General features: G+C 42.6%; 1 protein-coding gene and 1 long non-coding RNA gene across 5 annotated transcripts; one reads left to right on the top strand and one right to left on the bottom strand.

Annotated features, from left to right (window-relative positions):
* The first annotated feature begins 64,363 nt into the window (after positions 1–64,363).
* Positions 64,364–135,389, top strand: NCK2 (NCK adaptor protein 2). 4 transcript variants are annotated; one of them, XM_081198564.1, is made up of 5 exons: positions 64,364–64,673; positions 92,157–92,227; positions 106,781–107,022; positions 124,427–125,148; positions 133,967–135,389. In XM_081198564.1, the coding sequence occupies exons 3-5, from the start codon at positions 106,797–106,799 to the stop codon at positions 134,159–134,161; spliced, it is 1,143 nt and encodes a 380-aa protein (XP_081054690.1). In that variant the 5' UTR covers positions 64,364–64,673; positions 92,157–92,227; positions 106,781–106,796; the 3' UTR covers positions 134,162–135,389. The 4 variants fall into 4 exon arrangements, with proteins under 4 accessions (XP_081054690.1, XP_081054691.1, XP_081054692.1 ...); XM_081198565.1 differs by lacking the exon at positions 64,364–64,673 and adding an exon at positions 65,131–65,152; XM_081198566.1 differs by lacking the exons at positions 64,364–64,673; positions 92,157–92,227 and adding an exon at positions 94,697–94,838.
* On the bottom strand, positions 130,717–139,809 carry LOC308589526. The gene is made up of 2 exons (XR_014009355.1): positions 137,529–139,809; positions 130,717–131,065 (listed from the first exon to the last, which is right to left on the bottom strand). It is a non-coding gene; the product is annotated as an uncharacterized lncRNA (long non-coding RNA).
* Positions 139,810–144,179: the final 4,370 nt, after the last annotated feature.

Below are 144,179 nucleotides of genomic sequence, written 5' to 3'. Positions count from 1 at the left end.
TCGGTTTGAAAAGTGGGCGAGGAATAATAACAATCTGCACTAACTGCTGCATCTGCGATGGTGGAGGTATTGCATCCATCTGAAGCAAAATACAACCAGTGTGTGGGACTTTAAAGATGGGAGCTGCCTTATTTGAGCATGTGCATCTGTAGGAGAAAGTCAGTGAGATGCGTGGAGTGGGCTGAACAGTTATGTCTGTTATACGGTGTGTGCGCGCGCACAGTATTGTAATATAGGGTTGCCATACATCCAGGAAAACCCAGACATGTCCTCTTTTGGGGGGCCAACATTCCCGTCCAGGCAGATTTTTACAGGCAGGTTGTATAGTTACTTATCTTCTTGGCTCAGGGGTCACATAACTGCATACCCTCCAACATTTCTCCAATGAAAATAGCTACGTCTTAAGGAAAAGCGGGACATTCCTGGGTATCAAATCAGAAACTAGGACGGCTTCTGTCAATCTAGACTGTCCATAGGGACACTTGGAGGATCTATTCCATACCCTCCGACATTTCTCTGATTAAAACAGGGACGGCGTAAGGAAAAGTGGGACATTCCTGGGTCAAATCGGAAACCAGGACGGCTTCTGTAAATCTGGGACTGTCCCTGGAAAATAGGGATACTTGGAGGGCCTGCCATTATCCCCTCACAGAGCTATGCTTCCCAGTGTACCCTGGGAAGAGGGAGTGATGGTTAAGCCACTTTGGGGTGAATCTCTGCGGGATCTCCTAACAGCTCTCATCACCCATAACAAACTACAGTTCCCAGGTTTCTTTGGGCAAAGAAATGACTGTTCAAATGGCGTCACAGTAGCTTTTGATCGTAGCTTAGTCCACGCTTCCATCTGCTGCTCGCGACACCGATAGCCCACAGCTGTCTTCCAAGTAAGATTAGCACTTTCTCCTTAATGTGGGCTTCTGAGGGTGGCCTCTCCTCGCTGACTATAATTAAGCTCATGTTTACAGGCAATGCGAGATTTCATTATTTCAAGGAGCGTTTGCGGCTGAGGAGAAGTGAGCGGATTTATTTCGCTCTTAGGTTTCACAGGTAGCATTAGTCGGAATTTCCGCATTCTTGGTGCTTGCGGTGATTTTTAGCTTGAAGCCTAATGGGGCTGGAGTTGGGGGCTGGGAGATGTGATTAAAATGGGCCTGCATTGCATCGAGGGAGTCCGGCTTTTGAATTAATCTAATACTCTTCATTAATTATTGACCAAAATAGTTATTCCTACTTCCACACTAGTTCATTACATACGAGGGAAATCGCAGGGGAGATAGCGCAGCAACAATAATAAGCCGTAAACTAAAACTCTTTCCCATTACTGCTTCATTTCTCTCGCTTCCCTCACCAGATAAGGATATGGGTAAGAACACACGAAGGCATAAGAAATAAAGGAGTAATTAACAATTAAAGACCCTGTGCTGAGAAAGAAAAACCTGACTGAAAACCTTCCCTCAGAGTGGAACCGGCGTGCATTTTGACGTGGAGAGCTCCATTATTACGGACAGTAAAATTCAATTTATATTCCAGTATTGGCAAGGCTTAAGGGTTGGGAACAACAAATGAGAACGAAGCTTTCTGCCAGGAGTGAATTATTTTTTACCTTTTTTTTTTTTTTGAAAGAGGGGTTTATTACCGCCATCTTGACAGATCATTAACTATATTTGTATGAACGGAAGGAAGGAAATAAATTGTCTGTCGCCCCTTCATCCTCACAGCAAAGCCAGAGTAAAACAAATTAGCTATTTACTTCTCACATGCACTATATTTGCTTTAATTAAATGCCATCTGTTATTCCTAATGCATGATCTCAAAGTAGCAATGGAAATATGGCATACAATAGTTATCCCTTCAGTCTTAGTGGGCCACATGCAAGCGAGCAATGATTAGGGCTCTGCACCCACCATTGGTTGCATAAATTAAAAGGAAATTTGGAATTCATAGGTATGTCTAGCGACGGTGGATGGACACTTTTGCTGAAAGCAATTAGTCTGCCATTTGATAATGATGTGATTAAAACCTGTAAATGACTTCAGCTTCAGCCTCTTGCGGTTCAATTAGGGTATGCACATGATGGATTGATGTGGAAGATATTTATAGGGCACAGTGGAGGACAGAGAGAGAGATGGCCAATTGGCCTGAAAACTCATTGATGGAAGTTCAGATATAGGCCTGAGAATTGAAAACAAGAGAGAACACACAATTATTTATCCTATTATTATTATTATTATTATTATTATTATTATTATTATTAGAATGTCCTATTATTAAAAGAATGTCCTCATTAAAAGAATAGTCTAATTCTGCGAGGTCAATGAATTTTCTACTACTTCGATCATGCAGTTTCAAAACATGGACTTGTCGGATGTAATTCAGTGCCTGCTCATTCGTTTAGTAAGCGTGTACTAAAATGCTTTGCCTTGTTCATTGGATAGAAATGTGTATATAATTACATATCATACCCTGTTGTGCCCTACAGAGCAACTTGGGACCCATCTATACAGCTGCAAATATAACGTTTTAACGTGTTTTAAGTGCATTATACAAATGTGACACTAGGTGGCGGTAACGAGCTAATGGCAAATTCCACATATGCTTCACTACGAGTTGTTGTTTTTTGTAAAATAAAAAAAAGCATTTTCACAGTGTTTTTTAATACCTGTGTAGATTCAGCCTTGGTGTTACCCTGAATCACAACCACACTTAGAGAGTTCTTCCTAATACTGCCTTCCTTTTTGAAGATGGTTCCTGGGTGACCTTGGCTACTGTACATGAGACGGCTCTGTTTTGTGGGTGGTTGGTTTTGGTTCTATGAGAAGCAATGTGTTTCATCTGAAGCCAGAGTATGCTGGTCACTCTAGGCTAAAAGAAATTAAAAAATGCTGCATCTAATCAAAGCTGCTTTTTGCAAGCTTTGTTTTTAAATAGTGTACTTTTTCTTACTTGGCATATCTCCTCCTCCTGTTAGTTCTGGGGAGAAGCGACGAGCTGGGCAGCGAATCCTCCCACCTGGCGTCTGAGTTTTCACTAAACATCGCCCCCATTTTCATGCTTACCTTCACAATCATATGGCCTAGAAACTTGGGCTGAACATACACCACGCATTTAGAGCCCAGCCCCACCCCTCTTAATCTGCCTAATCCTTATTTAGAGTAATCTAAGCATGGCTTTCATCACATACTTTGACAGCATAGGCGTAGCCAGACTTTATTGGAGGGGCAAGCTTTATGTGGGGAAGGGGCAGAACGGAGTTATCTGTGACACAATTGGTCAGTTAGTTATTTTTATTTATTTACCTGATTTAGGGGCCACAAATGCTCACCCTGCCCCCCCCCCCGGCTACACACATTTCGATAGTGATTTGTTGGGGGGGGGAGTTTTTAGCCTCATAGACTCATAGAATTGTAGAGTTGGAAAGGACCCCGTGGGTCATCCAGTCTAGCCCCCTGCAATGCAGGAATCTTTTGCCCAATGTGGGGCTCAAACCCACAACCCTGAGATTCGGAGTCTCGTGCTCTACTCACTATCTTGAATGCTCCAAAGATTTAGGGGACAGGAGCTGCAAGGGAGAGTGGCAATCACTGGAAACTGCTTTCCTTCCCTTTCTGCTGATGGAAGTCTTGTGTCAGCCAAGCAACCCAGGACTCCGCTACATTGGGAAAGAAAAAGCGCTTTATATGCGTCATTTATGCATTCTAACACTGTGGCACCAGATGGCGCTGTGGAGTTCCGTTTTTGCCAACCTGATTTCTCACACAAAGTTTACGGCGCGTTTAACTGAAACACTTCTTTGATGTGTCTAGATACAGCAACAACTGGATAGAACTCAGCTGACAACTCCTGGGTTCAAAGGGTTTGGGTTTTTTGTTTGGCTACCTTTTTGAATGAGAAGATCCAGTTTTGCTCCACCCCACAACTTTCCCCCCTGAAGCAATCCCTCCCCCAGTTTCTTCATGGCTAGGATTGGCTCCCCTTGCTTCACAGAGATAGCTGTCTATTCACAGCCTTTGCCCCATCTGTTAAAGTAGCAAGTAATTAAGGGTAGGACATTATCTATGGGTTAGGGAAGCAGGCACTGGAAGGTTTAGCGCTTAAGCTAATTCCATAAATCCATGGCAAAACCAGGGAAGGAATTACAAAACCTGACCACTCTTGAGTATCTTGCTGACATATCCGAGCGAACACCCACCTCGATCCATCTGCAAGCCTGTTTTTCTGTGGAAGGGAAAAAATGGAAACATAAGCCTTTCCTAGAGGACATATGGATAGTTAGTTGAAATTTAATGAACTGGGGCTGCTGTATTAGTCAGTAGGAGCAGCGCACTGGTCAATAGGCAATCTGATTAAGGAGATTAGGGATCAGAAAGAAAGTGCACTTATTTTCCACACATTTATTTTCTCAGCCAGGCTTTTCACCATGAGTAATAGGGTGCACTCCCGTCGGAACTGTAGACACCACTAAAGTGCTTTGGCTAAGAAAATTTTGCCCATCCGTTATGCGGACGGGCAAAATAATTTAGCCATGATATGTGCTTGTACAGAAACACAACAAAGGATTAATCTCCTGTGCGTTTGCTGACTGCTCAAGCCCCAGGCCCCAGGTCGTAAACATATCTCAGTCTCATCCTTCTTTTGGCAGGATTTACAGAGTTTTCTGTGCACTTAAGCCAGCGAGCTCTGCCCTGGCTGGTTCTTATTTTTAATGAACTATAACCACTAATTCTGAAGAGAGCATCCTTTCCCCATATGTATTTATATATATATAAATAATATATCTGGAGTTCTGTCAGAGTCCTAACCACCTGACATCTTCACACGTACAACTGTGGTGGTTCAAAGAGCGAGTAGATCATGCTTTCACCACTAGAACTGAATGAAACTGATAGCTAGCAGGGAAAATATATGCAGACAATCACTTGCCAATTCCAGCTCCTTTCAATAAGTGAAGAGTAGGGTATCTCCAGGCTCCTTGGGACCACTATGGCCCTCCATGTCTGCCTACCTGGCCCTCAAGACTCTCCATAAGTCAGTGTTTCCCAAACTTGGGTCTCCAGCTGTTTGGGGACTACAGTTCCCATCAGTGCTTTTTTTCCTGGGGGGACACAGGGGGACGCATACCCCTAAACATTTTGTGAATCTACGTTTGGCCTCATTGAGGGGCAGTATTTCAATATGAGTAGGAAAATGAGAGTACCCCTAAACATTTTTTTTAAGAAAAAAAACACACTGGTTCCCATCATCCCTGCTAGCTAGGAATGATAGGAGTTGTAGTCCAAAAACAGCTGAAGATCCAAGTTTGGGAAATCCTGCCCTAAGCCATGATCCCTCTCCAGGTCATATCCCCTCACTAGTCCTACTTTTATAAGCTACTGGAATGTTTTTGCCTGGCTGGAATGTGTCACTGAACTCTGGTCATGCCTCTTTCTTGCTTGAATGGAGTATGAAGAAATATGTCACAGTGGGGTGTGCACATGCAGAAACATCTGACTTTGGTGTGGCTGGGATTTAGCTTAATGTGCATCTCTTACTTTTGCCTCTGGCTCTGCTCATCCTTACCCCTGGTCTTGCCCACCACTGTCTCCCCATGAGGAGCCACCTGGCGGACCCACATAAGATTCTGCAGAAGAAAATGCCATTCTCTTGCTGAAAAAGTTTCCGCACTCCAGCTATAAAAACTTGTGCAAAATAGGTATTTAGGTTTCCATTGGCATACCTCTCTCTGTTAGACCTCAAGATCAATGCTGTAATGGTGAATGAAGAATTTGACCGGAAGCAGGTCTTGCCATTCATCTACCCTTGCGTCAAATGCATAACCTCCAACATTTCTCCTCTGAAATCAGTGTTTCCATGCGCTGCTCTGGTTTGCCAGAAGCGGCTTAGTCATGCTGGCCCCATGACCCGGAAGCTGTATGCCGGCACCCTCGGCCAATAAAGTGAGATGAGCGCCGCAAACCCAGAGTCGGCCACGACTGGACCTAATGGTCAGGGGTCCCTTTACCGTTACCTATTCCATAATAACAGTTTTATGATTTATACCCCGCCCATCTGACTCAGTTGCCCCAGCCACTCTGGGTGGCTTCCAACATATATAAAAACATAATAAAACATTAAGCATTAAAAAAAACAACACCTTCCCTATAGAGGGCTGCCTTCAGATGGCTCTGGGGTCGGATAACTCCACATACCTCCAATGTAAATAGAGAGGTTCTAAAGGAAAGTGGGACATTCTGGGATCAAATCAGAAACCAGAACAGCTTCTGTCAATCTGGGACTGTCCCTGGAAAATAGGGACACTTGGTGTGTGTGCAAATGTTTACAACCTAATTATGAAATTGCCGCATAGCCCCACAATAGACCTGTTTGCCTTTGGCTTGAAATTGGCCATGTGATAGCATCAATCTGGCCTTTCCAGCCAGTGAAATTAAGCTGATTTTGTCCTGGTTTCAATGACTTTGTAGGTGGAACTGAAAGAATCCACCAGAAATTTGCAGATTGCTATCTACAGGAGCAGCTGTACGTAATATCAATGGATGGATGATATGGTGACATTAACACAACATGGGGAGGGCCGCTGCTCAGTGATAGAGCAACTGCTTTGCATGCAGAAGGTCACAGGTGTGATTTCCATCACCTTCAGGAAGGGCTAGAAGAGACCCCTGCCTGAAACCCTGGCAAGCTCTTGCCAGTCAATAGATAATACTGACCTAGATCAGATAGCTTCCTATGTTCTGACAAACATCACCAACTCTTAGCAATGCAGACAAATGGGTTCAAAGAGTATTGCTCATCTAGTTTGTCTCCATGTGTGTTAAGCACTTGAAATAAAAGGGAACTAAGAAATAGAACTTGCTTGGAATTCTGAATACAAATGAGAAACCAATCTAGACCCTTTTCTAAATGAACTGTAAAAAAAACAAAAAACCTACTACTGCAAATTCCAAGAAGATGGAAATATAAAACCCAAGTAGTACAATATTATTGGCATGTTAGGCTTCAGAAGAATGTCTGTTGCTTCAGGAGACTCATGCAAAGTGTTCAGTGGAACACAAAATAAAATGAGCCACGTAATCAAATATTCCCTTCAGTAAGAGACATATGGTTTAAAAATATGCCACTGATAGAGGAATCCAAAGGCTCCTTTGCAGTAGTGCTCAAAGTCTTAGTATGTGATCGAAATTCACTGGTGTATGGATTTTGAACGTGCAATTCTATACGTAGTGGCAAACAAGCAACATGCAAATTGAAAACATGCCACGATGAATGCAAATCTGGTGCCTGAGAATAATACGAAGTATGTAAGAGGATACTTAAAAACTAACAACTGAGCAGATACAGAAAATGGTCTGTAGCTGATGCAATGTAGTTCAAACACCATTAAAACCAAGAGGATTTTTTTGCTATAGGCTTCTATGAAATGCAGACTGGATCCTTTACGTAAATCTCATGATCCCCAAATTGTAGTTGTTATAACCTGAAAAAATACGATATTTTTTTCAGGCGTTTAAGGTTGCAAAATACCTTGTTTTTACTTTTTCATGTCTTGCAAATGGAAAAGACAGAATGAAATATATTTCACAACAGCAGACAAGATTATCAGTCTCCAGTTTTACCATTGTCGCCCCCCCCCCAGCATGCATTTGATAATCATCTGGATTTATACTCCTTCCTTGGAGCACTGACAGTTTCTGACCTGCTCATGACACTTGTAAGCAGATGTGAAAACTTTCGTCCACACCAAAGAAGATGAACACCGGGTGCAATGGCTGAACACCAGTAAATCTCCCACTGCTTGGCAGGGGGTTGGACTCGATGGCCCTTGTGGTCTCTTCCAACTCTATGATTCTATGATTCTATGATTCTATCAGATGGGATTCATCTAGGATATTGTCAGCATTACAGTGTGGATGAGTCTAAACCATTGAGCCTCTTGGGCTTGCTGACCGGAAGGTTGGTGGTTCGAATCCGCGTGACAGCGTGAGCTCCCGTTATTCTGTCCCAGCTCCTGCCAACCTAGCCGTTCAAAAGTATACCTGTGCAAGCAGATAAATAGGTACTGCTGTGGTGGGAAGGTAAACAGCCTTTTTGTGTGCTCTGCGTTCCATTGAGCCAGAAGCGGTTTAGTCATGCTGACCACATGACCCAGAAAGCTGTCTGTGGACAAACGCCTGCTCCCTCAGCCTGAAAGCGAGATGAGTGCCGCAACCCCATAGTCGCCTTTGACTGGACTTAACTGTCCAGGCCTCCTTTACCTTTACCTTTTTTTTTACCTTGTAAAAGCCATCCGTAACATTTGCAAAAGCGATATACATTATCTCTCCATGATGCAGTCGTCTTTAAAGAAGATAAAAGGCTATTTCATTTCCTGTTGTAAATTTTGCATTTTATTGCACAACGGTGTTTTAAAGGCAAGCATTCATAAAAGGAAATGAAGGGCTTGTCTGCGACAGAAACTCTGCAGATTATGCAACAGAGAACAAGGCGTGCAGACAAAGACATCATCAGACAGACCCTCAAGCATGGACTACCCTTCAAAGTCCCATAGGAAGGAACAACATGCCAATGGAAGCAGGCAAATACTGTAGTGACTGCTGTAACTTAGAGACACCTCCTCCAGACCCTCCAAGTGTCCGTATTTTCCTGGGATAGTGCTGGATTTACAGAAGCAGTCAGGTATCTGATCCCAGAATGCCCCACTTTTCCTTAGGACGTCCCTATTTTCATCGGAGAAATGTTGGGAGGGTATGGAGTTATGCAACCCCTGAGCCAAGGAGATAAGTAACTATACAACCTTTAGAACCCATTATTATTATTATTATTATTATTATTATTATTATTATTATTATTAATATTAATATTGAATAGGATGTCCCTATTTTCATCGGAGAGATATTGGAGGGTATGTTCCTTACAAGCAAGTTAGTGGTGGGAGTTTAGAAAGGATCCCTGGATGGTGGAGAAATCTCAATGTGGTTTTCATGTGAGCAAGCCCTCAACGCAATAACTTGATTTGCAGATCATGGTAAACCAAAGTACATCCTTAGTTACTGGGACCATGTGGATGCTATGGCTGCCAAAGAGGAAATCAGCCCTACTTTTCTCCTTGCCTACAGATTATGGTTAAGGTGACACACTAAGACAGGTGTAGGGACCCTATGGACCTCTAGATGTTGGTGAACCTCAGCTCCCATCACCCCTGGTTATTGACCATACTTGCTGAGGCTGTTGGGAGTTGCAGTTTAGCAATATCTGGAAGGCCCAAGGATCCCCTAAGCCAGTGATGGCCAAACTTGGCACTCTAGATGTTTTGAGACTACAATTCCCATCATCCCTGACCACTGGTCCTGTTAGCTAGGGATGATGGGAGTTGTAGTCCCAAAGCAGCTGGAGGGCCAAGTTCGGCCATCACTGCCCTAAGCCATACTTTAGCTTAGCTGCAGGGATGGATGAGCTAAAAGGATCAGAGACGAGCAAAGCACCTGCAATTTCTTCTGGGGAGCCAGCATGATTTGGCTTCGTGTTATTTGTGAACACAATCATTACAAGGTGTTATGAGCAGAGGCCAAACAGACTCTTGAAGCAGGAGTAGGGGCAGCTAGGACTTGAGGAGCTGTGGCAACCTTCAGATGTCTGGCAATATTGCAGAAAACCGGAGAAAACTCCTGCCAAGATGCTAACTTTTATCTGGTTACCCCAGTTGCTTCTCCCAGGAGTGGGAGGAGGGGGGGGGGAAACCTGACAAAATGAAATCCTTCCACCTTGCCGCATGTGGTGGGAGAGGAAGTGTTGGAGGTTTACAAGAATTTCCAGAGGAAGTCGGGGCACACAGCCTTCAAAGAACCTGATAATGGAATAAAAGAGACAATGTTCACAAAACTGCAGAGGGAAACTGCTGTCCGCCCACTTCATTTTTAGGAGGCTACATGAATGCCAATGCTTGAGTGATAAATCAAGGAAAGCCTCAGTATCTAGTCATTATTATTTTTATTTTTTTTAAAAAAAATGATAATGAAATTTTCGGATAGTCACACAGGATGCTGCCTGCATAGAACTTGTGTTGCACCAGGAGTAAGGATGTAGCTGTGCTGCTTACAGCTAGGGTATAAGACTATTATTCCTTGCATCTCCGCCATGTTTCACAATTGTAAGCGATGTAACTGAGAGGTGGGGGGGGGGTCAACCTTCAGTTTTCTCTGTGATTAAATTAATATTTGCCATTTGAGTGCTTGGTGTGTGTGTTTGGGGGCGGGTTATATTCCCAAAACAGGACCACCCTTAACAAATGACAACCATTACATCTTAATTTTTTCCAAACAAGCAAAAAAGCAACCATTTCCCGGAAGTCCCCCAAATGTCCAACTCTAAGGAACTGCAACACAGAGCTATAACACTGTAATGGCCTGGGAATCTGATTCAGAGGCTGAACCGGAGGAATCCCAGCCTTCACAGGAGTCCCCACCTCCAGGGCCGGCTGAGCTGGGGCAGGGGCTTGAATCTGAAGGGCCCTCACCTGTGCCGGATCCTCAGGAGCAGACACCAGCTGAATCCGCTCAGGCTCCAGAGGTGATCAAGGACCCATTGCCTGCAGGTGCTCCTCTCCCAGCCCTGTCAGGGGAAGGTGAGGTTGCCTCTGGGTCCAGTAACCCTCCAGGCTCTCCTGAGCTGCAGAGGCTCAGGGCAGAGAGGCAGAAGGAACTAAGCTCTCTCAGGAGGAGTGCTTGCCTTAAGGCCAGGAGAAGCGGGTCACCTGGGGGCCGGGACCACCCTAGGCCTGAGAGGAGATAAAGGCCAGTCAGCCCAGTCCCAGGTTGTGGGAGCAACATCGTTGGTATTCTGTTCCTGCCAGGACCCTGACCTGCTCTCTTGAGTTCCTGACCACGCCTGACTCCTTGCTTTGGACCTCGCTTCGCCCCTGACAGACAGCCTCCTTACCCTCGACCTACGACCGGACTTAGACCACGCTGCACGGTAACCCCCCAGGACCAGCACAAACACAGAGTTAACCCAATCGTTTTTTTAATGTGTTTAAGGAGTGGAAGGAACTGTCGGAATAGGGGAGGTCGAAAGGCCAGCTGGCTTGGTCCCAGCTGGTGCGTCTCCCCTCAGCCTTGCTGCTGCAGAGCCCCATCAACCTCTGCTCTGACGTACATCAGTGACTCAAGCTTGCAGACATGAGCACACTTTACTCGGCAGTGTAAACAGAAGAGACTTGAGGCTGTAGACACATATAAAACAACGCATTTCTTATACATAAATCAGGACAAAGAAAACATGGCATCTCTCCTTGCCGTCTTCTCAGAGAGAGACTAAAAAAACACCAATACAGAGCGGAAGTTCCGCTCAGGCCAGCAATCTGTGCCGGAATGTAAACAGACATGTGACACGCAACAATCCCATGTCTGCAGCAAATGGTGGAATGGAATCCCAACAGGAACCATTCTTGATCCCCTCATCTGACTCCCTTGACTGAAATCTTTTATTTAGTCATTCCTGCCTCAAATGGAGATATTTTTGGCTACACTCCTACACTTATCCCCGATTTAATGTGCCAGGCTTAATTCTCTCCTGTATCCCCACCTACCACGTGTATTTATGATTATAATTAGGTTGTCTCAGTAGGATGAGTAACACAAGCGTAATTAGGTTGCTTGGCTCCAAGGTGTTTTTCTTTAAATTAAATCAGGAAGTGGATAAGGGAAGCATAGGTGTAGGGCTAGAGCTGTTATGCGTTGTGTGCAAGCAGATGAGTAATGAGGCAGCATTATGCGCTGTGAAGTGACAGCTCTGCATTCCATTTCTGGAATGTATGGCAAATAAAGAGATGAGGTGTTAACCTTCCCACTCAGTAATGAAGTAGGCGGCTGGGCCCAGCCTGTGAGAGTTGAAAGGGACAACTCGGCCACCAAAGGAAGCTCATTCCTGCCATGTTTTATTAGAGGTATGGGAAGCCTGTGGCCTTCTATGTGATTTGGATTCCACCTCTCATCAGCTCTGGTCAGGATGGCCAAGGGTCAGAGATGATGGGAATTGGAATGTACCAGAATCTGAAGAATCACAGGCCTTCATTCCTGCTTCACCACAATTGGGACAAGAATTACTAAGGGAGAGGAAAGGAATCCCAGCCAAATCCAGTGAAACATTTTTGTCGTTTGCCAACAAATACAGAACTATTTGTGACTCTTGCCCTTTTTAATGTACACAGCACAGTTACACTGACTTATTCACTTTTGAGTAATAACTGAATGTTGCTCTCCTACACTTATGCAAAGAGCCCACACCGCCTGTGCTGTTGTATCAGTTTCCCTTTCGCTCAAGGAACCAAGGGTGGGTAAAATTCAAACAAGGCTTCCTACACACCATACCTTTAAAGTACATTCAAAGCACATTGCTTCCCCCAAAAGATTTCTGAGAACTGTAGTTAACTCTCCACAGAGATGCAATTCCCAGCACCCTTAACAAGCTACAGTTCCCAGGATTCTTTGGAGCAAATAATGTGCTTTCAATGTATAGTGTATACGCCACCTTTTTGTTTTCAGGCTAGAACCCTTTCCATTTGTCACTTCAGCCAAGCAAAACCCAGCAACATTGCAAAGGCTCTGCAAGCAGTGGCGGGGGAAGGGGTGTGATGGGGTGGTCTGCCCCGGGTATCACCATTGAGGGGGGTGACAAACTGGGAAAAATAAGTATTTTAAAAATAAACTCATTGAAGCTCCTCTCCGAGAGGTGGGCGGGGCTTCCCAGGTCCCAGGTGCCACCCTCCTTCCCTTGGGACCTTCGACCCGCCCCCAACCCAGCTGGCTTATTGGCTGGGAGCTGGGGGCTGGGGGTGGGTTGAAGGAAAGGGCTGATGCTGCTGAGGACGACTTCCTTAGCCCCCTGCCAGCAGTGGTTGGGTTTTCTGGGCCGCTGTGGTGGCCTGCTGAGGAAGCAGCAGGCTGGTGCCACCTGCGGAGGCCTGCAGAGGCCAAGGCTGAGACCACCTTCTGTGAAAGCCGAGGCAGCCACCAACTGCGCTTGGGCTCTGGGGCGCGCAATCACCGCGGATGACCTCCTAGGTTGCTAAACAAAAGCTGCTTATGCTCACAATGTTCAGTAAATAAACCAGAAAATAACCCTTGTGAAAGTAAGTGGTGCCTCGCAAGACGAAATTAATCCACGAGTTTTTTCATCTAGCGAATTTTTCGTCTTGCGAAGCACGGTGTCGGAAGTTTTGGAAAAGCTTCAAAAATCACCAAAAACCTCAAAAAAGGCTACCACACCGCGTTCTATGAGTTGCTCCTCGAAGTCAAGTCGCAACTGTATTAACGGTGTTAAGAAAAAGGAAACAAACTTGCAAAAAACGCAAGACGTTTTCGTCTTGCGAAGCAAGCCCATAGGGAAATTCGTCTTGCGAAGCAGCTCAAAAACCGCAAAAACCTTTCGTCTAGCGAGTTTTTCATCTTGCGAGGCATTCGTCTTGCGGGGCACCACTGTACAGTGGTACCTCGGGTTACATACACTTCAGGTTACAGACTCCGCTAACCCAGAAATAATACCTCGGGTTAAGAACTTTGCTTCAGGATGAGAACAGAAATCGCACGGCAGCAGCGGGAGGCCCCATTAGCTAAAGTGGTGCTTCAGGTTAAGAACAGTTTCAGGTTAAGAACAGACCTCCGGAACGAATTAAGTACGTAACCAGGAGGTACCACTGTATCTTATTTTTCCTTCTTTTAATAATTTCAATGGGGTGGGGGGAGTGACAATAAATTTTCCGCACTGGGTTCCACTTGACCTTACTATGCCTCTGTCTGCAAGGAGTGCTTCAGAATTCCCGCCAACAGCAAAGTAGAGAGGAGGTCAGTGCTGTGCAAAGATATTGGCCAGAGTGAGTGCCACAATGCCTGCACTGGTGCACCACCCTGCCAGTTGAGCCAGGATGGAGGATTTATCCAACACAGCTTTGGCCGAATTGGGATGAGGGACTTTAAATAGCACAGCCCTGGCTGAGCCCAGCCAACTCAACCAGAGATCTGTGGATTCCAAACTCTCTTCATTCTTGTGGGGATTTGGGTTTGGACTGCAGCCTAAACTATTAGAAGCTCAAAAAGGTCAATTCCCTCCCTTTCCATTTTGTGGTTTTCTACCCCTGTCCCTTTCCCCAGCACTACTACTGTTGACCCATGGCTCAATGGCCCTCAACGTTCTGTAGTCAACTGAACTGCTGTCAGGTGTTTGGAGTGGCTTTAAAATTTCTTGTTAACCATCAAGACCTGATTATGTACACTTAAGCATGTCAATGGCCCATGAGGTGAAAACAAAGAAGTAGACCACACCTCTGCTGTATGCAACCAGTGTGGTTTACCTGTGTCGATTTCCAAACAGAGGAGAGTGGGCGAAAAGGATGTGCTTTGTTTGCTCCCGCTCTTGCAATACCTTGCAGGGAACACATTATGTAAGGCATAAAAGCTTCCTAGGGTGGAAAAAGGAGACAGGTTGGTTATCTAACCAGGCCATACTTGTACTGTTGGTCACCACACTGCTCTCTATTGCAGTATTGGTTGCCACTGCTAGCACAATTGTATCTTATCAATGGTGCCCGTTCTCATGTATTAAAAAAGACACATTGATGGGCACGGCATGATTCACGAAATTACTGTATTTTTCGCCCTATAGGACACACTTTTCCCCCTCCAAAAATGAAGGGGAAATGTGTGTGCGTCCTATGGGGCGAATGCAGGCTTTCGCTGAAGCCTGGAGAGCGAGAGGGGTCGGTGCGCACCGATCCCTCTCACTCTCCAGGCTTCGTGCAGCTCTCCGCAAGCCATGGGAGCCCGCGCTGGGCTCCCACAGCTTGCGGAGAGTTGCCTGCATGCTGAAGCCTGTTCTGGGGCGCCTGGGGGGGAAATAAATTTTTTCCCCTTTATTTCCCCCCCCCCAAAAAAACTAGGTGCACCTTATGGGACGGTGCATCCTATAGGGCGAAAAATACGGTACATTGATGTTGAACATTCTAGGGCACAGGTATACTAATAAATGCAACCAAGCGTATTTCCTGTTCAGAGATTTGTGCTTTACTTTTGTAATAGCCTTTTTAAAAGGTCATCTGCCAAGAAGGGGGATAACTAACATACACTTTTCTGCGTTCACCAAGCTTGTTCTCCTACTGCAGCAAATGTCGATGGCTCTGGCTACTCCTTATCGCCAGCTGGATCAGTGACATCAGTACTTGACAAAGGTGAGGATGACAAGAATAAAGTTTCTCCCATCTTTACAACAGTAGGTCATAAGAATTCAACATGCCTCAGGCCTAAATGCAATAGGAAAGTCTGAAAAGAGAATGAATCATTTATTTATTTATTTTTGCAATTTGTTGTTTGTGTGTGTCTAACTGGGGGCTCTTGTCACACGCTGTGTCCCACACTAGGACTTTGAAATCAGGCTTCAGCAGGCATGGGTGAATCTGTCCATTTCAGTTTGTTTCTTGTTTTTCAAACCTGCAGTCTAGTTCTTCACATCTCCACATCAGTTTGTTACTTAAAAAAAGTTCCCATGAAAATTCACCAGCATTTTAGTGCTATTTTTTTTGCAGCCAATTTCCCCCTAAAAGAACGCATTTTTGTATGTTGTTTTCACCAATATATTCTTTTTTATGCATTATTCTAGTATATGCATTTTTGAACACAAACATTTTCCTGGAAAGCTGCTTTGCAAAATTTTGAGAAGTGCAAATTTCAGACAATGACATGTTTCGGTTCTGCTTTTTTTTTTGCTACGCAGTTTAGGTTGGTCCACCTTCAAATGTGAACTAAACCCAAATTCTGTTCCATTCATAGTCTTCAGAGACCAATCGGTTCTGCTGCTGGCAGAGTGATGGCCTTATGTGAAAGTCATCCTCAGTGACTTCACACAGGGCTAGGGTTGCCATATTTTGAAGGGCAAAAAGAAAGAGGACACATTTGCCAGCTTCTACTTTTAACTATGACGACTCTCGTTTTACATACCCATGAAAAAGAGGACATGTCCTGGAAAAAGAGGACATATGGCAAGCCTAAATAGCACAAAAGGGAAAAGCAGGTGGCATGCCTCATTATCAGCCTGCCCTGCCGTGGCAATTTGGTGCCATATCAAGGAAGGAGGCTGTGCTGGCAGTGCCATCACAATACTCAGAGGGAGAGCTGTAAAGGACAGAAGATGTACAAAAGAATGCTAGGACTCCAGAGACTGCTCCATCCATATATAGAAGTAACTTCTCTAATACCTCACAAAGTAATAATTATCGGTTTTCCCCCAACTGGCAGAGATTGCAGTGAGGATGACGGAATCTGTAATTATGTGTGCTATCTGCAGTTCAAATCTATATTAGAAACAGACTCTAGGTGAGAAAACAGCAACTAAGAGATCCAGGCCAGAAATCCAAACACCAAGGAGTTTACATGCCTCTGTTCTACTATTTTAGAGGGGATACAGAATCCAAAATACAGGCATAATTTAGAACTTGTATTTGACTTTCTTTTACTTTTACACACACACACACACACACACAAAATATCTATATATCGATAGAGTGTGTGTGTGTGTGTGTGTGTGTGTGTGTGTAGATTGCACTCCAAACCTTGACTGAGATACCACTGCAACTGCTCCCTGCTGCTTCTGCCAACCAGCAGAGATTTTTTTTTTGTTCCCTTTCTGAGGGAAAGAGATATCACTGCTCCAGCTAAGTGCTGGCACAGCAATCACGCCTGATGCTGTTGCATAGACCTGGAACTTTCTGCATGCAGAGCAGGTGCTCTCACGCTGAGCTATGGCATACCCTCCAACATTTATCTGATGAAAACTGGGGTGTCCTATCCAATTGTCCTTGTTCTTGTTCTTGTTATTATACCCTGCCCATCTTTGGCTGGGTTGCCCCAGCAACTTTGGGTGGTTTCCAACATATATAACAACATAATAAAACATTAAACATTTTTTTAAAACTTCCCAATACAGGGCTGCCTTCAGATATGTTCTAAAGCAGGGGTCAGCAAACTTTTTCAGCCGTGAGCCGGTCCATTGTCCCTCAGACCTTGTGGGGGCCCGGACTATATTTTGGGGGGGAAATGAATGAATTCCTATGCCCCATAAATAACCCAGAGATGCATTTTAAATAAAAGCACACATTCTACTCATGTCAAAACACCAGGCAGGCCCCCTAAATAACCCAGAGGTGCATTTTAAATACTGTAAAAGGACACATTCTACTCATGTAAAAACATGCTGATTCCAGGACTGTCCGTGGGCCAGATTTAGAAGGTGATTGGGCCGGATCTGGCCCCCGGGCCTTAGTTTGCCTACCCATGTTCTAAAGGTTATATACTATAGTTTCCTTGGCTCGGGGGTCACCAACGTTTCTCCGATGAAAATAGGGACATCATGGTATCAAATCAGAAACCAGGACAGTTTCTGTAAATCTGGGACTGTCCCTGGAGAATAGGATCACTTGGAGGGTTTGCTATGACACCTTCCTCCTTTGAATTGTTGCAATAGTTTGCTTGAGGCCCAAGTTTACTTGAGGTCGGCTAAGAAAAAAGGACAATAACAACATATACTGTGGATTTGAGCCATAAGAGACTTCATTACGGTGCATAGGCTTACAGCTAATTAAGTCTTGCATAGCTTTGTTTCTCCGATACTGTCTGGCTGTCTGATATTGAAACTCTCTCATCAGGTATTAAATAATGAAGAGTGGTTTAGGCATAATAATAACTAGCTAACAGTGGATTAGACATCACAACACTGAACTAATATGACATGCCTACACATTTAAAAGTGGAGCAGTCCAACAGGTCTGGGTGTCTCCCACGACTCTTTGTTGTTCTCAAGTTAATTGTTTGTGGCGTTGTAGGTATCTAGTAATAAAACCAAAAAAAGGGGTGTAGTTCATTCAGGCAGTAATTCCACTACAGCACTTTGATTGTGTTGTATCTCCTACAATCTGCATTATCTATTATCTCCAGACCTAGAAATGTATGCCAACTGCTGCCACCTTCCCCACTCCCTTTTTATATTCAGGAAGCAGTTAAAAAGAAAATATCAGACCTATGTGATGTGTGGGTGACAAATAATAAGAGGTAATTGCTGTGCAACTGAGCTAAGTATAGAGCATTGTGAGTTGCATTTGTTGTGTGTTTCCTGTCATAATTTGGAAAAGAGAAGATGGAACATAAGATAACTTTGGCTGAATAAGGTTTTGCTTTCATGCTACTGAAGAAAATTGGACTAAATGTATTAGACACCTATTAGAAGCATCAGCCACCTACTGAAGTCATAGTCTTCGGAAAAGATTGCAGGGAGAAGGACCAGTGTGTTTGACAAGTCCTGTGCAATAGATATTGCATTTCAGGCTCGTGGGATCTACTTTGTTTTTGACTAGAATCTCAAAGTCCGCCAACTGGAGCCAAGGGCACAACAATGACATGGGAAGGGTGGTGTCAGCTTCAAATTCGTGAATCAGGAGATAGAGTAAATCATTGCGCGCGCACACACACACACACACACACACCCATACAACTCTACATCTACATTACTATTGTTTGGGGTCTCGAACACAGAACTTCCAGACTGGCTAATACAACTGCACAAACAACCCAGTCAAAGGCAACCAATTAATACCCCAGGTGAGGAATAATAATTATTATAATAATAATTTATTATTTATACCCCGCCCATTTGGCTGAGTTTCCCCAGCCACTCTGGGTGGCTCCCCATCGAGTGTTAAAAACAATACAGCAACTGGAACACCTGAGAGACAAGCACTTGGTACATGCAGTACTACTTTTTTTTGTAAAAAGAGGTGCCAGAACTCACTGTGAACGCCTCCCTTGTTCTCTTAGACAGTGGTACCTTGGTTCTCAAACTTAAGCCAGTCTGGAAGTCTGTTCCAAAACCAAAGCGTTCCAAAACCAAGTCATGCTTTCCCATAGAAAGTAATGCAAAGCGGATTAATCTGTTCCAGACTTTTAAAAACAACCCCTAAAAAAAGAAATTTAACATGAATTTTACTATCTAACCATAAAATGAAAGTAATAATCAATGTACTGTAGTATAAGATAAATAAGACAGTATTGTAGATGATAAAAAGTAAAATTATTATTTTTTCTTACCTGCACCGATGACAGTCATTGTTTGGATGGGGGGCTTTTATCCATTTCCGCAGTCACACAATCAATCAGTAGCTGAACTGAGTTCCACACAGTCACAAAAACAAAATAACCGAAAAAGCCTCAAAAACAAAAAAAAACCACAAAATAGATAGCAAAAACAAAAGCGCCAAACTTAATCTCTTCCGGAAGTCCGTTTGACTCCCGAAATGTTCGAAAAACAAGACGCAGCTTCTGATTGGTGCAGGCGCTGCGGAAGCAATAGCAGTATTGGACGTTCAGCTTCCGAAAAAAGTTTCAAAACCGGAATACTTACTTCTGGGTTTTCGAGATTTGGGAACCAAGGCGTTTGAGTACCAAGGTGTTTGAGAACCAAAGTACCACTGTAATAGCAATGGCACTCACCTGAGAGGTGCCGGAACTGAGCTAGTGAGTTCTGGCTGGAAAAAGCCCCGAGTGCATGACTAACCATTAGCAAAAGTTTATTTAGATTTTAGCATCTTAAAAAGCAGAGACATCACCTTGCTGACAAAGGTCCGTATAGTTAAAGCTATGGTTTTCCCAGTAGTGATGTATGGAAGTGAGAGCTGGACCATAAAGAAGGCTGATCGCTGAAGAATTGATGCTTTTGAATTATGGTGCTGGAGGAGACTCTTGAGAGTCCCATGGACTGCAAGAAGATCAAACCTATCCACTCTTAAGGAAATCAGCCCTGAGTGCTCACTGGAAGGACAGATCCTGAAGCTGAGGCTCCAATACTTTGGCCACCTCATGAGAAGAGAAGACTCCCTGGAAAAGACCCTGATGTTGGGAAAGATGGAGGGCACAAGGAGAAGGGGGCGACAGAGGACGAGATGGTTGGACAGTGTTCTCGAAGCTACCAGCATGAGTTTGACCAAACTGTGGGAGGCAGTGGAAGACAGGAGTGCCTGGCGTGCTCTGGACCATGGGGTCACAAAGAGAAGGACACAACTAAACGACTAAACAACAACATTTATATTTTACATGGGCAAACAGGAACGGCATCACAAATTGCTATTAAGAGATTCATTAGAGAATGCTTCTCTGGAAACATCCTGCTACCATGTGAAATGCACGTTTATGTATTTGCAGGTGCTGTTGGTTCCATTTACAGGGATGGGGAAGGGAAGGGCAGGACAGTGGTGAAGTTGGGGTTGTGTGGGCACAGGGGCAGCACCAATCCTGCGCTCTGGCTGGCACTTGGGGCTTGGGGAGCCCCAACCTTGCTGTCACCCTGCTCCTCCCAGTCCTCCCAGTGGCAGTGACCCCACACTGGTTGCTCCTAAGTTTGTATGATGCCCAAGTGCCAAAATTACACTTCTTTGTTGCAAGAGCTTCCCAGCCACGGCCATTCTCATTGCACTTCAGTCCTAGCAGTCTCCTGGCTCAGGATGCCTGCAAATTGCTTGTCTGGCTGTTTACTCCAACTCCTGTGCTCTGGAGGGAGGGGAAGCAAACTGGGCAGGGGGGCTGCTTTATTTCTTTATCAGCACAAGCTGTTGCCTTCCAAACATCAGCCCCCACCCCCTTTGTTCCGTAGCTGCGTATTTGCCTCCCATCAACACCTGTCTCCTTTTCAAATCAATTCTAAGTCAATCAATAACCTAAACAGATAAGCCATGTGTCTTCTTGGCTTAACATGCACGCATTCAATACAACTTAGTTAAATAATCAAATGATGAGTCATCGGCTCTTTTGCCGAACGTCTGGAACTCTTGACACTGTCCAATCTGTTCCACTCCCGGAGACTTTATTTTTCATGTCAACAATAGAGCCCTGTCCCCTAGAAACGCTGCTATCGGTGCATTCGGGCACAGATTAATTTTCAACCTGATTGCTGGTGACACACATGCATGCTCTGTAGCACAGACCATCTGACAGCTCACACTCTCGATTAGGCCAGTTTAGACCACATATTTGTGTTGGTTGAGCACACACCGACAGTGGCCTTTGTAAGTTCGGCACAACTTCTAAACATGGCCTCTACACATGCTTTTTATGTGTTCAGCCACAATTTTGGGGGCAGGAGAGTCTGTGGCTCAGGAACAGAGCACCTGCTTTCCGGGCAGAACTTTCTAGACAGAAAGTTGTATCTTCCTATTAACAAATCTGTCTGGGAAAAGAGAAATACACATGCACCAAGGTAAAATTGTGTGTACTTAGAATGCATAGATCATACAGAAAAGTCGGGTGCTCCCGGGTGCTGGGAGGGCTCACCCTTTTTCTTTTTGGGACAAAAGTTGAGATAAACCTGTGAAAGAAGGCTGCATTCTTCTACTCTTTCTTCTTTCTTTCTTTCTTTCTTTCTTTCTTTCTTTCTTTCTCTTTCTTTATCTTCCTTCCTTCCTTTTTTTTTTTTGCTTTTTAATTTTTTGTGTGTGCTTAGATTAGTTTGTTTTTTAATTGTGTTATGAAAAGTCCTAATACTTTATTTTTTAAAAAAGGATCATGTAGGAAAGTCAAAATAATTTCCACACATTATCTCATTAATCCATCTGACAACCCTATAAGGTTGTCGAGTCAATGTTACTATTTAATATAGTGAGGGCGGTGTATGAGAAAAGACTGGATTGCCAAGGCCAGCTAGGGAGCTCTCGGGAGAGGCAAAATTTGAACCAAAGTGTTCCTATTGCGCAACTCAGACTCATGGTCCTTTTTCTATACTAGCTCTCTAGTGATGCATCGTATCTGGCCTTCATCATTGGCTGGGACTGATGGGAAGCTGTAGTCCAAAATTTCTGAAGAGCATCAGGTTGAGGATGAATGGGTTAAACCCTTCAGCACTTTACTAAAGCTGCACAAGTCCACTCGCACTGTGTGGCAAGACTACTTGTCCTGTTTTGTATTTATGCAAAGCAACCTAGTCAAAACGACATGAAAGTAACAAACAGATAAAAGTCTTTTACTATATATATTATCTATGCAGAGGCAAATGTTGAAGACCTGTTACTGCTCCAATCCTATTGCAATCTACGAAAACAACTGGCTGAAGACATCTTACTATCTTTAAAAGTATACAAAAAGGTGTGGGGTTTTTTGATTAAACTAAAATGCATAATTACTGTTTTCTGGTACAGAATTCTCTATGTCTATCAAGTGCTGTACTGTTGGTTTATTTGTTTAAAAGCATTTATATACCATTTAATATTTCCTTCTTTTTTGCATTTTAAATGCTTTATTATTCATTTTGCATATACAGTGGTACCTCAGGTTACATACGCTTCAGGTTACAGACTCTGCTAACCCAGAAATAGTACCTCGGGTTAAGAACTTTGCTTCAGGATGAGAACAGAAATAATGCTCCGGCGGCGCGGCAGCAGCAGGAGGCCCCATGAGTTAAAGTGGTGCTTCAGGTTAAGAACAGTTTCAGGTTAAGAACGGACCTCCAGAATGAATTAAGTACTTAACCCGAGATACCACTGTATATACAACACATAGCTTCCCCTGCCAAATTTCTGTTCACCTTGCAACTATTAAGAACCCTTCCATAAAACAACAGACCTGTGATTTGTCGCTTATCTTTATTGGCATCTCGATGGCATAGAAATGTTCCACTTCATTTACGCAATTTGTTTTTTATTTCCTGAGGTAAACCGGCGAGTCTGCCTTGTGTCCTTCAGCAAAAGTTTGCCTTCGTGGGTCCTGCAGGAATCTTGGTTGAATAAAGTCTATTTAATAAGGTTCCCAACCTCTGCTCCCTTAAGTGAAGCTTGATCTGCAGATTTGAGAAGAAGGGCAGGGAACCTGCCAGCTCCTGTAATATTTGACTGGCTAGGGCTGGTGGGATTGGAGTTCAACAACATGTCCCCCACTCCCTGCCTAGAACAAGATGGCACTAATCTTTGTATCATGAAGGGTTTAACAGGAGCTTGATCTGCAGAAATCCCCAAGTTAAAAGCATAAACACAGATCATGTTGTGTGCTTTTTCTTGTTTTGGTGGTAGAAGCCACCTTCCCTGGAGAAATTAAACAGTCCCATTCAGCAATGGCCTTTTGGATCTCAGTGAAGGCCGTATCATTCCAGGAAGCTGAGGGAATCTCAGTGTGGTTCGATAGCCATGCATGCATATTTCTAAAACTACTCTTTGTTCATTAGGATTGCAGGGCAATCTGCAATTCAAACAGAAAAGAACAACTGTGTAGCACATCCCTGAGAAAGTGATTTTTCAAAAAGTCCTCAAAAAACAGTTCGTCCTTCAAATCAGATAAAACCAACACAGCAATCCTAAAAACACCCAAATGCACTCAGATTTCTCTCTCAGACATGTATGTGTAAAGATTTGTGCCTTCACTTGGTAACACAATTGCTAAAAAATATATACCCGAAAGGGGGATATTTTGTCATTCCAGGTCATGGTAATAACACACCAGGTCATCCACAATTGAATCATGGCTGACTAATCCTTTGTTATGGACTGACAAAGTATTTGTTAACAGCATCACCAGGTGGAAAAGTTGATTAGACTGACAACCCAAACCTTGCGGGTTGAGGGATAGCCTGGAAGAGATGACAACGTTTATATATATATTTGTGCACCCTTCTTGTCACCTGAGTAGGCCACCCTGCCTGGCACCATACTTCTTGCTTCTCTAAGTGTCCCTCAAGAAACTTCCCCTTCTCCCTAGCCTTTTAAAAATTATTGTATTGGGGAAAGCGAATGACCGCTATAGGTGTTTATCCCAGTTTTCTGATTTTCACTCTGTTTTCCCGATATGTTATTGTGATGGTTTTATATTTTACAACTGAGGGCTTTTTAAAGTCAAGGGGGGAAATATAAAAATGAAAAACGAAAAACAACAAGCCAAACTACCACCCTCCATATTAAAATGCTACATCTCAGAAGAGTAAGGTTAAGCACATCTTGCAGAGCAGAGAGCCCTGTTTGAGTATCAGATAATGGTTCGCTCTCTTCTCACATCTAGGTAAATTACTTCTTACCTATGCATATTATCAAGAAACCATTTCCCTCCTCCCACACTGAAGAGAATGGTGGAAAAGTGAGAGTGGGAGGCTGGCTCGGTCAGTTTTAACTCTCCCTTTCAGGCAAAAGCACCATCAGTTGTATTTCCATTGTAAATAAGCATTGCAAATTAGTTTTTAGCCAACTTTCCATTTGCGATTTCAAAGTGCCATGATAATAAACCACTATGGTGCTGCACCTGCTTTCATCTGTTTATATATTTTAAAAATCCTTTATATGATGTGCATGGAAATTTGAGGTCTTGGGGCCAGACCCCCATGTGTTTCCAATCTGACCCCCATGGAGGTCTTTAAGCAGAGGCTTGACAACCATATGTCAGGAGTGCTCTGATGGTGTTTCCTGCTTGGCAGGGGGTTGGACTCGATGGCCCTTGTGGTCTCTTCCAACTCTATGATTCTATGATTCTATGACCCCAAGCATTGTCCATGACCACAAGGACTCATCTACTTGTGCTTCTCAGCTGCTTTCTATCAAACTAAGGCATATGCCAGTGTTTATCACTGCCATGAAAAGCTTCACCTCCTACTTACTTCCTATCAAATCTCTAGAGAAGGTAAGGCAACGTTTCCTTTCCCTGATCAGATACGACAACCCTGCTGTTGACTCACATGAGTCAGCAAGCATAGTGTTCATCCTTCCGTTCAACCCAGGGTGTGTGTGTGTGTGTGTGTGTGTGTGTGGTGTGTAAACCATATGCATGGACAGCTTGTAATTCTAACGCACTGTACTTCACCAAAAAAAGTAATAATAACCAAGAAATGAAAGCAAAATAAGCTGCATGCAACTTACTGTGTTGTATCCAACACTGCATTTCTACTCGTGCAGCAGACTTCTGCATGTGCAGTGGAACTAGCCCCCTCTCATCTGTGAGTGGCAAGGAAAAAATAGGGATATATACAGGAGATTTCATAGGCGCCGACTCCATGGGGCTTGAGGGGGCCCGAGCCTCCTCAAAAATTCGTTTGGGGGGGCTCTGCCCCCCCAATAATCTCCGGCGCCCCTCCAGCAGAGCGCCATCGCCGCCCCTCCCCCAGCCCAAAATGCACAGGGTCGGGCTGCATGCCTCCTGCCCTCCCTCCCGAGCAAAAGCTCCACCCAATTTCCTTCGGAGCTGATTAATAGGCGCAGCACGCTCTCCCCTATTCGCTCACGAGGAGGCGGCGCCACTTTATTTGCATATTCATGAGCTTATTTATTATTCATGAGCTTTCCCGGGGCCCCCCAATATTTTTTATAAGTCCGTGTCCCTGGGAGATTTATATGACTGGCAAGATCATACAATGCATTGGATGCAGTGCATTAAAATGGCTCCTTGATTACTCCTAGTGAGGAAGGCCTGTCAGAACACCTGTGAGCACTGGCAGCTGGGATTAGGTATACAGTGGTACCTCAGGTTACAGATTCTTCAGGTTACAGACTCCGCTAACCCAGAAAGAGTACCTCGGGTTAAGAACTTTGCTTCAGGATGAGAACAGAAATTGTGCAGCGGTGGCGCGGCGGCAGCAGGAGGCCCCATTAGCTAAAGTGGTACCTCAGGTTAAGAACAGTTTCAGGTTAAGAACGGACCTCCAGAATGAATTAAGTTCTTAACCCGAGGTACCACTGTACTTATGAAAACGTAAGAAGAGCCAGCAGGATCAGGCCATCTAGTCCAACATCCTGTTCTTACAGTGGCCAACCAGATGCCTGCGGGAAGCCTGCAAGCAGGATTCGGCCACAAGAGCAAATCTCCCCTCCTGTGGTTTCCAGCAACTAGTATTCAGAACCATTGCAGCCTCCGACTGCAGAGGCAGAGCACAGCCATCACGACTAGTAGCCATTGATAACCCTCTTCTCCGGGAATTTGTCTAATCCTCTTTTAGAATCATAGAATCTTAGAGTTGGAAGGGACCATGACATCCATGACAGATGGCCGCTTTAGCTGAGATTCCTGCTTTGCAAGGGGTTGGACTAGACGACCCTAAGGTCCTTTCCAACTATAAGATTCGAAGATATTAAAGCCATCTAGGTTGGTGGTGGCCATCAGCTGTAGATTGATGGGAGCGAATTCCACAGTTTAACTATACACTGTGTGGAGAAGTGCTTACTTCCAGCCTTTACTTTTAGCTTCCCAGTGGCTAGAACTAAGCAAGTCTCTAACTTACTGCCACTGGACTTGTCTTGCCTAGATTGGATCTCCTCTGCTGCTGACCTCTGGGCTACCAGCTCCTGACACTTCCCCTTGGTCCCATTTCAAACTCCTACTGATTATTTGCATCTGCCCCCATTTGTCTTCGGCTTTGCGTGCTTATTATGCCAGTGTTTTTCAGTCTTGTTGGATTTATTGGACTCTGTAGGCTTGGGGCCTACCCCGAGACAACACCTGCAGAAACTGAGCAGGTTGATCTGTAACTGTTGGATTCTGTTGAACTGTAAAGGTAAAGGGACCCCTGACCATTAGGTCCAGTCGTGACCGACTCTGGGGTTGCGGCGCTCATCTCGCTTTATTGGCCGAGGGAGCTGGCGTACAGCTTCTGGGTCATGTGGCCAGCATGACTAAGCCGCTTCTGGTGAACCAGAGCAGCGCACGGAAACGCCGTTTACCTTCCTGCCAGAGTGGTACCTATTTATCTACTTGCACTTTGACATGCTTTCGAACTGCTAGGTTTGCAGGAGCAGGGACCGAGCAACGGGAGCTCACCCTGTTGCGGGGATTCGAACCACCGACCTTCTGATCGGCAAGTCCTAGGCTCTATGGTTTAACCCACAGCGCCACCTGCGTCCCTGTGTTGAACTGTAGGCATGTATTAATAATAACTTAATTTGTTCACATCTCCCTTGACTGCAGTGTAACCATACCCCTTTTATTCTTTGCTGCAATGTTCTTGGAAGTAGCGCTTCAGATTTACATATATGAGAGATAATTGAAGGTTCTGAAGCATCTTCTGCTATTTTAGGTACATCTCCCTTGTTCCTGTATTCATCTGATGTGCCCTGGCAGCTGCACTATCAATCTGATATTGGAATGAGAGCACCCTCTAATTCACCGGTCGATTATCAGGATGCGAGGACATAGAGCTGCCGATCCTTATCCTTGTCTGGTCATGTTGGTTTTGATAGTTTATCAGATCAATCACTTAGCAAATCTATCAGCCAGGGTTTCTGCTTCAACATTCTCTGTACTGGGGAGACAGGAACTGGGAAATTGAGTTTGATAGTTTAATACCAGTTTTGATGACTGTGTGTCAACACACCTTCAGCCAAAAGTAAGACTTAAGGCTCAGACATATGAACCCCAGGAAAGCAATGCTTGGTTGGAAGTGACAAATGTAAATACTGTTGGATTTGGTGACCAAAGAAAAAAAGAAGACAGCTACCAGCTAGTAGTGAGCTACATAGATGAGTTACATAGATGTGGCATTTGAGACCTACCTTCAGGAATAGCGAAAAATTGAACGCTCCTCGTTTAGTTGCCATGACCCTCACATCCATGTGTGCCTGTATTTAATTCACTGACAGAGCATTCCTTCAAAACTCTTGATTTAGTAAGCATGAAAAAACTTGATTGCAAGGTGAACATTATTCCACCTTTCGCCAAAGCAGATAGAATTTCTAAATCTGAACTACAGGAGTTTAAGATGAACACCATGGGTGAACTGATCATTAATGGAGTTGAAATATAGTAGTTTCCAACAAAGCGTGTTCTCATTCATAGAGAGCACGTGTTGCCGTGGGGTCTGGCAGGCCACCCCTCTGTTGCTGGGCGGGTTAGTTTGGATGACCATCTGCAGTGATTGGGCGGTTGGGTTACTGGGCAAATTTTGGTATTGCCATTTAGGGGGTTGGACCAAAGGTTATAAAATTGAGTCACGCAGCACCGACTGGGCTCTTTTGCTGTGTGCATCGGATCACCTGCCCACCCTCCCTAATCTAGGGCTATTGCGTTGACCTTGCTATGCCTGCCATGGCGTCGCCTGCTTTTGGGGCAGGGGCCTGGTAGGAATTTTGTCCAATTGGCTGATTGGCTGGTGCCATTTGGTTTTTGCCTACCGCGCAGCAAATCGTCACAACTTGTAAGGTTGCGGTTAGGCATTGGTTAAAAAATTGGTTGGTGGAGGGGTATGGATTGGCTGTGCCTGCCCCTCCAAAATGCTGCTGCTGTAAGGGAATTCTGTTAAAGGAATCCAGGGGTTTGCCATTCTTTTGTCCGTACCCCTAAATGGGGCTTAGGGCTGCGCAAGCCCCGGGAGCATGCGGGGAGAGGTGAGGGTCTGGTGCCCGGCTCCATGCTTTGCTTCTTGCAATGAGGGAACCGCCAGAAGGCTGTCAGTGCTGGATCTCAGCGTCCGGGCAGAACGATGGGGGTGGAGAGACTCCTTCAGGTATACTGGGCCGAGGCCGTTCAGGGCTTTTAAGGTCAACACCACCACTTTAACCTCAAACAGCTGTTGGAAATCTATACTGTCTTCCTCCTCCCTGGAAGGGTCAGGATGGAGAGACGGTCTCCACCATTCCTCCTCTGCCCAGTCCCTGACATTCTGGTTTCCTTCTTTCGCTGCTGCAGTTCCAGTTTAAAATTTTGAGTTAATTTTTTTGACATCATTTGATCCTCTGCAATAAATTGCCATAGACATTTTCTCCTTTGGAAACAATAGTCTTACTTTCATTCTCAGGGTTCTTCTTTGCAGATGCTTTAGGGTGTTATCATAACGTCCGTAACTTTATTATACCATTCATAACTTTCCCTTAGACTCCACGGCTCAAACTCTGGATAGACACATCTCAAGCAGTGTCTCTCCCAGTACCTCCCAGGAAATACTTCCTCTCTTTGCGTGAAGCTCTAATTGCCTCAAGCTCCCATCTCCAAAGGTTTCCTGTGTCTGTGACCACTTGCTTCCTGCTATCATAGGTCCTCTCCTCATTGAGGTTACTCTAACCCTTTCTCAAGTATTTCTTGCATTCCTTGTTGGTTCTGTGTGGAGCACCAATGTCAAATACACCACAGAATATAAAGGCAGAATATTTTGCTTTGCAGTTATTTCTTTGGGCAAAATAGGCAATTCCCATAGGTAAAGGTAAAGGGACCCCTGACCATTAGGTCCAGTCGTGACCGACTCTGGGGCTGCGGTGCTCATCTCGCTTTACTGGCCAAGGGAGCCGGCGTACAGCTATGTGGCCAGCATGACTAAGCTGCTTTTGGCGAACCAGAGCAGCGCATGGAAACACTGTTTACCTTCCTGCTGGAGCGGTACCTATTTATCTACTTGCAGTTTGATGTGCTTTTGAACTGCTAGGTTGGCAGGAGCAGGGACCAAGCAACGGGAACTCACCCCGTCGCGGGGATTCAAACCACCAACCTTCTGATCGGCAAGTCCTAGGCTCTATGGTTTAACCCACAGCGCCACCCGCATCCCAGGCAATTCCCATAGCTTACATCAATTAGTTTTTTCTACCTTTATTACTGCCTCGGTCTAAGAACAACTCTGAGGGCACCAGAGGACTTCTTTGGGGGGCAAGGCAATAGCTCAGTGGCAGAACCTGGCAGGTCCCAGCTTCAATCCTCAGCGACTTCCGGGAGGACCAGAAGAGACTTCTGTCTGAAATCCTAGAGAGGCACTAGCAGTCAGATAACACTGAGCTAGACGAATTAATGACCTCATTCAGTATAAGGGAGCATCCTTGTTGCTATGAAAAGAGGCTTAATTCCTGTCTCTTGGTAATGCAGATGAACGTGTTAGTCAGCTAGTTTGGTTCGGTTGTTCTTAGTCTCCAGGTGTGCGAAGCAATTCTTGCACTTGAAATAAAATGGAACTTAAAAACAAACAAACTGCTTGCAGCCAGGTGGGTGGGGTATAAATAATAAATTATTATAATATTATTATTATTATGAAATCTTGGAGAGCCATTGTCAGTGGACAATATGGAGCTTGATGGATCCACTAGTCTGACTCTGTATAAGATAGCTTCATATCTTCATATTTTTAAGCTCTGAAAATCTCAGAATTCTAAAGAACATAGAAAAGCTTCCTAGATCAACCCAACATGCCATCTACTTTATCATCCTGTTTCCAACTATGTTGAGCCAAATGCTTCTGAGAAGCTCACCAAAAAGAACAGTATATAGTCTCACATTGCAGAGGGTTGAACTAGATCAATGTTTCCCAGACTTAGGTCTCCAGCTGTTTGGGGACTACAACTCCCACCATCCTTAGCTATTGTCAGGGAACTGACATCAGAGCCAGAGGTGGAGGGAAGGCTCTCAAGTGATGCTGGAGAGGGACCCAGCAGGGAGAGAGGTAGCTCAGCGGAGGAAGGAAATCAGTGCAACACCACGGATAAAGGGGGGCAGATGGAATCGGCGAGAGGGCTCCAGGACTCTACGCTGGACACCAGCGGGGAGAGAACGGGTCCTCCGCTACCCACACCCTCCTTGCGCAGAAGACTTCCGCGCAGGGAGAGTAGGAGGAGACTTGGCGTCAAACAACTTTTATGCTGGAAAAGGTTTAAGAAACGCCCACTGACAGATTCTGCTAGCGACTGAGGCAGCCACGAAGTGAAGGGCTGTCCAGACAGAAAAGGTTTAACAAGGCAACATAGCCAGGAGTGGTGGCAACTTACGCACGAGCAACCCCTATATTCATTACAGCTATCAAGACCAGTGGTCAGGGATGATGGGGATTGTAGTTCAAAAACAGCTGGAGACCCAAGTTTGGGAACCCCTTGACTGGATGACCCTTGGGTCCCTTCCAATGATTCTAGATACCAAACTTGCCCAACTTCGTACCCTCCAGATGTTTTGGATTACAATTTCCCATCTGCCCCAGCCAGCATGGCTAATGGTCAGGGATGATGGGAATTGTGGTCTAAAACATCTGGAGGGCACTAGATTGAGGAAGCCTGGGCATACCCGGTATACTGGCATAGAATGCCTCTGAATATGAAAGTTTTGTTTATGCTCAAGATCTTTTGTTCTTGAGATGCGAGAGATATTCCTTCCAATGGCATATTTGAATACCACTGAATTGTTGTTGTCTTTATTCAAGCTGATAAATTTCCTTGTGGACTGTCATGAGGAAGGGAAGCAAAGCCCTCATTTCAATGTCTCTTTGTGGTTGCTTTAAACCATTTGTCATGGAGCCAAACTTTCTGCAGCGCTGAATTAGTGAAATTCCAACCTGAATGCTAGAATTGTAAATGACACGCGTTAGCTCCGGGGTTTAAAAATATGCCATTACTCAGTATGTAGTGTCGCCTAAAGCAGTATTCATGGATGCACATGCAATTAAGAGCTATTTCTCTCAGACTTTGATTCACAACTGTTTAATACCAATGACCTGGAGACAAACGACTTCCTTCGTTGTCAGCATAGGTTGGTGTGGTTGCAGCTTGTAAACCTAAGGAGAAACTCAGACCAAGACAGAAAGCACTTTTTTTATCAAATGCAATCCAGTTTTGAGCCTAGATACATGTGAAGAGGCAGAGAAATCCTTTCGGCTACAAGTCAACAGCACACAATGAACTGAAGGATTATTTTCAGATGATGAAATATTACCCTGCATCTTAACACAAGTTCCAAATTTTAAGTGGCTCCCCTTCTGATGCTTGGTCATAGTAAGTAACCCAATAATGGCTTCACATAATCTTATTTCCCAAAGTAAGTTGAGGGTAGTTGCTATTAATCAACCAACATTCAATATTAAAATACTTCTGAAAGTTTAAGAAAGATTTGACAAGGAGTTCAGATGGGTTAACGCAAGTACAGAAGTCTGCAAAACTCAATGGGTTTGTTTGCATTCAGAACTGTGTAGAGCATTATGAAGAACATAAATCTGGATCTATATGGTGCAAAGAAATTTGGCTTCTGTCATTTCTTTTTCGGTCAATAAATGGCAACATTCACATTTATGGAATGTGCCGCAACATTTATGTTTGTAGGGTTGCCACTCTTTTTCTAACTAAAGTGTTGTGTTTTTAACAACTCCGCGACAAGTAGAAATGGGCTTATCTGTCAATTTTGGTTTTTAGCTTTTCATTTTTCCACATCAGTTTGCAAACTCCTTTAAAAAAAATATGCAAGCATTTTACTCCAAATTTCTCCTAACATACATATTTGGGAATGCAATTTGCTTGATACAGTAAGCCAGCAACTTACACGCATTTAACTTGTGCGTACTCAGCTTTACACATACAGCAAAGAAAATATAAATAAAGAAAAAGGGGACAAGAATAGGGCGGGGTTCCGGAAAAAAGCTCTGTCCCTTCAATAGCTTCCCGGGTTCTGGAAAAAATAAATTTGGCAATCCCATCCGCCATTGAACCCAATGCGTCTTGACTATACATGATTCTGCCTTTAGGAGTGATCCCCAGAATGCAACCCTTGTGCAAGTTGCGGGCCTACTGTATACAGATTTTTGAAAGCAAATTTGCAAGAAATGTAATGCATTTCCATGCACCGTTTTCCCCACTATACGCATTTTGTGCACAGATTATATGCATTTTTGTACACGTTGCTTCACTGGAGCGCTGCGCTGCAAATTTCAGAGAAGGATGTAACTGCATTTCAGTTCCCATATTGCTGCAGGAAATGTGGATTGGGTAGGTTTGCCTTTAAAATGCAAACCGAACCAAATGTCTCCCCCATCCTTAGTCATAGGATGAAATCCTCCATCAAGAAGTTTTCCACCCATCACACCTTCTCTGTGCCAGGAAAAGCAGAATCTCTACCTGTTGTGCAGCTATTGAAGGGACAGAGCTTTTCCCCCCCAAGCGACAGGGGATGGTACAAATCCTAGACACAAATGGTCCAAAAATGTCAGGTTTTTTAATCCAACCTGATCCTTACTTTAAATCAGGGGCCAGCAAACTTTTTCAGCAGGGGGCTGGTCCACTGTCCCTCAGACCTTATGGGGGCCCGGACTATAATTTTTTTTGGGGGGGGGATGAATGAATTCCTATGCCCCACAAATAACCCAGAGATGCAGTTTAAATAAAAGCACACATTCTACTCATGTAAAAACACCAGGCAGGCCCCACAAATAACCCAGAGATGCAGTTTAAATAAAAGACCACATTCTACTCATGTAAAAACATGCTGATTCCGGGACCGTCTATGGGCCGGATTTAGAAGGCAATTGGGCTGGATCCGGCCCCTGGGCCTTAGTTTGCCTACCCATGCTTCAAATAGCTTCAAAAGACAGTTACATCCACTCTCAAACACCACAAATGTTACTTATTGATGCCAGAGAGCCATTATCCACAACGTTTTAAAACTAAACCTACATTGCAGCCCTCCCTGCAGCCTCCCTGGAAAGCTCATTTTGTGAAACCAGGCTGTATTATGCCTTTGATGCATTCGCTGTAGAGAGAGAGCCTGCAGCTCAGCCAGAGGGTTTGGTGTGGCACACAATCAGGTGACATTCTTTTAATTGAGTGTGTTGTCTCCACAGTTCTCATGCGGTGATGAATGTAGACATATATTTGGAAGTTTTGTCATTACATCATTTTTGGTCAATTGATCTGCCTTGCGCAGTTCGGACGACTAGATCCATCAATCGCCCGCGAAAAGAAAAGTGTGAACAGGTCTTAATCAATTAAACTTGGAAGTACTGCTTGACAGTGCCCTCAGGGATTCGGGCTGCTCTAGACATGGCTGCGAGAGCAGGAATTAGCAGCTTCCAGAACTAAAAATCTGACCTTGAAGGGGAAAAGGTAAAGCTCTCTGTAAATGTCAGTGGAACATTGTTGCAAAGAAGAGCAAAACAAAGCTCTTTGTCTCGTTTGCTGCTGATTGCGAATGCTGTCCAATAAATGCTGTCAGTCTAGCTCAGTTTAAAATAACATAATAGTTTTCAACTTCCGAAGGCTGCTTCATGCTTGGTTAGAGAGATAGGATTGTGCTTTTGTAAACTTCTCTGTTTGGAGGCACAGAGGATGCTGCCTCACATCATGACATACCATTGGCCCACCTGGCTCAATATTGCCTACAAAGACTTTTGGTAGCTCTCCCGGATTTCAGTCCAAGCAGAGCTCTCCAGTTGCCATTCACAACAGGTACTTGCCAACTGTCTGTCGCTCACAAACGGCACCCATCTCCTACTGCCCAGCATTTTTTCATCAACAATCATTAATAGTGGAGAGAGTGAGCTAGGAGCAAGCTCTTCTCTGCCTGCCTGCTTCTGTTTTCTAGGATCCTTCCCATGGGGCAGCTGGTGGTATTTATTTATTTATTTAATATGGCCCTGAGAAGGGAGGAGACAGTGCAGCTGAGGTAGGCTCAGGGCAGTTGGTGGTAGCTGGCATCTTCTTTTCCTGCTCCCCTCCCTCTCCTGAGATCCATCCCACAGAGTATATATACAGTATGCACCTCCCTGACTGACAGCAGAACTATTTTCATGATAGACTCTTCTCCTTCATTGCGATTGACCTCTTTCTGTGTTCTTCCCTTTCTGTGTTCCCTTCTTCCTCGGAACTGCTGGTCCAATGCTTACCTCGGCCCAATTCAACAAATGCTAATTTTAGTAACGGCAGAGATTTCACCCAGTTGTCCCATTTGGATGCTGTCCTGTAGGATTTTTCTCCTCTGGCTTCCTCTCTTTCTCTCACCAGCAAAGATCTCCTACCTATTAACTGGGCTTGTTCTTTCATCAGGCTCTATCTCAGAACTAGTGGCCCAGCAGCTATGCAGCCATCGCGTGTGGAACACACACACCCCTCCGCACACTCTTGCAAATTGGTTGCCATAGCAACTCGCCACGTGCTCGGAGCCTGAAACTCCACAGTATGGATTTGTTTCTCAAAGGTAGATTCTGAAACACAGACAAAATCAGCCAGGAAATTAGATCTAAACTGTGGAAGTCGGGGGTGGGGGAGCCCACACGGTAGCTAGAAAGTTGAGAGACAATCCTCATGACTCCTCACTTTAAGCACCTCGAGTCATGCAGATGGCTTATGAACTGAAGAGTCCTAGGGCCTACCTAACCCTGTCTGCAACAAGACAATATGCCTCCAAGTTGAATTTCCTATGTCTAGCAAATTCTTAAAAAATGGAATGGGTTAAGGACACACAACTATTTTTTAGGAAACGCACGAACAGGTCAAATGCTACTGGAGAGCATTATCTCCCCCAGGCCTCCTCCAAAGAACCTGGGTGCAACAGGTTATGTTTTGTCTATTAAGAATCTATCAAACTAAGACAAAGTACACTTGAACATGACCCACCCAAACCCTCTATTGAAATGGACAAGGGACTATCCACTGGACACAACCCTCTGTGGTGTGGGATGAGAATGTCTCCTATTGATTGGCTATGGAGAGTTCAGCAGACCCTCCAAGTCTTCCTGTTTTCCAGGGATGTCCCTGATTTAGAGAAGCCGTCCCGGTTTCTGATTTGATCCTGGAATGTCCTACTTTTCCTTAGGACGTCCCTATTTTCATTGGAGAAATGTTGGAGGGTATGGTGTTATCTGACCCCCAAGCCGTCTGAAGGCAATCCTGTATAGAGAAGGGTATTTTTAAATGTTCAATGTTTTATTGTGTTTTTATATGTGTTGGAAGCTGCCCAGATTGTAAGATGTGAGGGGTACAAATACAGTAGCACCTCGGCTTACGTTACCCTCGGGTAAAGTAAACTTCGGGTTGTGAAAGCAGCAAACCCAGAAGTGTTTTGCCGTGTGTGCATGCACAGAAGCGCTCTACCGCACCGTGCGCATGCGCAGAAGCTGTCACTCCAGTTGCAGAAACCTTGGGATCTGACTGGAGTTCTGGAAAGGATCCCGTCCGCAACCGGAGGTACCACTGTAGTAAAATTATCATGATGGAGTGGGAAGTCCCTATTTTCATTGGAGAAATGTTGGAGGGTATGGTCCAGTGCCGTTTACAATAAGTACATTAAACTCCAATCTAAGGCTACCATCTCTTTTGGTAAGCAGTAACAAGGCAATCATCTCTTCCTGTGCCATCAAAGGCTATAACTGCCTCAGAGCTCCTGGACTCCGCAAGTTTCCTGTCCGCCACGAGTCTCCTGTGTTTCCCTTGCATCCTTCATTCTGCTGGCATTTACTCTGCATATCTAGGTTTGGGACTTCCTGGCAAAGTGCCTGCGCTTGCATCCCTGAACTACTAAATTCCATGTGGTTCCTGGTGAATATTTGCTGGGATAAACGCAGCCTGGCTGAAACGGGCCTTTTTTGGGTTCCTTCTTTCTGCACTTCCATTTCTAGTGAGCTCCATCTGGTTGTGGACTAGGCATGTCTCTTCTTTTTACCAACTTTTTGGATTTATTCTGACACTCAGGAGCCCCGTACCCAAAGGACGGATGGAACCCTTCTCCCCTTTTCAAGTCTTTTCCTCTCCCCTACTCAAAAACCACACAATCATCAGGCAGCCTCTTTGGCTGGCAACCACTTCACCTCTCCTCCTCTGTATCTGGGACACCTTCTTGGCAATCATTTAATTGTCATTTTGTTATATTTTGTCAATAACCTTTGCTTTCTGGAAAGGCCCTGATCTCTCCTGGTCTCTGAGTACCTTACAAGGGCACTCTGCTACTTTACTAACCTACACAAGACTATGGATTCAGTCTTCCTTTGTATTTGGAAACTATGCTAGTTTCTGGGCTAGTTCTACTAGACCAGGCACCCCCAACCTGTGGCCCTCCAGATGTTTTGGCCTACAACTCCCATGATCCCTAGCTAACAGGACCAGTGGTCAGGGATGATGGGAATTGTAGTCCAAAACATCTGGAGGGCTGAAGGTTGGGAATGCCTGTACTAGACAGACATCAGCCTGTCCTCTAGTAGAATAAAGCCAGGGTTGCAGGGGGAGAGGAATCCCCTAGCACATTGGACTTTAATCCTCCCCACTACCACCATTCTTGTTCTGAAAGAACTTGTTCCCTGAACATAGTCCACAGATGTGTATTTAGATGTATAACCATGCTTACTTGATTTCAGAAGAAGCTCAGTGGTACTGAGGCTTTCCTAGAGGGACCAACGTTCTCAGAATGGCTTCTACCCAGAGGATCTAAACTATGGGCATTGCCCCATGTGGGAGTTACAAAACTGTACAAGGAAGATTTCCAGGTGAAGTTCTTGAAAGGGTCTCCTGTATCTTTAAGAGTTACTATGAACTTCATCAGGGTACAGCTTTTCCCTATAGTGCTGCAGTGAGAGGAAAAACTCTATGTTTCCAGTGACGTAGCATGGGTTGCCAGTGCCCGGGGCCATATGGAGGGGAGCTGTGAAGAAGGGAAATAGACAAAATACGCATGCACATTCAACTGCCTAGCAGCATCCACATCACCCAGGAGATCGCAGCCACAGAGATAAGAAAATAAGAGTCATTCCATTGTCTGGAGAGGTTCACAGGGAGAAGCCATTTTCAATGGAGCCCAGTAACAGAAGTGTGCAGCTGTTTTGAAATTTTGAAGCCCTAACAATTTTGTGTCTGAGACAAAGGCCCCTGTGGGCCCCCCCCCCAATGCCACTGTATATTTCACACTTTCCTAGTAACCTCAAAGATACAGAAGTTTCTCAGGGTCTGCATCTCAAACTTCTCCCCAACAAGGCTTCAAGGGGTGGGAAAGGAACCAACAGTAGACTTTTGGCCGATACAGTAATATGCTTGTAGGGGAGAGACATTGCCTGTTTCCTCAGGCCTGCAATGAGTTCCAAGTTTATGTGGACACGCAGGCATCTGTATTACAGTTTGGAGATATGAGAGCAACACGTCAAGCAATTTCCTGTGCTGCAGAAATCTAATATAGGATTGGGAAGAACCCTTTCATGCCCCTAAACTCCCTTTAGAAACTCACCTAGTCCAGTATGTTTGTAGGGGGTAAACACAGGATTCCTTGCATTCATCCGCCCACATCTCATGTCTTGTCCTTGAATTATTATATGCAAACAGATCCATTTCCTCATGCTGGGTAGGCTACCGGTATTTTAATTTTCTTCATTTGAGGAATCAGTGCCATGTTCCAAAGTGAACAGAGTTGTAAAGGAGCCCATTTTAACAGCAGGATAAAATACTCTTACTACCAGTTTGGGTGGAGCCATGAGCTATAGTTTATTTAGCGTAATAGCTAATCCATTCCTAATGACTGTTCTAAATATAAGCCACTCCACCCTTCAGAATTATGTGCACACATTATGCAGCAGTGTTTAATTATATAGCTCCTATATGTATGTTTATTCATTATGTAACAGTTTTTCATTGTGCATCCTTTATCTTATCTGTATGGACAGCTGTGAAAGAATCAGTACTGAGATTTCTGTGTGTGTAATGAGTACTTGAAAACTACACCCTGAATGTTCAACTTGAAACTAAGAAATCTATTATATACCTTGGTAACCAAGTCCCCATCTGTGTAATATTATAAAATTTTAATATTCTATACCCTCAAATTCTCCACAGTATAATTAACTATTTTCTTTAAAGTATTTCTTAACTCACTGTTTATCCAAAGATCTCTAGGGTGGTGTGCAAAAGTCTGAGAACAATTCCCACACTTCTCTGGAAATCCATATGATATTTCTTGGTGGACATTGCTCAACTGAGTGCAAAGTGACATCTTCAGGCTATCAGCAATGGGGTAATAATAATAATAATAATAATAACAATAATAATAATTTATTATTTGTACCCCGCCCATCTGGCTGGGTTTCCTATTCAGGACCAGGGAGTCCTCCACACCAGCCCGCCCCCTGTCCCCCAAAAACAGTACTTCTGTCTTGTCAGGATTCAACTTCAATCCACTAGCCGCCATCCATCCTTCAACCGCCTCCAGGCACTCACACAGGACCTTCACCGCCTTCACTGGTTCTGATTTGAAAGAGAGGTAGAGTTGGGTATCATCTGCATATTGATGGACACCCAGTCAAAACCCCCTGATGATCTCTCCCAGTGGCTTCATATAGATGTTAAAAAGCATGGGGGAGAGGACGGAACCCTGAGGCACCCCACAAGTGAGGGCCCAGGGGTCTGAACACTCACCCCCCACCACCACTTTCTGAACACGGCCCAGGAGGAAGGAGCGAAACCACTGTATGACAGTGCCCCCAGCTCCCAGCCCCTCAAGACGGTCCAGAAGGATGTTATGGTCGATTGTATCAAAGGCTGCTGAGAGATCCAGCAGAACTAGGAAACAACTCGCAGAACTAGGAAACAACTCACTAGGAAATACTAGGTTATTGCTAAATTTTCCTGGTTCTCAGAACTTTCCAGCAGGAAGACAAAATTGAACGTCATATTTTGGACAGTTATGGATTGGAAACTGCAGGTTGAGCAGCGAATGGCTTTCTTGATATCATACTGGAATTGGCTGGGAAGAATTATGTGTTTCTGATTTTTGCACGGAGGGCTGCTCACTCACGGCTATTGCCTGCCAAAGAACATGTCACTGTATTGCTGGAAAGAACACAGAACAGAACCTAAAAATAACAAGGGAGAAATGTCCAGCTGTGGTGTCTGGCTCCAGTCCACAATAATAGAGTTTCTAATTTAACCGTGCAATACTCGCTTTTCTAAATATAATTGATGACTGAAAACAAGAGTTTCAAAGTGTGCTTGCCCAGAGTAATTATGAAGGTATCAGGAGGCCTAGCCTGCAGCAAACACAGCGCAACTGTGGTGGATGGCCCAGGGTCTATTGTTCAGCATAGGCTGTACTATAAACTTGGTACAGAGGTGTCCTTATAAATGTGTTTGCCAGGCTGAAATGAAGCCTTCAACTGTGATAATGCCCTTGCTTGCCTTGATGGGGGCAGAGAGGCATAAGGTGAGTGTGTTTGGAAACTAGCTGGCTCTACAAAGATAAAATTTACATGCATTGTTTCTGCCCAGTTTAGGAATTTAGCCCCTGGAAGGTGGCTTAGAAAGGATGGAACCTTCCAGCTAAAAATAATTATCCACCCTGGATTATCCACCTTCAGAACAGCTGGGCAGGGGACAGACCATAAAACCACAAGGTGTGGATCATTTGCTCATCCATCAGTTGAATGAATTGGCCCATTTTTCAGAGCAGCCACTTGAAAAACATAGATGGCAGCAGCAAGCATCTTTTGTTATGAGAAGAGTTGGGCCTAGTTTCATTGGATGGAAGGTGTTGGGGTTTTTTAATGGCAAAGAAGAAGAAGAAGAAAAGAAACTACAGTGGGCAGCTGTTTCAGACTCAAAGGACTAGCAAATAGCAGACCTGGGGGAAGAAATGGTAGAACTATCAAAGAGTTTGGACTCATGTGGGATTCGATGAAACATCTGTGAAATGACAGCTACAGCTAAATATGAATCATTAAAGAAGTTTCTTATAACTATTTTCAGGGTTTCTCTGTGACCTAGATAATAGAGAACTGAAACACAGGGAGTGCCGCTGCAGAACAATTACTTCCTACCTGGTACAGAGAAACTAAGTCAGGCCAGTGGCTGCGGCTCAGTGGTAAATGACATGCTATCATTCTGCTGCCTGGCTAATGGAACGTGATCATTCCCTAGGACTCAAAGCACTGATAGAGAAGGGGTGGTGCTCCACAGAGGTATTGATGGCTAAATGATACCATCAATGTGCACAGTACGTTCTACCTTGCCTCAAATGGCATAGCTTTGGGGGTAGTTTCCTCTCCTCCACATCTCTCATCGCTGGCCTGCTGTTTCATTTGTACTGCTTCTGCAGCTAACCTGTTGGCAGCAGCGTAGGTCCACATGCCTTTCTAGAATTAAGCAAACAGAGAGATCACTCAAAAGTAAACAATTTTAATTGGGGGTGGGCGAAAGAGTTATATTGTATGAGAAAGTATTTTGAAGGATTTTGTGTTGGGGGACGAGGAGCCCGCAATATCCTGAAAGCACACCAAACAATGGGTGGAAAGCAGAGGGCATTTTATCAAGTGGTGACTTACCACTTTGCGGATATAAAGGTAAAGGACCCCTGGATGGTTAAGTCCAGTCAAAGGCGACTATGGGGTGCGGCGCTTATCTCACTTTCAGGCCAAGGGAGCCGGCGTTTGTCCACAGGCAGCTTTCTGGGTCATACGGCCAGCATAATTAAACTGCTTCTGGCACAACGGGACACCATGACAAGTGCCAGAGCGCACGGAAACACCGTTTACCTTCCTGCTGCAGTGATACCTATTTATCTACTTGGGTTGGCATGATTTCAAACTGCTAGGTTGACAGGAGCTGGGACAGAGTGAAGGGAGCTCACCACCGTTGCATGGATTCGAACCGCCAACCTTCCAATCAGCAAGCCCAAGAGGCCCAGTAGTGTAAGGAGGTTGTTTGCATTGCCCCAACATAGAGGCAAAGACATTGATGACACGACTTCTTGCACAGATTTCTGATCAGCATGATCTTGCCAGAAAATACTTCTCAACATTTACAAAGGACATTGTAGATGACCAGCTTACAACATGATTATGCTATATACTGTTAAATGTACCACCCAGTAAATGATCCTTGACCCTTACTCTCTCTTAGCTGAGAATGATCAAGGCATGGGAAAGAGATGGTCTAATGGGTCCTTGACCAAGAAATTCTGGCCATTTTCTCATTTGCATATGTACATTCATTGACTCAGGTCAGTTGTTCATTACTAACTATAGGAGGCTCATTGTGAATCTGTCAAAGAGCATAAGAGCACCTTGTTAGCTCGTTCAGCCTGTTGAAAACCAGTTTGGTATCAGCTATGAGGCATCGTGTAAGTATTGGCAATAAATGTCTTTAGGAATGATAAAGGGGGAAAAGAATTCTTGAAACTCAGATTAGCAAGTGCTCAGCAAAGAGGCAGGGAGAATAAAAGAGCATATAACATATTTCAGAAAAAGTGAAACCATAATGAATTAACACTGTTGATATAGGGTGTACTTTTGAACTAGCAAGAAAAATAAGGGAAAGTGATAGATTCAATTAGGAATTGTAGTTGTGGATAAAGAGTAACTAAGAAAAGAATGAATGTATGTTAATCAGCAGGCCTGACCCCGGCCGTATACATCCCAGAATGTCAGCAAAATTAACTAGCAATTAGCAATGTTTATTCCTTCGAAAGGGAGAAATACACAAGCAGATGGGGAAAGTAAATCTTTTGCTAATTAGTTTAACAGGAGAAGTAGCCGTTATGGCAAGTACTGCCTAGTAAAACTAACCTAAATTCTGACTTAATAGAGAACAGTGCCTGAACAATTTCTATGCATGAGAGAGAGAAAAGAGCAAATCAGCAGTTGTAAAAAAAAAGAACATTGTACCTGCCTGCAGAAGAACAGTTGAAGATTTTGCCTTCAGAAACAAAAGCCAATATGGACTGAGGATAATCACAGGAGATTTATATTTGCCATGAACATTGGTGGCCCCAGAACATTGGTGGTGGGGCAGGAGGACAAGTATCTGCCCCCCACCCCAATGAGATCACCTTCCATTTGCCCCCATTTCTATGCTCCAGAAATTAGCATATGTGGTATTCTTTTTGTCGTCCACCTAGAAATATACTTTGCCCCTGCTGTAGACCACCTCCATTATCCAACTGATGAGAGATTTCAGATGTATCAGCCCATACCTCAGTGTGGCTTTCCTTGGAATTGAGGGTACTGGAGACTGCGTCATCTTTGTAATGTACAGTTTTATTTACACATACAGTGGTACCTTGGGTTACATACGCTTCAGGTTACACACTCTGCTAACCCAGAAATAGTGCTTCAGGTTAAGAACTTTGCTTCAGGATAAGAACAGGAATCGGGCTCCGGCGGCGCAGCAGCAGCAGGAGGCCCCATTAGCTAAAGTGGTGCTTCAGATTAAGAACAGTTTCAGGTTAAGAACGGACCTCCGGAACGAATTACCGTATTTTTTGCACCATAACACTCACTTTTTTCCTCCTAAAAAGTAAGGGGAAATGTCTGTGCGTGTTATGGAGGAAATGCCTACGGGTGGCATGCCTAAGGATTTTCCTCCTCTAAAAACTACGTGCGTGTTATGGTCAGGTGCGTGTTATAGAGAGAAAAATACGGTAAGTACTTAACCTGAGCTACCTCTGAACGTACAGGCTAAGCATAAGATGGAGGTGCTCATAGTGTGAACACCCCAGCAGATCTTGTTGCCCCATTAGGTTTCTAGGATGACCCCCAAATTCATAGCTTTGGTTTCAGAACAGTGAGCAGGTCAAGCCTGTGTCTTCTAAGCCCAGGCAAGACTAGACAAAGACTGGCCCCGGGTCTGTTGTTCTCCTGCCTTTAGGATGACATGGCCTCCAGGCAGGTCAATAGGGAAGGCCTGTCCCCCTCCTTCTGGAATCATCACCAGCTAGTTGTTTCCATGGCAACATACCGGTACTTGACCAACTCTTTAGAAATGTAAAAAGGGTGCTTAACAGGCCTGGTGAGGCCATTACTCTTCCTTCATTTTCTGTATCACTTTATTTCTTTTAATTGAAATCACTTCAATAGAATATAAATAATAACAACAACAAAAACTTAACAAGGAGAATGGTCTGACCTTTTTAGAAGTTCATTCGGCTACAGACTCCCATCTTACAAATGTTACACAGGTTTGGACAGGATCCAAGCCAACCCTCCAGTCCTACAACACTATAAAAACCCTCTCCTCTGGCAGTCCCCCACTACTCCTTCTGTCAGTAAAGGGGGGGGGGGCGGGGAGGGAAATAAAGTGTGACTGTGTAAACTGGCTGAAACCTGGCAAAGAAGAGAACTTTGCTATATTTGTCCTCAAACTCAATAAAGGTGTGCCTTATTCTTCTTAGCTTAGAAATGCTTACTGCATTTCGCTTGTGCTCTACTGCATACAGCCTAGTTTGACAAACCAGATTTTGAAAGCAAGCCAAAAATGACTCCATCAACGCCTTTCCTCTTGAACTCTAGTTACTCATCATTTCAGCAACTATTCACTTCTTTTTCCATGTTACCTTAAGCTGCCTGTACAAATCAAATTACAAGGACGGTTCATAAAACAAAAAGTAATATTTCTGGAGCTTGTGTGGAAACATATAGGTGCACACCTGAACAGCTGTAATACCTGAGGTGAGTCCTCGATTTGATTGAGCATTCTACCTCATAAACTAGTAAGTAATATAAATAGCCTTCAGAAAGATAAATCTTCTGATAGCTTTCATCTGCTTAATTATAGGTATTCTGCCTGCATTTTATGACACTTTTGTAAAGTACAGACCAGGTAACATATCCATTTTAAATATTTAGAAATCATAGACTGAGATTTGAAAATCTGCATGAGGCTACATAACCAGTCAATTGCAGAGTTAAGATGCTTTTCATAACACAGTCAATTGCAGAGTTAAGATGTGGCTTGGGAGTTCTAGGAAACAAACTAACAAAAAACCAGGGAAGTTTTGACATGCTCCTTCGGCCATCTTTATTCAAAATGGCATCCAGTTATATCCAAACTCAGCTGAAAACCTGCCGCTTGATCTCAGGAATCATAATACAAAATTGGTTATGATATCTGAACAGGTGTCCAAAGACACAGCAATTTTCTAAAATATACAGTAGAAGTGAAAACATGATACTTTGGAAACCTTAAAGGCGGAAATCATAACATTTTTGCTTTTTAATCTCTAGTTCACTACTCTTGGTTTTGTGGCATCATCAATCTGCAACTCCACCCTTGTTCCTGCCACCATTTTGATGGAACCATTCTGAAGTTACCTTGGTCCATGAACCAGCAAAGTGAGACCAGGTCCTAATTGAACTCAATGGAACAAGCAAGTCAAGACTAACACACACTGGAGAGCCAGTGTGGTGTAGTGGTTAAGAGTGATAGATTTGTAATCTGGGGAACTGGGTTCGCTTCCCCGCTCCTCCACATGCAGCTGCTGAGTGAACTTGGGCTAGTCATACTTCTCTGAAGTCTCTCAGCCTCACTCACCTCACAGAGTGTTTGTTGCGGGGGAGGAAGGGAAAGGAGAATGTTAGCTGCTTTGAAACTCCTTCGGGTAGTGATAAAGTGGGATATCAAATCCAAACTCCTCTTCTTCTTCTTCTTCTTCTTCTTCTTCTTCTTCTTCTTCTTCTTCTTTGAAGCCACACAAACTATCTTCCATGTGCATACTTTAAAATGTAAAATCTTTTTACAGATCTACAGTAAGAGACAAAAGCAACACTTAAGTAATGGATGTAGTGAATTAGTTAATTTGTTAGAACACATATATTATGCTAGTCCTTATTATGCTACAGCATATCTTGTATTTTAATAAAGTACACTGTCGTGAAATAGATTATGGATGTCCTGTGTTTCAGGCAATAAATTATATTTCTCTGATACTATGCCAAGAGACACGTTCAGTATTATCCATAAAATGTCACCTGTTTGGAGATAATTTGATGTTTGCTTAAGCTGGTTAATTCATCAATTAAACTGACTGAGCAGGACAGTTAATCAACTGAAAATCATTAATCAGGTCAACCCCGTATGCAATGGACATTGGTATAATTATCAGCATAATCCACCAAGGCAAAGGTGGATTTAGTGTTTCAGTGATTTAACTTTGAATACAAGGCTATACATAATCCTTGCTCTGGCCATTTGCAAATTCAGCTGGCAGGACCAGAGCCACCATTTGTACCAAAAATAAAATAAAATAGGCATGTAGTCCAATACCAAGTTTCCTATAAACCAGGCTTAGCATTATATATATCACAAGATAAATAGTGGCCTTGGTTTTCCCCCCTCCTAATTATTTCTAATTATTAAAAAGGTTAAGGGACTCCTGACCATTAGGTCCAGTCATGACCGACTCTGGGGTTGCGGCACTCATCTCGCTTTATTGGCCGAGGGAGCCGGCGTACAGCTTCCAGGTCATGTGGCCAGCAGGACTAAGCTGCTTCTGGCGAAACAGAGCAGTGCACAGAAACGCCATTTACCTTCCCGCTGGAGCAGTACCTATTTATCTACTTTCACTTTGACGTGCTTTCAAACTGCTAAGTTGGCAGGAGCTGGGACTGAGCAACGGGAGCTGTCACGGGATTCGAACTGTCAACCTTCTGATCGGCAAGTCCTAGGCTCTGTGGTTTAACCCACAGCACTACCCAATTACTTAGCAGCAAAGTTGTTGGTTGCTTCTGACTTATTTTCCAAAACACATTCCAAAATTAATGTGTACAAGATTTTCTTTTCCATTTCAGTGGACTGAAAGGCAGCTCAATATAGCATTGGCGTGAGATGTCTTAGTGTTTTCACCCATGATCTTCCACCGAAAGTGTTATATTTTGCCCGTAAACTGATGTGGTAGCAAAAGCTTCAAGCTATAAACCACTCTAGCAAATTATTCATTTCCATGGACTGCCTAGCAAGAAGAAACATAAATATTGGCATTATGTTAATATGAAAAGTGACTATTGTATAATGTGTCAGGAGCTTTGGTACAGTGGCTTCATTGTTATTCATTCATTGCTGGGCTGTTCCGTGTCCTCTGCAGCAGATTCAGTTCAGCGCTTAAACACTGTGAAGTATTCCTTAAGTGAAAAAAAGGACTTTGCGTCCTCAACCCACTTTAATAGCAGAAAGCTATTTGTGAAGACTGCATGTCCTCTGCTGATATTGGTTAGATCATCACTGTCACTGTGCAGATGGCCAGGGACATGCAGGGGATAAATATAGTGCCAAAGCCTTCGTATCGTTACCTTTTGCTATGGATTTGTCTGGCTTGATCATTGTGAATGAGACGTCAGGGATATAACTGAACAGTTTAATGGTTGCTCCAGGAAAGAGGCAACAACAGGTCTTAAATACAACAGTATTTTGTTAAGAATCTGTAAGAACCATTGTTCTCTCTCCTACTGCCTGAACCTACTGAGAGCTGACCCTCTTGACCCTTGGGCCTGACTTCCAGAAATCTATTATGGAGATGCCCTTAAAGATTCAAGTAAAACTATTATCCTAACATACCACCTTTCTAGAGTAATACGAACTCAGCGCTTTACATTGCCATACAAAGAAAGTTTTATAAATGTGCTAGGGGGCTTCATGACTAGGTTGGACCGATGCTTTCGGGGTGGGGGGTTAAAATTGTGATGCCAGGACTCATATATTGATAAAAAATGCTGTGGGTACCGGCACAAAATGGCTGCCATGGGTAACCAAAATATAAAAACATAGGTACTGGTAATGTCACACGCAAATAGCCCTGGGTTTTACCTTCACAGATTCATATTTCTTATTTATGTATTGCATTTCTATACCATATTTCTGCCAAGGTGGTTTATAATGGTAAAATACTAAAACAAACAAATGAAATCAAATGTAGAGTTGGTCCTGTGGTGAAGAGCAGATAATCCAACCAAGGCAGGCCCTGAGGTTGTCTTTGTCCACCTCCCATCCTTTCCTCTTCCTTCCCACAGGCCAGGTGATCCATTAGCCCAGCTGTGGAGGGAGGGGACAGTCCAGTTTTGCCTCCTTCCCTCACCCTGAAACATCATCTTTTGAGTGCTGGCTTGCTTGCTATGTTGCCGTCTTCAGCCGTGCTTCATTCTGCGTTTTACTTTTGGATCCTTCCTCTCCTTTAGGAATCTGTAGGAGGGGACTTGCGAAGAACGTCTTGCACACGGGGCTCCAAAACGAACCAATAATGAAAGAGTCTGGATAGCACAGTTGGTTAGAGCATGGTGCTGATAATGCCAAAGTTGCAAGTTCGATTCCCATATGGGACAGCTGCTTATGCCTGCATTGCAGGGGGCTGGGAAAAGGGTCTGAATCTCAAAAGGGAAATGTTTGAGAGGCAGAATTTTGTCTGGAGGTTGAAAACAGTTTTTTGTGATGGAGAAATGCATCTGCAATATGTGAAGAGCTATCCATGTGCGTGTGTGTGTGTGTGTGTGTGTGTGTGTGAGAGAGAGAGAGAGAGAGAGAGAGAGAGAGAGAGAGAGAGAGAGAGAGAGAGAGAGAGAGATTTGTCTGGCTTGGCTCTGACCAGTCCTGACAAAGAAAACATTATTCTCAGTGCACAATTCACCTACAGAGATGGTGTCCCTGAGACAATTACTCTGCAGGTATGTAGATATGTGGGAAACAGCCAGTCTTAGTTTGAAATTAAATAGAGACACAGGACCAGATTCAACAAGGCACCATTCATGCAATTCCCCCATTTATTAACTTAATGGTTTTTTTAAAAAAAAATAGCAGAAAGTGAGCTTGGTGGCAAGAGGTACAAAAGTCCACTGGAAGGTACAAAAGTCCATTGCCCTTTTGAAAGCTGGTAGCAGAGCTCAGACCTAAATTTGATGAGTGTAAAGCATCAGTGCAAGTCTTGGGCAATGACCCTAGCTCCCTTAAAGATGACAGACAATTTCCTAGAAGAGCATTCTGGCTGCAGCCATCTCAGGAACCCCAAAGACTGAGTTGCTCCACTGCAGCAGTGGTTTTTAAAAAATGTATTCTAGAGTGCTTGGTGCTCCTCAACAATCTTCTTCCTTGCTGAGAAGTGTGGGACAATATTGCAGTCAAGCCAACAATTGATGTTTTACCAGATAGGCACATGAAGGTGTTGAAGCTCACAGAGCTTTCCTGTAAAAATTACTAAAGAGAACTCTGTGAGATCACTTCCTTTGTCTGCCTTGGCAGGAAGCTGTAGCACCACATACTTCCTTCCTGCCTGGGCATCTCCCTCGTTCCTCATCATGTCTCCAAGCTGACCACACGTGTATGTCTGAGCTACGCAGCTCAGACACCATTTTGAACTTAATTTTTGTACTTTTGTAACTTAGCTGGTAGTTATAAACCTGCCTTCATTTTGCCACTGTAACTGCTGCTCAAGACCTAGAATATGTTAGTAAATTCTACTTTTACTTCTTCACAAAACATGTATGATTGTTATTTTTAAGAGGGAGGAAAGGGGTAATACCAGGGAAAATCCAGTCTGCCTTAAAGCATCATGGATTATTGTTTCTGAAAACTTAGCTTCCATGTTTAAAGCTGCAAAGGATGCTGCTCACAAAGATGAGCAAGGAAGGATAATAACTACATAGTATATCCTCTCCTAGTGGCTAAATCCATTCCCAAAAAGAAGCTTATTAATGGCAACCCATCTTTCTGGCTTCTCCTCCTCTGATCATCCCAATAGGCACAGTTTCAGGGGTTTTGGTGCCCTCTTCTAACATTTCACTCATGCAAAAGAGAAAATCAAACAGGCTGGGACAGTGGCCTCTGTGAAGTAAGTCCGCACCCTAAATTGCTTCCCAGAACCCTCAGCAACACAGGTTTCCCAGCAGACATTCAGGAGTTCCTTTGTTGGTGAGTCACAAGAAGCTGTCTTATGCCAGTCAGGCTGCTGGTCCATCTAGCTAGCCATTGTCTATGACTGGGATGAGCTCACCAGGACCTCAGGCTTACATGTTATTGCCAGGGAATGAACCCATCATCTCCCACACACAACGCAGGCGCTATACCACTGAGCGATGACCACTTCCTCTAAAGTGGAAAGAATTCTATGAAGCCAGGAAGTCTGAAAACCACTGTGGTAGTAGAGTGTGCAATCTGAGTCTTCTTCTGAAACTGAATTGCCCTGTTTCCTACTAGAGTTCATGCAGCAGAATGAGTTATCCTTTAGAGAGGCGGGGGCAAGATCTATGTACAAAGCCTATCTTCCAGATCAGTCCCAAGGGAACAAGTTGGGAAGTCTGACTTTCCCATTTCAAAATAATAAGCACTGAGTCATGGGCTGCTATATGAGAGAAAATGAGATTACAAAGATTACTCTGTTTTAAGATTTCAGCCACGTTGGTGATTCATGCTTTGCCTCATGTTTTTGCATTATTCTCCTGTCCGTTTCTTTGAACAGTGCATTTTATGCATTTTTGAAAACCTGTTCTCTAAGACAACATATGTAACAATGAGGTGTTGGTATTGGTTTGAAACGAAGCTTTCCGTGCTAAGACTGAAAGCTTGGAATCAATTTTTTCGTCATTCACAGGCCCAGAACTACCTTTCAAAGTCGGTTACTAAATGCACGTTCTTATGCTTATGATAAGCAGGCCAGCGTTTCTCCAGGGACCTGAACTGTATTATATTCTAAACATTCTGCAAAATCTCTGCATTTTTTAATATAGCGCAACAGTAAATGTAAAAGGGTTTTCTTTTCTCCTCTATAGTTTTTATACATATGCATATCCCATGGGGTTCTCTCCCTATTCATGATGTCCTTTCTGAAGATAGTATTTTGAAGTAGTAGCTGAAACTTAATATCGTGTATGTGTGTGTTTAAAAAAAAACCATGCATGATTCATTTAGTCACAGCAAGCCAGCACAAAGCACTCAGGAGCACTAAAATTCATATAGGTGAATAGAAAAAGAACCTTCCCAGACGATGCTGACACAAAACCTCACACATACACTAACTAAAATAATGTAAGTTTTCCACCAGTCCTCTCTTGTCTTCTCTCCCCCAACCTTATACTGTACAGTGGTTTTCGGACATCTCTGTTGCCAAACATTTCGGTTTTCAAATGCCGAAAACCCAGAAGTAAATGCTTCCATTTTCAAACGCGCCTCAGAACTCGAAGGGCTTCTACTGCGTGTTTCTCAGTTTTCTCAGTGAAACTGGCAGACTGCCCTTTGCGCCTTGGTTTCTGAACATTTTGGAAGTCGAACTGTCTTCTGGAATGGATTACGTTTGAAAACCAAGGTACCACTGTATACAATGTTAATGTCTCACATCGAATCTAACTGATCTGTAGAAAAGACCCTACGACCTGAAAACAGAGACAATGTACGTTCTCTTTAATAGCAACCATTTTTACAAAATCATATAGATATTCTTACAGTTCATCAGGACTGTTTATACTTAGCGTGCGGTTATGTTATGTTATGTTATGTTGTTATGTTATGTTATGTTATGTTATACGGTATATTCTTTACTAAGAGACTCCAAATGCAGGGATCGGAACATTTGCATATATTTATGTAGGTTGCTTTTGGTAATCAGGTGGAGGGGGGAGCTGTGCAAGACCCTCAGATCCCGTTCTCTTGCTACTGAACTCTCTTGTGATCCCACCAGGAACTATCCATTCTTTGTCTACCTGCAAATGAGCCAAACAAATGATGCTACAAATGCTAAACCATTGAATGCTGCGCACACTTACCTGGGAGTTAGGCCCAAGGAACTGAGTCGACTTGCATTCGATTGTGCTGCTAGGCCTCTTCCATGTGACCATTTTATTGTGCGCTCATGACAGCTTTTGTTCACTGGGGTGGTTATGCACAATGCTGCTTTCAACATTATTTGTATCTGCCGAAGTTTCAGGGCAGATATACCGGTATTGCATTGTTTCCAATCTGTGCACACCTCACAGCTTCCAGCTTAATTCCTGAAACTTTTCATACCACAGATGTTCCAGGTGTTGTTGTTTTTGTCCCCCTTGTGTTGTGCTGTAGCAGAAGAGCATCCCTCCAGAGGACAATAATGAGGAAATATTGAGGAAACACTGCAGAACAATTAAAAAGGTGGAATGATTTGTAGACAGTCCAGTATAAATCCATCACTAATGAACTATTATATGTTGCAGAATATACCCACAGAAACATGTCTGAAGGAGCCCTTAAACTCTCAAATGCTGTCTTTTGTGGGTGATTCCCCTGTATTTGTCACATTGATTAATATTCACACAGACTTACTATTATAGATAAGAGGGTGGTTAAGAAACAAAACAAAAATTCCATGGTGAAATTGAGCACACCAAGCAAAGGAAGCTATCTTCTGAAGAATCATCACTTCAGATAACATGCCAATGTTTTCCCTGCATCTTTTATTTGCTTGAAACACGTCAAATTATTATTTTTAAAACATACCACTGTGAGATATGTTCTGTGATTGCAAATCCAGTTTTAAGACATTTCACAACATGTCAGTATATGTGGGCTATTTGCAGAGAATTACAGCATAACTCAAAATGAAAATGGAAAAATGGAGAGGCAAAAAGTTCTGCCTTCAGATCTTTGCTTAATGAATAGACATTTATACAGCTTATGGGTGAATTATGAAGTTGGGGAGAAATTCAATTTTGGTCGTTTTTACATCTCATTTGCTGCCTTGACACCTAATCTATTCCATTCTTCAGAAGCCCAATGTGCAGAGAGTGTGTGTTGGCGGGGTGTGTGTGTGTGTGTGTGTGTGTGTGTGCCCTGCATTTAATAGCTGCATTGCCTTTATTACTGGTTTGGGAAATACTTCCCTAATGGAATATTTATCCATTATAAACATAGCATGACCTTTGTGCTCAAAAGTATACTGTTTTCATTTAATCTTTCTCCTCCTAGTTGCTACCTTTAGGATCATAAACACACACCTATTCAGACAGACAGACGGCTCTGTATACTTTGCAGGGCTGGCACAAAGGAGATGACTGCGCAAGGCAGATGTACAAGTATAAATATGCTAAAACTAGAAATGTTCCAAACTCTGGACTAGCACAACCAGAGAAGGATATACAGTACAGCCCCTTGTGAATACGTGCAACAACCACCCCATCCTAGTGATGGAATATGGCAATTTCAATGTCACTTAGCTAGGTACACACCATGGGCATAGGCAGGGGGTGCAGCTGCCACCCTCATCAAGTAAAAAACTCCAAAAGCTAACTGACCGATTGCATTGCAGATAACTCAGTTCTGCCCCCCATCTAACGTAAAGCCTGCTCCCGCTAAAATAAATTCTAGCTGTGCCATTGGTACATAACATACATTTAAAGTCATGGTCAGAGTAGGGCTGTCAACTATCCGAAAGAAAATGCATGTCCAACAAACACTCTGTGAGGTGAGTGGGGCTGAGAGACTTCAAAGAAGTATGACTGGCCCAAGGTCACCCAGCAGCTGCATGTGGAGGAGCCGGGAATCGAACCCAGTTCACCAGATTACGAGTCTACCGCTCTTAACCACTGCACCACACTGGCTCTCTGATGCCTTTCTTTGAAGGGCTGTTATTCAGTAGTATGGCACATACTTTGCATGCAAAAAAAGTTCCAGGTATAATTCCTGGCATCTCCACCATCACCTGCAGGTAGGGCTGGGAGACACCGCTGTCTGAAACCCTGGGAAATTGCTGCCATTCAGTACTGAGCTAGATGGACAGGGGTGTGACTCAGCTTCCTAGGTTCCTAAAATAGTATTATAAAGGAGCTTCCCGTTTTCCAACTGGCTACCTGCTACTTATCAAACTGAATTATAGGAGCCAGTCTAAAATATCATGGAGCTGAAGAGTTGGAAGGGACTCTAAGGATTAATCTAGTCCAACGCCCTGCAATGCAGGAATCTCACCTAGATCATATGTGACAGATAGGTATCCAACCTCTGCTTAAAACCCTCCAAGGAAGGTGAATCCACCACTTTCCCATAGAGTGTGTCCCACTGCCAAACTGCTCTTACTGTCAGAAAATTCTTCCTGATGTTTAGTTGGGATCTCCTTTCTTGTAACTTGAAGCTATTATGGAGCAAGATCAAACAAATGTTGCTTCATCCTCTTTTAGATATTTGAAGATGGCTATCATATCTCCTCCCAGTCTCCCCTTTACTAGCTTAAACAAGTCCAAGAGATACAGTACCCAAATTTAATTTGCACACTCATACTGGCCCGGTAGTTTCAACATTGATATTTTCCTCAGCTCCCAGATGTAACATTCAAACCCTCTTGTTAAAGAGTAAATTCTCCCTTTCGCCTTTTGCTGGCACTAAATAGCATTTCCAGTTCTGGGTGCTATCTAGTGTATTCTTGCAAAGGCACACAGAAAGCTTCCATTCCGTGGAAAATTGCCATGGCTGCCTTGTTTACAACCAAAGTAACAATTCTGAAATGCACACGTACAGACACAAGAAACCACACCAGGGCTTTATAATTATACACCTTAACTGGCAGTTCTGGGTGGAGGGAGGGGATTGGAGTGGAGTGGGGAAACAATACCCAATTAATCATGCCTAGCCACCTTCATGTAAACAGTGGGGTGGGGTGGGCAGTCTTGAACTGTGCTGCTTTCATGTGCAGTTCTGTTTGCGCAGGGCTGTGTCAGGGCTTATTCCCCTAATCTGTTCCCTGATAGGAATGTACCAATCTGCCTTAAACTGAGTGAATCCATTGATCCATCTACCTCAATTCTGTCTACACCAGGCATAGGCAAACTCAGCCCTCCAGATGTTTTGGGACTACAACTCCCATCATCCCTGACCACTGGTCCTGTTAGCTAGGGATGATGGGAGTTGTAGTCCCAAAACATCTGGAGGGCCGGGTTTGCCTATGCCTGGTCTACACTGACTTGCAGGATTCTGCAGACCCTTCAAGTGTCCCTATTTTCCAGGGACAGTCCCGGATTGATAGAAGTTGTCCCAGTTTCTGATGTGATTCTGGCATGACCCGCTTTTCCTTAGGATGTCCCTATTTTCACTGGAATGCATGGTAGGATGTCCCTGTTTTCATCGGGGAAATGTAGGAGGCTATGGAGCAGGGTTTGTCCTGCAACTGAACCTGGGACCTCCAGCACTGAGCCACTGTGATACGGCAGTTGCTGTGCACGTTGACCGCCATGTGCCAAGATGTCTGTATCAAAGTCAGCTCCATTGGATTGCTCTTGAGAAAACAGTTTCTCAAGCGTTTGCAGTCTTCACACAAAAGAGCTAATCCACTCTGAGGTCTGTGCATTGGTTGCACATAGCTGCCTTTCCCTCAAGTTCTTAACTTCCCTGCATTCTCCAAATACAAGACGGCTAAACGTGTTTATGACAAACTCAGAGAAGTGTTTCGTTTTTAAATTATGTATCCTCAGTAGATATGATTTCAGTGGATCATTCAGCGATAGATGGATTTTATTTCTGTTTCAAAGGTCAGAGGCCGATTATGAAGCCGCCAAAAGAAGGCAATCAGGCAGCTATGATGTTCTCAGAAGATCCCCAGCAGAGTTACACATTGGCCTCATTCTTGTGGTTGTTCTATTAAGCAATGACCTCCAAGAGGATTAAGTCAGTTTTGAGGCTAGATGTATGTAGGCACTTGTTGTTGCTGATGATCTAATGCACCAATTGCTGGGGGCGGGGACAGGAATCACACCCTTCATAATTTATTTTCAGGCAGTGATGGGAACCTGGGGACCTCAATATGTTGTTGGATTCCAACTCCCATCAGCCCCAGCCAACACAGTCAATTGACAGGGATGATAGGATTTGTAGTCCAACAGCATCTGTAGGAACACAGGTTCGCCATCCCTGAAAGGCTCAGACAATTTTGTACTCGTCAAAAAGTGTAGGCTTGCTTACAGTGCACAAGAAGCTCCCATTCATAAAGAACACGGGTTGTCTAGACCTTGCCATTTCAGGGAGCTTGCAGAATTGGTCTTCCCCGAGTTCTGCTTCTGACTTCCAGGAACTATATATCTGCAAAGAAAGAGAGAAGTGCGGCCGAGAGGTCATGTTAAATATCAATGTTTTTAGTATGTTCTGCAAGAACTGATTATTTCTTTGCCTATGGTTTTCTGTGACTGCTCAATGAAAGATTGGATTCACTTTCTTTTTTTAAAATAATTTTTTATTAAGTTTTCCATTTAACAATCCAATCATATCACATTAATTATTCCAAATTATACCAATACATATCATAAAGTCCAAATATTTTGCCAAATTATATATTTTTGTTGGGGGATCCCATGCTTCAAGTTCAGTAAGGGTTCAGTCATCTCATATTTCTGCTGCTTTTAGTGTTCACCAGTCCTCTCTTTCAATCTTCTTGATGTTATCCTTTTTCTTCTTAAAAGCCTCTGAGTTGTTTCCACAGACGAGTTAAAGTAAGCAACATTACACTTTTGTGTGAACTTTGTAAGGCTCTCCCAGATTGGATTCACTTTCAAAAGTAATGGGATACATTTATATAATTAATATTTTTAATTGGCTAGGTTTTCAAACAAAATCTCTCTTTTTTAAAAACACACGATTTAGGCTAATAGGACCTGCAATGAACATTTTCATGTTTTTTTATACACCTCCAGGCCAATCTTATATATGTCTACTCAGAAGTAAGTTCTATTGAGTAATCCTCAGTGAGACTTACTCCCAGGTGAGTATAGGATTGTAGTATAGACCTCCATCCAGATTATAAGCACTTGCAGAGAAACCCAAACCATCTCTTCTCAGAAGTAAGTCCTGTTGAGTTCAGTGGGGCTTACTCCCAGGAAGGTCTGTGTAGAGCTTGCCTGAGACCTGGTGTGGGAGCCTTGTTAGAATAAAGTTATAAACTCAAACAAAAACACAGCTGGTACCTGGTGGGGGCCTTGGCCAGCTTAGCCATTCAAAGTCTGGGGCTGCCCCCTGCCCGCTCCCAGGTAACCGGGGTTAGAATTGCAGCCAAAGTTGCCCTTTGGAATGCCTTTCCATTTGACCCAATAGCTTGCTATAATTCTCTTGTTAGTATGATACATTTCTACTTTTTCATAGATTAGATTAGTCATTTAAATTGAAATCAATAGCATTAGGAGGCAATATCAATTTCAGCCCTGTGCTGCTATTTCTTTAGACTATGTTTTCCAGTTAATTCCAGGACTAATTAATTACAGCAGCCATTGATTGTACCGATGCCTTGCTCGTTGCATCTGCAAATGTGACCAAGGTTATTCACGGACTGTTGACAACAAAGAGAACACAGCACAACAGCTTTGGTCTCAGAAATGATATAGGAGAAATGCCTGAATTGCCATTCCCCCCCCCCCCTTTTAGTTATAAGCGGTTTACTTGTTATTTTTTTTAAAAAAGTCTGTGCAGTAAACAGACCTGCAAGACATCATGATTTGAGCCAGACAACATGTGTCCCTCGATTTTTCCCTCTTCGGGTCATGATAGATAATCTGCTAAAGACCAAAGTTTCCTTTTAATGTAGCAGATATTTCAGGCAGAGTTCCCGATGAAGCTAATGCAACCACCCGTATTGCCCTAAATGTGGCACTGGAATCGTTGTACTGGATTCCACTAGTGTAACAAGTTGTTAGTTGTTAACCTGTGTGACTGACATTGTGGCCCATGCTCAGTGTGTGTAGGTGCAATTAAACAGTCATTAAAAAAAACAAAACCGACCTTAAAAACCTCAGGACTTTATTCTCACAAGGAAAAAGAGCTGGGGGGGAAACTGCCCCTGGAACTTCCTGCCCTTTGGAAAACTGGAGAACAGCAGAATAGCATTAACATTTTGGCGTCATCAAGATCTGTTGTGATGAGCCCACAGTAGGTTTTTATTCTGATGATTCCTCTGTAGTGCTACACAGCCAGATGACAGGAGGAGGAGAACCTGTTGTTATTGACTCCACCTCTTATTTAGCTTTTGATCACGCTTGAGTACTTGGAAGTTGGGGGGAGCCAACTTATGCTAATTTCAAACAACTTCTGCTAATTTGAGATGCTCTAGCAGAGAAGGGTCCCAGGTGAACTCTAGAGATGTTCATGGTATCAGTTCAATGCCCCACGTTAACACAGGAAAGGGAATAAAGCATTTCCAAGCCAGTTTCTGCTGCTGAGCAAAGTATAGTGGCCATGATGAACAGTCATGTGATGTGTGGCACTTATGGCGAGGGCTTGAAAAAGGGCTCAGTGTGATGATGTGGCAAACATTTCAGCAAATCTGAACAGTAAGGTAAAGGGACCCCTGACCATTAGGTCCAGTCGTGGCCGACTCTGGGGTTGCGACGCTCATCTCACTTTATTGGCTGAGGGAGCCAGCGTACAGCTTCCAGGTCATGTGGCCAGCATGACTAAGCCGCTTCTGGCAAACCAGAGCAGCGCACGGAAACACCGTTTACCTTCCCACCGGAGCGGTACCTATTTATCTACTTGCACTTCGTGCTTTCGAACTGCTAGGTTGGCAGGAGCTGGGGCAGAGCAACGGGAGCTCACCCCGTCGCGGGGATTCGAACCATCGACCTTCTGATTGGCAAGTCCTAGGCTCTGTGGTTTAACCCACAGCGCCACCAAAACAGAGCCGTTCGAGAACCGAGGTTTGACTGTACAATAAAGTTTAGTAGTTTGCATCAATCTGAAACTTGAATGATTGCATAAATAGAGCAAATGACTAAGCTTTATTGTACAGTCAAACCTTGGTTCTCGAACGGCTCCGTTTTTGAACATTTCGGTTCCCGAACGCTGAAAACCCAGAAGCAGTGCTTTTTTCTGGGGAGACGCAGGGGTACGCATACCCCTAAACATTTTGTGAATCTAAGTTTGGCTCCATTGAGGGGCAGTATTTCAATAGAAGTAGGAAAATATGAGAGTACCCCTAAACATTTTTTTTAGAAAAAGAAGTACTGCCCGGAAGTAAATGCTCTGGTTTTCAAATGTTCCTCAGAACTCGAACGTCCGACGCGGCTTCCGCTTGAGTGCAAGAAGCTCTTGCAACCGATCGGAAGCCACACCTTGGTTGTCGAACGTTTTGGAAGTCGAACGGTCTTCCGGAATGGATTACGTTCGACAACCGAGGCTAAGATATCACACTTGTCACCAGAAAGGGCACGCACACAGGGAAATCGATCATCATTTATGTTATCAGTTTTTGCTTTCTGTAAAGGAAGATGCATTTAGATCTGTCCTCACAGACGATGGAAAACGAAACCAACTTCAGGACCGGCTAGTTCTTGTGCAATGTTTACGGTTATTGTTGCCTTCAGTCTGGAGTAAAAATGGGAACTTCACAATGCTGTTTATTTGCAGGACCATAGGAAAACTCCTTTCGGTTAACCAGAGCCCACAACTCCATAGTTACTGCTGAATCCCAGCCCAGCAGTGACCTCCTTCATTTTTATCAGTGGCACAGAAGGAACAGCATATGCCATTTTTTAAATCAACACCGTTCCATGGAACTTCTATAAATCAAGGTCTTCTAAAAAGAAACTGTGGTTTAATTATGAGCTTTACCCACAAGGCAAAGAAAGAATAAGAATCACGATTAAATGAGGAAGTGATTCTTAACTTCATTGTTGGATAGGGAAGCTGGCTTGAGCTATTGCATAGTTCTTTCAGTTAAAGCGATGACCAAGCTGAATCAATGAACATCAGTCATGTGCTCCTTTTCCCTCCCTGTCATGCACTGGTTTGGCATGAAGCTCTTGGCTTGTATCATGCCCAAATCTCCCATTTCTAAACTGGGAAATTTTGACTTCCCTTTCCCTCCCAGTTTCTAAACTGGGGGACTCTGGTTTAATGTTGATGAATAACCCACAAAATAACTACATTCTGGCTTACTTTCATGTTTTTTTGAATCCAACATTGAGCCACAGTTTGGACATAATAGGGAACTCTAGCTTAATACAACCAGTGTGCAATTGGAATAGGTGGAACAAGGGAGGTGCACTCAGCCTTAATGCTTGTTTCTGGCTCTATAAACTGTGGTTTGTGAAGGTTTTAATGATTATGTGAACTAAACCACAATCTGGCCATCTGTGCCTGTTTCCCACCCACCCCAGACATTTTTATTTTTATGATAGTCTATAGACAAAAGGATTCAGTCTTAACACTTGCTCAAAGAATTAACCATTTCAGAACTTCTTAATGTTATTTATGTGCAGTGTATTACTCTGCGAAACCATTCTTAGTCTGCATTTAATATTTCTGCAACAGAGTAGATCATGGGGTCCAAGAAACTTCATGAACACATGGTGACAGTCAAACTTTAGTCATATTCAGATTAGACAGGTTGGAATAAAGGGACTTGATTTCAGTGGATTTACCCCAAGCATGATTAATGCTGGAAATCACCCATAGAATGATAAAATATTTGTTTAAACATCCCAAGGGGAAAAGAAGGCCTGTTTGAGATAATTTTGGAAGTGGTAGAAGAATAAAACAATAAAAGATAAAGGATGCTGCAGCATCCTAAATTCACCAATTATATATCAGGGCTGATCATGCACAGCATGATGTTTTCTTAGGAGAAAGGCTCACTAAATTCAATGATGAATATTTCCAAGTAATTTCAGCAGACTTTGAACTTGGGCTATCCATGAAAGGATGTTTCAAATTCCACTTATGGAGCCAGCCATAATACTATGTCAAGGTATTCATGTGCACATGGATTTGGCAGTGCTCACCATTCTACCTCATTTAAAAAATAAAATCTCTCAGGAGCATGGGTGTTACGATGGTGAAAACTAGACATGCACATAGAGCTACTATCCACAAATCACTCCTTGCATACTGTCTCAGCTATCATGTGGAGTGATTTCATGTAAATGGGCCCTCAGTTACGTAGATCCACGTTTACATTTAGTTTTCCCACCCATTCCTTGAGGTTACTGGTGAGGAAGATGAGGTGCTATTAATAAAAGAATTTATTGTAACAGAATCTAAATTTGTGCATCTCAATTTACAGCAGGATGTTAAAAGCACCTTCTGATCATTTTGCTGCCTTGAGGACAGGAACGCGATAGCATTTCCAAGTCCTGATATCATTCCTCTCTCAGTCTGTTTTTAGTAAATGTCACTGACAATTCAATAGTCATGGCAGTAAGTGAGAAGAGCAGCTATGTTACTTTCAGGCTGAATTAGAAACACATTGCCAAGGATACACAAGTGACTCAGTGGTAACTAATTAAAGTGGTGAATTATACATATGAATTCAAGGGTATGAGCCAGCCAAAAGCATTTTGAAATCTTTTTAATTTCCATGGGGGGGGGGGTAGTTACAGTCTGATTCTTTGCAAAGTTAGGTGTACCTACGTCACCCAGCTCTGCACAGGACTGAGCTGTGTTTATTATTATTATTATTATTATTATTATTATTATTATTATTATTATTATTATTATTATTATTATTCAGCCACTGAGAATTAAAAGTGCTCAGTGTCACCCTAAGGCTACAGTCGTGAACACACTTTCTTGAGAGTCTCAGTGAACACAGTGGAACTATTTATTTATTAAATTTGTAAACATTCACAAATGGGCTGTGACTGTTTGCAACATAAATATTTCAACATGGAAGGGGGGAAGGGAAGAAAAGTCCATTCACAGTTTCAAAATTATATTTAAGAGAGTCTAAGAATAGCTTGTGCAAACGTTAACGGCGGGTGTGCTATATTCATCTAAATTAAGCAATTGAAATGTTCTTTTTGGCTGTCTTTAGGAAAGAACTAGCTGAATTTGCTAAGAGTTATTCACAAGTAAGTATGCATAGAATTGTCATCTTAAATCTCAACCCTAGGAGCTCACTTTGAGATAAGTGTGCAGCACACAGGTTGTAGCTTTACCCAACTCACTTACCTGGCTATCGGCCTCATTAAACTTAGTAAGATGTATTTTCAAGTAAGCATACATAGCATTTCAAGAAAATGTGAGAGAGAACCTTATGTACTAAGAGAGCAATGAGTCTGCTAATTAACCTTTGTCCTGTGTATCAGATTTCCTCACTGACTCTGTACCAGGACAAAAGGAAAATTGAGATTCATAGCGGATCGCAAGCTAATTTCACATTGACCTCTCACTTAATACCTACTGATGACTGGGATTATTGCTGAACATGGCAGACCTTGGTTTGACCAGTGAGGCAACTGCTAAAGTTTTGAGCAAAAACTCATATTCAGAATCACTTAACACAGCATAGCTATGCCTTAACTTTAAGAGAGCTTGGCTATGTCATTTTTGTTTGAAAACTCTGAACACACTGGGAGATTTAGTTAAGAAAGTAGACCATGCAAGAGTATAGGCACCCCAGTTACGTTCTATACCTCCATGCAATTTTAGATTCCAAATATTGAAAATCCTTGTTTTGATGATGCAAAAGCTAATCTGGTTGGTGGTCCACTTCCCCAAGAATCAAGTCTGCAGCTTGGGAGTACTTTGAATGCTCAAGTTACAACCTTAGTACAAAGCATTTTTTAAAACCAAGTTATGTTGGATTCCTAGCTGTGGACAGAGGGGTCTTGCCAGAGTCATTCATGCCTTGGTACCTTGGAGAACTGATTGCTGCAATGTCCTGCATATAGGGCTTCCCTGGAAAACTATTCAAAAACTGAAGATAGAGCAGGAAATACCTTTTTTCCTGGTCCTGACTGCTCAGAACACACGCTGCCAGTACAGAAATGTGTTTTTCACCAGCTTCCAATTTGTGAGTGGAGGCTATTCATGGTGCTAGTGTCAATCTACAAAACTACATAGCTTGGGATCGAGGTAATGGTGCCTTTCCCCCACATGAACCTACCTGCTCACCAAGATCTGGTTCAGAGGTCTTGCGGCAGGTTCTGCCAGCTGGAGAACCAAAGTGGGTAGCAACCAGAGACATTGCCTTCTATGGGGTGGCACCCTTGCCAGTTGTAGTTCAACCCCCATAATGGATTAATTTTATTTTGCTGGCCTGTTTTATTTCCCTGCTTTAGGTTGCAATACTATGCTCACTTAACTGGAATTAAACCACACTGAACAAAGTTATGTTATGTTATTATGTTTTATGTTATTTATTATTATTATTATTTGAATTTATATTCTGCCCTATACCTGGAGGTCTCAGGGCAGTTCATGGACCAAAATCAAAATATAAAACCACAAAACATATAATCAAAATAAAAACAATAACCCCCCCCCAAAAAAAACACACACACATTTTAAAAGGGCATAGGACGAAGTTGGATTTACTCATGAGTAAACAAGCAAAGGCTTGTGCTGTTCCACCCTGTTCTCGGTGTTTACCGCTGCTTTTAGTGTTTATTGCTGCTGTCTACAATGCAGATAATATTTGCCTATTTTATTTAACCTGTTTTATTATTTGTTAGCCGCCTTTGCCAGACAGCCCTAAAAGATTAATTCTATCAAATGAAGACATAATTAATCCCACCGGGTAATAAAAGGCATTGAACCAACGAAACGCATAACATTTGTGGATTTTCTAATATTAACAATTCAGCCCGGTATTGGCGCTGCAACTGTTTTCCACTCTTTAGACATCTGTTATCTTTGACACAGGTAGTTTTCCTGCCCTCCAGAGTGAAGGCGGTGCTTCCAGAGTGACATCACGACCTTGCCCAATCAGCCTCTTCGGAGGCTGTGACGCTGCGCCCGAAAGTTCCCTTCTTCTGGGAATGGTAACATTGGCCGGTTTCCTTTCCATTTTTGAGTTGGCGGTGCAACTGCAGCATCGCGCCCGCAGAAAATCCGACGTCTTCGAAACCGGCTCCCGTTTCTTTCTGGATCTATGCCCTCCCCCCCCCCCCGCCTAGGAAAAACAAGCAGCATCAGAAGCACTTTCCTTCACGGTGCTGTTTTTGTTTTCCACCCCCACCTTAAAATAAGAGAGGGTGAGAATCACGCAGCAAACCGTGGGCGCGGATCCGAGCTCTCCATTTACGCGCGTCCCGAGTCCCGTTTTAACGGTTTCGATTCTCTTCCCTGGATTGATAGCTAATCCAGAAAGTTCGCAGGCTGGAATCGGGACAGGATTGGCAGGGAAGCCCAGATTTACAAGCCGCTCCGGGCCTTTTAAGAAACAAATCGAGGGGCAACCTTCTCCAACGGAGGAGGGCGCAAAAATTAAAATACAGGCACACGGGTATATAAGTCGATGGCTGAAAAGTGTCCCCCCCCCCAGCCAGATCTGGCGGAGTTAGGTGACCCCCCACCTCCCTAATATTTCCACAGGGTTTGGGGGCTCCTAAGTCCCGCGCAAGGACCGGGCTACTTTTCTATGCGGTCCCGGTGCGCTTTTGCGCCCATTGCGCCCCTCCACGTGCTCTCTCTCCCTCTCCCTCCTCCAGAAGTCCCGGAGAGAGAAATAAAGAGTTTGAATCTCGGGGGTTTATTCCTATTATTATTATTATCATCATCATCATCACCATCACCATCATAATCAAAGCGAAAGAGTGCGCGAAGCTGCCGCAGACCGAGAGCAAGAAAGAAAAAAAAGTCCCTCCCCAAATTAGAGAGGCGCGTAGGTGTGAAGAGCGAGAGAGAGAGAGGCTGCGGTTCTTGCACCGGCTGCTCCAAAAATAAAAAATCGTGTGTGTTTCCCCCCCCCTCCCTGCTCGGGGTGGGGAGGAAGAGCAGGAATTAAAAAAGAAAAGAGGGAGGGGGGGCTTGTTGCAGCAGCAGCAGCAGGAAGAGAAGGAGATCCTCCCAGGAGACGGAAAAGGAAAGCAGGGGAGAGGAGGGCTGCTCTCCTCCTCCCCGCCCTACGCGATCCCGGCGGCGGCAGGAAGGGAAGGGGCGGCCAGGGGAGGAAGGAGGAGGAAAAGGAAAAGAGGGAGGGAGGGAGCTGCCTGCCTGGGCAGAGGGGGAGGGGCCCGCTGCTGCTGCTGCTGGGCTGAGCGGCGGCAGGAGCGCTGGGGCCTTGGACACGTCGAGCCGCGGGAGGAAGGCGGAGAGGAGCCCGGGAGGGGAGCGCGGAGACGCCGGCGGCCCGCGAGCGCCCGGCCCGCTGGGCGAAGGAGAAGCAGAGCAAGCAGCGCACGGGGTCCAAGCGGGAAGAGAAAGAGGAGCAGCCGCCGCCGCCAAGACAAAGAGCGGAGCCCGCCGGGGAGAGCAGCCTGCTCCTTTCCGCCGCCTCCTGCCATTATTAATCCTCCGCCCGCGCGCCTGGCCCGGGGAGCCCCGACGCGCCCGGAGGAGCGGACCACCGGCGGGTCTCCCCTTCCTCCCGCCAAGCCAGGTAAGGCGAGAGCGAGCGAGCAAGAATATCGCCAGCCGCCATCAACTTGGAGGAGTTGAGGGGGGCGGGCTCGGGGGTTTGAAGCCCCCTCGGGGACCCCCTCTCCGCGCCCGTCCCGTGGCCGCGGGGCCTAGCAGGCGCGCCCCGTTGGGGATGCGGGGAGGGCGCACGGAGAGAAGGCAGCCTGCTTATGGACGGGCTGCCTCCGCCCTTCTCCTTCTCCCTTCGGTCTCTCTCCAGCGCCGGGTTTTGCGACGGCGGGGGGGAGGAGGGAGAGAGAGGCGGGGGTGGGTGGGTTAAAAAAAGGATTCAACATTTTTAACCCCCCCCTCTGATTTATAGATCACATAAATCAAGGGGTCGTGACGGAAAGGGAGGGACTTTTCTGGGGTGGGGGGTGGGGAAGCAGCTGCCTTCGCCTACCCCGCCCTCGGAACTATGGACGACTATTGTGGAATCCGGGGGAGAAATGGAAAAGGGTGCGTTTGGGAATAGGGGTTTTATTTCCACCCATGGGGATGGGGGGGCAAGCTTAGGCATCTCGAAAGAAAGAAGGGACTGGGTTTCGGGTTTTGTTTTGTTTTGTTTTGAGGCGGGGGGGGGCAGAGAGGAGGAGGAAAGAAGAGGCGGGGTGGTCCAGACGGAGAAGTGCTGGGTGTTGCAAAGCACTACGTGGGGCGGGGAGATGGGGGGGCGGAATCTAGGTGTGTGGTTTTTTTGGGGGGGAGGGACGATGAGGCTGGAAGTAGAGGTGGGAGTTTACGCCCCACACATAGGTGATCATTTGCTGTTTGCAAAAAAGGGGGGGCGAGGCACCAGGTCTAGTTTTTTTCTTTTTTTTACTCCTTTGTGGAATGGAAGAAGTGAGGGAGCGGGACAGAGGGATTAAATATATGGCAAGAGTGGTGCCTTTAGAGAAGTGCTGAAGGGGGGGCGCGGGGGAGCTGTTTTTTAAATAAAGAGAGAGAAGCAGTGGCTTATACTAGTTGATTACTATTTTTTTTGTATCAGGAAGCTTTTAAGCATAAAGTGGATGGATGTCTCAAGAGCATTATGTTACTCCCCGTATATGAAGAACAATATAGGGTGGTTGCAACAGAGCATTCTAAAGCTTCACATCTAAGTGACTAACCTGTGACCCTGCAGATGTCGCTAAACTATGACACCCATCATTTATTATTGTTGGTCACGCTGGGTGGGGTTGATAGGAGTTTAGTTCAGCAACATCTGGAGGGCTTCAGGTTAGCCCCACCTGCTTTATTTAAGCACCACGATTAAGACACCCCTGCCTTTTGCTAAGTACTACTGCTACTTTTATTATTGTATGTAGATAGTCACTTAGTGCGTTTATAGTCAGTCCTGAAGCATATCTACTTGCAGTAAGGCCTATAATTGTGCATAGGGTAGATTCAGCTGAGGTGTTTTGGGTGTAATGCTTACTACTTTCTTCTTCCATGTTACAGTTGATGGATAATCTTAAAACACTGAAATCTGTATTCTTTGTTAGCTTTTACTTGGCGCCATTTCAGATTTTTGTGCAGAGGCAAGCTCAGGTACACTCTGCAGGAAGCTGCAGCCAATCCCTGACAAGTACACCTGTATGATATACATGTTTGCTACATTCACATATTTAGGTGCATGCCAGTCTTGGGCAATAGCACCCTCTCAAAACATGGATTGAGAGGTGCATGCATCAGTTTGCATTGTTGGGAGTTTGGCTCAGTCTAGGTTTTGTCTGCGGGTATGTATCAGGGATGGGCAGAGCTGAATATTCAGATTTTTGCTTTCAGGAGGGTTCATAATATTTTAACAGCTACTTTCCCTAACGTTGAAGCACCTCAAAGGTGTTTCATAAATGGCCCTTCGCTCAAGTTGGAGTTCTTGAAATCATATTGAAAGTGTTTTGGATTTGCTACACAAGGAATTAAAGTGAGGAAGACTGCAGAGTTTGCTTGGAAGAAATTATAACCATACTGTACTCCTTAATATGGACATTACTGGAATAGTTCTTCTTTGGTTTTCCCCACAGTGCCTCTGTCCAACATAGAGAAGATGATTTATTACTTCTCTAGAAAACAGGGGACCTTGGGATATATTCACGTGACTTAAATGATCATTATCTAACTGGATATTGAGCAGTTAATATGTGTGTAAATAATAAAGCATAAAAGAGTGCACACTGCTTAGTCATCTTCACATAAATAGCCGACTCTGTTTACCTTCACTTATGTGAAAATAGCTTTGATGCTCTGTGGGGAACTTAAGGGTAAAGAGTTGGTATCTAAATCAGCCTTGATGGTTTTTACTATTAGCAATAGAACTCTGGAATCCTGGGTTTTTAAAAAAAATTCTGACGTTGTAAATTTCATTTACTTTATGGTGGTATGTTCAGAAGATAAATTATGTAAGCAGATAAGTGTGATTTGCTATTGATTATTTTAATGCATTCATTCAGAGTCTTTATAAATCACTTTTTACACCCAAAGCATCATATATAAAAAGGTACAAGATAAATTGAGACACATCAAATAGGGTACAATTATGAGAAAATTGTTTTCCGAGGCATGCACATCATTTGCACACTTGAGAAAAGGCAGCAGTGAAAATCATTTTGCAAGCCCCACTTAAAGGCCTGTACTTAAAAGGAGCCAGGCATAACCAGAAAGGAGCCCCATAACTCTGGAGCCATCACTGAGAAGGCCCTGTCTCTTATGCATGCCAATCTTTACATCAGCAAGACTTTTGATATTGGTGTATGTGCAAGCTAACCTATTTCCAAATTGATTTAAAGGTTCATATGGGCACGCTGGGCCTGGAAACATAGCAGTAGACCTGTGGTCTCTATGATGTCCACAAAGTCTCCCAACTCCTGTCTTCTCCATCAGGAGACCATCCCATTACAGTGCTAGGCTGAGATGTTTAAACCTCTTATGAGTGTACTTGCATGTGTAAGGTGCATGTTTTGCTGGCCATTTTGGCCATGATCACCCCTGGCGTATGGCTGTTTAGAGGGTTGGTCAGGCCTTTGAGCTGAAGACAGTTTGCATCAGTTGCATTGCTTATTAGAGAGGCGGCAAACACAAGTGTCACACGTTCAGATGGCATCTAGCATCTGGATGCCTACATTTTATAATGACCCGAGTTTCCAAACCTCCCTGACAGTCCTGCAACACAGGTAGTCCCAACTTGGAGGAGCTGATTCATGGGTAACTGAGATAGGGTTGGTGTACAAGCCTGCACTGGTAAAAGGCACATCTGGCCACTGCTTTATGTTTTCAGGACTCTCTCTCCCCCCCCCCAATATTTGGTTCTTCACTGCCCTACCCAGAACTGGTTTAATACCTCCCTATAGCAGGAGTAACCAGAGCCAGCCAGAGAAGGGGGCTTGCCACTGTGCCGATAGTGTCTCTTTACTTACTTCCATATTGGAGAATGGGGGCTGTTCTTTTATACGAAAGCAAAGGGCCTACATTTTGAGGACTGGGTTGTGCCAAGCAGTCCTAAAAATATGTGCCTCGTAGCAGGTAACTTACCTGGCCCTTCTCCTACATATCCTGCGTGCCGTAATGAACATTTATTAAGAACTGTGCAGAACATTATTGTTGGAAGTGAGGTCAAGGACAGCTGTTCTGCTTTAGGAGTGGGTGTGGTGTGATGAGTGAGGATGTCATCCAATGGTCATTGTGGATTTTGGAGGAAAGGAACTCTCCTCTCTTTGCTCTCATCAGATATGATTTCTCTAGTTTAGTAAATAAGGGCATATGTTCAGTGACATGTATTATTTTGAGCCTGTTTAATGTAGCTTTTATAAAGCGTAGATCAGTTCACTTGGGTGTTTCGTTTGAGTTTGTAGGGATATGTTCTAACTAAAAAACACTTTTTAAGGAATTTGGTGTGATATTTGGAATACAGTCATACCTCGGGTTGAATGTGCTTCAGGTTGAGCGCTTTCGGGTTGCGCTCCATGGCAACCCAGAAGAAACGGAGCGTGTTACTTCCGGGTTTCACTGCTCGCACATGCACAGACACTCAAAATGACGTCACGCGCGGAAGCAGCAAAACATTACCCGTGCAGACGCGCAGTCGTGTCTTATGTTCTATTCAGGATGCGAATGGGGCTCTGGAACAGATCCCGTTTGCATCCCGAGGTACCACTGTACTTCACTAGGAAGGGGCATATGGCTGCAGCGGTGCAACACTTCATGAAAACCCATTCCACAGGCTTCCTATAACAAGTGCAAATGTATAGGATTAGGGGCTAAGGCACTCACCAGCAGGTAACCAGATTGTGTACTCTGGAATAACTACATTGATTTTGAGGGACTTCTTTCACACCTTGTAGCTATATATGAACTTCAGATGTATATTGGTATATGATGTTGGTTGTAATTTATATTTTCTGTTGCGTGGAACGAATGCATTTTTTAAAAAAGAAAAAGTTACGGCCTGTATATCGGGATTCATCAACTGACTTGAAAACAACTATTAAAAGTTGCTTCATTACGTTGTTTTGAAGCACGGTTTCTTTTCCAAATTTGTTTCTGTTAACTCACTTAAATTCATTAGTTCTCAATGATCCGTTGAAATGCTGTTTTTTATATATAGCCTCTAGTTGGTTACCGAACATTAGGTAATGCTTTGCAAGACATTGTCCTAGGCTACTTTTGCTCAATGATTTATTAAGCTAACAATCTAGCGCAGGTTTTTGTAGAAGGGAAATCATTTCTTCCAGCAGTATACCTTTTTTATATTACAAGTGCAACCCCATGCACGCTTACTTGAAATCAGTAGGACTTACAAGTAAATTATATTTAGGACAGGTGACTGTAAAATAATAGCTACTTAACTCAAAACAATATGGAATTCATTATAAGCCATTTGAGCAGGTACCATAGTACCTGCTCTCCATCTAGCACTTAAGACACTCTTTGGTATTGATTGTTATTAAAGGACAATGAATTGTAGTAATAGTACTATTTGATGGTTTTAATGTGGTATGGGCTGGTGAGCATCTTCATGAGCAGAAGGATAATCGGACAACAATTTGGAACTGGTAAATAATGGTTTGAAGCTTGGCGATGGAGAATAGTGCCAAGAATAATGGAAATTACTGCTAAGAATAATGAATAGTATTGAAAAATGCTAGTAAATTGGTGATGGATGGGATGGGGAAAATGTTCTGTAAAACAAGAAATAAATACAAAATTAACAGAAGTATAAATAATTAAAAATGAATGGAAATAAAGCAAGAACGCATTCTGGTCTAAAACTGTGCTACTGACGTAGCTAGAGCTGAAACTTTTGAATCTTAAGGAGGTGCCTCACATGACATTTTTTCTACTGTGTAGTTAATTTCTAAACAGTTTGCATCTTCACTTGAGCAGTTTGCTATAATGCTTTTCTGGAAATCGGGGGGAGGGGGGCAGGATTCTAGGAAACTGATGTCCACAGAGGACTCTCAACCTATGTTCTCAAAACAAAATAAATGCTGTTAAGGGTGATTGTGTATGTGCTTAGATTTCTTTGCCTAAAGATTGCGATTTTTCCAATGAGCAGATTATGGCCTAGTTTGCGAATAACAGTAAGCCACAGTTAAACTATGGCATTCCAGGAATGAGTAAGCTTGCTTGTGCACACTGCTCAAATCACACGGGACCCCTCTCCCTTTGCCACAGTAGGAACAGACAATCCAGGATGTTCCTTATTGTGTGAAAACCAGCACTTTGGGTTTGTTTCTCTGCAAACCATGAGAATAAGCCTGGAATAAACCATGGTTTACTTTTGTTACCTCCTTTGGATTTGAGAGAAACAAACTTTAGAGCTGGATTACGCGGCATTAATCTAGCACTCTGGTTTATATCCCCGTGAGGGAGGAAGTGTTGGATGCGATTTCAGCAGTATGAGGAGTCTGCACCTTCAGTTGGTAAACCATAGTTTGGCTGGCCTTGTTGCATAAACCATAGTTTGGCTGGCCTTGTTGCATAAACTATAGTTTGGCTGGCCTTGTTGCATAAACCATAGTTTGGCTGGCCTTGTTGCATAAACTATAGTTTGGCTGGCCTTGTTGCATAAACCATAGTTTGGCTGGCCTTGTTGCATAAACCATAGTTTGGCTGGCCTTGTTGCATAAACCATAGTTTGGCTGGCCTTGCTGCATAAACCATAGTTTGGCTGGCCTTGTTGCATAAACCATAGTTTGGCTGGCCTTGCTGCATAAACCATAGTTTGGCTGGCCTTGTTGCATAAACCATAGTTTGGCTGGCTGTGTTGCATGAACCAGGCCATTGTGACAGAAACTTATTTTTCCTATGAAGGTAAAAGCTTGGTATTATGTGGCAAAATTGTTTTCGTGTTAAAGAAAACCTGCATTCTTAGGGAGGCAATTATGTTGCGGGGAGAGGGGGAACTGTACAAAAAGTCTTCCACGTGGGAATGTATTTCTCAAAGCTTCTTGTTGCAGTAAGTGCTAATGCTATTTAAGGAATTTATTGCTTGAACTAGCAAAATGAGTTTTGAACATACTTGTTGTGGTTTGCTTTAGTTTCTACAGTGTTTTAAATACTTTCAACAATGGGTTTGAAAGGCCAGCATAGCACTGTTGAGAAGCCCTGGATAGAATTTATGCATGTTTGAGCAAGGCAGAGGTAAACCTGATGTGGCCCTATTTAGATAAATAGGAGTCAAGTGCGTGAGCTCTCCTGGTCTGAGTGATTACAGCACCCATGGTCTGTATTGAAATACCTCAACCGTATACAGGTTACTCCCAGGTACGTGTCGTCTTGGACTGCAGCCTTAGAATACTTTCAGAGTTAGTAGGCATGAACCGAGGAATGAGCATCCATTTTGTGTATTCTACTCACCCAGATTCGCTTGCAGATTTAATTAATTACATTTAATCATCTTGTCATGCACTGCATTATTCTCTAGTGTTTTACAGTAAACCTCAACAGATAACTTTTCTTTGGATTCAGTCTATGCTTTACGTGTTGCATTGCAATAATCTTGCCGTCTTACAGAAGATACAAAGTATTGGATTTTCCACTTTTATCAAAATAATAGACAGCTAATTGGAGCAAAACATTAAAATCAGGATTAGAAAATACTACAAATTTTATGTGTCAGAGCTAGGGTTTAGAAGACAAAACTGAACACAGAAGAAACAGATTTCCAGGTGCCCAGATGATGAGAGATTTTTTAGTTTTTTGAAGCCCTACTCAAAATTCATACAGAGATGGCTCACAAGGCTTAGGTGCTTTAAACAAAGTAGTGCACACTTCAAATTGGCGTGTTCGGTGAAGGAGTCTCCCCCAGTTTAACAACACTACTTTTATTTGAATTGTAAAGGTAGTACAGTGGTACCTCGGTTCTTGAACATAATCAGTTCAAGAAGACCGAGTTCCGAAACGTCCGAAAACTGAAGTGCAAAGGGCTGCCTGCAAATTCAATTCGACGCCATTCGAATTCCGAGGCGTGTTCGAAAATGGAAGCGTTTACTTCCGGGGTTTTGGCGTTTGGGTTCCGAAACATTCATCAACAGAGATGTTCGAGAACCGAGGTGCCACTGTATAATGCATTCTCACCAAGACTTTCTGGTCTTTACCCAAAGGTGATGCCTCTAAGTAGACTGAATGTGGTTCCAGCCCACCTCCTGCTGTTTTTCTCAGTGAATAACTTCGCTCTACCCTCTTCCCATTCCAAGTGAGAGCAGAGAAGAAAAGTGAGCAGTGGGTCGGTTAGCTCAAACCTTGCTTAATTCTTCAAAACGCATGGGTGCTGCCTCTTGCAGAAGACCCGGTAATCCTAAAATGTCCCCAGTTCATTTGGATGCATTTTCCATTCAGTATTGTTGAAACAAAGGGTACTGTTTCTCCAGTGACGAGTTTATTACATTTCTGTCCCACCTTTCTGCAGGGACCTTTATTTTCTTACAATAAGACAGCACCCCTGGTTCTTCTTCTCTTCTCCCCGCTTGCCTCTGCCCATTTATCCTCAGAACATCAAACATTATGTACAGTTTAATATGACGCATGGGAACAGCCAATCAACCAACACAAGCTCGAAGCAATCAGGGAAGCAAAACGTATGCATAACTGAATAAAACGGCGTGCTAGAATAAATTTGCAGCTTTGCATATGCTAACTAAGAATTTGTCTGATTCTGTTAGTAACAATATTTCCTGCCCCCCTTGCTGAATAATTCCTTTGTGGTACATTTTTGTAGTATTTAGGTACTGTATCTGGTGGTCTATAAAATACTGTTCTAAGTGGTTCTGAAATTTTAACTAATTTGTTTACTTGTAGGTTGTTATGGTTAATGTCAGTACAGTTGTACCTTGGATTTCAAACGCCTTGGCTCCTGAACAAATGGGCTACCGAACGATCGAAACCCAGAAGTGACTGTTCCGCTTTTTGAACATTTTTTTGGAAGCCAAACAGCCAACGGGGCTTCTGATTGGTTGCAGGAGCTTCCTGCAGCCAATCAGAAGCTCCACTTTGGTTTCTGAACCTTTTCAGAAGTTGAACGGACTTCAAGAATGGATTCCATTCAACTTCCAAGGTACGACTGTATTAACTTTTGAGAAGTATTTTAGTCTGTTGATGAATTACTGCCCGAAAGTTTACTCTTATTAAGTATGGCTAAGCAAGGATCCCAAGAGTGTTCTTCTGTATATATTTGAAAGAGTGTTGATAAATTTATATCAGCAGGTATAAATCTATAGGCTGAAATGTCAAATAAAAGTAAAATAAGGTACTTTTCAGTACCATTAACACGCTAATTACCAGTTAAAAGATCCAATGAACTCTCAAGTTAATCTGTGGTACTGTTAACAGTTGATACTTTGCAGTTGATTAGTAGAGAATCATCTTCATAGTTAGCCAGGAAATGATCCACAATTAGAAGTTAGAGAAGACTGTGTTCTAGCCTGACAGCTGAGCATGGCAATACATTTTGTTCTCTTCACCACCTACACTTATTATGTTTGGAGGAAATGGGGGGGGGATGTAATCATGTCTATTGGCTTTGTAATCAGTTCAAATGCCTCCATCTTAAATACACTTCGGAAATCTTAACCCCAAAGTTGAAATGAATGGGAATGTTTGAGAGATTTCTTGAGCAAGTCTTGTTTTTATCAGAAGGTAAAATAGAATGTGCGCAAATGTACACAATGGCTGCTTTGTGCTAGTGGGAAACACTTGCACTTGTGCAAGACTGGGCCCCTGATTTTCACTGCTCCTTGCACCTCCTGAAAGTTGCAGCAGTATGGGATATTGTAAGGGGCTCTCGTAGGTAGGGGAGGATTGGTAAAATTGTTCGTCCCACTTTGAGTGATTGGTGGCTAGCCTAGTCCAAAGCCAACCCAATGTTTTATCCAATGAGCCTGATATGCTGATGGAATGATAGGTTGTTCAGTGAACTATCTACAAAATTAGAGAAAAATAGAAAAGTTTGATGATAGGGGTATATGTCAGCTGAAGGGGACTTCCATGCTTTTTAAAATGGGAGTTGCTGCTATGGACTAATACAGGTACAATATTCCTCTATAGAAGCACAATAAAAGCAAGTGGACCCAGCTGCTACTAATATGGCATTCATAGACATACTTCAAATGATCCCTTAGTTAGACCAACCAGTGTATTTTTATTTTATTTTAAGTATAAACTGTCGTTAGCACTAATGCAAATTCCTAGTGATGATATGTGTGTGAATCAGATAGAAGCCTTCTAAAAAGCTTTGCTCCTTATAAAATGTTGAGCAGAGAGAAGAATTATTCAAGATGAATAATAGTCCATATGTCACAGAGAAGATTGGGTTTAGTGTGGAAGACCCGTCTGATGGGTTGGGGTTTTGAGAAAAAGCGGCTCAAAATAAGGCAGTCTTTATTGCAACAGAATTATTAGGGTAAGTTAGAAGAATTAACTTTCATTAGAGCCAAATATACCAACGTTCACTGAACTGGGGAGTTACACTGAACTCTACTTCAAGCCTGAATATTTAAAGTACAATTTTAAATATCAGGAATTTTTATTTCTGGGGGATCCTACTGCTGATAGTGCTTATAACCTTCCTGAGAAACACCTTTATTTTATTTTATTTACATTTCCTCTGCTTCCTTAAAATCTAGACGGAGAGACAGACAGAGCGTTTTCTGTAACAGATCCTTGCATGTTTATTGTTGTTATGTATTTTCTCAACAGAGTCGGAAATTGCAACATTTAGCATGTGGGGGTTCACAAAACATTTTTGAGGTGAGAAAGGGGTCTTTGAACTCATAAAGATTGGGAACCACTTATCTAGGGAGAAATGTAGGAATAATTTCTAAGCAGACGTTTTTCTGCATTGCCTTCATCATTTATTTTTGCTTGCTTATGTTTTGTTTTTGTTTTCTGCTTAAAAGCTGCAATTTATCCTTTCTATTATTTCCTCCTCAGATCTGCACTGTTGCTGCAACTATTTCCCAAAGCACACCTATTTTAGGAACTGCCTTTATTTTTATACGGAAGTGCAACTTGGATTTTCACCTTCCCAAGTTACAATATGTTCCTGGCAGATAGCTTAATCTTACTGCTGTTTGACGGCTTACTTCTGTTTGTAGGTGCTTTTTTGCGCAGCCCTTTAAGACAAGACTAGGCAGGACAAGTCCAAGTACCTGCAAACAGCTCCCAGGAAATCCTGTGGGGTGCTGTGATTTGTGCCTGGACTAGTTCTTTAATAGAAGAATGATCCTTCGAATGAATGAATGAATGAATGAATGAATGAATGAATGAATGAATGGCAGAGCTTTGGTTAATAAAAAGTACCATCTGAACACAGCCTTCATAAAGCTGCTTGAAGGTGTACATTGTCTTGAAGGTTGAGTTAGCCCCATCAGTGGTTGTTTTGCCACTACCATTGTCATCCCATTTTAAGGGAAGGAGAAAGAGGGTAATATATGCATAGAACAATATACAGTGGTACCTTGGGTTACATACACTTCAAGTTACAGACTCTGCTAACCCAGAAATAATACCGCGGGTTAAGAACTTTGCTTCAGGTCGGGAACAGAAATTGTGCTCCGGTGGCGTGGCAGCAGCAGGAGCTAAAGTGGAAGCACCATTAGCTAAAGTGGTGCTTCAGGTTAAGAACAGTTTCAGGTTAAAAACGGACCTCCGGAACGAATTAAGTACTTAACCTGAGGTACCACTGTAACCTGAATTAAACAAAACGAGGTATGAATGTACTGTTAGATACGCTGTATAGGTGCTAATGTAAAATGTGAAAGATTGTGATAAAAGGCAGGCAGTCTTTATTGCCATGTGCACATACATGCAATGAGTTGCTGACCCGTCACACAGTGAGGTTTTTTATCTCTGGTTCCCCTAGATTTTATATTCATGTTGCAACCTTCAACTGCAGTCGTACCTTGCTTTCCAAACAGCTTAGTTCTCGAACGTTTTGGCTCCCGAATGCCGCAAACCCGGAAGTGACTGTTCCGGTTTGAGAACTATTTTTGGAAGCCAAACGTCTGATGGGGCTTCCGATGGGCTGCAAGAGCTTCCTGCAGCCAATCAGAAGCCGCACTTTGGTTTCTGAACGTTTTGGAAGTCGAGCGGAGTTCTGGAACGGATTCCGTTCGACTTCCAAGGTATATTTGCTGGAGGACCTGTTGCCTGGCTCCCACAATAATTTTGAGCCCTGCTTAGATCCTCTGATTCTCCCCCTTTGCCTTTGGGCATCAAGAGCAAAGGTCACGGTAGACCTAAAGGCAAGCCTAGATTTGCACTGTTGGCTCTCAGACAGTGACTCAGCAGTGGCTCAGAGACAGGAGGAGGTGACAGAAAGTATACAAGGCTTGGTCTGCCCTGGACCTTTGCTGGCTCTTCAGACCTTACGGCTCTGCTCCTTCTCTCATGCCATGAACAATTTTATGAAAAGTTAGTAGTTGACTAAACTAGCTTATGACAAAGGGGATTTAAGTTCTAGTGGCATGTCTATTCCCGCCACCGCCCCAGTTCTAATATTGCAGCCTTTCTCAACCTGTGGGTCCCCAGATGTTGTTGAACTACAACTCCCATCACCCCTAGCTAGCAAGGCCAGAGCTCAGGGATGATGGGAGTTGTAGTCCAACAACATCTGGGGACCCACAGGTTGAGAGCCGCTGCAATATTGTGTTTAGACCTCTAGAATGTATCCTGTTGAGATAAATCTCCAGTGTGTGACATGGCCAAATTACAAGAGTGGGTATTTTGTGAAGCAATGCATTTTCACATATAGCTAACAGCGACGAGTTTAATAATACACCAAAAGCCACATTCCTCTATGCTGCTGTTGTTGAAATGTAGTGATGTATCGTTTCTCTTAACTACAGTCAAAACATTTTCCTGGCAAATGTCCAAGGATAAACAGCAGAAGTCAATAACCAAAGTCTTCAGCTATGGGGAAAAGTTTATCCTGCTTAAAGTGTGTGTAGGCCTCTGAAATGTGTTACTTTTAATTAAGCGAAGGACAAAACTCCATTCTCGAACTGTATCGCAAGCAGTAAGGGACGGATACTTTAGCCATTGAAAGTTGACTGTTTAGCCAATTTGCTTTTTAAAAACAAAAACCAAACTCATTGCACACCTGTTGAGTAGAGATATGAAATCCTGGGAAATAAACTCTGGGAACATTCAAGGAGGGAAATGGTCCTTATTTGTGTTTCTTCTCAGAATTATTTGAAAAATTGGAAGTTTGGGAGAACACTTAAAAACCCTTCTGAAATAGATATTTTTAGAATGATTGCAATGTTTTTAAACACTTTTTAAAACATAAAATACTCCATGGCATTAGAGAATCACAATCCTGGCATACAGCTAACTAGTTCAAGATGCATTTCTGTCCCTCTTCCTGACAGGAGTATAAAATGCCATCATTGCACATGAAGAGTGCCTCTTGCCTTTTTCTAGTGACTTTTGATCTAGTTTGGAGATGCTGTAAGCAAAGAGCCTGCTTCGGCTTTCCTGTTGACCTACCTCTTCCTGGTTGACCTTTTTCATGTCTCCTAATCACCCTCCTACACATTGGGAGTCAATCAGGTTATTGCCCTGCCTTGCTGGGTAATAAAAAGGTCAGAAGAAAGCTGGGCAGAAACTGCGAAGTTCTCCTTATGGGTGGCAAAACCTCAGAGGAAAAGATTCAACCGTTTGGGTGACTTGTACAAGGAAGTGGAGCACAACTGGGTAAATTCACAAGTTTGTTGGTATGAAACAAAGTCATTTATGGTTTTAAATAGGCCAAATGGTACAATTTTATAATCTAATTAAGTTAAAAGTGATGCATTTCTTTTGTTCGAGCAACTAATAAGTTTCATTTGGATAAGAAAGTAAATATTGCACATATCTCCCCCACTACCCATTTTGTGTGTGTCCTCCCTCCCAATGAAATGTGGTGGGGAAATATGGGAAAACAAGTTTTTCTCCACAGCTTTAAATGTGTCTGGAGATTTTTACATTTCTACTATTAAGATGTGATTCTATCTTCCATTTCCCCATCTAGCGCCTCCTTCCTTTTTCTCCCATCATCCACCAAAATAAATTTGGACTTCTTTAACGTACAAGTAGATTGTGCCAGTTTGTCACTTAACAAATATTACTTATAAAATCTGGCAATCCCACAAATTCAGGATGGGATAGATAGAAACTTGGAACTTGTCCTTTGAGAAAGGAACAAATTCAAATGATCAATTATTTTGGTTCACAACAAATAGTGAGCAACGCAGAGATTATCTTTAGGTGTGACTGTCCGCCTTACCATATGGAGCAAAACAGCTGCGTTCTGCAGCAAAGATAAGAAAATTTCCTTCTATTTTTATACTATTCATTGGGGAAATGTGTGTGCATATGATTGGGAGAAGATGGCGGGAGGGAGAGAAAGCTGTTAGCAATCTTAGCTCTTCCCTTTTTAAACAGTGCCCTTGACTTCCCCAAACTTCACATACTGAAGTTTTAGGCTTGCTCTTTTTGGTGTAGTGCACTTAAACACCAAGACAGCAACATAGAATGGGGGGAATACAAAACCTATTTTTAGTGGCATGCTACCACAAGCAACAGCAGAGTTTTGAGTAGTTTTATTTTGCTTAATTTTATTGCATTGGTGGTTTGTGGGTTAATGGTTTTTGTAACTTTAAATTTCTTTATATACCACCTTGAAATCTATTTTTAGATGGTGGGTGGTTTATTATTTTTTTTTTTTAAGAAATACATATAATGGAGATTTATGTGATTAGCAAGTTGGTGCCTTTTGGCTGGAGTGAGGATAATTTACCGGAGGGCTGGCTTTTTTTGGTGCCATCGCCTTTGCAACTGTAATATGCGTGTTAGTCCCAAAGTTATGCTGAACTTGGACGATCACCTGACCTGAATGATGAGACTAAAGAACCAAGTTAGTAATTGAAACTGAATCTTTTCAATAACCTGAGGCCTTGTTACATTAATTTACTTTGCTGATCGGAGTAATACGAGCACTCGAGTGTCAGATCTGAAGAACTCTGCTACAGCAGATCTCTCTTCAGGATTCCCTGATGCCTGTCATTTAGATGCCGTCAAATGTGTGCACTTCATGATGAGGGCTCTCTTTGTGAAATTCCTGTCTGTAGAAAAATTCCATTTCGAAGCCCTAACTAATGGTATGTAATTTGATTGCCACTTATTGATCTTTGTCATGTAGAAAATATTAAGTTGATTAAGGATTGTTTCACTTCATCATGAATCCCTTGCCTGCCTTGGGAATATAAGTATAAATTGCTGTGCCGATAAGAGGTTTCATCTCAGCCTCAGTTCCCCCACCCCCAAATTCTTTATTTCTTGAAAATGGAATTTAAAATTGAATTTTGGATATATATATTTTCCGTGTAAAACCTCAGCCACTGTTAAAACATGTACCTCCAGCACAGAGAAATGGTGCTTCTTTTTGCCCAGTGTTTAAGTATGCATGGAAATTGATTAATAAGGTAGGCTCTTCACATACTTTTTAAAAATAAAAAATCGGGCCCTTGTATTTGTATTTACCAGTGGATTAATTAAAGTTCCCCATTCCAACGTGCTTTATTTAACTTGGGTTTTGAACCACCATGGCCTTGTGCCGCTATTTGCATGTGCAAAATGTCCACGTAAATAATGAAACTTGACATCACTTGGTATCATTTTATGCATCTTTGATATTTACTTTGTACGGTTCACATCTGTGTACAGTGACAGCCCTGTATAAATGCCACATTATTGGAATTGCATACTTGTTTAAAATAGGTTGGGCAAATACATTGCAGATAAAAACTGGAGGTGATTTTCCAGTAATACTGAAAAGGCCTGCCGCAAGGTAGGTGTTTAGTGCGAATTCGATTTGCCCCCTCCCCTCCAAAAAAAAGTATTGTGAAAGTTGTTCCTAAATTTAGACAAGCAAGGAGATTGTGTTCCAATTAGGCAGTGAATTGAAAATGATAGATACTGCAGATAAGAGCTTTCGGTAGTGCATAGGTTGCTCTCTGGGTGGTGAGTTCCACTCCACAGTGTTCAGGTTATATAAATATTTTAATGACTTTTTTCATCCTTTACATCAAAACGAATGCTGCTTCCACCTTTTCGTTTCTCTCTTCCCTTCCCCCACTCAGTAACAGAGCTATTCACAGTAAATTGTCAGTACGTTGTTGCTCCAGCTGTTTGTGGAACTCGTTTTGCCTTTTAATTTCTTAGTATGTCATTGTCTTTCATATTTAAACCTCATTTCTCTTTGGTCTCAAAGCGTAAATTATTTTTCGCTGTGCTTTTTGTGCAGTCTTTTTTTGTGGGAGTAACAAAGCTGCTCCGAAATGACAGATACTGGGAAGAAACAAACATTTTAACAAGCCTGCTTAGCTGAGGAGAAGAGAAAATGATTGTATCACCTGATAGGCCTTAGGGATAAAAATACAGATGCTAAGCCACTTGTTTTGATTGGTTAAAATCAGGAACAAGAAATCCTCTCCTCCCATGTTGATGTGAGTAAATATGGATTCCAGAAATGCTTGGAAGGATCAGGGAACTTAGAGATGTATGCCATCCACAATCTGGCCAGCATTTACCCTTCTATCCCAGGAAGAATCTATAGAAATCCAAATTCCTTTAAAGCTATGTCAATATTTCATCTTCATAATGTTCACTTTCACAGTCCATTACATGGAGGATTTCTTGTGGGAACAGATTGAACTAGGATGGCTGACCATAGTATTGGCTCCCTTCATCTGTGTATGCACTAAGGAGTAGCTGCTTTTTAAGTTCCTTATAGCTGACAAAACTTCTCTCACCAGTGAAATGTACGGTGCTGGCTATGTGCTCCCATTAAATCTTTACAGCTTCTTTTTGAACCGTTCATGTATGTCAGGGGTGGCTAACCTTTTAGGCTCCGTGGCCCAGATTGGTCTTGTGGGTAAAATTTATGACAGTGGATCTGGGCTGCCCACCTGTCAAACAACCTGGCGTCGAAGCAGCATCAGGTACAAAATGTTTTGAAGGCCATGGACTTCAATGCAGTTTGCAAGGTCCTTCTTAAAGGCAGTGTCACCCCCTTCGTTTTAGCAGGGGATTTCATGCAAAACGTTTCCTGAATCATGAAGGGGTTTGCATGAAGTCCTGCCAAACTAAAGAAGATTTAACTCCCTGCTCATCACCTTAAATCCTGCAGATATGGTTGTGTGCCTTTGCTCCCTGCTGAGAATAGGCAAACAGTCAAGATTGGGCTTAACCCCACCCCCTGCTATTGGCTGACATCGCAAGTGATGTCAGTTGATGGGCAGGTGGACATTGTTTGGAGAAGATGGCCCCCGTGTATGCGTTGGTACAAGCTAAGCTAGTCCTTTTCATTGCCCCCCACTTTTAGTGCATAGGGCTGCAGAAGGTTATGCTTAAGGGCCTAACCCAGTGTTATATGAGCCTTATGGCTGCCACTGAAAACAGCAGTCCCCTATTGCCATATCATCTCTATTCTGGTAATGTCTAATATTTTTGGCAAAGCATTTGAAGGGTTTTACCTCAGGACACGGGACGCGGGTGGCACTGTGGGTTAAATCACAGAGCCTAGGACTTGCCGATCAGAAGGTCGGCGGTTCGAATCCCTGCGACGGGGTGAGCTTCCATTGCTCGGTCCCTGCTCCTGCCAACCTAGCAGTTCAAAAGCATGTCAAAGTGCAGGTAGATAAATAGGTACCGCTCTGGCGGGAAGGTAAACAGCATTTCTGTGTGCTGGCCACATGACCCAGAAGTTGTACGCCGGCTCCCTCGGCCAATAAAGCTGTCTGTGGACAAACGCTGGCTCCCTCGGCCTACAGAGTCAGATGAGCGCCGCTACCCCAGAGTTGTCCGCGACTGAACCTAATTAGGTCAGGGGTACCTTTACCTTTAGGTTACTGGGGTAGAAAGAGATGTAGGGTTACTGCTTTCAGAAGTAACTATACTGCTCAGCAGAGCAGCCTAATCCTGGGGCTGTTGCGTAGGGGTTGGTTAGATACAGAATTTAGTGTCTGGTGTTCGTTCATTTCTGCTACGCCCCTGGGCTACTATTCTGCTTGCTTGGAATTTGGTATTATCGCATATCACAATGAAAGCAAAACATGTAATGGAATTTTAAGAAGATAAAACACCTAGGACGTATGCTGACTCCAGAGTCAGATAAAATTTCATTCTATAACACTTTAATTAATCTCAGAATGTTGCTGTCTCTTTAGATTCAGGGGGTGATTTATAAGCTGTTTTTAAATAAAATATTCAAAACAATTTGCCTTTTTCTGAGCTTTTTATATCATCATGATTATTTTGCACTGGGAGGGCAAGGCAAGTCTGAGACTCAGGAATTCAGCCTGAGGATTCGGTTTTGGGGTTGGGGTGGGGGTCGGAACTGCTATGCAGAAATGAATAGTTGTGGTGGGTGAAGGCTTTCTCATGGACTTGACTTTCCCTAAGTGAAAACTGATCTATAACACAATGATAACGTTAGTTTGAAAGATGTCGGTAACTTAATGAAGGTAACATAGGATCTCTGTGCATAGGATCCTAAAGAATTAATGTTCTGATTATGTACATTCACTTACCGTAGTTGGATCTGTAGTGTGTTGAGGTTAGTGATTCCCCCTGCTTCAGTTTAGCATGAAACAGCCTTTTTAGGAAATTCCTTCTGAGCCTCAGGAGTGATTTTTAAGGGCTGCCACCCCCCCCCCTGTAAGCATGGTTTGAATCATAGAATCGTAGAGGGGGAAAGGACCCTGAGGATCATCTTATCTCAACCCGCTGAAGGGCAGGGAGATTCAGTTGTCCCACATGGGGATCAAACCTGCAACCTTCTTTGAAGACAACCCCATTTTTATATTTTCAACCAGTAATATTTGAGAAGCTTTTTAATTCGGTAGTGGTCCTTTAGTGCGCTTAGTTTTCAGGAGGGAGAGCTTGCATATTTAGATGTACATACAGTGGTACCTCGGTTATCGAACACCTTTGAAGCCGAACGTTTCAGAATTTGAACTCTGAAAACCCAGGTGTAAATGCCTCGGTTTTCGAACGCACCTCAGATCTCGAACAGGAAATGTGGCTTCCATTCTGAGTTTTCCGTATTGAGGCTTCCGTTTTGAGGCTTCCGCTTTCGGTTTTCATTTTTCAAACGTTTTCGGAACTCGAACGGACTTCCGGAACGGATTATGTTCGAAAACCGAGGTACCACTGTACAGTCATACCTTGGGTTGAAGTAGTTTCCGGCTGAGCATTTTCGGTTGTGCTCCACGGCGACCCGGAAGTAACGCAGCGTGTTACTTCCGGGTTTCGCCGCATGTGCAGACGCTCAAAATGACGTTGTGCGCGGAAGCGGCAAATCGCGACACGCGCAGATGCGGGTTGCGTTCGCTTCAGGATGCGAACAGGGCTCCGGAACGGATCCCGTTCGCATCCAGAGGTATTACTGTATAGTGTTTATAAGCTTTTAATCTTGCTTTCCTATCCAAGGAAATAGAAGAGTAGAAGTCTTGACTTATCATCACAACACTTGTGTGGCATAGGTTAGCTCTGACTGTGATTGAGTCAACGGTACATCGTGAGCTTCATGGCTCAGCAGACATTTTAACTTGGGTCTCCTAGATCTCAAGTCCAACAGTCTAGATAATGTTTCACGGTGGCTCTTTAAGAGGTCTTAAGATCTGTTTGAACCTAGGTAGTTTACAAGAATCCCGGCCGTGGTACTTTTACCTCAGTCATAACAATGTTTAGTTGGACCCAGAATTACCAGAATGATAACAGAATTTAAGGAAGCCCATCAGCAACAAGAAAACAAATGGAAACACATTGCTGTGATCAGATGTCTAATGTGCAGATAGCATTTGCTAAAGGTGCTTGTTTACTTGTAGTGATTGAAGAGTTATTAAAGACTAAAGACCATCTATTCAAAGACAATTGGAGACCTTCTGCTATGGAGATGTTTAATTATGGAGAAAAGTGAACAAAAGTCAGAACAATAAAACATTATTTTGTAGCTAAACAACCAGGGTGTCAAAAGAAAGAAAGAAAAAGACTGGCATTAATTTAAAAAGCATGTAGTGCACTCTTCATAACTTGATGGCCAAACACAGGGTAGGAATTTTGATAGTTTCTCTGAACGCAGAAGTTAGGTATGCCCTCCTTCACTGTCTTTTGCGGTAAGAATTCCCCCGAATATAAAACAGTGACTTAATGTAATGCATAGAAGACTTCTCAACTACAGCATGAGTCACCCACTGTTATGTATATTCATTGATGGAGCAGACATCATTCAAATTCTGGAGCTTACTGATGCTCTGCTAGGAGTGGAATGTGTGCAATATAACATCTCAAATGAAACTATGCATACCACTGAGAGGTTTGTTGTACTGCCCTAGGACAGAACAAGCGCTTGCATTGATGTGGTCAAGGGCAGAACGAAGTCGCTTGCAAGGAGGATTTGTGGAAGGAATTCCACCAACGTGAGCTACTCTTGAACAGCATGTAAATAAGGCAGTTTTCTAGGTTGGTCTGCCTGGAGACAGACTCTTGTTTCCAAGGCCTTTCCTTCCCCAAAAGGTTTAGGCTGGATTCAGGTGGGTGACGGAAACTCTAAATGGCTTTCTTCTGGCTGCCCAAAATATCAGAAGGACAGGGAATGCAACGTACCTGTTCTCTTGTGAGGCTGAATGCTTCAGCAAATCAGTCTGATAAACCAGAATAATCTTCAGCATGTATGTTTGTTGATTTTAAAAGCCAATATAACTATCTAAGAACATATGCCAGAATTCCTACTTGGTTTCCGTTAAACTGCTGTCCTGTCTTCTGCCCTCAGACTTTGGCCTATCGACACAAGAAATCCACAAAGTTTTATTGATAAAGCCAACTGTGTGTCATCGCTGAAAAGGTTGGCTCACCAGCCACCTAACCTTTGAAGATGGGGACAACTGGAGAAGGTGCACCTCAAATTCTGGATGGGCTTGTGGTTTTGGAGTACTTTCCGTTTGGGTGTGTGTGCTCCTGTGTAGAGCCTTGTTGTTGTTGTTTTTTAAAAATCAGGGGTGGGGCACCTGCAGTCTGCTGTGGTGTTATTGGCGTCTCATCAGCCCTGAATCTTGGTGATGCTAGCTGGGGAGTTCTGGTCCAACAACATCTGGAGGGCCACAGGTAGACAATACAGTGCATAGAGCTGCATGAGGACGAATTCCCACCTCTTATTGATTATTGTAGTTTCTACTGGTACAGTTATGCGAAGTTCAAGTAAGTCCCAGGAACAAATTACTGATCGTTATTCTTGTATGGATTGGTACCATGCTGCTTGTGCACTGCTCAAATTTGGTCTGTTGCTGAACATTGCTACTTCAGGTGAAGCCCATAGGTGTCTGTTAACAGAAGATAATGTCTTTTTAGGAATCCCCCTTCTGAACAGTGTTTCTCAGAAATGATGGAAGTGACGTGATTGGAAATTTTGTGAAACGTGCCTTAACGGTTAAACATTCTGGTTTGACTGTTGCTCAAAACATTATTTGCTTAATGGCTTAAGATGTGCACCTTGGATAACAAATTACCTTAAGCACTCATTTCCACCTAGGATTTTATGATGTTCAGGGTTTAAAGCTTTCTATAGGCAATGGCGTCAGTAAGGAAAGCTAAGCATGGACTTGATCTTCAGGACCCATTTCAAAACACGCAAAGTAGGGAGTGGCTTGAGAAAGAGAACGGAAATGGAAATAAGCTTTCTGAAAAGGTTTGAAGGAAAGGTGTGACCATAGCTAGCTAGCTAACTTAATTTTATCTTGGTATCCTTTGTGGAAGGATTTTCCTGTGAGCAATCTAGGATATAATATTAGTTTTGTAGGCTAGACTCTTACTGAGCATCAGAATCACTTAGGCTCTATGTGACATTCAAAAATTAAATGTATAAGTCTGTTAACTAAAGGAAGTCTGGATTTACAATTTTATTAAAGTATACTCACTAATAAGGACTTCTCTATGAATCAATATAGCCTCTGCAGAAATTAGCTGGTAGGAAATCTTTACAAAAGGACTGGCATTATTGCCTTGATAATGTTTTAATGGGAAAGAAAAGTCTTATAAAATTTTATATTGCTGGTATTCAGTACCACATAAAACCAGATACACAGGCTCCAGCAGCATAAATGCTATATATAATCTCTAACTAAAGGCAGGTTTTTTATATTTGGTAGGATTGTTCCAAGATAAGAGTTTTCTTTATGGGAGGATACTAACAGCATCCCCAGCTTTCCATTAATATTAGGCATGTATTCTTTAATCAATTGCTCACTCAAGAGCATTATGACCAAGCATGGAATCTTTTAACAGTAGTAAATTCTGGCATGCTTAATGAAAATCAGTGGCATCCAAATGTATGTTTGGAAGGTTTCTCAAATTGCAAAATATTCAGAGGAGTATATGTGAATGAGGATGGATAGACAGGTCAAAGTTGTGAAAAATATTGGGTTCTCATTGACGTCATGAAAGATAATAGCCAGAAATTGGAAAAGGGAAACCCCTCCAACCAAAATAGAATGACAAGCTAAACTGGTAGAATATCTAATGTTAGCCAAAAAAAAATGGAACCGGTGAGAGGAGCCTCGGAAAAGGAGGTAGACAAGGAATGGAAAATGGTGAGAGAATATCTCCAAGGATACTGCAATAGTAAAGGCTTTCTGACGTTAGAAGAATGAGTAACAACATATGGTATTAATACAAAAAACAATAATGATGAAATTAAATAATGGAAGACGATGTTTGGATCTAATGGTTACAAACAGGAAGAGTATTATGCACTTAATCGGAAGTATTCTTTTTATTTCTGTTTGTTACATTGCATATAGGCATATTAAATTATATGTAGGTAGCTACGATTAACTCAACTGGAACATACCCTATTTTTCGCCCTATAGGACACACTTTTTCCCCTCCAAAAATGAAGGGGAAATGTGTGTGCGTCCTATGGGGCGAATGCAGGCTTTCGCTGAAGCCTGGAGAGCGAGAGGGGTCGCTGCGCACCGACCCCTCTTGCTCTCCAGGCTTCAGGAGAGCCCCGTCGCCAGCCCCGCAAACTCAGGGGACAGCGGGAGAGGCGCAGCGCGCCTTTCCCGCTGTCCCCCGAATTGGCTAGAAGGCTGGCAGGGGGGAGAAGCCTGCTCCTCCCCGTCACCTTTCCCGCAAACTCGGGGGACAGCGGGAGAGGCGCAGCGCGCCTTTCCCGCTGTCCCCTGACTTGGCTAGAAGGCTGACGGGGGGAGAAGCCTGCTCCTCCCCGTCGCCAGCCCCGCAAACTCAGGGGACAGCGGGAGAGGCGCGGCGTGCCTTTCCCACTGTCCCCCGACTTGGCTAGAAGGCTGGCGGGGGGGAGAAGCCTGCTCCTCCCCGTCGCCAGCCCCGCAAACTCGGGGGACAGCGGGAGAAGGCTGGCGGAGGGCTTTCCCCTCCTCCAGCCCCGCAAGCTCCCAGAGCGATGCCAAAGCTGCACACAGCTTCCACATGGCTCTGGGTCCCATTCTGGGGGCTGGGGGAGGGGGAAGTTCCGCTTTCCCCTCCTCCAGCCCTGCAAGCTCCCAGAGCGATGCCAAAGCTGCCAAAGCCCGAGCTTCCCCAGCCCCGCGCCGGGGGGGGGATAATTTTTTTCCCTTTATTCCCCCCCCCCAAAAAAATCTAGGTGCGTCCTATGGGCCGGTGCGTCCTATAGGGCGAAAAATACGGTCGATTTGAGCAGTCTGTAAACTTAAATGCTACCTTTTTCCTTTATGGGAAATTCTTTGCTATTTGTATTTTCTTATTATTATTTTCTTTGTTTATAAACTCAATAAAGATAATAATAATAAAAAAGAACCCACCAAATACTGTGTTTTATAAATGGATTGTGTAATTGGCCACTTTAGACCCATCATGCCAGAGTCACTTTTTGGTTCAAAATCTTGATTCAAAATGGCACCCAGCACACCAATGGCAATGAAGTCTGCTTCCACCTCCTTGGGGAATGTCTTCACAGAGTTTGGCAATGTTATCTTTAGAGGTGGCCAAACCTATGTCAGTAAAGCGGTACAGCCACACCAAAGTCACATTTTAGTGCACCCTCTTGATTCATAATGGTGCCTGGCACTCAGACATTGACACTGATCCCTCCCTGCCCCCACAACAAGTTTGGCGACAGTATCTGGGTAGGCAGCTGAACCTATGAAGAACAAACAGACAAACCAATTTCCAAAATCTGTAGTAGATAACAGGAATAGCCAATATGGTGCCCTCCAGAACAACTCTCCTCCCTGACCATTAGCAATGGAGTCTGGGATTGATGAGTGTTATAGTCCACAACATCAGCTATCCCGGTGTAGAATTTCCAAAATATTCTGTTTTGTAAGCAAATTTTAGTAACCTTTGCTATGATTATGTTGTACACTGATACCTCAGGTTACAGACGCTTCAGGTTACAGACTCCCTTAACCCAGAAATGGTATCTCGGGTTAAGAACTTTGCTTCAGGATGAGAACAGAAATCGCGCAGTGGCAGCAGGAGGCCCCATTAGCTAAAGTGGTGCTTCAGGTTAAGAACAGTTTCAGGTTAAGAATGGACCTCCAGAACAAATTAAGTTTTTAACCCAAGGTACCACTGTATTGTTTTTATTTACAATGAAAATCCTCACCCTACTTAATCTGGGAGTAAGCCCTACTGAATCCAATAGACTTCTGAGTAGGCATAGTTAGGATTGTGTTGCTATTTTTTCTCTCTCTTACTGTATACATATGCATTTTTAAATTATAATTAATCATGTGAGACAGATTTTTACCCCGTGCTAATGGGGCTTGGACCAAAGACAGCTCAAGCAGCAGCTAGACTCGTTCTTGCTGGAACAAAATATGTTCCTTTCCTCCCACGTTGAGAGCAGACCAGGATGTAGCTCAGGGTTTGTGTCAGAGTTGGAACTATTTATGAAACTAATCCATATTTTTGAATGATTTCCACATCTAATCCTGCAGGACTCTCTAGTTGAGTTTTAAAAGCAGAAACGACATGATTGGATTCGTGCTCAGATATTGTGTTCAGATAGCTCTGAAGGTGCCATTAGATTGACAAGTCTGCAACAGCATATTGTTTAGCAATTTATAGCATTCTGTCATTAGTCTTTGACACAGTAGTACGGTCAACAATCAAAATACAATATAGCAAAATTTAAAAAGGTGGGAGCCTTGGAGGTCCAACCATAGGGGTAAGTTTGCTTTTTAATCAAGCCACAGTCCATATTGCTGCTGGATTTTTAACCCTGTCGTGTTTATTTTTAGGGTATGATAAGCTATTGTTGACTGCGTCAGAATAAAGAATCACATTGTTAAACTTGCTTAATATTCTTTATGATCAGCTCCTGGTTTTTAAATCATTCTTATGTTTCTTAAGCTACACCAATTCAAGCTTAAACCTTTTTTTGCTTGATCTTTGGCTAGACCTGAATAATACGGGAGAATGACTTCTCCTTCTTAGTGAATCTGTAGTGCTTCTACAACGTCCACTGTGTTTTTCAGGCTGCAATCCTATATGTACTTACCCAGGAGTAATTTACACTGAACAACGAGGCTTACTTCCGAGTAGACTTACGTAGGATCCGAAATGCTCTAATACTCTATATACACTTTCTCAGTGCTGTTTTGGGACAACTATGTGGTCTTTTCCCTTGGAAGATAGCTGATTATTTGAGTACGCATCTCCTTTTTGTTAGGATCATGGAAAAAAAGATGTAGGATGAGTTTTAGTATCTTCTTCCCTTTGAATGCAATAGTGCATTTTAACTGCAAAAGCTATCATGGTTGAAATAATATCCCAAATGTACCTGTAATGTTCAACTTAACATTCATCACAGCAATGTTTGTTTTTTAAAGCAAATGCCTCATTTCAGGTATATTACTGTTTTAGCATATGTGCGTTTTGTAGAGCGTCTCCAAATACTTAAAAGAACTTTTGACATGCTTTCCAATTTCTTTAACCCTTTTTACAGTTTTTTATTATTATGCTTGATCATGAAGAGGTCAGGTACAGAAGGTTTTAAAACCTATCCTCAGTGTCCACTTAAGGCAGCTGAAAATTACTGAGGTCCACTAGTCACAAAATGGTGGTGCAGTGGCACAGCCATTCAAAAATTGGTGGTAGATGGAGGCAGTGTTTAGCATTTTTTAAAACTGATTTCTAATCCATCTTTAGAAATTGCTAAATTCTTCACCAAAGCATTTCCCTTTTGACAGGGAGTTCTATAACTTGGCTTTCCTTAAGATACTGCAAGGAGATATTTTCATTTAACTCTTTTCCTTCTCACCCCAACATGTCTCTCAATATATTTTTACCCATCTCCTGTAATTTTTCTCCCATTTTCCATGTACCTTACTCTCACTCCCACAAGCTGTCAGTTTCTTTCATCCTTCCTGTCTGGTCCTTTTACATTCAATTAGTATAGTTGTTTCTTTGTTTTGGTGGTATAATGAATGAAGTACTATGAAGGAGAAGTTTTCTCTTTTACCAGCTCCCCACAAAGCTACGTATCAGCCATGGCCTTAATTTAAGAGTCCATTGCCTTTAATTATAAAACATGGACTGTTTTCATATACACAACAATATGCTTGCAGTACCTTAAGATTAACCTTACCTGGGGGTGGAGAAAGATTAGCTGTGTCCCTCTAATATTTTCCCTTTTTTTAGGAAAAGCATTTGGGTTGCAATCAGTAACTGATTCTTAGGTATTTTTCAACTAAAACTTTTAACAGCAATCTGAAAGACCACCTCTTCTACAGTGTTATGATGTGCAGGGGTGGGGAGTCCTCTTGGTAGCACTACTGGAAATTATGGCAGTGGTGGCTCAGAAGACCCTTCAGCTATGGAATTCCCTCCACACAGAGGTGCACCCGGCACTTCAATGGTATCGCTTTAGTTGTATACTGAAGACACAATTCCTTACTCTTTCCTTTGGCACCTGAGGTATATGGTTTAGCATCCACCCTAGTCTCTTGACTGTAATTCTTTTTAAACTGATTTTAATATGTATTTTTTACATTGCTGTAACCTGCCATGGGACCTCATGGTGAAGGGGTGTGTGTGTGTGTGTGTGTGTGTGTGTGTAAGAAATAGAATTACAGTCAATCTTTGGTTGTTGAATGTCTCAGCTGCCGAACGTTTCGGAAGCCGAACGCCAATAACCCAGAAGTAACTGCTTCCGTTTTCGAACGTGCCTCAGATGTCAAACGGCTTCCGAGGCGTGTTTCTCTCTCTTTTTCAATGAGATTTGCCGACAGTCCATTGATCCTTGGTTGTCAAACATTTCGGAAGTCGAATGGTCTACCGGAATGGATTACATTCGACAACCAAGGTTCCACTGTAATAGTAATAGTTGGGCACCTGGTTTTGTTTTGATTTGCTTACTGCAACCTGCTACACAAAATCTTACTCTGTTCCAATGGCCCATGACTCTCCCCCCCCCCCACTCAGGGAGGGGGGTAGTGAGGACGTGGAGAGCTCAGAAAAGCATGGATCAGTAACTGCTTCTATGATGACAATGCCATCTTTGGATACCATCCAATATGTCTACAGTATTGATGGGTTCTGAATCTGGTCTGCTGCTGCAAAGGCTGCTCCCAGCTGTAGTGAAAGAGGAGAAAGTGAGACAGTGGATATTATGGCATGAATGTGAGCAAATGTAGTTACCTGAGACTAAATGGGACTAACTGTGTGTATGTTTGTGTGTGGTTTTGCCATAGTATTTGATCAAAGCCATACTTTGGTCAAAGGCTGATCACTCAATAAAGTTTGCTTGAGTTCAACTGGCTACAGTTCCCTAACATTTCTTCTGTGTAATTTTTTTCTTGTGAAAATGGAAATCGTATCTACATTTTGGTTTACATTAATTTAAAATTAACACATGCACCAAGTAAAGTAGAATGATTAAAAGCATGTGTTGTCTTTAACGTCCTAATTAAAAGGGTGTTTTTGTTTGTTTCAGAACCTTCTCGCAACCGTAACTTTGCTCAAGAGTCTTAACTTTCTGTGTCTGGATCCTGAATTGTGCCAAAGGTAAGTTACATGGATTTCATTTGAACTAAGAATACTTCTCTCTTTCCCACTTAAAATTGCTGAACTAATTGTGCCTTGCCTCCATTTCTCAAGTGCTTTTATCATTTAGTATACTTAAGGCTGCAATTGTACTATCAGTTCCAGGATAGTGACTTCTGTCACGTTGCTCGTGTTCACTCTTAAATATGGGGAGGAATCCTCAACTTAGCCTCCTTAACTACTTGTTCCAAGATATGGTCCAGGAGGTCTTTAATGTCATGCATTCCTGAGTGAACAGCAACGGAGGCCGTACCAGTTGTGTTACTCAGTGGAGATGGAACCAACTTAGAAATGTCTAGAACTTGGAAAGGTTTTCTGTCCTCTCCCCTTGGAAAGGGGAAGACAAAAACCTTCCTTTGGAAGGATTTCTGTCCTCCCTCCTCACATGGGGAAACCAACCCTGTGCTATGCCGTCGTCCGTTTCCCGTCCATTTTCTTTCCATCACCACTCCATAAGGTTACAGTTTATGGTGCCTGTAAAATTAACCAAGTGTATCAAATAATTGACTTTGCTTCCTTTCTGAGCAGCAAAGTTTGATTGTCTATCTGTGCATCCTTGGATTTGCAAATGAGAAGACAGTGTTAGTTGTGGTATCATTGGTTATCTTCATGTTGTCGCCATAATTCCAAATAAGTAGATTTGTAACACTGGCATTAGTAAGAAGGGAAGCAATTACTGTAGTGTAACTTTTAATAATCCCCGTAATTCAGATGGGAAGATGCAATTGACTCTGAAGCTGATTGTGCAGGTAGCCGTGTTCTGAAAGGGAATACCAAATAGACAAGACTGTTATGGAAATCTCTGGTCTGGAGGGAGTGGAAAGAAGCAAAATGGATCTGAGGGTGCATTGCACTTGGATAGGTCTTCTTCTGGGAGACAAGATGCTGAGGAGTTGGAGCAGCACCATTTAGAATTAAGTAGTCCTGTGTAGATTTCCATCAACCTAGAAAAATGTGGCTTGATTTTCTCTGGTAAAGTCTGCCACCTCTAAAGATCCAGAAGTGGAAAGGAAGAAGCTTCCTTCTTTTCTTCAAGGTGCATGATAAGCTTGTTTCAGGTGAAAGGGAAACTGCAGAATTTTTCTTTCACGACAGAGATGGACTTTCTGTCTTGTAGCCAGGGGCCATCTACAGGTACTAGCCAGCACCAAAGCAGTGTTATGCTTGTTAAGTTCATTTTGATACACTTTTTTTTAATGATACATAAACCATTGTCATCAGTTGATGAAAGAGATCAGCTCTCAACAGTCTCTGAAGCTAAGTGGGAAAACTGCACCTGTTCTTTCTTATGTGGGCTGCAGTCACAAGTCATATGATTATTTATTTTTTAAGCAATTCCAAACGTAGAACAAATTGCTAGTCCTGTTTTTTATTTATTTATTGTAAGTAATGTTACATGATGGATAGAAATCTGGTAAGGCTATCCCTATCCCTTGCTGAAGTCCCCTTCAATATCATTTAAGAAATCAGCTTTTCCTGCCTTATCCATATCATTTATTAAATAGCTGCCCCTGCTCTTCAACCGAGGGGCAAAAGTCAGAGTCATAATCCAGCTTATTTACATTCCCTTATCCCTGACTCTCAACCTTGCCTGGCTTTCACTAATCTATTCTTCTCTTTTTTTTCCTCTTGTAATGTTGCCAAAGTTTTAACTAGCCTTCGTAGCTGTGTTTTTAACTGCGCCTTGATGTTATTCACGCATATCAAGTTGCTCTTAAAGAGACATGGGCAGGCTGTATTTCATTGGCCAGTTGGCAATCCTAATTCCTCTCCATTTCCTCAATCAGATTTATGATTGTGAAAGAATAGAAAATTATGAATACTACCAGTTGTGACATTTGTTTCTATGATGCCCGAACTAAATAAGTAACTTGATTGTTTTGTATCCATGCGAGATTCCCCCCCCCCCAATTGCCCAATTTGCAATTTTATAATATCTGCAGTATTCTGATAATACCGATTGGAATACATGTTTCCCTTTCAGAGGACAGAAGGGTCTGTAATAGCATTTACAGACAGCAACACAGTAGACTCCCTTAGAAAGTAGGTAATAGCTTTCTAGGGGATTAGTAATCGGGTTTGCAATATTAGAAGTTTCGGAGTTTTGTCCTTTGTAGGTAAGATCAAGGTTAAATTTGCACAGTTTAGAAACCAATCCCCACCCCACCCCCGCAAATGATAGCAGCGCTGTGATGCTTCTGGAAAAAGTGAATTGAGAACAGCAGCGGCTCTTTCATGTGAAAATCAATAGGCCAAAAGAACAGATAGGGCCAGATCTCATACAAACTTCAAAGTTTTGAGACTGGCAGTGACTTGCACTATATATGAACCATTATCTGCATGCTGGAGAGGATAACTGCAACGCACCAGGTGACCAGTCGGATATTTATTTCTCTTTTCCCTTAAACATAGGACTTAGCTGTTGTAAAGGGAATTGTGTCTTGCCACCCTATCCTGGGTGAAACACTGAAATTCTGTGACGATAGCTTATAGACAGAGGATCAGTGATTCTGCACCCAACATGGAAATTCCCAGATCACGATGGTCTTGATTTAGACATTGAATTGGAAAGGCGAGTAAACATAATATGCTCTTCTGTTTTTATGCAGTGTGTATTTGCCAACTGTGAAATCCATGGGACTTGGTTGATCTCACACACACCACTCATTTCCCCTCTTCTTATATAATATCCAAAATGCCACAGATTCTGTTTTGGAGAAGTACTTTTGCAAGCAGAATTTTTATTTCTCAGTTCCACCTTCTTCTTTTGTTTATATGGAACCTGTGGCCAAATGCTCTTCATTGCCTTTCTCTGCCTAGAAATGTGGAAGGAAGGACAATGGGCGTTCTTAAAAGCTGAATTCCAAGGGATCAAGGAAGGAGTATCCTGGTTTGTTCAGCAGATTGCTCCACAAAGCAGTGAGGAACATTTGGAGTAAGGCAGAACCAATCTATTAAGTAGGCTACCCTGTGACCCTTGTGGTCTGCTCAGGATCTGGTTGGGGTGCCTAAAGTAATAATAATAATTTATTATTTCTACGCTGCCCATCTGGCTGGGTTTCCCCAGCCACTCTGGGCAGCTCCCAACAGAATATTAAAAATACGATAAAACAATCAAACTTTAAAAACTTCCCTAAACAGGGCTGCCTTCAGATGTCTTCTAAAAGTCAGATAGTCTTTAAGAGAGAGACCTCTTGAAATATTTTTTAAAGTAACGTTTGTTTAATATTTGAAGATGAAGCAGAAGAAAGAAAAGAAGAAATACTCCAATACTTAAAATAGAAGAGAAAGAGAGAAAACCTTTTAATTTTGGAACAAGCCAGTCCTAGGAGTTTACAGTGTTATGTAAAAGAGGTAATTTTATGCCCTGAAGGCTCATTATTTAAAGTAGACAGATGTGGGCTGGCACTGGAACTGGGGAACTGGAACGTAAAATTTTCCTTCTTGCAATCTAAATCTTCCTGCTCCCTTAAAACTCAGCAGAAGAATCTCTCCTCTCCCATGCCTCGTGCTAAGGAGCCATAGCTATCTTCATCCAAGTTCACGCTTCTCATGTCTCCCATGCTATTCTGTGTACCTTCCGCTTCTTCTTTTCTGTGTCTTTTTGGGACTGTGGGCACGTTTGGAAATCGGCAGAACTGTTGTGAGCACCGCCATAAATCGGTGTGCACGGGGCAGTTTTCCAACCACAACAAGATGACTGCTTGGAGGGCCTAACTGGTCCCAGAGAACAAATAACTTCCCAGAGAAAATGAGTGCAACCCCCTCCCCCAAAACAGGGAACCCCCCCCCAACTTCAAAACCACAAAAAGAGGCCAAGACCCACATGCCTACTCCAGAATTCAGTAAGAGAGGCAAAACGCAAAGAAAAACTCCAAAAAGAACCCCCCCCCGGCTCAGCACTCATTTTGCATCCTACTGCCTCCCATTCATTCCCCAGTGGCAGGGTCCTATCTGAAGAGATTTGGAGGAAGGATACAAGGTGGAGCATATCGGTTTCTTTTTCCCCTCTCTCCTTGCCACCCCAACCCCTTTTGACCCTTTCTTTTCCAAGAAAGGAAACAGCAGCTGGCTATCTGGGAAGAAGGTGGGGCAGCTTGGAGCCTTCTCCTTTTTTTCCCAGCCAGCCCAGCCTGCTGCTCATCAAGGTAAATGAAAGTAGGCAGCAACTGACAACATTTCATTTTATTTTTCGTCCGAAGGGTCAGAGGGCTTTGATGGGCACCCAGGGGGCATTGGGTGCTGTGCTGCCCATGGGTGCTGCTTTGGGAAACCCTAGATCTGGTATAAATAACCCATGAATTTAGGGGGATTCGTTTTGTGGTGCCTGATCGGAAGGTTGGAGGTTTGATTCACCGCGAGGGGGTGAGCTCCCGTTGCTCCGTCCCTGCTCCTGCCAACCTAGAACTTTGAAAGCAAACCAGTGCAAGTAGATAAATAGGTACCACTGTGGCGGGAAGGTAAACTGTGTTTCCGTGTGCTGCTCTGGTTTCGTCAGAAGTGGCTTAGTCATGCTGGCCACATCACCCGGAAAAACTGTCTGCGGACAAACGTCTGCTCCCTCGGCTACTAAAGTGAGATGAGCGCCGCAACCCCAGAGTCATCCACGACTGGACTTAATGGTCAGGGGTCCCTTTACCTTTACCTGCAATATGTAATGGTAAAAAGCCAATGCCTTTCACATGGTTGCAATCTTTTAGACGGTGCCCTTGCTCAGCACTCGAATGTCAACAGTTGTTCACGAACCTGGAAGGGGACGATGGGAGGTGTAGCCCTGGTGCGATAACCTTGGAATGGTGTATTACTGTCTGCCACATTATTGCTTTACTGCAACATAAGTAACTGAAAATGCTGTTTATTGGTATTGCAGCTAGATAAGCTTCCTTGGTAACTCTGCTTTGATAAATGTGAATTAATATTTACGTCGTTCACGCAGATGATTAGTAGTGGTGGCCCTATGGCAGCCTATATCACGGTGCTTTTTATGTTCCAAATTGCTGGTCTGTTCTTACAAATTTGCAGAGTAGTTTTGTGTTTTACATGCCACACTCACACGTTTTCCGATCCTTTCCCATCCTGCTCTTAGAAAGGCTGTGTGAATTCTGTTGCTCCTAGTGCTAGACTTTCATACTGTGGACTTAAGCAAGCAGGCTTTCTCAGGCCTGTTGAGCATACTGCATTCCCTTTTCATATTAGATAGTAATCTTCAGCCTTCGCCTTCCGAGGTACGACTGTATTTCCAAAACATTCGAGAACCAAGGCGTGGCTTCCTATTGGCTGCAGGAGGTTCCTGCAGCCAATTGGAAGCCACGACAGACATTCGGGTTCCAAAGAATGTTCGCAAACCAGAACAATCACTTTGGCATTCGGGAGCCAAAATGTTTGACTCACAAGGTGTTCGACTTACGAGATATGACTGTACTGGGGGTTGCACTGGTGCAGCAGACTGCAGCTGCAACATTGCAGCCAACAACCCCATTCTTCTTTTTTTCCTCCTCCTCCCAACGGTCTCCAGAATAACATTCAAATATTATATTTAATTTGGGGCACTCTTCTCTTACTGCTGCAGTAAACGGTGGTGGTGGTTACAAGCCCTTTGCAGGCTGTTTCACCCAGAATGCCTCACTGAGGAAGGACCCACTCGGAAAACAGAAAAATAACTAGCAGAGCTGCTGTTATTATTTGGGGGAGAGTGTTAAAAGCAAGGGGAGAGGGATGGAATAATGAGAATGCCTACAAAAAGGAGGAGAGGGCAGCAGGAAGGAGAGAACAGTAGGGTGTTCAGGGATCAGCAAACCTTTTCAGCAGGGGGCCGGTCTGCTGTCCCTCAGACCTTGTGGGGGGCCAGACTATATATTTTTTTTGGGGGGGGGAGGAGGGAATGAACGAATTCCTATGCCCCACAAATAACCCAGAGATGCATTTTAAATAAAAGGACACATTCTACTCATGTAAAAACATGCTGATTCCGGGACTGTCCATGGGCTGGATTTAGAAGGTGATTGGGCCGGATCCAGCCCCAGGGCCTTAGTTTGCCTACCCATGGTGTTGGCAGTGGCAGAGCTTGCACTCCTCTCCAACAGGACAGTCCCTTGTCCTGACCGTGCCATTTACACCCTTCCTTACCATAAACTGAAGGAGAATCTCATTTGTTCTTTTGTGAATCTTTTCTGGCTCTTTATATTGGTGCCTGTATACTGATGGTGTTGCCTATTTCTCCCCCTCGGAATTGTACTTTGTGCAGGGGCAGATCAATTGCCTAGGCCTCCATTTGTCGTTCTCTTTTGTGTTTGTCGTGCATTACAATGCTTTGTTTAGTGATGGGCTGCTGCTTTGTGTTGTCAACATGGCAGCTGTAGTAGAGGCATCATTGTCCAGATGGGCAGTGGTTTCCCCTCAACGAGAGCTGTTCTTGGTTGCCACACTCTAGCATGCGCCATAAGAGCCAGTTCCAGCAGCAGGTTGTTGGCACACAGGAACTGAGGGTAGGACTCCATTGTAGTTGCAAGATATCACAGAGGCAAATCTGTGGACAGTAGTCACAGGTTCCTGGTTTTGGTAGGTCACTCCTGAAGGATTCTTCTAGTGTTTCGTATAAACTAATTTAGAATCTCATTTTCAATAGTTTCATTCTGCAACAGTTCCTCCAGTGACACAAGGTCACAGGTCACAGGTTTTTACAATTGTCAGGGTATGGCAGTTGTTACATTTGTTCACATGTTTACTAGCTAGACATGCCTGGTTGGGTTTTTCGCCCAGCTTTAAGGTTATCTTTCCTTAAATGGCATCTCACAACATAGTCAGTAATAAATAACAATATACTAAAGACTCCAAATCATTTATTTGTTTTAAAACTACCTCATCTGGGTCTCAAAGCTGCTTGCAGAAACAAAATTAAAATAGCAGCAGCAGCAGTAAAAACTATAATTAAAGTACAGCACCATAAAATTACCCAAAATAAGACTTGAGCAACAACTACAAAAGTCTCCAAGTCTCTCCTAAAGACTAACAAAGAAGATGCCATGTGTATTTTCTTTTTTTTGGGGGGGGGGTGATTCCAAGGATATGGGGTCACCACAGAAAAGGCTTTGTCCTTTAATGCTTGTCAATATCACAGCTCTAAGCAGGGAGCCAGGCACCTTAAAGGCTCAGGGAGGTTCATATAGGTGCAGGTGGTTGTTTTGATAACCTCGACCCACACTTAGGACTTTAAAGACTAATACCAGAATCTTCAATTAAAACTGAAAATAAATTGATACAGAATTCTACTGGCCAGAACGACAGCATGACTTAGTTGAATTATCACCCATAGAAATAAGTTGAAGATATAGAAACATCTTTTCTAATTGGGACAAAGTTGTATCTTGTAGCATATTTGTGTGTGTGTGTGTGTGTCTGTTTGTTTGTTTGTTTGTTTGTTATTAAGTGGCATTTCATTGTTTCTTCAGAAGATACAAAGGTTCAAAGTTTCTAGGAGGGTTTCTTTTCCTGCCTGAGAATATAAGCATATATTAGGCCATTGTGGTTGCTTTTTTTGGCAGTTTGATATTTATCAGTGACATTTTTTTTCTCCCAGCTGTGATAATTTTGACAAGGAACATCTGGTTAATCAGTATTCATGCATTCTTCCTTTGAAAAAGCCACAACAGCCTTTGTAGTTTAGCACTGAACAGGTTCCCTGCAAGTTATGCTCAGATGCCATAGCAATGTTGCTCCTGTAGCAGGAAACAGAACTGTGTGCACTTTCTGTAACACTGCCTCCTTTAATACAAGGTAGCACTGTGGAAGCTGCATTCTCAATTTGTTCACCCACCTGTCCTTTGAGCCAGTGCTAGAACTTGGGGAGACTTGGGAAGTGGCAGAAGTTGGGAGAATGAGAACATTGCATGTGTGTATAATAATAATGATAATTTATTATTTATACCCCGCCGATCTGGCTGGGTTTCCCCAGCCACTCTGTGTGGCTTCCAACTGAATATTAAAAACTATGCAGCGTCAGACATTAAAAACATCCCTAAGCAGGGCCATCTTCAGTTGTATTTTAAAGGTAAAATAGTTGTTTTTTGCCTTGACATCTGTTGGGAGGGCGTTCCACAGGGCAGGCCCCACTACCGAGAAGGCCCTCTGCCTGGTTCCATGTAAACTCACTTCTTGTAGCAAGGGAACCGCCAGAAGGTCCTCGGCGCTGGACCTCAGTGTCCGGGCTGAATGATGGGGCTTTTGAGACTGCCAATCTGCATTGTGCATGGTTCATCTTGAGTCAGGACAGACTCCTAGGATGGCCTTGGAGGCTGAGACTAGTGGGATAAGTGGTAGTATAGTTGAGTGGGGTTGAAGGAGGAGTGGTGCAAGAAGTAGAAAAGGGAGTTGGCCGTGAGCCCTGACCTGCAAGTAGCTTGCATAAAACATTTCGATCCAGAATTGGCCTCCACAGTCACTTATGGATTCACTGTTAAAACCGTGTTCATGGAAGACAATCTTACGTGGCTACAGTGGTCGCCAGAGAAGAAGAAGAGTTCTTTTCTAGGCTAAAGTCAGCTGGATAGCTCACTTGGTTAGATCATGGTGCTAATAACACCAAGATTGCAAGTTCGGCCCATGTAAGGGAGAGCTGCGTATTCCTGCATTGCAAGGGGCTGCACTAGAAGAAGAAGAAGAGTTTGGATTTGAGTCTCAAAGCGGCTAACATTCTCCTTTCCCTTCCTCCCCCACAACAAACACTCTGTGAGGTGAGTGAGGCTGAGAGACTTCAGAGAAGTGTGACTAGCCCAAGGTCACCCAGCAGCTGCATGTGGAGGAGCGGAGATGCAAACCCGATTCCCCAGATTACGAGTCTGCCACTCTTAACCACTACACCACACTGGCTCTCAGATGAGGGTCCCTTCCAACTCTACAATTCTGTGATTCTAAGCTTTCTTTGAACAATAGCATATTGCAGGAGACTTCAAGTTTAAATTTGACTGATATCAATTGTACAGTTAACGCTGCAAACAGAGCACCAGAACAATGTGTATTCTAGGTGGCATGTTGTTGATTTTGCAGATAATTAGCTGGAAGGGATAGGGGAGCTTTTTGTTGTTTTGGACTGTACAGGAGTGTATTTTTGTTACTGCTTTAAAACATCTTCACTGCCTCCAAAAAAACCCATTTGTTTTTGTCATCTTGATGGAATCTGTCTTGCCTTCTCATTGACTTCCAGCACACCTATTTTTTCAGAGTGGTTTTAAACTTTCATTCCTCGCTGCCGTCCTGCAACTCATGGGCAGAAACCATGCATTTTGGCCAAGGAAAGGACAGCTGGTGATGCAGTCGTGTGTTTGTGTGAGCTGGGTTTATGTTAACTGTTATAAGGATTGGTTAGTTTTTCTGTTAAAACTGGGCCAAATACGGACAAGAAGGTACTGCAGTCAGATTCCCCCTCCCTTTTCACTCTGGTCATGCATCAGAATACCAAAAAATTAAAATCATTCTGTGATTAATCATTTCATGATTAACAACAGATTTAAGGCTGAACAATATGATGTACAGAATGCATTTTGCAATACTGTTTTAAAACCACATGTATGCAATGTACATGTACAGCTCCTGTGCCAGTAGTGGTGTGTGCAACACCCTTTCGTCTTGTAAGGAAACTGCATATTTAGCTTTTGAGGTGGCCCATAACTTGAGGTTTCCTGTAAACAAAGGATATGTAAGTTAGAGCGGCTGCTTGCTGTGTGTGCATTGCATTGCACACTTTGATAAAAGAGCAGGCTTTTACATACCCAACACCTGCATTTCAGGGGAACAATGTGAACAGGGTTAAGATACTTGACACGGTACGTCCAACCATGTTACTGTAAAAGGGGTGGCACATTTGTGGGAATTTTTAGTCTTAGAATGGTATCTAACTGTGGAAGAATTGTAAAGGTGAGGGATAATATAATCCTGTCTAAATTTTATCTGTTGCAATTGTAGATCTTTCTCGGTGTATTTACATTAAAAGAGAGTAAATGAAGTTCATATTCCTAAAATCCATATGCAAATTGCTGCTAATATGGTGGTGGATATTACAGTATATCGGATGCTAAATATTTGTAATGTATACCCAGTTCAAATGCACGAAGACAAAGCTTGTGTGCATGTTGTCTTTTGATTTTCTTTGTCTCTGCTGTAACCCCCTCCATTGCTCCAGCGACAGATCAAAAAGCTGTATCTTAATAGTGATGTGGTGGCATGCCAAAAGACATATCATACCAGTGGAGAGGATTATAGGGCAACATTGAAAAAAGGGATGAGTGTTTGCAGGTGTGTCTTGATGTTTAACTTAGGCTCCTCCAACTCTGCTAGCTGACTTCTGACCTATTTCTCTGCTACCGTTCTCGTAACTCAAACCATGGTTTTGAAGAGATCCTGCTCTGCTTTAATCTGGGTCAACAAACTGTTTGGGGGGGGGACTTGTTTCGCAGATTGCTCAGTCCTATGTGGTGGGAACATCCATATTTGAAATTCTGTTAAGAAGGAGCTAGTGGCATGTTTCACCAAGTCATGGTGGGAGTTGGCCTGCTTTTGCATAACTTAATAACTGTGCCTTTAACTTAAAAAAAAATATTATGTCCTGATATGCCTAAGTAGACATTCAAAGCTGAGTGCCTTTTCCAGAAATGAATAATACTAGCATCACCTGGAAATTTGGGAGCTTATCCTTGTAGGTTTGATACCTGTAAGGGAACAGCTGCATATTCCTGCATTGCAGAGAGTTGGACTCGATCCTCAGGATCTCTTCCAACTCTACAATTATATGATTTTGCCCAGTCACTTTGCTTTAGCAGCAGCAAAGCATTAATATCGCTTTACCATCCATGTAGTATATAGTCTCTGTGTTTCTGCACTACACTCTTGCTTGTTCAGATCAGGATCTCTGCTAGATCAGGTCGAAGTGAATATGTCCACAGATATGTTTGGTCCATAATGTGGTGGCACAGCAATTGTATGGGGCCACACAATAAAGGAGCTTGTGGATTGATTCTGCAAGCACCTTCAGAGCTGAGAATAATGTTGGAGACTGGGCACTCTTCCCATCACAAAATTCTAAAGGTAAAGGTGCCCCTGACCATTAGGTCCAGTCGCGGATGACTATGGGGTTGCAGCACTCATCTCGCTCCATAGGCCGAGGGAGCCGGCGTTTGTCCGCAGACAGCTTCCAGGTCATGTGGTCAGCATGACTAAGCCACTTCTGGCGAACCAGAGCAGCGCATGGAAACACCGTTTACCATCCCTGTGGCCAGGTCATTTTATTGACCTGTGCTTTGACCTATTTATCTACTTGCACTTTGACATGCTTTCCCGTCACGGGGATTCAAACCGCCAATCTTCTGATCGGTAAGCCCTAGGCTCTGTGGTTTAGACCACAGCACCACCAGAGTCCCATCACAAAATTCTGGCAGTGACCAAATGTGGCTGACTGCTCAGGTTAACAATTATGTGTCTTTGGTTCAACTGAGAGTGCTATGTTACACTGCAACTTGTTTTCTTTTTTAAAAGTTTTGTTTTAAAATATGCAAAGTGCTTTTGGTTATAGTGTTAAGTTTGTTTTGGTTGTGTGAGTGGATGCCCTTACAGGGGACAACCTAGTAACTGTTCATGCTGACAGTGTAGTTGTTAATGGGAGAATTTCAGCTTCCCATGTTCAGAATAATTTAAATTAATCTAAATGTGTATTGACAGTAAGAGGATCCAGAGCAGGCACAATTGTAATCTCCCTGTGGCCAGGTCATTTTATTGACCTGTGCTTTGACTATTTTGTGATTACTGTGTGTTAGCTCTGCGTAACTCCCATGGAAGAAACCCTAAAAACTAGAACAGTCATTTTAGCTAGAGTACAGCTGTTTTGTCTGCTGTTCTGCAATCCATTCCTTCACTGAGCAGATAGTTTTGTTGCTGCTATGTTGAAATGCAAGGTGTTACTGAGTCCATTAAAACTTTTTGTCAGGAATGGGGGGCCAGCTGATGTCGCTGGGGGGTGATGGGGAGCCCATTTCTGCAATTCGTTAATACATTAAGATTTAATTGAGGAGGTGCTTGCAGATTTACAGACCATTACTGAGTGGCACCAAAACCCGTATGAGGCAGAGGCGAGCTGAGTATATCTGTTCTGCTTTTGAAAAGATAAGTCACAGGGTCATTCCACATCAAATCAATGCAAAAAACAAGAGTTTCATCACCCACCGTCTCGGATTTTTGATGAAACTTGGTGTACACCCTTCCCTTATGGTTGAAAGAAACCCCCTAACGTTTTTTCCCCTCTATCTTAAACGGTTTTAATTTTATAGCACTTCAAAATTTCATGAAATCTACGTTGTCTGTCCCTCTTGAGACCCTTGGTACATGTACATTCCCACGCCCTCCATAACCAATGATCAGATCTCTTTGAAATTTTACACAGAGCTCAATAAGAGGATGAGATAGAAGGGAAAAATTTAAGGGGGCTTCCTTCAACCAAAATCCAAGATGGTGGGTGACATGATTATGTTGACATGACGTGGAATGACTCCACAGTTACTAACTCCACAGTTAGATCTTCCTCTGGCATTTATTACACAGCAATAGTACATTGCACGACAAAGCAAAAGGACTATAAGCGAAACTGGATATTAATTTTAGGTGCATAGAGTCAACAGAAGCCAATTGTGTGATGTGATCTGGTGGTTAGCGGGCCTGTTGAATTCCCCACAAACGACGTACCATCATGGCGGTAGAAGGTTATTTTCTTACGAAGATGAACCATGCCTGCTACTTGAATGTTTTATCTGGTCCTAATAAAGGCATGTTACAGTTGGATTTGGATTTATCCCCTAATGAACCAACATGGACGGCTGTCTGCATGAAAAGAAAGTGTGTGTGGGGGGGGGGTTGTTATTTGCATATGCTTCTTGCTATGACCTTTTATAGCCTATGAACAATATCCTAAACACGAATCCTTAAATCAATTTCTTTGCTCCAAACACCTCCCCATCTTTACCTGCCTCTTGTTTCCTCTTTCTTTGCCGTATGCTCTTCTAGTAGCAGTTAGTATTTGTTTCTTTGGGGCTCTTTTGGAGACCTTATCAGCCCTTGCATTGAGTTGCATCACCTCATTTTAAAAGCCCATTTCAGGTTGCATAAATATTTTGCATTGTTTTTTCAGTAGACTATTAGGAGTGCAGAATTCTGAGAGAGGGCGAGGGTCAAAGGTTCTACATGCTGACTAGCTGTATAGTAAAGAAATTGTAATGAGCTATCCTAGCTGGGGAAAACCAATTGTCACATGAATGGGATGGGGATTTCTATGTGCTCATTGGCACTCTCAACTCTTGTGGTTTATGTGTTCCTTCTCAGATGAAAGAAAACAAACAAAAGAAATCACTGGGTTAAAGCTGACCAAAAGTCCAGAGGTAGCACTATTATCAATTTACGATGGGGCGGAAGGTTTACAGGCTATGAAGGACTTGCTCACAGATTTATTGACAGCTGCACGAATTATTATAGCTAGGAAATGGAAGGGGCAAGCAGAATATAAAATGGAAGAATGGTATAAAGAGGTGTGGGATATAGCTATTAATGATAAATTAACATGTGCTATTAAGGCAAATGGGGAATATGCAGGAGAAATGATTTTGAGGAGATATGGAGGGTGTTTGTAGGATTTGTACTGTTGAAACGGAAAGGGGTCAAACCATCGCAAGAGGTGCTGAAATTTTGGGAGGTTGGATAGTTACAATGGAATGGTCTCGGTGGTGGGGTACACATTTTTATTATTATTGATTGATGATTATTACTTTGTAAAAAATTGAAAAAAAGAAAACAAACAAAATTTTGGATTTTGGATCAGGATAGTAATTCTGGAGCATTTTAAGTCTTTGTATTGTTTTAAAAGGGAACATTAGCAACCGATTAAAACTTACCCAAGAATGACAACAGGTTCATTCAAGCAGTGGACAGTAAAGGATGGACAATCATATTAGAGAAGTTCAGCAAAATATTTCATCCACACTCATTGTTCAGGTTAGATTTCAAGTAGTATATTATGGGAGTTCCATTAAAACAAAAATGACTGGTTTTGCCCTTCTTAAGTTGTATTTCCTTTCACTCTGCATCTCATTGTCTTGATTCTAATCTTCACACCCTCCTGACGCTTATAATCTCATCTCCTCTAAAATGAAACTAAACTTCCAGCACCTGCAATGAATTGCAGCCCAACAAATTGGATGCAGTGTGATGAAACCTTGAGGCAGGATCATGAAGTAGTCAACCTGTGTGGTAGCAAGGTAAACTTCTGCTTAAACTGTGCCACATGCGCACAAAGTTGTTGGAAGTGGATCAGAAAAAGGGTGAGGGGGTGATCTGGAATGTGGTTTAGTGCTGCATCAGAAACGTAGTGTTTTTGCTCTGCAAGGATGTTCTTACTTTTTAAAGCTTGCTGTATGTTTTCAATCTTCAATGGTGAAACGGAGGAGTATGTGCAGTTTTTCAATGAATGTATTTGTTTCATGACAGAGGGACTCCATGAAAGATGACAGAAGAAGTTATTGTTATAGCAAAGTGGGATTACACTGCACAACAGGACCAAGAACTTGACATAAAGAAGAATGAACGCCTCTGGCTGTTAGATGATTCCAAAACATGGTGGAGGGTAAGAAACGCAGCCAACAAAACAGGATATGTGCCATCAAATTATGTTGAGAGGAAGAACAGCTTGAAGAAGGGTTCCTTGGTTAAAAATCTGAAAGACACATTGGGTAAGTCCTTTTGGAGTCTTGCATTAATTCTTTTCAGAAACCAATTATGTTAAAACGCCTGTAGGGCGAACATCATGTCAGCATTGCATATGAAAAGGAGTGTGGATATTTGCTCTTAATTCGGAGCTCATAATTTTAAGCAGCAGAGAATTTGTTTTTGTAAGAAGCTATTTTTGTATTATCAAGAGGAAATGCAAGTAGAGAGAAATTTTTCTTTTGTCCTTAATCTGTTTATCAGATTTTCGTAAGAATGCACACACCACACTCCCTGTTTTTCCCTACAAAAATAAAGACTTTAAAATATGTCACGTGTACTGGTAGCGCCAACACTTTGGATTGTGTTTTTTGTTGGTATACTTGTGTTGAGTCGTGGACGTGGGCAGTTGTTGTGAAATTTACAAAAGCTTTTACGTATCTCTTAATGGCCTTTATTTTTTAATTTATCATGGGGAGTTCACTGATTAAAGAAGAATCCTGTTTTTAGCTGGATTGGTCTCCTTTCATGGTTACTTTCAATTTGTTAGACTCGTCTGAAACTTTTGAGTGGTATTGGACTAAGTTATACTTGGGCCCATTAATGTCAGTGGGTCTATTCTATCTTAGGTGTGCTCATTACATTCAGTGAGTCTACTCCTGAGTTGAACTTCCTTGAATACCACTCTATCTCTACCTCAGCTACCTCTGTGTGGTGCAGCCTCTGGGCTCCTGGGCTTTGTTTTATAGCATGCTGAATTTTCTCTAGTCTTGTACCAAAGTGATGGCGAGAGTTGAATGATCTCCAATTGCTACATTGGGAATTTCTTTCCTTAAAATTCTCATGTTATGCTTTTCGTTCTACTTTAACCATAAGTGGCATTTGCTCAATTTTATGTGATCGTCACAGAAGCCGAGCAGTTCTTGCTTTGTACTTTGAGAATAAATATTGTGTCTCTGAGTCAGAGGTTTTCAACCTTTTTGGAGTCCATGACTCCCTTGACCAACTACCATATTTTTTGCTCTATAAGACTCACTTTTTCCCTCCTAAAAAGTAAGGGGAAATGTGTGTGCGTCTTATGGGGCGAATGCAGGTTGCGCAGCTATCCCAGAAGCCAGAACAGCAAGAGGGATTGCTGCTTTCACTGCGCAGCAATCCCTCTTGCTGTTCTGGCTTCTGAGATTCAGAATTTTTTTTTCTTGTTTTCCTCCTCCAAAAACTAGGTGCGTCTTGTGGTCTGGTGCGTCTTATAGAGCGAAAAATACGGTGCATTCTTTCTCTGGCACCCCTGTGGGGCTCAGGAGCCCAGTTATGTCACTCCTTGCCTGCAGAGCTGGCAACCCCTCACCCTTTTTTGAACACCCTCCCTTGTGGAGTGTTCCCTCAGCCTCCTCTCCTTGAGAACCTTCTGGGCAGCCACTGCTGCCGCCCCTGGTCTCTGAACTTCTCCCCACAACCATAGTTGAGAGGCAGAGACATAAGAGGGCATCAGAAGAGGGAGGGAAGGAAAGAGGGACAGGAGCCAGTGTTGCAGCACCTCTGACCAGCCTTCAAGGCGAAATCACTCTTCTAAGTGAGGCCTGTTTCCCTGTCTTTTATAATCCTATACCTTTTGTTTTTGTGTTCCTTCCTCTCCATGTTTCTATATTTATTACTACCATTTAGCTGCTGCTATGTTTTGTCCTTTGCCGAATTCAGTTACTGCCTACTGGAGACCTAATTTTTTATCTTTACATGAGTGAGCAGAAATGCAAATTGTGGTGGGAGAGGTGGTACATTTCATGTGTGATTATTTGCAAATATGTACCAGAAGCACATAGTCTTTCTCTCTCGTATGGGATTTCTTATTTATGATGCAACTCATTGCTTGCTTTAAATGTACTAGACTGAGTTGCCAAACTTACGCAGTTTCCTGATATCATTTTGCCGTGTTTCTCCACTTCCACTTCACATAATTGGCTGTGATTGGCAGAATGGAAAAGTAGACAGGATAATGATGCTGGGGTAATGATAATAAGTTTTCCTAGTTCCCCCAATAAATTTAATCGAATCTTTTCATCATACAATCCAATAAAAAAACAAACTAATCTAAACTGAAAGCAAAAACAAAGAAGAGCAAAGAAAAGAGAAGGCCCTCACTCAAAGGTAGATCTCAATCCTTTTCTCACTGGGAAGTGGGTGGAACCTCTCACCTGAGGGCTTTTCTTTCTTCTCCCAGCCCCCTCACCTTAGGAAATCTTCCCTTCCCTGCCTCTTGCACAGGGTCCTTCACTAGCCAGCCTTCAACGTTCATGTGCATACGATCCTGTAAAGATGGTGCCCCTATCTTCCCTGTAAGAATTCACCATGCCCCAGCATCTACCAATAAAAATATATGTTTAAAAAGTGTCCTTTTGATGACACAAAGCAAGAGTTTTTACCAGTTAAGATATCATTCCCACCCACTATGCCCCTGCCTGGTATTTCAGTGAACCAACTTAATTTTGCCTGTTGATAGTGAGACAAAAACCACATCATGATCCATCTCTAGCCCTAGCAGTAGGTAACTATTAATCTGGAATGGGGATACAGATCCTGCCCACCTCAAAATGCTCATGCACACATCCCAACAGGGCCTAGGTGAGAACTCCATTGTAGATGAGCAACCGAGTGTGAATTTGTATCAGAACAGAGACGTGGTTTTTTTAGGTTAGAGTGTCTTGCGTGAAGTGTGATCAGTGCCTTGTCAATCAAAGGTCTTGACTTCATGTTCCTTTTAATGAAAATGAGCCTGTATATCTTTGAAGGCAGTAAGGCTTCAGACACATGGTTCTGATGTATAATTAGATGCTGATGTAACAGAACACATTGTGCTGTTTGGTGTTTTGATTGTAGTTGCTGATAGTTGTTTAAACAGAAAAACCGAGCAAATGCCGGAATTAACAGCATTTGCCCAATAGCGAATATTTGTTTACCTCTTTATAGCAACATAGCTTCTTTTCCTTTTTCACTCTCAGTTCATTTCCGGAAAATTTGACCAAAAAAATTTAAAAGGCACATTTATCCCAATGCTCACCAAAGCATGTGTATGTAAACTGATAAGATATAGCACCAAAAAGAGTACTGTGTATTCATCCAAGCAACGTACAAATTATTTATAAACCATGGCTTCATCAATTTTAGATGTCTCATTCAATGAATTGGGAATGATAATTTCAAAAAAATAAAAAGTGAACTTTTACCTTATCTTAATAGATGTGATGGGACGTGGGTGGCGCTGTAGGTTAAACCACAGAGCCTAGGACTTGCTGATCAGAAGGTTGGCAGTTCGAATCCCAGCGACGGGGTGAGCTCCCGTTGCTCAATCCCTGCTCCTGCCAACCTAGCAGTTCAAAAGCACGTCAAAGTGCAAGTAGATAAATAGGTACTGCTCCAGCGGGAAGGTAAACGGCGTTTCCGTGCGCTGCTCTGGTTCGCCAGAAGCAGCTTGGTCATGCTGCTCACATGACCCGGAAGCTGTATGCCGGCTCCCTCAGCCTATAGAGCGAGATGAGCGCTGCAACCCCAGAGTCGGCCACGACTGGACCTAATGGTCAGGGGTCCCTTTACCTTTACCTAATAGATGTGATGGGAGATCCACGATTAGGATCTACTCTGTTTTCTTTTTCTTTTTTAATGAATAATGGCTGCTTGGTCCCTGAATTGGATTGGCACTGGCGAAAGATGCCAATCTCCCCCCCCCCTTCCCCCCATGTCAGTTAATAGCTGGCAGAAGGAAGACCATGAAGTGAGGGAAGGTTTAATCTCTTCCTGCAGTCCCTACCATGTTAAGGTCTTATTTGGTTCTTAATAAATTCCTTGGGTTGTGTTTTTTTATAAAATGGAGATCCTAATGGAGCACATGTATTTGCGTCTTTAAGAAATGTGAAGAGGGGCAGCAAGACAGAAGGAATGATGAACATGGCAAGGCTCCATCCATTGACCTGTGTTCCTGCCCACTTCACTGTCTCCATCCAGCTCAGCCACATTCAAGATAGGTTTAGCTTCTAGGGGAGCGAATTCTGTAATTGGTAGGTCAGCCATGGAAAGCTCCTCTTTATGTACACTTGCCATTTAGGTCTAAATGCTTTATAGGTCAAATCTAAGTTTCATGAATTGTGCCTGGAAGCCAGAGTTTCAGCGTGCCAATACTGTGTGCTCGCAATGACCTCTCTGGTTAGAAGGCCCACCACATTTATCACTAGCTTCAGCCTTGCTCAAAATATATTTATAGCCTTGAGTTCATGAGGGCATTGATATGAATTTTGAAAGCCAGATAGTGTCAGTGAAAATTGTTCCTGGCTTTCAGCACTCTGAAATCTTGACTGTAGGTTTTGTCAGATGTTGTGACAGTAAAACACAACAATTAACTGTACCTGAAACACTTTGGAAATATATATTTTTATATTTTTGTCCAGAATTTGTTTCTAATTGTTGCTGTGGAGTCTTTGTTGAGAATGTCCCTGCCTTTTAAAAGCACTTAAATGCACCAATACACTGAGTATGGTGATTATTTCAGCAGTATTTGGATTTGGTAGCACAGATATTCACAGTTCTTGTCTTAACAGTTTTATGATTGTTTGAAGCTAAATACGCCGTATGCCTGTCGCTTGGTTTTTTCTTTTTTTTTTCTTTTTTCACTTAGCTTCCTGTTTGTTTGAAAGTTTGCTGGAAACTGTCAGTTATTTCCTTTTTTGAAGCAACGTGCTTTTGTTAGCAGTCAGAATGCCTCAGGTGCCACCCCTCCCCATTTCACCACCAAAGGAAATGTAGCATTTGTTCAGATGTTGGCTTTGTTGTCTGAGGACTTTCACTAAACTATACCCTTCCCAAAAGGGCTTTTTTTATTCTGTTATGTGCACTCGCCCCCTTTTAAAGTCTTGGTTTGCATGGCCATTCTGTCTGGAGTTAATAGGATTGTGACCAAATGTTTACAAACAACTCTTGAGCCTACAGCCTTAAATTTGAGGGTCCTCCATTTTGTACACAGTTTATTAGCCTTTTCAGTTCAAAATCACCCATTTATTTTTATTGGTCGATTGGTTTTGTGGGCCTGTTTCCAAGACGTTCAGAAGAAACGGTTCTGATGTCTGGTTTCAGGTACAGAAATAAATCAGGGTCCTTGTTTTCCAATTGATTTTGAGAGCTGCTTCACACTGGATGTCATCACTAGATACTGGCATTATTAAATTGCATGCATGCATGGATAGATAGATATCAGTCAATACGTGCAGCATGCAGTAATTCATTTGCTTATTTCTAAAATTTGTTCCTGTCCTTCAATAGTCAAGAAGCCTGAGATTGAACACACCCTGACATTAGCTCAAGCATAACAACAGCAACAACCCCACCATTCACTTTGGGGTCCAAAGATGGGGGTGTTACAGTTGCTTAAATCACAATATCATAGAATTGTAGCATTGGAAGGGACCACATGGGTCATCTAGCCCAACCCTATGCAATCTAGGAATCTGTTTGGCCAATGTGGGGCTCAAACCCACAACCCTGAGAGTAAGAGTCAATTGAGCTAACCCAGCTTTATGGGGCTAAAACAATTGGAAGTGAATTACTCACAAGAGTAGGGTGGGTCCTATCTATTGATATGGTGTCAAAGCCCAGATAAAGAGCTTGTGGTGGAAACTGCGTAATGTTGATGCCAAGCACACCTCTGTGAGGAAGAGGGAAGTGCACAATTCCGGGGCTGCCACAGAGAAGGCCCTCTCTTCAATAGTCTTTAATGGCGCTGCTGCATCATAAGCTATCAGTTGCTGATTCACACACATGTATTCATTGAGTTCTATCTCGGGAAAGGATAAGCAAAGATTACACAAATCTCTAGTAAGCAATTGTCAAATGGAGTGATATCAGAATGAAGATGTTGAGCTGGTTCACACAGCTGGTTTTTACCCAACTGTGGTTTGTCTCATGCAAACCATTGACTATGGTTTGTTGTTGGTTTGTGAACTGTGGCGTGTCCTAATATGGCATGTCATCAGCATGTCTGCAAGAACAGTGTAGAAACAAAAATCACCCTCAAGTCTAAGTGACTTTCAGTGGTGCTTTGCCTGAAGAAATTTATCCTAACTCTGCTTGGAAACGAGCTTTCCCCCCACCCCTACCTCCCCATCCTCACAAGAAACAGCTTTGCATTGCAGGTGCCATGCTGCCAAGGAGAGGAAAACCTAAAGCAGGCATAGCTCTCTACTTCTTACTAACATCCGTAGAGGGATAAATAGCAAAGCAATGAAGTTTAATGAACAGGATATAATGATATTCCAACTTAACCTTATTAAATGGTAGCAACAATTTATATGTGCAGTCATCTGGAAGAAATAAAACCAGGCATTCACATGGATAAAACTGAGAAAGTTTTAAAAATGCGGAACATGTGCAGTCCTGTATATACTTTTAGATACGGAATTGCCAGACCCGTAGTAGAATTAGAGTGAAAACCTTTCAGCACAGCCCCTACCTCACAGGGTTGTTGCGGAGATTAAATGAGGAAGGGGAGAACCATGTACACCATGTTTTTGGCAAAATAGGTGGGATATAAATGATGGCGATGATGGTAATGATACAGTCCTTCTTTGGCGATCACTCGTAGCCGAGTAAGATTGTCTTCCATAAACACAGTTTTAACGGTGAGTCCGTAGGTGACTGTGGAGACCAATTCTGGATCCACATGTCCTTCCACAGTGGGGACATAGGTTTCCGGGTGGGAGTTGATCACGGTGAGGATTTGCCAGATGTGCCTTCGCCTTAGCACATTTCTCCCTTTCGTTCTGAGTTTGAGCGTCTTCAAAACCGATGACACCTTTGGTAAAGGCTGTTCTCCAGTTGGAGTGCTCGCAGGCCTGTTGTTTCCCAGGGAGATATAATATCATCTCCCTGGCAAAAAAGGAACCAGCAGATGTCCCATCATGAGAGTCCATGGCTCTCAGCAGATGGCATCCTAGAGAATAAGAGCAGAATTCTGGTCATCTGAAGAGCAGTCAGTGTTCATTGATCTCTGAATCTTGCCACACGGGCAGAGGGGCTAGCGCATTGGTGTCACCAAGATATATAATTGCTGCCTGGCTCAACAGGGAGATGTGCTCGTGGAGTTGCCACTGCAGTGCCACCTACTGTTGGAAGAAAATGAATGTTTGGAAGGAGGTCACCACTCACAAGCACTTGGCAGTGGAACCTAGGGTGGTCCTCTATATTGTGGTTTTTGGCATCGGTGTCTCTGACCAACATCAGTGGAATAGACCCAGATCAGTACCGTGACTGCATCCAGACCAGACTCCAGCTGCCCCAGGAACATGTGACTCACTAAGGCCGGCCTACAAATTGGCTCTCAGGCTGCGAGTAGAGGAAAGAAATGGTCACTATAGCTGATGCCGCTGTTCAGGAAACGTCTGGTCTTGCCGGCTCCACTTCAAGCAAAGAGGCAACACACCCACTGCCAGTGTGTTCCTAGCCCACCTAAGCCCAACTGAACTTTACTCTCCCAGCATAACTTCACACCCAACTCATGAGAAAAGAATGAATGAATTTATTAATACGGTCACAGACCAGCATCAACACACACAATATCACAGATCATTAAAAAATATCAAAAATACAGAGGACAATATGAATATAACAAGGATTTAAATATAAAAAAAATTAAAATTAATTATTAGCGTGCCTCCTGTAATTAACATTTAGGGGTTTGGTCATTATGGGATACCACTTGCTTCCTGCGATTAATTGCAGACGCACAGCTTGGGATTCTTGTCCTCTAGCAGTAGTTTTAAACTATGGTGTTCCGATTCTTTCCTGGACTTTTGCAAAACAGGTGTAATAAAAGTCAAACGCATATCCTCATAAAGACGACAACGTAATAGTACATGTGAAGCAGTTTCAGCTTCCAACGAGCCACAAGGGCAGACCCGTGCTGTGTATGGTTTACCCTCAAATCTGCCCGCATGAGAAAAGAGAGTTCTAACAATTCCCTTCTCACCCTTCCCCCACACTTATAAGGCAAGAATCACACACAGCAACATGAGTTAGTGCTAGAAGAGGTGCCATTAACCAATGCACAGAGGACAGCAAGGCTGAGGAACAGGAAGAAGACTGTGATTGTGTACAGATCACAAAGAAGTTAGCAAATGTTGCCGCAGACGCAGGAAATAGGGTGGTCAGAGCTCTTTTTATGAGCTGGACAAATGTGAAGCTGAGCACAGATTTCAGGAACAGACAAGTTGCAACCTGGTGCATGAGGCATGTCAGTACAAGTGTTTGGTGAACAGATGGACACAGCTATGAGGCAGTCAGATGCTGCTTTTGGGCGGTGCATCGCCAAGAGAGCTGCCTTGCTACAGAGGCAGAGTCGCATTTTGGAGTGCCTTGCTGAAGCCATGATTGCTCTACGAGATGCACTCCATCACCATAACAGATCTATCAGCCAGTGGGAACACATGACACTTGACTTGCACAAGCGTCTTTTCAGCACCTACACAATCCCCTTCCACTCCCTCAGACTCCCTCATTTCCTAGTGATCTTTACATTGCCATATTTCTCCCTGGGAACCAAGAACAGGAGCAAATGGGGGAAAGGGGGAAATTCCCAGTAAGGTTTGAAATGAGTAATTTTTATTTGACAGTCAATTCGCTAAAAAAGTTTTGTGTTTACGTACATCAAGCTGCTTCTAAGATAGGAGCGAAGTGTGGCAGGTTGTCGTAGTGTGGGAACTGCTACTGCTGTATGAAGTTTAAAACATAGACATTATTTATAATGTTTACTAATTAAAATGAAGTTCTTTCGCTTTCTGCATGAAAAATGATTTTTTCTTTTTTAAAAAATTGTAAAATTGGATTTGCAATAACTTCAAAATGTAAAATATTGAAATATTAAGAAATTAGTTACTTGGAAATAGCGTGATTCTGTCACTCTAAAACTGGGAATATGTGTGGGGTTTTGTTGGATATCCAACAATAAAAAATCAGTAAAGTCATAAGTAAAGGGAGGAAAGTGAATAATTTTGTTCTAAAAGCACACAAAGGTTATTAAGGCCATTGTATCGGCACTAATTTTCCTATCCTGAGCCTGGAGAAGGAAGTCTTAATTGACCAAGGTTAGTTAATTGTACCAGTTATAGTTTGCGCTTCATTCAAAACCAAAGTGAACATAATAAAAATTAAGAGTTCTTCAACTGTTCAATCATGCTTTGGCTTTGCATTTGCAAAGAGATAACAGGTCACAGATATTTCTATGAACAAAATAGAGTTTGTGACGCCTGGTACATACAGATAAATTCTGAAGAGCTACTTTCTGTAGAGATCTCAAAAGAGATGCCATGATTAAGCCAGATGTCAGGATGCCTTCGTGACACTGCTGAACCTTAGGAAATGTTCTTGCATAATGAGGGGATGAACAGCAAGATATGGATGCTTAAAGCAAACACACCATCTTTTCCTTCACCTGAGTCAACAAAATAACCTAAGTCTGACCCTGGCCCTCTGTGTTGCAGGAGTACCAAATGCTTTTTCGCTTGACAATTAACACGTATAGATCACTAATGACAATGGAAGTGTACAGGTGTGAAATGTGGTGAAATCCTCACTGAAGCTGGGAAGAGTCAGATTTACAACACACTCATTTTCTCTGTACAGTCAAGTTTTGTTTTTGTTTCACTTCATTTCACCCTTTGTATTCTTATATTTTTGCTTCCGATTGTCAACTGGTTGTACCAGTGACGCTCTTAATGCTTTATGTGTATTTAAAGCTTTAGTTCATAACAGCTATATAGAAAATAATCTCGAGTGCTCCATTCTGCTGCCATTTTCAGCAGCTAAAATTGGCTTGATTTTTCTGAGAATAATGATATCGACTCAGTTAACATGCAGGTGGCATATGCCAAACAAAAACTATAAGCAGACTATATATTCATCAGATGCCTACATTTGTTATCTTTTAGCTGCAACCTAAAAGTTTATTTGCCCTGACCTTTGGCAGCATCTGATTGGAGTTAGTTTATTTGTTTCACTTACTTGGTGTTCAGCTGTTAGATCTGCTGTTGTTTTATGTTTATATTCACTGGTTCTTATTTTGTTGTAATGGATTGCACCTATTTGTTGTGGGCTGCCTTGGAGACTTATATTTGGTGGAAATGTGGAATATAACACTTTGAAATTCTCTTTCATATTTACCCGGAAATAAATTCCTGCTGAGTTCAGCAAGACTCAGTTCCTAGTAGGGATCATAGAATCATAGAATCATAGAGTTGGAAGAGACCACAAGGGCCATCGAGTCCAACCCCCTGCCAAGCAGGAAACACCATCAGAGCACTCCTGACATATGGTTGTCAAGCCTCTGCTTAAAGACCTCCAAAGAAGAAGACTCCACCACACTCTGGATGCTCTGGAACTTTTGACCCTTCAGAATTATTTTTTTTTAAATGCCTGCTCCAAAGGTCTTATCTTACTACACTAGGGATTATATAGCTATATCTGAAATTTCATGCATATCAGTTAATATCTTGACCCTCCTCCACTGAATTGAAATTGTAAACCAGTGACAGCCATCACAGTCAATCATAGCCTTAAGGATCTTTAATTGTAAAGTTTGTTATCTATCCCTCTGTCTATCATCCAACAGCAAACTTTATCCCAAAACATCATCTGCTCTAGACTGGGGGGGGGGGGCAACATTAAATGTTGTGTTGTAGCTGCTATGTGAACGATGGAAGGTGAGGCGGGAATCTGCTTTTAGATCAATGAAGTTGTGATATGACATTAAATCAGCCTGATTTACAGAAATAGCAACATGTTAAATCTGGGACTTCTCCTCTGCCTGTTCCAGCTTTTGTTTCTTGTGTGTGTGTGTCCCTGTGCCCCCTACAACCAGATGCAGTAAAAGCCCTGCAGAAAATAATAAAGAGATAATTAAGCATGCCAGTCTCTCGATCGCTCTGTATGGTAGTTAATGATGACATTTTTGGAAGTTATGGTTGCCTGATATAAAACACGCAATTCTATTTATGGAGTGTAGCATGATAAACTGTCAAATACTGAATACCATATGCAAACAGCTTTTTGAAGAATTTCTAAGCGACTTTTCCCTGACTGAGTTTACATAAGCTAATTCTCTCTTTCCGCATCTAAGCTCAGAATAGTGGTCTTGCTATTGAAACTGCTCTCCCTCACGCACCACAAGTTCTCTTTCCATTTTAATTTTTGTTTGTTTAAAATAGTATAATAAAGTAAGCCTAATAATTCAAGCAAGCCTAGGACAATTGTTCCCAATTGTTTTTTTAACAAAGCTAGCAAAATGCTTTCAGTCATGGGGAGAATATAGAATGAAGGAGTGGTTGCTGGAAGATATGTCTATTTCAGGGGGAGGAAAGAGAGAAAATTTCTTCTGCAGCAGAGAAATATTGGGCCATCTCGCTTCTCTGTCTATGGAGCTCAGGCTGCTTTATTTTGGGCATGATAAACAAGATTTGCTACCACATGCGGAGCACCACTTCTTAAAATGGGGGCTAGACTTGGTAATCCCAGTTCCTTAGTGGGAGCGATTTTGCTTCCTCTCCCCCTTCAAAAAAAGAGTCCTGTCAATTGCATCCTGTTTCAAATAGGTTTCATGGGACAAAACAAACTATGGAGAATTCAGCCTGATTCTGTCTGTGTATTATTTGCCCTTCACTCCCTGCAGAGTTCAAGATGTTACTGAAGGTGGGGGGTTTTTAAGGATAACAATTGGACATACTATTCCATTGACATCTTGTGCCTTTAAAGGGATTAAATGCCCTTTGAGTCATTCCCTACTTTCCCCTGTAAAAGCATTAACCAGAGACAAAAAGACGACTCCTGATATCAACTGTTAAAAATAGGACACAATAGTGATGTGTTCTGCTTCTTATCGTTCATATTATGACCATTTCTATTGTCAACCAAATAGCAGTGACATTTACTTTTCCAAATGGCATAGAAAAGCTGTTCTGTCCAGTAACTTCTGTCTATTTATTCAGGAAACCTAGAGCATAATTGTGTCCATGTTTACTCAGAAGTATACCAGTGGTAAGGGTGGGTAGGACTGTAGACTTAGTGTTGCAAGTAAGTGACCTGTTTAAGTGCCTGGTTTATACATGTGTCTAACAAGGGAGCAAAACAGAAACTTCCAATTTCAAAACTGTTCCATTAAGTAGTTGATGTTTTGCCATAAAAGCTGTGTGAGCCAACTGGCCCATTTCTTTTCTGAGGTGAGGGAGGAATTATGTTGTTGTTTAGTCGTGTCTGACTCTTCGTGACCCCATGGACCAGAGCACGCCAGGCACTCCTGTCTTCCACTGCCTCCCGCAGTTTGGTCAAACTCATGTTGGTAGCTTCGAGAACACTGTCCAATCATCTGGTCCTCTGTCGTCCCCTTTTCCTTGTACCCTCAATCTTTCCCAACATCAGGGTCTTTTCCAGGGAGTCTTCTCTTCTCATGAGGTGGCCAAAGTATTGGTGCCTCAGCTTCACGACCTGTCCTTCCAGTGAGCACTCAGGGCTGATTTCCTTCAGAATGGATAGGTTTGCTCTTCTTGCAGTCCATGGGACTCTCAAGAGTCTCCTCCAGCACCATAATTCAAAAGCATCAATTCTTCGGCGATCAGCCTTCTTTATGGTCCAGCTCTCACTTCCATACATCGGAGGAATTATACTCCTGAGTAGTAGAATTACTCTGGTTAAAATATTGTCAGCATATAACACTTTATTTGCTACCCCAAAGATGGGAAATACTTCAGCAAGAGATATGCAAAAATCATCCATGCACTTTTCAGCTGCAAGCATGCACTTTTTTCTGGATACAATTGCATTTGCAGAGTTGGAGGCTTTGAACATTTGTAAAGCGGGGCTTGCAGTTCAGCTGCACGTCACACGTTGCTTTGTGGAATATGGAGTTTATATTTGTCTTTAGTCCTGTCAGGATTGAGAAAGGGCCCCCAACTGGGGGGGGGGGCATCACCCAAACTTAGTTTTAAAAGAAATCTGTGGAGAAAAGGGAAGGTGAAACTTGAGTGGAGTTACTATGAATTAAATCTAGGGCTTTGTTTCTGCGGAAAATAGCATTTCGTGTTTGGAGCCAGCCTTGCCAATTACTGAAATGTGCCCCCCCAAAACAGTTCCCCACCCCTTCCCCTAATGGCTGGACAATGTTGCGAAAAGGGATGGGGGAGTGTGGTCCAGCTGTGGCTTTTGATACCATACCATCTAGTGATTATAAGTTTCTGAATTTGCTCTGTGATTTGGAAGTTTGGGGCATGGTGATATAGTTGTTCCATTCTTAACTTGCAGGGCTGTTTCCAGAAGGGATTTTTTCCTTCATTCCCTGCTCGACGCTTCTGCTGTGGGTACCCTCAGCTTGTCGTTTGTACTTTCAGATATGTGGGGATTTGGCTGACATCAGAATTAGGTGAAGTGCTGGAAGTCTGGACTTTGTAAAAAAAAAAGAAAAAAAAAAAGCAAAGCTGGATGATGGTCAGTAATGGGAAACTCAGGTCTAACAACGTGGAGTTTCTGTGGGTAAACAGTTCACAGATTCAGAGAGATGGTATTCCATCTGTTTGTGATGGCTGTGTACTTCTCATGGACCAAGTTTGCAAATTGGGGTGTTCCTTGAGCCGGTTTTGTTGCTGGGTGCCCCAGTATAAAGTACCTTTTACTGATTTCCTTTCAGCTGTTTCTTTTTGGAATTTTACGTATTGAATTGCATTTGGGGAAAGTCTATTCCTAATCACCATATTCGGCAAATAGCTTTTGCAATTAACTGACGGTACCGACTTGTATGACCCAAAACTATGACTGAATAATAAAACAGTTGGCCAGCCTCTCTCCTATATAACAGATAAAATACCAGGGAGTGTAGGCTAACGGAAGAGCCACTGCTTTCAGCATTTCTGTTCCTTCATCCAGAGAATACCAAGAGTTTAAATTGCTGAAATGAAGTAACTAATCAGCAGAGCCTGTGAATGTGCAAAAACATGTGAAGGCTTGGTATAAACCTGCTTTCGTTGCAAATCGAGTGTTGCAAACTATAATTAGAAAATGGCATAAGTCTGCAGAAACAGGTATCTTTATCTGCTGCCAAAATATATGGAATGAAAAGTACAGATTTCTGCATAGTGCTGAATGTTGCCAGCTATGTCAGTGCTGCTGAGATGGGTTTGTTTGTTTGTTTTGGAGGGGGGGACTTGAGCAGGAAACACTGACTCTCGACCAGTGTTAGAAACTCTGATATATAAGCTAGGTGCCAAATGGCTCCTTAAACCAGGGTTACGGTCGCCAAAACGGAATGTCTAGCTGCCTTCTGATTGGGCAGATAAAATACCATGGATAGAATACTACAGGATGTGTTGCTAGTGTGTGAAAGCAGTCAAGATCCAAGGATCCCCAGGGACCCACCTCCAGATGGTGGATATGTCAGGTGCATCATGGCGCCTGGGCATCTTCACTTGGTCACAAAATGCACCTGGCAAATTTTGAATGCTGCTCCAGACAGTGACCTGTTTCAGCTATTATGACTCCTGAATACCAAATTCTGAACCAATATTGTAATGTATTTGAAACTTCATTCGTAAGAAGATTCAGTACTAAGAAACGTAATTTGTTATAAGCCTTCCTGAATTCTTATTGAATGCATCTGCTCCCAGTTCAGTTAAATGTTGACCTTCTTTTATTTGTAATACAGAAGCAAACATGGTCATGGGCTGCATTCCCTTCCATGACAGTATGTGGTCCCATCAGAGCTGACCAGAATCCCACCATGGTCCTTGCTGTATGCTAGGCCTCTGGTTCTTAACTCTTGCTCTGCTTGACATAACATTGAGCATTTTGCTAGTATTGCGTAAATCTTTACAAGCAGTGAGTTTCCTTCCTTCTCTCTTCCATACTGAAAAGTTTAAAAAGTCATCCTTACAGTGGTCAAATGTTTGCAGATGTCGAGGTATTTAATAGAAGGTAGGTTGCAATCTTCAATTCAAGCATTATTTCACTATTGAATTGTTAGTTACTGGAACATATCAAGTGCCTTGTTTTGTGGAAATTTGTTCATGGGTTTTTGTTGGTTTAGGGCTGGTTCCTGATGTTAATTGCACTCTCTCACCGTTGTTAGAAGGGACTTGTTATAAATATTTGGAAATCTTAATTGCTAGAAGTGTGTACATTGAAGTGGAAAATGGCTTAGTCACTGTCATTGAATGCGGAAATAATGAGGTCATTAACCTGAGATATGTACTTTGTCCAATTACTACCCATTCTCTTGATAGTAATATCTCTCCAGTTACCATCTCTGGTTCCTTTTAATAGTGCTCATTGTATGTTGATACACAAGACATTGTTCAGTGGCGGTCGGGAAGTTTTCATCAACTTCTACTGCAGACTGAAGTAGTGTTTTCCTGCAATTGTATCACACACCACAATAGCTTGGTTTCTTTGCTGTCACTTTGCCAGCTTGCATGGCCACTGACTTTTAGGCTAGAGGGAAGTCTTTAGTTACAGTTCTTTGGATAAGCACACGGAAAGATGGGAAAGGGAGTTAGCTGTGGAACGTATCGGGAGGAATCACTGACATTTTCCTCATTTAGTTAATGTGACACTTGAAGCTCCGTAGATTAATTTGACAAGCATACTTGTGTGTCATCCCCCCCCCTACCCATTTCCTCCTGCTGCAGTTTCAACTTAGGTTTTGTACAGCAGATTTTTGTTTATGCCATTTAGGTGAGTAATCTGCCAGAATGCATCAGGTATGTTCAGCTACCCCTAGACAGGCGTTTAACTTGAACTATTTTCGGTGTGTAATTAAGCGGTGATGTAGTCAACCCAAAATGGCTTGTGCGAGAGACAACTGTTTAGAATAGGATTTATTTTTAAAATACCTTGTGTTTTTGTCTGCTCGTATCAGAATTATTTCCTTTATGTTAACCAAAGCACTTTAACTAGATCTTGTATCACACTGAAAGCCTGGGGAGGGGTCGGATTCTTTCTCACTCTAGTTGTAGTCCAAATATATGTGTAGGATTATGGCTGGGTGGTTTTTTTCTATGTGTTGTCCTTGTTTTTCCACAGTTGAAATCCCAAACAGCGCTTGAATTTTGCTTGTCCCAGATAAACTGAGCCTGCAACCTAATTGAAATTCCATAATGAAATTCACTACCTTCAGAGGTTTACAAGCAAAATAACGTGTGTGTGTGTGTGTGTGTGTGTGTGTGTGTGTGTGTACAGGGAGCATTAAAGAATAGTTCCTGTGTTAGATCTTTATCACAGTAACATTTGAATTTAATATTATTGTTTGAGCTGGTGAAGGTTGTATTACTCCTGCTGCTAGCTGCTACCTTGGTACTCTGTTGCAAGTTGTGAAAGTATTGTGCTTCAAAACATTGCACTCCTGTGGGTTTTATTTTATTTTAAGTAATTGTTAGCTCCTTTTTCTGCTGCATATCAGACACAACTAAAAGCAAAATAGGAGATTATTAGGTGCACAGTACCTCTAAAATCTGAAATGTTGTGACGTTGAATATCCTGTGTTGACTCCTATCCAGAACCATACCTAGTGATTTCCCTACTGCTATACTCTGCAACTGAGATCTCGGTTTGGCTGCACATTAGCAAGTTGCACAAATTCACTGCATGTCACAATGTAGGTCATGTACATATTTTAGTGTCAAAATTTACCAATAAAATGTGCACAAATAATTTTGTGTATGTATTGTGCACGATCATACCATTTCTTGGTTCAAATGGTTTTTATTTTATGAAATTGCAGTAGAATCGGTTTGAATGTTAATGGGAGCCTCGCAGAACCTTTAGACAACCAACTTTTGGTACCTTGTTTCAACTTCTTTCTCTGCAACTAAAATGGATTGAAAATCGGTTGGTTGCATTTTCAAAGAGTTGTTATTCCCACAATGCAATACTAACTGGTTATAAAAAGAGTAATTTCCTTTTCTATGCTGCCAACAGTTCTGTGTGTATTAATTCTCTAGTGACTTCGGAAAGAAATGCACTGAAAGGGCACATCAAAGCTTCATTTAGTAGCTAGCCTTCTGAGATGAAAAGGAAGCTTCTTAAAAAGTTACGGGGTTTTTTCCCTCCGGCAGTTTTCTGGCATCATAGAACAATTCTTCTATGTCTTCATTATTTTGTTGACACATCTAGGACTTGACTACATTGGCAAAGAAAAAAAAACGTTTTATGTGCGTTATTTATGCATTCTAACACGGTGACACCAGAGGGCACTGTGGGGTTCTGTTTTTGCCAACCTGATTTCTCAGGCAAAGTTTGCAACGTGTTTAAATGAAGCACTTCTTCTAGATCCAGCCCTAGCGTTTTCGAGTTCTGTATTAGATCTACAAACCATGTTTTGTTTAATGCTTTTTAGAAACTTTTATTTATTTATTTTAACAGGTCTGGGGAAAACAAAGCGGAAGACGAGTGCCAGAGACGCCTCACCGACCCCTAGTACTGATGCTGAGTACCCATCTAACGGTAGCAACGCCGATCGGATTTATGATCTGAACATCCCAGCGTACGTTAAATTTGCCTATGTGGCAGAAAGGGAAGATGAACTCTCTCTCGTGAAAGGATCCCGAGTCATTGTTATGGAAAAGTGCAGCGATGGCTGGTGGAGAGGGAGTTACAACGGACAAATTGGATGGTTTCCTTCAAACTACGTGGTAGAAGAAGTCGAGGAAGCGACTGCCGATTCGCCGAGTTTTCTCAGCTTGAGGAAGGGAGCCTCCATGAGCAATGGCCAAGCCATGAAAGTACTTCACGTTGTTCAGACATTGTACCCGTTCAGTTCTGTCACAGAAGAAGAGCTCAACTTCGAGAAAGGCGAAACCATGGAAGTGATAGAGAAACCTGAGAATGATCCGGAATGGTGGAAATGTAAAAATTCCCGAGGGCAAATTGGCCTCGTTCCGAAAAACTATGTAGTAATCTTAAGTGATGGCCCTACAAGTAACAGTTCCCACCCGCCTCCGATAAGCTACACAGGGCCCTCTACTACGGGACGGTTTGCAGGAAGAGAATGGTATTATGGGAATGTTACTCGGCATCAGGCAGAATGTGCTCTAAACGAACGGGGAGCGGAAGGGGACTTCCTTGTCAGAGACAGTGAATCTTCGGTAAGTGGCACCCATTTCAGAATCTGAAATTTTGCAAAGTACTGTATTTCGATTTTGCAATGTATCGTGCAGTGTGTGTGTGTGTGTGTGTGAGAGAGAGAGAGAGAGAGAGAGAGAGAGAGAAATAGTACAGAAAGTGACCATTTCTCTTACGCTAAAGAAAGTGACCTACATCTCAAAATACCTTATATTGGTTAAAACTAATATATAAATATATTTGCTATATGCACAGACAGAGAAAAACAGAGCAAACCACTCTAGTATATGATGTGCAGTACATCTTAAAGGAGAAATGCAAATGGAACTTTCAGTGTCATTTTATACTTAAAAAAAATTTTTAATGCAGGTAGAGGTTCTGTTAAAAGCTTTTACAACGACTTTTCAGAGTCTATAAATTATTTCACAAAACAAGTTCTTAACTATGCCGATACACCTGAGGTCATAACAAAATATTCGTGTGAAAGTTTTAATTGAGTTGGATTGTTAATACAATTTTCTTGGTTTTGTTTTGTTTCTGCTAGAATTATTTCCTTAATACAGATGAAATTCCAATATTGCAGTGTGTATTCTACATGCGAGCAGACTGTGTAAAAGTTCTCTCAGTTAATTTCTCCTTTGCTTCTGGCTTCTTCATCGAAGTAACTTTGAAAGCTTCTAAGACAGAGGTCAGCAACCTTATCAGAGGATGCTCGTCCGTCCAAAGATGGGCCGGAGTGTGTATGTGCACGCACGCTCTTCCAGGTCAGAGGAGCACGCGTACGCACACACTATTTCCTGCGCTCCGACCCGGAAGTGCGCCAGAAATAGCGTGTGTGCATTCGCACAAGTGCTTCTGCGTCCCGCATGCGTGTGCACACGCTATTTCTGGCACACATCTGGGTCGGAGGAGCGCCCTGGCGCATGCGCACAGGCACCATCTACCCGGAACTCGCTCCCCACACCGGTAACAGCGGGGGGCGGCAGGGGTCACCGTGGGCCGGTTAGACAAACCTTGTGGGCCGCTACTAGCCCATGGGCCTTAGGTTGCTGACTCCTGATCTAAGAGAACAACCATGTTTGGTCTCTTGCAGCAAAGAGTAGAATTATGATCTTAGGCATATTTGGGAGTAATCTTCCTGAAATCTACGCATAGCTAAGGAGTTCTGTGGCACCTTTCAAAATGGACTACAGTGGTACCTCGGGTTACATACGCTTCAGGTTACAGATTCCGCTAACCCAGAAATATTACCTCAGGTTAAGAACTTTGCTTCAGGATAAGAACAGGAATCGTGCTCCAGGGGCGCAGCAGCAGCGGGAGGCCCCATTAGCTAAAGTGGTGCTTCAGGTTAAGAACATTTTCAGGTTAGGAACGGACCTCCGGAATGAATTAAGTACTTAACCAGAGGTACCACTGTAATTTATTGCAGCAGCAGCTGTCATTGGATGCAGCTGAATACCCTTCAGCTCTTTTTCAGATGGGCTTTTTATTCTCGCCACTTCCTGTGGGTTTCACACTCAGGCTTTCCCCAGCTACCACTTTGAGATGGACTGGATCTCAAATAACAATGAATGAAAAAGCCAGTATGTTTGGGTGGATTACAAATCTGAACACGTCCCCGCTTACTTCAGAAGTTATTTTAATACGGTTTCTTAATTTGTTCTAGCTACCTTATATCACACTTGAGAGTCTTGTTTGTATATTATAAACAGGAGATATTCTCTCATGTGTCAAGCCGGATTACTGAACTTCCTGTATCATTTATCATGTGTGTCTCCTCGGCTGCTGGCTTTGGCAGCAGTTGGTGGTTTTAATAACCATTCTCTAGCAACCTTGCAATTAGCTCTTTGCCCAGGGCAGCTAACTATTTCTGCAGGCAACTAGTTTGCCAGACCCGCTGCACAAGCTGCCCTATGTATGAGCCAGCTGGTCATATTTTTTCAGTAGTTGTGTACAAGGCAGCTCAATCTGATTGTTCTTCCCTGCATTTTTTTTTTGCTTTTGTGTTGTTGTTTTTTTTTGCACTAGCAGAGTTACTAAAATAGTCAACGGCCTAGATTTACTGCTTTTCCCATCATGAGACTTTGTGTGTTCTGTTTTTTGAAGTCATCTTAAGGGGATAGCGTTGCTTGAGTGGTCAGGGCATGAAACTGAGTCCAGCTGCAGTAGAAGCAATCAAGGGAAAAAATTGTCAGGCTTCTATTCCGCAGCAAGAGAATAGAGCATATAAACAAGAGATCTTATTTTGACCCTTCAACCTCCCGGGGGCAACGGATGTGCTTTGTACCAGCCCAAGATTGCTTCCTGGGAAAGCAGAGTAGGACACCCCCATTCTCTTCATTTTGCATTCCCCTATTCAGGATGAATAATTATACTTAGCTTTTAACTGCTTGTTTTAAAACAAGTAAGGTGAAATAACATAGTATACAATGCCAATAAAAAGAATACGATATAAAGGAGTAAGAATAAATGTGTGAGGATGTACGTTGGCCTGAAATTTACAAATTCCAAGGCAAAAATCAAATATATTTTCTACATTGGTATCTGAAGTTATACTTTCAGCTTCCAATGAAAGGGATGGCAGAAGGTAGATAAGGAAGAATCTAGATCTTATGTTTGACATGAAGTAGGACCACAAGATACTGAGGCTCCCCAGAACCTTCTAGGGCAGCCAGAAACGCAAGGAAAAATCTAAAGGTAAAGGGACCCCTGACCATTAGGTCCAGTCATGGCCGACTCTGGGGTTGTGGCGCTCATCTCGCTTTAATGGCCGAGGGAGCCAGCATACAGCTTCTGGGTCATGTGGCCAGCATGACTAAGCCGCTTCTGGCAAACCAGAGCAGCTCACGTAAACGCCGTTTACCTTCCTGCTGGAGTGGTACCTATTTACTTGCACTTTGACGTGCTTTCAAACTGCTAGGTTGGCAGGAGCAGGGACCGAGCAACGGGAGCTCACCCCGTTGCAGGGATTCAAACCGCCGCCCTTCTGATCAGCAAGTCCTAGGCTCTGTGGTTTAACCCACAGCGCCACCCGCGTCCCCTAAGGAAAAATCTAGCCTTGTCCTAATTGTTTCTCGCTCATACTCTGTGTTCCTCACCTATAAAATATGAGATTAATTGATTTAACCAGCTGTTTGTGCACTGCTGCAAACCTTTTAGAAATTTTGTTCTAGCATCCCTCATCAGATGTAAATTAAAATTTGTAGTTGACTACGCAGTTTATCCCATTTTGTGATTCAGGGAGCAGTTCATTTTGCCCCAGAGCCAGTATTTTCCTTATGGTCAACCTAGTGTTCCTCTAGCTACTGGGCTACTACTAAAATGAGGCCTGCATTTTAAGCTGCATTTTAAGCCGTATTTTAATTAACTGTTTTTCCCCCCTTTACGTTTTATTGTAATTTATATTTGGTGTTAGCCATCCTGAGCCCGGCCCTGGCTGGGGAGGGCGGAGTATAAATAAAATTATTCTTATTCTTATTGACCTTGCGGGCTGACAAACTCCATAGATGATTCCATGTGCAAATTAAAATAATAGATTAGCTTAAATATTTTAAAACAATGTAATAAATGTTTAAGTAAAATAAATATAAACAATTTTTAAACCTGGTTAATAGAGCCACATCCATTGACCAGAGACTTCCAGAGGGATGCAGTGCACATTTTACTGCATGTAGCAACACAAGCACAGCATTTGCCATTTTGTTATTAAACCCCTCCAAAAGTATTATGCAACGTATAATATTTGCAACTTTTTGTGTTCAGCACACTTTAACGTACATCCTCTTATTGGTCCTTACAACCCTGTTGTAAGGCGAATTTTTATTGCCAACCCTTCTTTCAGATGAGGAGAGGGTGAACAAGACAGCAGTAGATGGCGAGTTCATGGCTAAGATGACATTTAAGTTGCCATTCGGTGTCCATATATAGCTCCAGGTTCTATGCCATTCTTGATAAACTATTAATTAATGGAATTAATTAAATAAATAATATAATTAAGATGCTGCCTTTTGTGAGCTTGGGTTTAGAATGTGAGGTGGGGGAGTTGAACACTACGAATATGGAGGCGTCTACAGTCCTTCACTTCCTCCTGGAGTCCCTGGCAGCAGCTCAAGATCTGTGGAGGTGTTGGGAGACCTTAAGTGTTTGTGTGTATGCTCTAACTCTGCCTCATCTCCCCCTCCCCTCGCCATGGCCTTTCAAAAGATAGTTGTATGAAGTGGTGAGCATTTTCTATCCATTGATGCTCCCCATATCTTAGGTCTCTTCCTCATGCATCTCTTCTGCCCCCAACAATGCGTTTGCAATCCCCCAAGAATAATCCTTCCATAGGCCTTTAGTTATGAGGCAAATTAACCTTCCCACTGAATTTCAGACAGGGCAGGAAACCAGCTGTGGCTTCAAGTTCCCAAATTTGCTTTTCAGGCAACTTGCTACCTATGAATTCTCAGTTCTCTCTGCTGACTAAGAATGTCACCAGCGTGTTCCAAATGCGGAACGACCAAGTTCAGAACCTGCTCTTACGAATTAGGTGCACATTGCACAACCATCGTGATGGACAGCTGTCAAGAGGAACTTCCTTGAAAGTGGCTTGTTGTGTGGGAAATTAGTCTAAGAATCAGTCTAAGTACAAAGGCAAAGGCAATGTTCTTTTCTGTAGGAAGTCGGGCCATGCTATACTCTCGTAACTCAATAATTGTCCACTGCTCAAAAACAGAACAGAGAGCTGTAGCTGCTCCCTTCGTTAAAATAATATGGGGAGGAAAGTTTTATTCTACATCTTAGAACCACATACACTGGAAGGATCTACAGCAAAGCCTCATACCACAGATGAAGGGAATTAAATGTTCATAGATATAGGTTAAATACATTTTGACTGAGTGGATTGGACTACAGTATGCGATTTTCAGTGTTTTGATTCTTCCAGAAGTGACTTAATGCATTACTTTGTCTACAAAATGAGGTAATAATTGAGGCTTTCGCTGAGAAGAGCTGTAAAGATCATGGTTATGTGAGAAAGCAGACAGCAGAATCGTGGGCTGGCATGAAATTTTCTGTTTTACCTTAGTCTACAAGAAATAGCGGGAAGGGGTGCAAAATAGGGCACACATTCTGCAAAATCACAATGTGACTGGCATTACCTTTTTTCTATGAGAAAGAGAGTGTAAAAAAGTGAATGCAGAAAATGTAGGTGCGTAAGTAACCTTTTGCACCATAAAGGTAAAGGGACCCCTGACCATTAGGTCCAGTCGTGGCCGACTCTGGGGTTGCAGCGCTCATCTCGCTTTATTGGCCGAGGGAGCCGGCGTACAGCTTCCAGGTCATGTGGCCAGAATGACTAAGCAGCTTCTGGCGAACCAGAGCAGCGCACGGAAACGCCGTTTACCTTTCCACCAGAGCGGTACCTGTTTATCTACTTGCACTTTGACGTGCTTTTGAACTGCTAGGTTGGCAGGAGCAGGGGCCGAGCAACGGGAGCTCACCCCGTCGGGATTCGTACCGTCGACCTTCTGATCGGCAACTCCTAGGCTCTGTGGTTTAACCCACAGCGCCACCCGCGTGCCTTTTGCGCCATATGATTTATAATATTCAAGCACTTTCCAACAATTTTATTATCAAGCAACTTCCTTTTGCAATAGCAGGTGGTGGGTTTTCATTGTGTTTTGGTTAATCCTTGTACAATATCATCACACATATTTGTTTAGGTTATTATGCCAGTGTGGATGGTGCAGGTCGGCTCTTCATTATAGTGCAGGCAAAGTCTTCTAGGTGCCGCTTAGAAGTATTGACCCCTAGCAAATAACCAGTTCAGATGTGCCCTTAAAAGTGCCTGTGAGCTACTATATAACTCCAGAAGCCCAAGCATGGGAAAGATTGCGTGCGAGCCATCCGACTGTAGCAGCTATGTCCAGTGGGAAAAGGAGCAGAAATATCTGCCAAGAGCTGAAACGAAAAAGGCAAACAGACACAAAATATAAAAATAAACACTATTGGAACAAGTTCAAGGCAGACAGCAGGGAATAGTTTTAGGCTGCATTTTAACTTCAATGCAGTATATAGGATGACAGTGCTAAGATGCAAAAAAGAGAGAGAGGTCTTAGGCTTTAATGGAACTATTTGCATTGTAGGGGAAAACAGTAATAAACAAGCTGAATCACTTTTACATTTTCTTCAGGTTTCCTGCGTTACCTAAAATATGAGCCCATGGTGGGGAGGAGGAGAGCAGGAGCCTGACATTTTTGCAGCAGCTGTTCAAGTTCTTCAGATTCTCCTATTTGACTGTGCTTCTCTCTCGAAAGAACTAAAGTGCCTTTTCGCTGCTTCCCCCCCCCCCAAGGATCTCATTTTTGTAGCCTGATGGAAGAAAAGTGACACGTACTTGTATTTTATATGTAAATTTAGGTAGTAAATCTTGGAACTGGGAAGACGATCATTGCTTTAATGTCAGTCCTTGAGTGGGAACTCATTTCAAGTGACAGAAAAGCCCTATTACGTTTTCCCTGTCTACCTTGTTAATAATTAGGCTGGAGCAGTTGCACATCTCCTGTTCAAGGTATTCTTTCTCTCTCTCTTCCTTCCCACCCTCTTTCCCAGACACAATTATCTGCTGCTGCCACCATAGAAAGCAGCCACAGCACAGTGTTGATGATGTTGCCCTAATACCGTGGGAAATACAGTGCAATCCTGGTGCAGGTGTCTCTGGCTTCCAGTCTTGTTTCCTTACAGCTCTGCCTATAATTACTTTTACTTTAATATTATAAATGGCTGCTCTAAGGCATTCCCAATGCCACAGTCTTCTGGAGAACACTTAAGGCAGTTCATATACAGTCAGCTCTCGGAGGGAGGACCGGGGGGGGGGGGGAGCTGTGCTTTTGCCCTACTATTCATCTGTCAGATTCCTATTTTGACAAATGACACATAACTTACATTTTTGTTATCACATAAATATAATATAAAAATTAGGTTCCAGTAGCCAGTAATGTCGCTTCTCGTACTTAAGTTATGATTTCCATAAATTAATCCCTTGTAATTTCAGTGATATGTTCCTTTTCTAATAGAATTTGTTGCCGGAAAATGACAGAGATTGTTAAGCCGTTTTAGTTATTTAAATAGAAAAGCCTAGAAATTTTCTTGATTCTTCTGAGACATTTGCTTCCTATCTCATTTTCATATTTTTCTACAGCACACACACACACACCAACTTGGATTATACCAGTAGGGTAATACAGTCATACCTTGGTTTTTGAACAGCTTAGTTCTTGAACGTTTTGGCTCCCGAACACCGCAAACCCGGAAGTGACTGTTCCAGTTTGCGAACTATTTTTGGAAGCCGAACATCTGACAGGGCTTCCGATTGGCTGCAGGAGCTTCCTGCAGCCAATCAGAAGCTGCGCTTTGCTTTCTGAACATTTTGGAAGTCGAACCGACTTCCAGATTGGATTTCATTCAACTTCCAAGGTACGATTGTAACTTGATGTTACAGTTCATGTTCTCTGCCTTGGTTCCAGGTAGTGTTGTCTAAGCGTACTTATTTCCTCCTGGTGTGTGGAATCAGCCAGAAGTGTGTGGGCTGGCTGGCAATTTAGGAAAATTGGGCTGGACGTGGAAGACAAAATGTCTGGAACAGACAGCTACAACCAGAGGGGTCTAAATCACTGGAAATTCCAGATTGCCTGGATAGTGTAGTGGAAAACCTCCACCCATGAACAGAGTGTAATCCAAAATAACTGCCAGTAAAATTTATGTTACTGCTTTTTAGCTAAGAGCAATATGTAGCTCGGTCGACCTCATTGTTAAGGTGGAGCTAAAGATTTGAAATAATAGGCAGTTATCAATTAACACTGCAGTGTTTTTCAGGAGTTACTGCCAATTGAAATTAGTAGGGAAAGAGGTGCTTCTTTATATGCTAACCTTGTAAGCATCCTAAGTAATGGATATATTCTTTTGTTTCTTACCTAGTTCTGTAGCTTGAAAGAAGCTCTTGGCAATCCATGGCTGGGCACACAAACTTAAATGAATTGTTTTGTCTGCTAGTATTTAACATTGCTATTTCTTCTGCTCGTTTATACAACGCTGGCTTAATACATTGGCCTTAAATGTGTAAAACCAGATGGGAAGTTAATTGTAGCAAACAAAATAAATCTGGCACAGAAATGCATATCGGGAACCCGTCTACTTTTAAAAAGAGGCAGAAAAAAGGGGTGCTGTGCTGGTGACCAAGCAGAGGGAATAAATTCTGTCTGCACAAGTGTATAATATACACACTAAAAAATAAAGCAGGTGTTTGAAACACCCATTCCTGAAGAATTGTTGGCAGCTCAGTTTATGGTGGAATAAGAGACACTGATTTTAACTACCTTTTTTTGGTGAGTAATACAATACTGCAGATGTGCCATGTTGTTTAAAGTTAAATAGGATGAACTGTTAGCTCTTTTTATATGTATAAAAGCTACTTGCTACAGAATAAATCAAGAAAGGCCCTCTTGTGGCCATGGATTCAAATGGCACGCTGCTTTAGCTAGACTCTTTCTGCATAGGAATATTTGGTATTTCTGAATGCATGTAGACATACTTCTCTTGACACTTGTCGGCCTCTGGCTTTAAACCAACAGTGTTTGCATTCAAGGTGCATAATTTATATCTGTAAATGGTGCTGTTGAGGTTCTTTCGCTTAACTAAAGATGCTGATTATGATGATAGTAATTCGTATTTTAAAGTACCCAGAGCGCTGAGCCCAGTGGGTGGAAGCTCACTCGCAGCTCATTCACCTCGTTACATAGCAGGCTTTAAAACTGCATATTTGATATTATCATTAAACACTTCCTTTCCCTTTTCTCTTTGCAGCCCAGTGACTTTTCAGTATCTCTAAAGGCATCGGGGAAGAATAAACATTTCAAGGTGCAGCTGGTGGACAGTGTCTATTGCATTGGGCAGCGTCGATTTAATACTATGGATGAGTTGGTGGAACACTACAAAAAGGCTCCTATCTTCACCAGTGAACATGGGGAAAAGTTATATCTTGTGAAAGCACTTCAGTGACGTTGAAGATGGACTTGGGCCTATTGGGGGCCTCTTATAACTTACAAGCCTTAGGTCCTAAATTCACTTTTATAGAGCAGAGCAGTCTACGCCAGTCTGAGACAGTCTTCAGAGAATGACCTCTTTCTAAAGTATTTGCTCTGTTGATTATATTCTTTCTCCTTCGTTTCCCCACCCCGGTTTTTTTCCTCTCTCTCTTTTTGCTTACTTTGTCTTTTTTTCCCTCTCTCTCGAAAATTTGGTTGCTTCACATTTCCCTCAGGTTGAAAATATCACTTAAGTGGCCATTCTTCCCTGGGTTCTACGCTCCTCTCTTCTGTGTACGTTTACATAGTTAGTTCACATAAACAAGGGGTTTTTTCTCAATTAAAAAACAGTGTTAACTTGTTCAGATAGCTCACGCTGGCAGAACTCATCATTAAGAGACTGGGCACAGTTTGAATGCACTGAACCTGCAGCTAACTAAGTGAAATATAGTAGACATAACAATTGTGGCTGTGAGTTCTGTAGCTATTTTGCTTACCAAGTAGTATACTCCAGAAATTCCTAGTTTCTAGAAGCACTCTTTACATTCTCTACTCAGCTATTACATTGCCTCCTTGATTCTTTGTGAAGAGTACACTAACTAAAGCATTTTGTAATAGTACTTCTTAAACTACTACGGTAAAAATTGTAGTAATAAGAAAACTATCTAGCATACTTTGACATGTAATTGCAACAGAGATGTTTCATTGAAAGTTGATTACTTAGAGAATCATTGAATTGTAATGGTTGAATGTTTTGGTAATCTACAACCAAATGTGCCATCCACATAATGCTTTCTTTTCTTGCCCTTCTGCTTGTTTGAATTAAACAATTATGTATTTAATTCTTAAAGTAATATGTATCTGTAGCTGATTGACACTAATACAGACATTTAATAAACATAGCTAATTATGGGCGGGTGGGGCTTCCAACACATAACATGCATACGTTTTATATATGCATAACGGAACAAAAATTCAGGGTTTACAAACGGTGATGTGATTGGTAGTAAGACACACAGAATGTTATATGAAGAAAATGCTTTCTTTTTCCTTTTTCTTTACTTTTAACCTTCTTATGGTTTTAAATATAGTCTTGATGGCACATTCCTGAAAATTGAAAAGAAAAAAAAAGGACCTTGATGATCCCAGAAACTTGCTTACCCAGCTTTTTGGATATTGTAATAAAAAAGGTATCATGTGAAGATGGAGTATTGAATTTATCCTTGGGTGATGACCTTAAGAGTCCTATAGCATGATGAAATGTGGTTAAATGTCACCATTTATATACTGACCGTGAGATTTAGGTAGTTTGATCAGATCAGCCAAAACAAATTGCAATGTTCTTGTATTTAAATCTTGAATTCATGCCAAATGTATGGACAGTCGCTTTGTTTGATTTCTTTGAATTCTAATATAATACTAACATTGGGGAACTGCTGCCTGTAGTCAAAGGGCCTCTCGCTGCAGTAGTCTTTCAGGTTCTTTTAACTCATGTCAGCAATGGCCATTGTACCTGATGGTCTTTTCTATATGTAAGTTACCATCTCAAGATGATTAAAAGCCCACCACTCTTGAATTAGTTCCAATAGGCTTAAATGTCTTTAGAATGGGATTAGACAATTTCATGGGAAATGGGTCTATTTGCTGCAGTGGCTAAATGGAGAATCCATATTCCATCCTTATTCCTCTGGACACTGGTTGCTTGTGCAAAGGTAGGAGGACAAACCGGTAGCACAACATGATTGCCTTCAAGCCCTTCTTGCAGGCATCCGATTGGCCAATTTGGCAAAGATGATGCTTGACTAGATGGACCTTTGGTAGAATCCAGCAGAGCAGCTGTGACATTCATCTGAATTTTACTGGGACACAGCTCACTGGAGTCACCTTAGATTCTGGCCCAGAGTATGTGTGTTAAACATATTTAGGCCACAGTAATTTATTCTGAAGTGCTCACATTGATGCTGATAGAACTTCCCTACAGTTGAAGGAAGGCTGGATGTTTACAGCCTTAAACTTCAGTGGTGCTAAATAGACTTGAGTCCAGGTATGATCACCGTTCTTATGTGCCACAGCTGTGAATGTGCTCCATTGCCAAGGGTCAGGAACAAATAAATTTTGAAGCTAAACCAGGAAATTGCCCCTTTAGCCTGGCAGAAGCTGGTGGCAGGCACATGAGAATCAGTTGACGGGATCCTTTTCTCCACACGGCAAATTTCTCCCACCATTTAATGACAGAATTAAGTTATACATGCAATAAACACTTTAAAGTACACTATTTTCATTTCATTTTTTTCTGTATTTATCTGATACGTTCTTTTTCAATTGCTGTTTTATATTTATTCAAGTTGAATAGTCTGAGTAAGCACTGTAGTTGAGAATATTTATGAATGAGTAAGAATGCAATGCACCAAAACTTTCTGATTCAGCCCTATTGAACTTTATTGCAACAGTGCTTGTGTAGTTCCTTATTAATTATGTTGATCACTTACTTTAAAAAACACCGTTTAGAGGTTGGGGTACTGAACTCTACAAATTACTTGGGTTGAACAGGATGCAATAAGTTTTATACAATGAGCTGTTGTTCTCCATGTTGCTTTCTATTTCAATACGACAAAATGTTTGCCTTTGTTGTTAAAATGCATTGATTGATTGAGCTCTTGATAGTGAGATGTGAATCCTTTTTCTTCGAACAATTGGTAGCTTAATTTATCACACCTCAAATGCAAAATAAATAGCTCAGATTATTTCTTCCAGTGAGTAACAGCTTGACTTTGTCAGCACTGAATTCAGTAACTGAGTTGACCCGTCTACAAACTGGTTTTAAATTCTTCCTGGTGTTCCTCACCACTTGGGTATCAATCTCAAAAAAAAATTGTCCTTTTGCAGGCATAAAGGTTTGGGGTTTTAAAACCAGCCTCTTTTTGGGGGGGTTGAATATAGAAACCATAAATTCATTACAAAACATTTAAAGTTATTAAGGTGGCATCTTCTTTTACAAAAAAGAGAGAGAGAGAGTTTTCATGATGTTCATGATTTCAAATGTTCAGCCATCAAAGTGGCACAATCCTTCCATGCAGTTGCATCATCACAGTTTTCAGATGTTAAATTGGTTTTTTGAAGGCTCTCTGTATTCTCCCTTCAATAGCAAGTTTCTATCTGAGATGTGGGGATGTTTTCAAACCTATAAACTCCCCACCTGACAGTGGAGTTTGTTCCAGCCTGAAGGGACATGGGAAGTTGTCTTATTATTACCCTTCACCAGTTTTTCTCTGCCTGTTGTTTCATTTGCTTGTTTGTTTTGGAACATAGACAGATAGACAAAAAAGAGCTAGTGCGGTTACCTCTGGCTTGATTTACAGTTGCTTTGTGATGGATGGCAGTCTTCCGCTAGCTGTTGGTGATTCTGAGAGATGGTTTTGGGGAGGGAGGCTCATCCTTGCGTCCGCTTTCAGACTGGTTGGCAAGGTGCTGGCTTAGTTTCAAAGAAAAAAGCCATTGCTCCTGTTATTATATACAAATCTATTTCTTTAGCATTTGAACCTGTTCTTCTGACGCAGTGATCCCTTCTTTGACTGCTGCTGAAACAAAGGTGGAGTCTTTGAGAAAATAAGTTTGCAGACAGATTGGTGGGGAGCAATGGAGGTGGAGCCTGAGGCCTCCAATAGTGGCAAGAGGGAGGCTTATTCCTATGCATGGGTTGTTTTCTGTTTGTGAACTGATGTCGTATAGCTTAATTCACTTTACTACACCCATATCTTTTTCATCTTTATGCTCTTCTTCTTTTCTTGCTTCAGAATTTTACCAGTGTCGAACAGCTAGGTCAGGCACGGCCAAAATTGGCTCTCCAGCTGTTTTGGGACTACAGTTCCCATCGTCCCTGACCACTGGTCCTGTTAGGTAGGGATGATGGGAGTTGTAGTCCCAAAACAGCTGGAGGGCCAAGTTTGGCCATGCCTGAGCTAGGTGTTCTCACTGGACGTCCACAAGAAAATTATACAGCGAATAAACCACCATTATGCCTTCTGCTCACAACTTTAGCAGAGCCTTTACGATTTTGTGTAATCCAGAGTCAGTTGTCACAAGGAGCAACGTTGAATGCTACTGCAATGTGATATTTTAGCTTGGAAGTAAATCAGCAACTATGCTGCCAAATATTTGCTATCTTGTTTTTTGTTTCCTTCCGCATACATGTGTCGTCATTAATTTTCCTTTCATTTCTATACCACTTAATATTTTTACGAATAAATCTCAAAGCAGCTTATAAAGCATTAAAACATCAGATGAAACAACACAGAATAAAACATTAGTGAAGAAAGTAAAGTATGACATTGCAGTTAGTGATATGCATACTGCAAGCCATAGTTTGGACTGTAACTAACCATGGGTTTGCTTGGAGCCAGAGAGGTCCCACTTTCTTAACCTTTTGTCATGTGGACTGTGTTTTTCATATAGGGCCCTCCTACTTTCCTCCCACATTTTGAGTCTCATGTATGCTGAGCATCTCTTTGACCAAATATTTGCAGAGATCTAGTATCCTTGTGAAATGTATTTTGCTTCATAAGGTGGAATCACGAGCTGCACATTTTTATCATTTCAGGAATGTGAAATATATTTTCATTTAGCAAACGATCCAGGATTTATGCTGGATTGTAATAATATCTAACCCTCTAAAAACGTCTTAGTTTCCTTCTGGCATGTGCCTGTCACAGAAGTGAGATTGACAGGCAACTTCTTTGTACGCCAATATATTCCCCCCCACCCACCCTTTGGGCCGTTCCTTCGAATTTGCTGAGTTTGTCTTGGAGCATAATGGATAAAACAATACAAATGCTTTAAGGGGGCTGTAAAAATAAAGCATGTTGGGGTCATAATAAAAGAATTGTGCTTTGGTTCTGTTTCAAACAGGAATAATAATTCAAAGGACTTTAACGCTGGGTAGTTTCATACAATCTTTCTGTACAAGAAATTGGGAGTATAAGAATGTCCCAAAATAAATACATGTTGACAATTCTGGGGTACCTTTTTGGACTCTGGATTTGGAGCCCAACAACTGAATTAGACAGATTAATATACCAGCACGATAAATGAAACAGTATTTGGTAATTGGATGCCTGTCTTTTCCCAAGGAAATTGCCTGTGTGGGCAACTTTTTACAATTTAGCTGCTGGCTTGAATGAGAGTACCTTCTAGTTGCATTTTTTGTCCATTGACTGTCTTTCCTGTTGTCCCTCTTAAAGTATTGTAAATTAATTTGATTATATTCTCCTTGATCTTTATTTAATTGCTCATAATAGTATTTAATGGCATTGTTGATTTTTCAGATATAGCCTGTTCATTTGTCTTCATGTGAAAAGGAAATCAATTCCAGTCACTCTGCCCTCTGTGTCTAGTAGGTGCATTTCAGTCTTTAAAGTTGTGTGGTAGGATACTACTATAGAGTGGCACAGAGGCTGCAGTCCTTTTACAAAATGGCCTTCCCTCATCTCACATGAACAGTGGCAGCTGAAAGAAGCAGAAGAAAATCAAACTCATGGTTTGTAAGTCTGTGTTTTGGAAGTGCTCCTCTCGGTATATGAAATGTAGCAGTACCGCAGCTACCTGGTTATCTTGATGAGTTTCCCTTACCACAATCTGAAATGCCTCCCTTAGCATGGCTACTCGCTGTGTTGATGCGAATACCACAGAACTCCCTTCCTCTGCTTAGGCCACCAACATAACTTGGGCCATTTATTTTTGTCTTAAGATCCTGAGGTAACTAAAATTTTGCTCTGAGAAGGATAAACAGTGAGTTTTGGAATCACGGGTGTTAGGAGCTTATCTTCAAATTAGCGGCGTTGGGGTTTTCAGGAATTCTGAGCACTCAGTTTGACGAAACAGCGCCAAAAGGAAGCTGCTCTGAATGTTAAGTGTTTCTCAAGCTCCCTCCCACAGCAATTTGTATCAAAAAATCAATTTACTGGACAAATTTGCTTCCTTACATTACTTGTGAAAATGAGAAATGAAATGTTGTTTTTCTTCTTCTGTGAATTAAGATGAAACCGACCTCTTTGCATTCCTCAGAAGTGATGATCTACCAATTTCCAAAAAGATCTAACCCTCTTGGTTTTACTTAATGGTGCAAAGTGAATTTTACAAGGAAAATGGGCATTGTATTGCATTGCAAAATGACACAAAAGCAGCAATGTTGATGTATAATGGCATGTATATAATTTATGGCAGTTATTGCAAGGATAGCACTGTTGCACAATACAGGGGTACCTGAGGTTAGGTAAGGGTAAGGGTACCCCTGCCCATACGGGCCAGTCTTGACAGACTCGGGTTGTGCGCTCAACTCACTCTATAGGCCGGGAGCCAGCGCTGTCCGCAGACACTTCCGGGTCACGTGGCCAGCGTGACAAGCTGCATCTGGCGAGCCAGCGCAGCACACGGAACGCCGTTTACCTTCCCACTGGTAAGCGGTCCCTATTTATCTACTTGCACCCGGGGGTGCTTTCGAACTGCTAGGTTGGCAGGCGCTGGGACCGAGCAACGGGAGCGCACCCCGCCGCGGGGATTCGAACCGCCGACCATGCGATCGGCAAGTCCTAGGTGCTGAGGTTTAACAAGAACTTAATTTGTTCTGGAGGTCCGTTCGTAACCTGAAACTGTTCTTAACCTGAGGTACCACTGTAGCTAATGGGGCCTCCCACTGCTGCTATGCGATTTCTGTTCTCATCCTGAGGTAAAGTTCTTAACCCGAGGTACTATTTCTGGGTTAGCGGAGTCTGTAACCTGAAGCGTCTGTAACCCGAGGTACCACTGTATAGAATCTTAGGATCTTAGAATTGGGACGGACCCTGAGGGTCATCTAGTTCAATCCCCTGCAATGCAAGAATCTCAGCTGAAACATCCATGACAGATGGCCATCCAACCTCTGCTGAAAACCCCCAAGGAAGGAGAGTCCGCCACCTTCTGAGGGGAGACCATTCCACTGTCTTACAGCTCTTTCCATCAGAAAGTTCTTCTTGATGTTCAGTCAGAATCTCCTTTCCTGTAACTTGAAGCCATTGATTCAGGTCCTGTCCTCCAGAAAAGCTTGCTCCATTTTCCGTATGGCAGCCCTTTATATACTTGAAAATTGCTACCATATGAGTAATTGCTGTGTGCAACTTGATTAAATGTCTGAAAGTGAAGAGTAACATTGTAAGGCTTACAGAAATGTACATACCTTCCAGAAGCAGTGACAGATATGGGGGAACCACCAGAAACAAATGGAATACTGAGGAGTGCTGACCCAACTTGTTTTGGTGTACAAGAAATCCTGAAACAAACTTATTTTTTCAAAATGCATAAATTTGATCACTTGGAGTACACCTTTTTCTACTGTTGCAAACTTAGAGTGAGGATGCCATGAGTTTATTGAGCATGCCCAAGATGAACAGGGCAAGTATCTTCTTGATATGTGTCAGTTTTCATAAACTCGTCAACACAGAAACTTCAAATCAATACAGAATCCAGAATTTACTTGAAGAAATTATTGTGTGTGCGTGTGTAAAATAACATCCTGCTTCATGGCTCCAAAATCCCCTAAAAATAGTTTACAAAAGAAATAAATAAAGCCACACTCATGTCTTGTGCTAGGACAGAAATTCCATACTGGCTATAGAGAGTCTGGATTATTCAGGAAGCATTTCCTGCCTTCGCCGTCATCATCGTTCCCTGGTCTCGTACCACGCTGCACTTCTCATCAAAATCCTTTGAGACGAGGGAGCAGCTGGAGCTAATTCCAGCCTATGGCAGGAAGTCTTCCCTTGTTCCCTTTACAAATCTAGGAACTTGCAGTCAACAGCTGTAGCTCCTCCCTGGCCAGAAGGCAATACCATATTGTGAACTTGCTAAAGTATACTTTGAATTTCTTGGATGTTTGTCTGGAGAAATGCGTACCTGAAAATTTGTGTTTGCTAACTCACAGGTGTTTGTTTTAGGCTGCTCAGGACTTAGCTAATCGTTTTTTTGTCACAGGTAGGTAGCTGTGTGGTCTGCCGTAGTCGAAACAAAATAAAAAAAATCCTCCCAGTAGCACCTTAGAGACCAACTAAGTTAGTTATTGGTATGAGCTTTCATGTGCATGCACACTTCTTCATTTTCTTGTCAGCTCACCATTTTTAAACGGTGTAGGTGGGACCTGCAGCAAAATCTTGCAGGCCAAAGTCCCGCTCAGCCCACAGTTGGTTTGAAAAAGGATTAGCCAATGGTCTTTTTTGTTTCCCAAGACAGACGGATGCCAACAACGGTGCGAAGGAGATGGACCTTTGAGGGCTGAGGAAGTTTGCGTCTTTCAAAGGCAATTCAATTGAGAAACCACAGACTTTTAGTAATAAATGGAATAGTTATGGAGTATGCCTCGTAGGCCCAAGACAAGCTTATAAATGCCTCCAGTGATCATTTGTTTCTGCTTTTCGGAGAAGGGGAACATGGCATGTTGGTTAATTGCGCCCAGAACGAAGGTGAGTTGGGAGGGAAACCAGTTCACATTACATTAAAGGACATTAGTGCTTGGGAAGGCTTAACTGATAGTTCCCACTGTTTCAGAAGTGTATCTATCAGGCAGCCCTCAAAAGCCTTCTCCTTGAAGATGAATGTGCTACTGACTAATGACATATTTCACCAGCTAAGGCTGAGGAGGTTGTTTAATTAAAACAGAGTAGGTAGCACACATTACATCAAACATTTATTTTAGCTCTGAAGCTTGTGAAATGCATGGTAATAGATTCATGCAGGAATGCACTTAAAGGGGATTAATGACTTCTGTTAAGCGGGCGATTATTCATTTTCATTTAAATGCATTGCTCAGAGAGTTCTATAAATTAAAAAGAAAATGGCTAAGGAAACAAGGAATTCCACAATTGATCCATCCCTTTGCGCCTGTGACTTAGAAAGTTTCATCCAAATACATTATTTTATCTCATTATGAAAATATTTACAGCCTTTTGTGAGTTGGCAGAATCTCAACTGATTTTCTTCCTTTTTTAAAATGCACAACTTGAAGGTGTGCATCAACAGAAGTATCAAGGGAAGTAATAGTACCACTCTATTCACCATGGTCAGGCCCCCATCTGAAGTACTGTGTCCAGTTCTGGGTGCCACAGTTTATAAAGGATATTGACGAGCTTGGAACGTGTACAGAGGAGGATCTGACTCTTCATGGGGGAAGAGGTGGAATTCATTGTACACATTGATCAAGTGTTGCTGTCTCTTGATTATGACCCAAAGCCACAGTTGGCTGGTATGTGCAAACCACCTGATTCCCCCCCCCCACTCTGCTCTTTTCAAGATAGAACGGAAGGCTGCAGCTCTGTGAATTACTTAAGCTTGTCCACTTGCCAAGAGATGATTGTTCAATTAAAAAGATTGCATACTTTGCATACCTGAAAAGAGGGCAGGCAGAGAGAGTCCCAAACCCTGCCAGAGAATATATGGGATTATATAACCTATAATATATGTGTATAAAAAAGCAGGATTCCTTCATTTAAAAGTCCACAGTGTCTTTTAAAGTCTCAGATATTTGGCTTGCATTTTATAAAATTTGGGATACTGTTCAACACTAAGCCACAGTAGTTGTCAAAAACAATACTGCAATAACAATTCATTAATTCATTAATTCCTTGCAATTCTTTTAACACGTTCCAACTGCAAATTTAGCAAACTACATCATTTTTTAAAAAGTATTGGATGGTCTCTGGTGTAGTTTGCCCTGGGATCTTCAAATGAAGGGCAGTATACAAATTTAATTTACTACTACTACTACAACATCGTCCTCGTCCTCATCATCAACAACAATATTATTGCTGGGCCATACACATTTGAGTTAGAAGTGCATTTGGATTCTACTTTATTTGATGAGTTATTCGACGCACTGCGCTAGCAAGAAGATCCATGAAAGGCTTGTGGAATGCTAGAGAAAAAAGAGCTAATAGAAGAAGCCAGTGCTTCTAACCTCTCCACAGGTGAGT

The sequence above is a fragment of the Podarcis bocagei genome (genome assembly GCF_964188305.1).
Source record: "Podarcis bocagei genome assembly, chromosome: 6".
NCBI lineage: Eukaryota > Metazoa > Chordata > Lepidosauria > Squamata > Lacertidae > Podarcis > Podarcis bocagei.
Note: the sequence above shows the minus strand (reverse complement) of the source record. Positions and strands in the feature narration are given on the sequence as shown.

Coding starts and splice junctions, on each gene's coding strand:
- NCK2 (XM_081198564.1), top strand. CDS start 106,797: ATGACAGAAGAAGTTATTGTTATAGCAAAGTGGGATTACACTGCACAA. Junction 107,023..124,426: donor AAATCTGAAAGACACATTGG/GTAAGTCCTTTT, acceptor TTATTTTAACAG/GTCTGGGGAAAACAAAGCGG. Junction 125,149..133,966: donor TCAGAGACAGTGAATCTTCG/GTAAGTGGCACC, acceptor TTCTCTTTGCAG/CCCAGTGACTTTTCAGTATC.